Source organism: Myxine glutinosa, chromosome 6 (genome assembly GCF_964187855.1).
Source record: "Myxine glutinosa chromosome 6, kmMyxGlut1.1, whole genome shotgun sequence".
Classification (NCBI taxonomy): Eukaryota; Metazoa; Chordata; class Myxini; order Myxiniformes; family Myxinidae; genus Myxine; species Myxine glutinosa.
In genome coordinates this window covers 128,307,748-128,430,499 of record NC_136266.1, presented here as the reverse complement: position 1 = coordinate 128,430,499, position 122,752 = coordinate 128,307,748, and the positions used below count along the sequence as shown (strand labels likewise).

General features: G+C 46.6%; 2 protein-coding genes across 5 annotated transcripts in view; one reads left to right on the top strand and one right to left on the bottom strand.

Moving 5' to 3' along the window:
• The first annotated feature begins 16,736 nt into the window (after window positions 1–16,736).
• On the top strand, window positions 16,737–74,534 carry ANAPC5 (anaphase promoting complex subunit 5). Of its 2 annotated transcripts, none has more exons than XM_068121048.2 (17): window positions 16,737–16,987; window positions 19,121–19,200; window positions 19,878–19,987; window positions 29,160–29,418; window positions 29,570–29,672; window positions 29,757–29,858; window positions 30,039–30,229; window positions 30,657–30,738; window positions 30,909–30,998; window positions 31,145–31,323; window positions 34,127–34,265; window positions 35,245–35,319; window positions 59,645–59,766; window positions 59,892–60,008; window positions 73,388–73,535; window positions 73,658–73,808; window positions 74,188–74,534. In XM_068121048.2, the coding sequence occupies exons 1-17, from the start codon at window positions 16,808–16,810 to the stop codon at window positions 74,397–74,399; spliced, it is 2,340 nt and encodes a 779-aa protein (XP_067977149.1). In that variant the 5' UTR covers window positions 16,737–16,807; the 3' UTR covers window positions 74,400–74,534. The 2 variants fall into 2 exon arrangements, with proteins under 2 accessions (XP_067977149.1, XP_067977148.1); XM_068121047.2 differs by having other exon boundaries at window positions 16,752–16,987; window positions 31,142–31,323.
• A 14,514-nt stretch (window positions 74,535–89,048) lies between these two features.
• The window catches only part of NUP88 (nucleoporin 88), a 56,031-nt gene continuing 22,327 nt past the window's right edge, over window positions 89,049–122,752 (bottom strand). For 2 of the 3 annotated variants that reach the window (XM_068121045.2, XM_078780525.1), the window contains exons 4-17: window positions 112,848–112,937; window positions 112,559–112,750; window positions 110,039–110,216; window positions 109,809–109,950; window positions 109,551–109,649; window positions 97,060–97,144; window positions 96,767–96,871; window positions 96,461–96,604; window positions 96,177–96,314; window positions 95,843–95,908; window positions 90,174–90,254; window positions 89,935–90,061; window positions 89,704–89,825; window positions 89,049–89,557 (exon numbers count right to left, since the gene is read on the bottom strand). In XM_068121045.2, the coding sequence (XP_067977146.2) occupies window positions 89,494–89,557; window positions 89,704–89,825; window positions 89,935–90,061; window positions 90,174–90,254; window positions 95,843–95,908; window positions 96,177–96,314; window positions 96,461–96,604; window positions 96,767–96,871; window positions 97,060–97,144; window positions 109,551–109,649; window positions 109,809–109,950; window positions 110,039–110,216; window positions 112,559–112,750; window positions 112,848–112,937 (1,633 nt within the window). In that variant the 3' untranslated portion in view covers window positions 89,049–89,493. Of the gene's footprint in view, window positions 89,558–89,703; window positions 89,826–89,934; window positions 90,062–90,173; window positions 90,255–95,842; window positions 95,909–96,176; window positions 96,315–96,460; window positions 96,605–96,766; window positions 96,872–97,059; window positions 97,145–109,550; window positions 109,650–109,808; window positions 109,951–110,038; window positions 110,217–112,558; window positions 112,751–112,847; window positions 112,938–114,178; window positions 115,866–122,752 lie in introns of those variants that run through there. The other variant, XM_068121046.2, reaches the window with a different exon arrangement.

The following is a 122,752-nucleotide window of genomic DNA, read 5'->3' as shown; positions in this document are numbered from 1 at the left end:
ATAGAGGGACGAGGGTACTCAGTTCCCAAGCCACTGGAATGCGTCCTTCTTTCACCACCAGATTGCAGATCTCTGTCATTCTCTTCACACCCCAACTTCCTGCTGCCTTCAACATATCTCCCACAACTCCCGTCCCACATCCCACATCCCACACAACTCCCATCTCCCACAACTCCCGTTTTCCACTCTTCATTGCTTTTATCGCTTCCTCAACTTCCTTCTCAGTTATCTTCTCTGCCGGTCCTAAAACTGTGTTACTCTCTATGTTGCCATCCTATTCATTCTCTGTATTCAACAGCATTTCCATATATCTTTTCCATCTTCCTATAATTCCATCTGAGTCGACAACGATTTGTCCCACTTCATCCTTCAAGCAACTCACCCCCATCACATCACACCTCTCTTTCGCTATCTGCTTTGCAATCCTGAATACCGCTCTCTGACCCTCTTCCAAATCCAAGCGTTCTCCGAACATTTTCCTACATACCTCCTGCGCCTTTGCTACCTTTCTTTGCAGCCTTCCTGGCTGCCTTATAACTTTCATGCTCTGCTTTTTCTGCCCCCATACCCTTCGCCTTCTGCCACTCCTTGAACTTCTTCCACTTCTTGTCAATCTTCTTTTTATGAGAATATGGAGAGAATTATGAGAGAATTATGTGATTTATGAGAATATGGAGAAGGCAAATTAATAATTTGGTCAAAACGTCAAAGGTCAGCATCGCATAAACCATACATTTTTACCAGATTTACCTGAAATTTAAAGAATTTGCATATTAGGTCAATGAGTGGGGTGACCAATCAAAAGTTACAAGCCAAATGTGTTTTTAGATCAAAAGCTCAAAGGTCAAGGCTGCATAAAATCATCAATTTTCATTTTGTATTTTTTAAAAACTGTTTCCATTATTTTGAGCATACGGAAGGAGAAGAAGAAGAAGAAGAAGAACACGTGTGTCTACAAACGGATGCAGATGGACTTTGCATTTTCAAATTCTTTCTTGTTCTATATTATGATTTGAATAATCGAAAGGTCATGGCCACCTGTCGAACGGTGAAAATCAAAAACGATTTCCTTTGTCTTGTCGAGCTTGAAAACTAAGTAATGACAGTAACATCAGTCGACAAACTTCTAAACTTTGTTCCCATTGCCATATTCATACTTATTGTTCAATAGGAAGCCATTAATTACTGTACTGTCTGCATATTTGATAACATTAGAATTACGACATTGAAGGAGCCGGGGCTCCCACGTCGATCGGAAGAATGGACGCGACAAAAAGCTAGAATTCATCTGAGTTGCTTTAATGAAATCAAACACTCAGGCACTCTGAAAAACCGTTTATCAGTCAGCAATATATATCTATTCCGCCAGGGGGTTTGCACAGGCCCGGCGCCAGGGGGCGTGGCCCAGCGTCCTGGCTGCGGCCTGGCAAGTTGAGCGCGGGCCTGGGCGTCCTGGACGAGCCCGGCATGGTGATCGCTCCGCGTCCTTGATAGGTGCAAGGCGATTGTGAAAACTCAGCGGCAGCCGCTACACACGTCCCCCCAGAATCGACTTGCACCGGCAGGGTCAATTTGAGGGGGGTCCTGATGACCCGGCCGAAGCGACCCCTGGCGGGTCATGGGAGGGGGTCCGGTGAGGTGGTGGGCGGTCGAGTGGGGGGCACCGTGGACGGGGGACGGCCTCGCCGCGGCGGAAGGGCCACCCGTGGTGGGTGGTCGACGTCCACGTGCGCCGGCTTGAGGCGGTCCACAGCAATCCGGTCCGACCTGCCGCCGATGTCGATGACGAACGACTTGTCGTCCCGTCGCAGCACCCGGAAGGGCCCGTCGTACGGCGGCTGGAGTGGCCACCGATGTGCGTCGTGACGCACAAAAACATACTCCGCTGTGCGGAGTGCTGGGGGGACGTAGGACTGGGGGTCACCGTGGTGGGATGTTGGCACGGGGGCAAACCGTCGGGCGGCCTCCTGGAGGTCCGAGCGCTGGTGAGCTGCGGACCAGGGACTGGTAGCGTCGGGCACAAATTCGCCCGGGACGCGTAGCACCTGGCCATAGACAAGCTCGGCGGTGGATGCCTGGAGGTCCTCCTTGGGGGCCGTGCGAAGGCCCAAAAGGACCCACGGCAGCCGGTCGGCCCACCCGACGTCTTGAAGGCCGGCCATGAGCGCGGCCTTCATGGAGCGGTGGAATCGCTCGCACAACCCGTTTGCTTGGGGGTGGTAGGCCGTAGTACGGTGGAGCTTGATCCCCAGGTTGCGGGCGACCGCGCCCCACAGCTCGGAGGTGAACTGTGGACCGCGGTCTGACGAGATGTCCGCCGGTGCGCCGAAGCGGGCGACCCAGGTGGCGATGAAAGCCTGCGCCACGTCGGCGGTGGTGGTGGAGACGAGGGGAACGGCCTCCGGCCACCTGGTGGTCCTGTCCACCATGGTGAGCAGGTGTGTGAACCCCCGTGACGGGGGAGGGGGCCCACCAGATCCACGTTGACGTGGTCGAAACGTCGTTCGGGCACGGTGAAAGGTGCCAGCGGGGCCTGGGTGTGTCGGTGGACCTTGGCCCGTTGGCAGGCCGTGCAGGCGCTGGTCCAATCGCGGACGTCCCGACGAAGGCCGTGCCAGACGAAACGCGCCGACACCAGCTTCTGGGAAGCTTTCCGGCCCGGGTGGGAAAGGCCGTGGAGGGAGGCGAAGATGCGGCGTTGCCAGGCGACGGGCACGATGGGGCGAGGCTGGCCTTGGGAGACGTCGCAGAGCAGGACAGTGTCCGCGCAGGGGAGGTCGGCCAGGCGGAGGCCCGTGTCCGCCGCCCGGAGGGCTTGCACCGTGGTGTCGGTGGTTTGGTCCGCCGCCATAAGCGCAAAATCCACGCCCAGGTGGACCGCGTTCGCGCTGGCCCGGGAAAGACAGTCGGCCACGGCGTTGTTTTTGCCGGCGACGTGCCGGATGTCCGTGGTAAACTCCGACACGGCGGAGAGGTGGCGCTGTTGGCGGGCCGACCATGGCTCCGTGACCTTGGCCATGGCGTAAACCAACGGCTTGTGGTCGACGAACGCCGTGAAAGGTCGGCCCTCCAGGAGGTGGCGGAAATGGCGGACGGCCAGGTGTAGACCGAGGAGCTCCCGGTCAAACGTGCTGTATTTGAGCTCGTTCGGCCGGAGCTGCCGGCTGAAAAAAGCGAGTGGCTGCCAAACCCCGTTCACCCATTGCTCATGTACGGCGCCCACCGCGTAGTCGGAGGCATCCGTGGTGAGGGCGATGGGAGCGTTGAGCACCGGGTGAGCGAGCAGTGTTGCGTCGGCGAGGGCCCGCTTTGAGCCTTGGAAGGCCGCATCCATTGCTGCGGACCAGGCGATGTCGTGCTTGGCCGGCATGCCCCGGAGGGCTTCGTAGAGGGGCCGCATGAGCTGAGCAGCGCGGGGCACGAAGCGGTGATAAAAATTCACCATTCCCAGGAATTCCTGCAGGGCCTTTATGGTGCGGGGACGCGGGAACGTGGTGATGGCCTCGACCTTGGTTGGCAGCGGCACGGCCCCGTTCTTGGTGATGTGATGGCCCAAAAAATCAACGGCCGTCGTGCCGAAGTGGCATTTGGCCGGGTTGACGATGAGGCCGTGCTCGCTGAGGCGCTCGAACAGCGTCCGGAGGTGGAGGAGGTGCTCGGCCCGGGACGTGCTGGCGACGAGGATGTCGTCCAGGTAAACGAAAAGGAACGGCAGGTCACGCAGCACGCCGTCCATCAAGCGCTGGAACGCCTGAGCCGCGTTCTTGAGACCAAACGGCATCCGCAAGAATTCGAATAAGCCGAACGGCGTGATGACTGCCGTTTTAGGGACGTCGGCCGCCCTGACAGGTACCTGGTGATATCCCCGTATGAGGTCAATTTTCGAAAAAATGACCCGTCCCGCCAGACGGGCGGAGAAGTCTTGGATATGCGGGATCGGGTACCTGTCGGGGGTGGTAGCGTCATTGAGACGGCGGTAGTCGCCACACGGGCGCCATCCACCCCCCGGCTTTGGCACGATGTGCAGTGGCGAGGCCCACGCGCTATCGGAGCGCCGCACGATGCCGAGGTGCTCCAACGCGTCGAATTCGGCCTTCGCTATGGCGAGCTTGGCTGGGTCGAGGCGGCGGGCCCTGGCGTAGACCGGCGGGCCCGTGGTTGGTATGTGGTGCTCGATCCCATGCCGTACTGCGACGGCCGAAAACGTCGGCCGCGTGAGGGCCGGGAACTCCGTGAGCAGGCGAGCAAACTCGTTCGCCGCCGGGACGGCGCATGCCAGCTCGGTCGGCGCGGAGCTGCTCAATGTGCATACCAGGGAGCTGAAGGTTTCAGCGTTGATTAAACGACGCCGTTGGACGTCCACCAGCAGTCCGTGTGCGCAGAGGAAGTCGGCGCCTAGCAGAGCCACGGGCACGTTGGCGGTTACAAACGTCCAAGCAAAGCGTTGGCCGCCGAAGCAGAGGGTGACGTTGCGCGGGCCGAAGGTGCGGATAGTCGATCCGTTGGCCGCAACTAAGGAGGGGCCGCAAACCGCGGATTGCCTGTCCTGGTCAGAGGCGGGTATGACGCTCAGTTGGGCGCCGGTGTCGCACAGGAAGCGCCGTCCGGACGCTTTATCCGTGATGAACAGTAAGTTGCCCGTGTGGCCGGCGCTCATGGCTGGTAATGAACGCCGGCCCGGCCGTTTCCCGGCCTGCCGAAGGTGCACGGGGGTCGGCATGTCCGGGCCTTCTGTCCGAACCTGGCATGATAGTAACACCACGCTTGGTCAGGTGGAGGCCTCGGTCGTCGTGCCGGAGGTGGTCGGCTCGGTAGAGCGGCCGCCAATGGCGTCGGCAGTTCGGCCGTCGACCGTGCCGGGTGCTCGGGCGCCCTGGGTGTTGCGTCGGACGGCGGTGGGTCCCATGTCGCCGCTACGATGCGCTGTCCTGCGGCGGAGATCTTGTCGGCTTCTCTGGCAAGGGCCCGGGGATCTGTGATCGTCGTGCTTGCCAGGGCGAGGCGTACCGGGTTAGGCAGCTGACGGAAGAACAGCTCCCGGAACAGGAATGCCGGAGAGTGCTCGCCGAGCAGTGAAAGCATGTAGTCCATGCGCTCGGAAGGGCGCGTGTCGCCGAGCTCAGGCAGATCGAGCAGGCGCCGTGCGCGTTCCGCCGATGGGAGGGCGAAAGCATCGAGGAGCAGCTTCTTAATCGCGCCGTATTTGTCAGCGGCTGGCGGGCTTTCGAGGAGGCTCAGGGCGCGGGCCGCGGTAACCGACCCGAGCGCAGCTACCACATGGTGGAAGCGGGTGTCGTCGGCCATGATGCCTCGCAGGGCGAACAGGGACTCCGCCTGTGCGAACCAAACCGCCGCGTGAGCCTCCCAGAAGGTAGGCAGTTTAAGGGCGACTGCCGTGTCCATGTCGATAGGTCACCAATGAAGGAGCCGGGGCTCCCACGTCGATCGGAAGAATGGACGCGACAAAAAGCTAGAATTCATCTGAGTTGCTTTAATGAAATCAAACACTCAGGCACTCTGAAAAACCGTTTATCAGTCAGCAATATATATCTATTCCGCCAGGGGGTTTGCACAGGCCCGGCGCCAGGGGGCGTGGCCCAGCGTCCTGGCTGCGGCCTGGCAAGTTGAGCGCGGGCCTGGGCGTCCTGGACGAGCCCGGCATGGTGATCGCTCCGCGTCCTTGATAGGTGCAAGGCGATTGTGAAAACTCAGCGGCAGCCGCTACAACATTTCACTTTTGTACAAACAAAACAAAATGAGGGAGATAACAAATTACACGACCTTGTGGTGTGGGTCTAGACCCAAAACCCTGATTGTGCTCCATCTGTTAGAAAACTGTGAATTAATCTTGAAATCCGAGGTGTGACATCTAATTTCAACAAGTTGTCAATTCTTATGTGTGGACAATAATGGTATTGGAGGCACTGAATAAATCAATAAACACTGATCTTACAAATTACTTGGAGTATATAAATGAAGATACAATCTTTGGAGATAAACAAGCATGGAATCCTCAACCTTCCTATATTATTCTGATATATAAATTGGGATTGGTCAGAAAGGGCCTATTGAATACTAAAAAAATTCAACAATATCCTTTCAAAACGCTTCTTTACAATAGATGTTAAGGATACTGGACCATAATCATTCAACTCGTGCTTATTTTACTCTTTGTACTGAAATTATAAGTGAAGATTTCCAAATTTTGGTAATGACACCATTATCCAAGTTCGATTGAGAAATACATGGAAGCACCGGGGAAGATACAGTGCATTCAGAAAGTATTCAGACCCCTTCACTTTTTTCACATTTTGTTATACAACACACAACATGCATTTTAAGGCCATTTTCCCTGCTAGAGCGGGGGTTAGCCTTGCGGTCCCCATGACAATCTTCTCCATTTTGCCCTATTTTCTGCATCTCCCCTTGTTAACCCCCTTGCCCACATTTCTTCTTCCACCATCTTTAGCCAAGTCTTTCTCGGTCTTCCCCGTCCTTCACTTCCTTCTACATTCATTTCCATCACTCTTCTCAAACAGTCACTTTCATCCTTCCTCAACACATGACCAAACCATCTCAAACTGTTTCCCTTCACAGCATCAATCACAGGCTCTATTCCCATCATCTTTCGCAATTCATCATTTGTCTTCCTCTCTCTCAACGATACTCCGCACATCCACCGAACCATTCACATTTCCACCCTTTTCAGCCTTCGTTGCTGCTCTACGTTCATTACCCATGTCTCGCTCCCATAAATCATAACACTTCTCACACATGCAGCATACACCATTCCCTTCAGCTTCAACGACACTCCCCTCCTCATCAGCACGCCACTCAGTTCCCGAAACTTCTTCCATGCACATCTCACTCAAGCAACCGTTGCCGAGTCTGATCCACCTTCTCCATTCAGCATGTCTCCGAGGTAGCAAAATGTTTTCACACCTCCCAGCTTCACGCCGTCTCCAAGATCCAACTCAACATTTCCTCCATCTGCAGCTCCCTCTGTGCACACCATACATTTGAATGTAGTTGCCACACTGGTTAATGACCCACTCAGACCACTACATTTTTGATGAACCCACTCAGCGCACATTGTACATTGAATGGAATTCACTCCGACACCCTTCCTGCACACAGCACATGGCCACTTCCCAGTTATTTCCACCTCACCACATGCTTTACCACTTGCCATCACCTTCGTCTTTCCGATATTCACCTTCAGACCTTTTGTCTCCATACATTCCTTCCACTTGTTCATCTTTTCCTTCAGTCCATCCATACTTTCCGCAATCAACACCAGATCATCTGCATACAACAACTCCCACGGTAAACCCTCCTTTACGTTCCGAGCCAGCACCTCCATCACAGCTACAAATAGTAGCGGACTTAGTACCGACCCCTGATGCACTCCCACCTTCACCTCAAACTCACCACTGTTCCCATCCTTCGTCCTTACAGCTGTGCGCGCTCTTTTGTACATTGCCATCACTACTCTGATCAACCATTCCTCCACTCCTAACTTCCTCAATGCCCATGTCAATACTTCGCGTGGAACCCTATCGAATGCTTTCTCCAGATCAACAAACCCAAGAAACATATTCTTCCTCTTCTCCATGTACTTCTCCGGCAACTGCCTCACAATAAAGAGTGCGTCTGTCGTTCCTCTTCCTGGCATAAATCCAAACTGCATTTCGTCGATCTTCACCTTCTTCCTTATCCTCCTCTCCAACACCCTTTCCAATACCTTCATTCCATGCTCCAATAACTTTATCGCTTGGTACGAGCCAAACTCCAGAGGGTCACCTTTCCGCTTGTATAGAGGTCACATTTTGTTATGTTGCCACTTTATGCTGAAATCGTTTAAATTCATTTTTCCCCTCATCAATCTACACTCTACCCCATAATGACAAAGAGAAAACAGGATTTTAGAAAGTTTTGCAAATTTCCTAAAAAGAAAAAACTGAAATATGACATTGACATAAGTATTCATACCCTTTGCTATGACGCTTGAAATTTCGTTCAGGTGCCTCCCATTTCTCTTGATCATCTTTGAAATGTTTCTACACCTTGATTGGAGTCCACCTGTGATAAATTCAATTGATTGGACATGATTTGGAAAGGCACACACCTGTCTATATAAGGTCTCACAGCTGACGATGCATATCAGAGCAAAAACCAAGCCATGAGGTCGAAGGAACTGCCTGCAGAGCTCAGAGACAGGATTGTGTCGAGGCACAGATCTGGGGAAGCCTACAAAAACATTTCTGCTGCATTGCAGGTTCCCAAGAGCACAGTGGCCTCCCTAATTCTTAAATGGAAGAAGTTTGGAACAACCAGGACTCTTCCTAGAGCTGGCCGCCCGGCCAAACTGAGCAATTGGGGGAGAAGGGCCTTGGTAAGAGAGGTGACCAAGAACCCGATGGTCACTCTGGCTGAGCTCCCGAGATCCTGTGTGGAGATGGGAGAAACTTCCAGAAGGACAACCATCACTGCAACACTCCACCGATCTGGGCTTTATGGCAGAGTGGCCAGACGGAAGCCTCTCCTCAGTGAAAGACAAACGAAAGCCCACAGAATCTTGTTTCTCACAGTCTGAGAGTTCTTTAGGTGCTTTTTTTGCAAACCCCAAGCGGGCTTTTATTATAAAGGGTAATTCTAAAGGATGATTTTAAAGGGTAATTCTAAAGGGTAATTCTAAAGGGTAATTATAAAGGGTAATTCTAAAGGATAATTCAAAAGGGTAATTATAAAGGGTAATTATCTTCTATCTATAATTCCAGTAATCTCTGTGTGTATGTGTGTGTGTCTGTGTGTGTGTATGTGTGTGTGTATGTGTGTGTGTATGTGTGTGTGTATGTGTGTCTGTGACCGCTGTTTCTCGACAACCACGGGTCCGATATACTTGAAACTTGCCAGGTATATTGCTGGGGACCTGAGGATGTGCCTTTTCAAGGTTTCATATTAATCGGAGAAGTAGTTACCGAGCTATGTCCAAAAAACGATTCAACCAATCAGAGAGCAGCGAGCTATCACGTGTGCCGAACGTGGCAAACAGACTCTGCCTCGGACGGCACATTTGAGAGCGTATTCATTTATTTCACGTTGGCAAACTATGTTGGCGCTATGTTGGCGTTAAACTATGTTTTAAAACTAATTAAAACTAATTTGCGATTCATCGTAACTGCGATATGCGACCTTCCGGACAGTCAAATGAGGACGTCACTTCCGGACTTACGGATAGTCATAGTGACGACGTACTGATGCTGAACGTGGCGAGCAGACGCTGTAAGGTACGATCGATTGTAGTACACGTTTATAATAACTCTGCCGATACAGGCCCGATTAACTGCAGCGCCATCCGAGCTGTGGCGTCGGGACGATACATTAATTGTACGGTCACATCACGCACTTACGGGCACGCCCATGGGCCCATGGGCACGCCCATGCATGCATGGGCGAAGACATTTTTTTTTTTTTTTTGGCAAGGAACGGGCACCCACGTACGGGCACGTCCTAGTCTATCTATAATTCCAGTAATCTCTGTGTGTCTGTGTGTCTGTGTGTCTGTGTGTCTGTGTGTCTGTGTGTTTGTTTGTCTGTGACCACTGTTTCTCGACAACCACGGGTCCGATATACTTGAAACTTGCCAGGTATATTGCTGGGGACCCGAGGATGTGCCTTTTCAAGGTTTCATATTAATCGGAGAAGTAGTTACCGAGCTATGGCGATTTCTTTACCAAACTCCGCAAGCCGTTCGCTTTGGACCAAACCATTTCATGTAAATAGAGGGGGGGGATTGTCACCGTACTCGCAAGCCGTTCGCTTTGGCTTTGCGAATGGACCAAACCATTTCATGTAAATAGAGGGGGGGGATTGTCACCGTACTCGCAAGCCGTTCGCTTTGGCTTTGCGAATGGACCAAACCATTTCATGTAAATAGAGGGGGGGGATATAATTTTAGATATATATATAGTACGGGCATGCCCTAGTAAAGGATAATTCGAAAGGGTAATTATAAAGGGTAATTCTAAAGGATAATTCAAAAGGGTAATTCTAAAGTGTTATTCCAAAGGATCATTCGAAAGGTTAATTGTAAAGGGTAATTCTAAAGGGTAATATAAAATGATGAATGAATGAATGAATGATCGTTTTAAGGCCATTTTCCCGCTAAAGCAGGGGTTAGCCTTGCGGGCCCCATGACAGTCATGGTTCCCTGTTTGAGGCAATGTTTTTATGGCCGGATGCCCTTCCTGACGCCAACCCTTGGTCGCCTCTTACGATGCGCAGGTATACGGTGTACCTATTCGAAATCGGGGTACACACCGTGATTATTCATCCCAGCAAGCTGGTACTCAATTTGCCGACCTCGGAAGAATGACAGGCTCAATCAACCCCCCTGGCATTAATTCAGTGATCGATCGGGATTCGAACCCACGATCCTAGGACCCTAGAGGGTAATATTAAAGGGTAATTGTAAAGGATAATTCTAAAGGGTAATTGTAAAGGGTAATTCTACAGGGTAATTCTAAAGGGTAATTCTAAAGGGTAATTCTAAAGGGTAATTCTGAAGGCTAATTCTAAAGGATAATTCTAAAGGATAATTCTAAAGGATAATTCTAAAGGGTAATTCTAAAGGAGAATTCTAAAGGATAATTCTAAAGTGTAATTGTAAAGGGTAATTGTAAAGGGTAATTCTAAAGGGTAATTCTAAAGGATAATTCTAAAGGGTAATATTAAAGGGTAATTGTAAAGTGTAATTCTGAAGGATTATTTTTAAAGGATAAATCCAAAGGATAATTCTAAAGGGTAATATTAAAGGGTAATTGTAAAGTGTAATTCTAAAAGGTAATATTAAAGGGTAATTGTAAAGTGTAATTCTAAAGGATTATTTTTAAAGGATAAATCCAAAGGGTAATATTAAAGGGTAATTGTAAAGTGTAATTCTAAAAGGTAATATTAAAGGGTAATTGTAAAGTGTAATTCTAAAGGATTATTTTTAAAGGATAAATCCAAAGGATAATTCTAAAGGGTAATATTAAAGGGTAATTGTAAAGTGTAATTCTAAAAGGTAATATTAAAGGGTAATTGTAAAGGGTAATTCTAAAGGATCATTATAAAGGGTAATTCCAAATGATAATTCTAAAGGGTAATTCTAATGGGTAATTGTAAAAGGTAATTCTAAAGGGTAATATTAAAGGGTAATTGTGAAGGGTAATTCTAAAGGATAATTCTGAAGGATAATTCTAAAGGATAATTCTAAAGGATAATTCTAAAGGATAATTCTAAAGGATAATCCTAAAGTGTAATTCTAAAGGATAATTCTAAAGGATAATTCCAAAGGGTAATTCGAAAGAGTAATATTAAAGGGTAATTGTAAAGTGTAATTCTAAAGGGTAATATTAAAGGGTAATTGTAAAGTGTAATTCTAAAGGGTAATATTAAAGGGTAATTGTAAAGTGTAATTCTAAAGGATAATTATAAAGGGTAAATCCAAAGGATAATTCTAAAGGGTATTTCTAAAGGGTAATATTAAAGGGTAATTGCAAAGGGTAATTCTAAAGGGTAATATTAAAGGGTAATTGTAAAGGGTAATTCTAAAGGATAATTCTGAAGGATAATTCTAAAGGGTAATTCCAAAGGATAATTCTAAAGGGTAATTCTAAAGGGTAATATTAAAGGGTAATTGTAAAGTGTAATTCTAAAGGGTATATTAAAGGGTAATTGTAAAGTGTAATTCTAAAGGGTAATATTAAAGGGTAATTGTAAAGTGTAATTCTAAAGGATAATTATAAAGGGTAAATCCAAAGGATAATTCTAAAGGGTAATTCTAAAGGGTAATATTAAAGGGTAATTGTAAAGGGTAATTCTAAAGGGTAATATTAAAGGGTAATTTTAAAGGGTAATTCTAAAGGATAATTATAAAGGGTAATTCTGAAGGATAATTCTAAAGGGTAATTCTAAAGGATAATTCTAAAGTGTAATTCTAAAGGGTAATATTAAAGGGTAATTCTAATGGGTTATTCTAAACGATAATTTTAAAGGGTAATGCTAAAGTGTAGTGGTTACCGGAAGCATGACACAATCACCTTGCACCGGCCGATGACGTAACCGGCGGGCAGTTACTTGCCCGGACTCGCCCGGACGTGTCCGGACTTGCCTTGCCCGGGCGGACTCTCGATTTGCATACCACGCCCCGTTGAGAGGCGTGGCTGACTTATTTGCATACCACGCCCCGCCTGAGAGGCGTGGCTTTTGTGTGGTGAACTTTTTATATAAATTGCCGCAATAAATTTCCGTTAACGGGCTATTCAGTGCTTTTGAGTTCTTTCAAGTTGAGCTAGAATAAATAGCTCAGTGAAACTTCGTTCCTGGTGTCGTCCATTTTGTCCAGCTTTATCTTGCGAGCATAGCTCCACAATTGGTGACCCCTTTTCAAGAACATGGCGATGGAGTCATCTGTAGCTTTTAAGCTCCCTGGCTTTTGGGAATCGCACGCAGCCATCTGGTTCGCCCAAGCGGATTCTCAATTCGCCCTGCGGAACATTACGGAGGACACGACGCGCTACTACCATGTGGTCTCCGCGCTCAATGCCTCCACTGCTGCCCGGGTCCTGAGCTTCCTACAGAACCCACCGAACGCCGACAAATACGGCGCGCTCAAAGGCCTACTCGGTGCGTTTGGACTCACGGAGACCGAACGCGCGCGACAACTGCTCGACCTCCGGGAGCTGGGTGAGGCCCGTCCATCCGAACGCATGGACCACATGCTTGCTCTACTCGGTGACCACAGCCTGGATTTCCTCTTCCACGAGCTGTTCCTCCGGCAGCTACCCGGGCAGGTACGATTAGCTATGGCTAATTCGCCCATCACGGACCCTCGCGCCCTGGCCAAGGAGGCCGATAAATTTTTCTCGGCCAGGCGACACGTCGGAGCGGCCGCCTGGAACCCTGGGCAACCCGAGGCAAAGCCCGTGCCACCACCGGCCGAGTTAGCGCCACTGGCGGCAGCGGTCGAAGCGACGCCCTGTCGACCGCACCCGACGCGACCGCCGGAGCCTCCACCAGAGCGGACCATGTGCTACTACCACTCCAGGTTCGGGCAGAAGGCCAGAACGTGCCGTCCACCGTGCACTTTCGGCAGGTCAGGAAACGACCAGGCCGGCGCCGCTGCCTGCCATGAGCATCGGCCATTCAGGCAGCCTTCTGTTTATTATGGACACCACGTCCGGGCGGCGTTTTTTGTGCGACACCGGCGCTCAGCTGAGCGTGATACCCGCCTCGTGATACCCGCAGGACAAACAGGCCGCGCTTTGCGGCCCCGCCTTGATCGCCGCAAACGGCTCCTCCATCCGCACCTTCGGTTCGCGCAGCGTCGCATTCTGCTTCGGGGGCCAGCGCTTCAGGTGGGACTTCATCACGGCGAACATGCCCATGGCCTTGCTGGGTGCAGATTTTCTGTGCGCGCATGGGCTTTTGGTGGACGTCAAACGGCGTCAGCTAATCAACGCGGAGACCTTCAGCTCGCTCGCTTGCTCATTGAGCGGCTCCGCATCAACCAAGCTAGCCTGCGCGCTCCCGGCCGTGGACGATTTCACCCGCCTGCTCGACGAGTTTCCCGCCCTCACGCAGCTGACGTTTTGGGCCGTCGCCGTCAAACACGGCGTCGAACACCACATCCCGACCACAGGTCCACCGGTGTACGCCAGAGCTCGTCGCCTCGACCCGACCAAACTCGCCGTGGCGAAGGCGGAATTCGACGCGCTGGAGCGATTGGGCATTGTGCGGCGCTTGAATAGCACGTGGGCCTTGCCCCTGCACATCGTGCCCAAACCGGGTGGCGGATGGCAACCATGCGGCGATTACCGCCGCCTCATCGACGCAACCACCCCCGACCGGTACCTGATACCACACATACAGGACTTTTCCGCCCGGTTGGCGGGGCGGGTGATCTTTTCCAAGGTCGACCTCATTCGGGGCTACCATCAGGTACCCGTCCGGCCGGCCGATGTGCCAAGGACGGGGGTAATTACACCTTTTGGCCTCTGAGTTCCTTCGCATGCCGTTCGGCCTTAAGAACGCGGCCCAGGCCTTCCAGCGGCTGATGCACAGCGTGCTGCGCGACCTCACCTTCCTTTTCGTCTACTTGGACGACATTTTCGTCGCCAGCACTTCCCGGGCGGAGCACCTCATCCACCTGCGCACGCCTTTTGAGCGCCTCGGCCAGCAGGGCCTCATCATCAACCCGGCGAAATGCCAGTTTGGCGTAACGGCCATCAACTTCCTGGAGCACCGCATCACGAAGCCCGGGGCCGTCCCGCTGCCTACCAAGGTGGAGGCAGTCACAAGTTTCCCGCGCCCCCGCTCCATCAGGCCCTACAGGAATTTTTGGGGATGGTAAATTTCTACCACCGGTGCGTGCCTCGCGCCGCCCAACTCATGCGCCCCCTGTACGCAAGCCCTCCGGGGCAAGCCGGCCAAGCACGACGTCGCCTGGACCAAAGAGATGGACGAGGCGTTCAAGGGCGCTAAGCTGGCCATCGCCAACGCGACCATGCTGGCGCACCCGGCGCTCGACGCACCCATCGCCCTCACCACGGACGCTGCCGACTACGCGGTGGGCGCTGTGCATGAACAGTGGGTGAACGGGGCTTGGCAACTGCTGGCTTTCTTCAGCCGGCAGCTTCGCCCTAACGAGCGCAAGTATAGCGCTTTCGACCGCGAGCTCCTCGGCCTTTACCTGGCCGTTCGCCACTTCCGCCATCTTTTAGAGGGCCGCCCGTTCACGGTGTTTGTGGACCACAAACCCCTGGTCTTCGCCATGGCCAAGGTTGCAGAGCCGTGTTCGGCCCGCCAGCAGCGCCACCTCTCCGCTGTGTCCGAATTTACGCCGGAAATCCGGCACGTCGCGGGCAAGGAAAACGTGTGGCTGATTGCCTCTCCCGGTCTGGTGCGAACGCCGTCCACCTGCCAGCGCGCGAAGGTCCACCGGCACACACAGGCCCCGTTGGCACCATTCGACGTTCCCGCACGGCGCTTCGACCACGTCAATGTGGACCTGGTGGGACCCATTCACTCCTCGCGGGGCTTCACCCACCTCCTCACGATGGTGGACAGGACCACCAGGTGGCCGGAGGCCGTCCCGCTGGCATCAACAACATCCGCCGACGTGGCGTAGGCCTTCATTGGCACCTGGATTGCCTGTTTCGGCGCCCCCTCGGACATCTCCTCTGACAGAGGCCAGAAATTCACCTCCGAGCTTTGGGGCGCGGTCGCCCAGGCCTTGGGGGTCAAGATACACCGCACCACGGCCTACCACCCCCAAGCCAACGGCTTGTGCGAGCGGTTCCACCGCTCGATGAAGGCCGCTCTCAGGGCCAGCCTCCAGGACGACGGTTGGGCCGACAGGCTCCCGTGGGTCCTATTGGGCCTCCGAACGGCCCCTAAAGAGGACCTCCAGGCTTCCACCGCCGAGCTGTTCTACGGCCAGCCACTGCGCGTGCCGGGCGAGTTCATCCCTGACGCCACCGGCCCCTGGTCCGCGGCTCGCCAACGCTCGGTCCTCCAGGAGGCCGCCAGGAGATTTGCCCCCGTGCCCACGTCCCACCACGGCTGCCCCCAACCCCACGTCCCCCCAGCACTTCGCACTGCGGAGTACGTTTTTATCCGGAACGACGCACACCGGGGACCGCTCCGGCCGCCGTACGATGGACCTTTCCGGGTCCTCAAGAGGGACGACAAGTCGTTCATCATTGACATCGGCGGCAAACCGGACCGCATCTCCATGGACCGCCTCAAGCCGGCCCATTTGGACCTCGACCAACCTCCACGGTTGGCCCTTCCTTCACGACGGGGCCGTCCCCCGTCAACCAAGCCCCCCGCCCGACCATCCACCGCCACGCCACCTACCACCCCCACACGAATCGCCAGGGGTCGTTTGGGCCGGGTCATCAAGACCCCCCTCAAACTGACTCTCCCGGTGCAAGTTAATTCTGGGGGGGCGCATGTAGCGGTTACCGGAAGCATGACACAATCACCTTGCACCGGCCGATGACGTAACCGGTGGGCGGTTACTTGCCCGGACTCGCCCGGACATGTCCGGACTTGCCTTGCCCGGGCGGACTCTCGATTTGCATACCACGCCCCGTTGAGAGGCGTGGCTGACATATTTGCATACCACGCCCCGCCTGAGAGGCGTGGCTTTTGTGTAGTGAACTTTTGATATAAATTGCCGCCCGTGTTAACGGGCTATTCAGTGCTTTTGAGTTCTTTCGAGTTGAGCGAGAATAAATAGCTCAATGAAACTTCGTTCCTGGTGTCGTTCATTTTGTCCGGCTTTATCGTGCGAGCATAGCTCTACAAAAGGATAATTGTCAAGGGTTATTTTCAAGGGTAATTGTGATGGATTCTAAAGGGTTGTAAATGGTTATTCTAAAGGATAATTCTAAAGGGTTTCGTTCTTTTCTCGGCTTTTCCTATTTCATATTAAAAATGCCAAACTGAACCACTTCCTTCGAACACAGGTGCGATTTCCTCGAGTGGAGCAGAGACGTTGACCTGAACGAGCAGTGTGTGGCCTCAGAATCGTTTCATGACGCTGGTCTTCCGCTCTTCATCGCATTTTTAATTTGACTTTGAGGTAAAAATGAAGGTACGGTTCATGAAGCGTGACGGCCTTTCGTGGAAATTAAAAATTAAACCTAAAAGCGAGGTGATTGTAACATTCGTGTATTAAGACAAAATAATTGGTTGGTTGAAAGTTCGAACAGTTCACTCGCACTGTACACTCACTCACTGTACGTGCAGGAGCATGGCGACGGCAAATGACTCGATTGGGTCACTTCCCTCAGATTTTGACGTACCCGTCGAGGCACCCAGTCCGGCTGACATCGCCACGTTACTGCTCTTCGATGATCTCTTGGGGAAGAATGTGAAGTTGGAACCCAAAGTGGTTCACGAACTCTTGCTTCTGTTTCTTCGCCTTTTACAGGTGGAAAACATATTGCAGGAGGTCTTTTACTTTTAGTTTTACTCGTCTTCGGTTTAAAACGCATAACGTGCACCCACCACATATCAGCCCCCACTGTGTTGTGGTCCCTTGTATTGTGCCCACGAACTGTACCTTGTGTCCCCCCTTCCCTCTTTCATTATTTTAATTCATCATTATTCATTCATTATCTCATTTTAATCTTCCTCCTCTTTCATGACCTTGCTCCTTCCTCTCGTTGCGACGTCCCTCTTTTCCATCAACCGCGTCCCTCTTTTCCATCAACCGCGTCCCTCTTTTCCATCAACCGCGTCCCCCTTCTCCATCAACCGCGTCCCCCTTCTCCATCAACCGCGTCCCCCTTCTCCATCAACCGCGTCCCCCTTCTCCATCAACCGCGTCCCCCTTCTCCATCAACCGCGTCCCCCTTCTCCATCAACCGCGTCCCCCTTCTCCATCAACCGCGTCCCCCTTCTCCATCAACCGCGTCCCCCTTCTCCATCAACCGCGTCCCCCTTCTCCATCAACCGCGTCCCCCTTCTCCATCAACCGCGTCCCTCTTTTCCATCAACCACGTCCCTCTTTTCCATCAACCGCGTCCCTCTTTTCCATCAACTGCGTCCCTCTTTTCCATCAACTGCGTCCCTCTTTTCCATCAACCGCGTCCCCCTTCTCCATCAACCGCGTCCCTCTTTTCCATCTACCGTGTCCCCCTCCTCCCATCTACCGTGTCCTCCATCTAATTCTACCGTGTACCCCTTCTCCATCTACCACGTCCCCCTTCTCCATCGACCACGTCCCCCTTCTCCATCTACCACGTCCCCCTTCTCCATCTACCGTGTCCCCCTTCTCCATCTACCACGTCGCCCTTCTCCATCAACCGCGTCCCCCTTCTCCATCTACCGCGCCCCCCTTCTCCATTTACCGTGTCCCCCTTCTCCATCTACCGCGTCCCCCTCCTCCATCTACCGTGTTCCCCTTCTCCATCTACCGTGTCCCCCTTCTCCATCTGCCGCGTCCCCCTTCTCCATCTACCGTGTTCCCCTTCTCCATCTACCGTGTCCCCCTTCTCCATCTACCGCGCCCCCCTTCTCCATTTACCGTGTCCCCCTTCTCCATCTACTGCGTCCCCCTCCTCCATCTACCGTGTTCCCCTTCTCCATCTACCGTGTCCCCCTTCTCCATCTGCCGCGTCCCCCTCCTCCATCTACCGCGTCCCCCTTCTCCATCTACCGCGTCCCCCTTCTCCATCAACCGCGTCCCCCTTCTCCATCTACCGCGTCCCCCTTCTCCACCTACTGCGTCCCCCTTCTCGATCTACCGCGTCCCCCTTCTCGATCTACCGCGTCCCCCTTCTCGATCTACCGCGTCCCCCTTCTCGATCTACCGCGTCCCCCTTCTCGATCTACCGCGTCCCCCTTCTCGATCTACCGCGTCCCCCTTCTCGATCTACCGTGTCCCCCTTCTCGATCTAACGCGTCCCCCTTCTCGATCTATTGCTTCACTGTTTTCGATCTACCACGTTTCTATCGCAGCCCCATCTCCACCATGTGTTTCACTCTCCTCCCCCCTCCACCTCCACCATGTGTCTCGCACCCTCACCTCCAACATGTTCCTCACATTCCCACCTCCACCATGTTTCTCGCGCCCCCACCTCCAACATGTGCCTCGTGTCCTCACATCCAACATGTGCCTCGTGCCCCCACCTCCATCATGTATCTCACGCCCCCACCTCCAACATGTGCCTCACGTCCCCACCTCCGCGATGTCTCGCGCCCCACTTCCAACGTGTCGTGCCACCCACCTCCGCCTGTCCCATCCTCCCCCTCGCCGTCCCCCACCCCCTCCTCCCCTCCCCCACCTTCCCCCTCACCTCGCTCACCCTCCTCCTCCCCCACCCCTTCCACTGTTCCGCATTTTCCACTTGTAATTATCACATTTGCATTATACCGTGTTGTGTTCATCTCCATTGTTTCTGCTCTTCAGTGTTTCCCTTATCAGTCCTCCCCTTTATATTTATACCAACAATTTTCCTCAATTTGCTTTAATCTCTCTCATCCCCCGCCCCTCCTGCCCTCACATCCTTGCACTAATTATTTTTATTTCGGTATTTATTTGTCCACCTTCCCATTATAGGGGCCTGATGTTAAATTCCTGGACCTTTGCAATCATGTGGAGTCTTTCTCACATGAGCTGGCATACCAATTGTATATCAGGTGAGTTTTCAAGCACTAGCTCCGTGGTTCTTAACCTGGGTTCGACCGAACCTCAGGGGTTCAGTGAGCCAGACTCAGGGGTTCAGTGAGCCAGACTCAGGGGTTCGGTGGTGGTCCTCCGAAACGCATTGCAATTTTTTTTTTTTTTTTAAGTTTTGTATCAATTTTGAATCTATGTGTGTAATTACGCTTATTATTAATATTATTATTATTTTGCTATGTATGTTACGAACGAATGGAAATGTTATTTGTAATTGTATTCCCATCCCATTGAGGGTGGCCCTTGCCAAAACAAAACCACGCATTTCCCAGATCGTCTCCCGAAAAGAAGAACAGAAAACGCATTAAGATGCAATTCTTCTTAATTTTTTGGTCAAATTTGAGGGGTTCCGCGAGTGTTCGGTGGGTTTCGTTAGGGTTCGGCGCCTTTAAAAAGGTTAAGAATCACTGCACTAGCTGGTAGAAAAAGAAGGCTGGTGTGTGGAATGGAGGAGAAATGCAAAAAAAGGTTGAATTTGTTCACTTTAGTCCTGATATTTGTGCCACTTGTGAAGAATAGAGAAGCTGGGTTTTTTTTTGTTTTGTTTTTCCTTTTGACTAATAGCACACAAGTACCAGATACTTGATATGTTGCTCACATTAATGCAATCTCTGCACATTGTTTTGTTCATCTATAGAATGAAAGCCTTCATGGGTGATGGAGTGCAAGAGCTGTCAGATTTCATTGCCCGGCTCGATGTGGAACCGTCTAATCCAACCTTTGTCATGAGTAGTAACAGCATTCTGGGTATGTGTGTCATTTGAGGATCTCACTTTGAGTATTTTTCATATAGATTACGCTCTCATGACTGCTTCACTGCACACATTGGATTCTTCCTCTTTAGTCGTTTGTGCAGATGATGTTTACTTTAATGAAATGATCTTGCTCACTAAAATGAGTTTTTGTTACCCACCGCTCCGACAAGCTCGGAGACGGGGGACATTAAAATGAGCTCCGACTGACTGTCCGATAATCTGTGCATGTACTTTTGTGTACGCATTATTTCAAAAACCATTGAACATTTTGGTTTTTTATAAATATATACATATAAATATATATAACCACCTTTAGAGGCCATTTTTCCCCGCAAAGCGGGGGTTGGCCTTTTTCGGGAACCGTGGTTGTTGTTTTTCGGTCCCCTTTTTGAAGCAATGTTTTACGGCCGGATGCCCTTCCTGACGCCAACCCTTTTTGCCGCCTTTAACGACAAACAGGGAATTACCAGTGAACTGGTACTCAATTAGCCGACCTCGGAAGGATGACAGGCTGAGTCAACCCCCCTGGCGTTAATTCAGCAATCGACCGGGATTCGAACCCAGGATCCTAGGATCCTAAGCCGGCACCCTAGCCGCTAGCCCAACACCAGGGTCCTAAACCAGGGTACATATAAATATATGCAGTACATTATATGGATATATATATTCCTCATAACAATGCAGTGCCTTCAGGAAGTATTCACACCCCTTGATTTTTTTTTCTCACATTTTGTCATGTTACAGCCTGAATTTAAAATGGATTCAATTGAGATTTTTTTTTTGTCATGGATCTACACAGACATATTTTTTTACAAACTAATTAAAAATGAAAAGCTGAAATGTCTTGATTCAAATATTCAACCCCTTTGCTATGACACTCCAAATTGAGCTCAGCTGCATCTAATTTCCTTTGATCATCCTTGAGATGTCTCTACAACTTGATTTGAGTCCACCTGTGGCAAATTCAATTGATTGGACATGATTTAGAAAGAAAAACACCTTTCTATATAAGGTCCAACAGTTAACATTGCATATCAGAGCAGAAACTCTACCATGAAGTCCAAAGAATTGTCCATATAACTCAGAGATACAATTGTGAGGAGGCATAGATCTGGGGAAGGATATAAAACAATTTATATAGGGTTGAAAGTTCCCAACAGCACAGTGAGCTCCATCATTAGGCAATGTAAAGAATGTGGAACTACCCAGACTCTTCCTAGAGCTGGCCGTCTGACCAAACTGAGCAACCGGGCAAGAAGGACCTTGGTCAGGGAGGTGACCAAGAACCCAATGACCACTCTGAGAGAAATACATTGTTGCTGTGCTGAGATGGGAGAACCTGCCAAAAGGACAACAGTCTCTGCAGAACTTCACCAATCTAGGCTTTATGGGAGAGTGGCCAGACGTAAGCCATTCCTGAGAAAAAGTCACATGACAGCACACCTAGAGTCTGCAAAAAGGCACGTGAAAGACTCTGAGAGCATGAGGCAAAATATTCTGTGGTCTGATGAGATGAAAAGTGAACTCTGGCCTGAATTCAAAGCGCTACTTTTGGCAGAGACCAAGTACAGCTCATCACCCATCTATCACTATCCTTACCATGAATCATGGTGGTGGCAGCATCATGCTATGGGGATGCTTTTTAACAGCAGGGACTGGGAAATTTGCAAGGATAGAGGGTACAATGAATGGAGCCAAATACAGACGAATCCTTGAGTTGAACCTGCTTCAGAGTGCAAAATACCTTTAGACTGCAGTGGAGATTTATGTTCCAACAGGACAATGACCCCAAGCATACAGCCAAAGCAACACTGGAATGGATTCAGAACAAGAACGTGAACGTCCTTGAGTTGCCCAGCCAAAACCCAGACTTGAATCCCATTGAGAATCTGTGGAAAGACTTGAAGATTGCTGTTCACCGACGCTCCCCATCCAACTTGACAGAACTTGAGCAAATCTGCAAGGAAGAATGGGAGAAAATCCCCAAATCCAGATGTGCAATGCTGATTATACAGACAAACCCAAGAAGACTGAAAGTTATAATCGCTGTTAAAGTCGCTGATCGGCCATCTTGGATCTGATCTCAAAAAAAATAATGACGTGCATATATGTAAGGCATCATAAATTATTATCTGTGTGCCAAGTTCGAACATTAACAGTAAATGCATGTTTGAGAAATGGTTGAGGACGTGTTCAATACCGGGTTTTTTTTTTTCCAACTGAAAAGGCCGCCAGTCTACCAGTTGGCCATATTTGATCAGATTGCAAAATAAAGTGAGGTGCACGTGTGTGCCATCATGCACTGTGCTTGTGCCAAGTTTGAACAAAATCGGTCCATACATGCACGATATATGGCTGCGGACGGACGCAAGTACGGACGCGACCCAATCCATAAGCCCCAAATTTGGACTTTGTCCAACGGGGGCTAATAAGCAGGCGAGAATGGAGTCAGGTATGTAGCAAATAGTGTACAACAACAGTGAGCGACGAGTAGAAATAATGCAAAACAATAATGTGGTTTCTGCAACCATAACAGTGAAGGGGTTTGTTTGCAAATCTATATATACTAGGGCATTGCCCGTACTATATCTATATCTAAAATTATATCCCCCCCCTCTATTTACATGAAATGGTTTGGTCCAAAGCGAACGGCTTGCGAGTACGGTGACAATCCCCCCCCTCTATTTACATGCAATGGTTTGGTCCAAAGCGAACGGCTTCGGAGTTTGGTAAAGAAATCGCCATCGCGTGCACAAACGCGCAGGAAAGCGAATGAATCGCAAATTCGGTTTTATTAGTTTTAAAACATAGTTTAACGCCAACATAGTTTGCAAACGTGAAATAAATGAATACGCTCTCAAATGTGCCATCCGAGGCAGAGTGTGTCCTCCACGTTCGGCACACGCGATCGTTCGCTGCTCTCTGATTGGTTGAATCGTTTTTTGGACATAGCTCGGTAAGTAATTGTCCGATTAATATGAAACCTTGAAAAGGCACATCCTCGGGTCCCCAGCAATATACCTGGCAAGTTAAAAGTATATCGGACCCGTGGTTGTCGAGAAACAGCGGTCACAGACAAACAAACGTACAGACGTACAAACGTACAGAGATTACTGGAATTATAGATAAAACGGAGATGGCTGCCCGTATGTCCGTTTGCGGTTACGCTGATTGGCTGGCGTGAGGCTAGGTGCAATGTGATTGGCTCCTGGCAAGATTGAATAATGTATCGTATTGGCTTATTAAAAACCGATGTGCGAAATGTGATTCCATATTTCACGATTGGAACTCATGGCCTCATTAATTATGTCAAAATTTAGAGTGAAATCGGAACAAAATTAGGAAAAAGCTATTTTTAAAATTAACATCCCTCTCTGTACCCCTCTCTGTACCCACCATACCCAGTCGTACCCTGCTGCTCCTGGACTCCGTGTCCTTTCCTCCTGACAAGGTGGAAAAGTTTCTGTCAACCCTCGACTCTGATTCTGCAACTGGACCCGACGGCATCAGCCCACGGGTCCTAAAATCCTGCTCTGCTGCTCTATCTCACCCTCTCTCTGTTCTCTTCACCCTCTCTTTTGCTCAAGGTCAACTGCCATCTGCTTGGAAATCAGCCAACATCACCGCTTTGCACAAAAAAGGTGCAAAAACAGATCCTAGCAACTACAGACCAATCAGCCTTCTCCCAATTATCAGCAAAGTCATGGAATCCATCATTGCTTCGGATATGAAATCTTTCCTCTTCTCCAATGGCTTGATCTCTGATCATCAATTTGGTTTCAGACCAGGTCACTCTACTCTGGACATGCTGCTTCTGCTGTCTCAACAATGGATGGAGGTCCTCAATGCCAAACAGGAAATTAGAGCTGTCTCCCTCGACATATCACGTGCCTTCGACACGGTCTGGCACCCCGCTCTGCTCACCAAACTCTCCTCCTTTGGTATCCATGGAAATCTCCACGCATGGCTGGCGGACTTCCTCTCTAGTCGTCGTCAACGTGTGGCCCTGAATGGGTTTCTCTCATCTCCTCTTCCTGTTCAGGCTGGAGTTCCCCAAGGCAGTGTTCTGGGCCCCGTGCTTTTTCTGGTCTTCATCAATGATCTCTCTGACTCTCTCGAAAATCCTCTCTATCTCTTTGCTGATGACTCCACTCTCTGCCGCTCCATTCCTCTTCCCTCAGATCGGCAGTCTGCTGCCTCCTCACTCTCTGAAGACCTGGACAAAATCACAGACTGGTCAAACAAGTGGAACATGTCTTTCAATCCTGACAAATCTCACACTCTTACTATGTCTCTCCGAAAAGATCGACTGGACAACCCTCCCATCTACTTTCTCAACAATCCTCTCCAAGAAGTTCTGTCGCTCAAGATTTTGGGTCTCACTATCTGCCATGATCTTTCTTGGGAAAACCACATTTCCAAGCTGGCCTCCAAAGCCAGTCGCCGACTGGGCATCCTCCGTCGTGCGAAGTCCTTCCTCGGCACACCTGAGCTCCTCACCACATACAAGGCTTTCATCCGCAGCTCAATGGAATACTGTTCTCCCCTATGGGCCGGTGCTCCTGCCTCACACCTAGCTCTGCTTCACGCTGTTGAAACCAAAGCTTTCAGAATTATTGGAATCTCCCGCGATGAAGCTATCTCTGAGGGCCTTTCACTCACTCACCGCAGGCAGGTAGGTGGTCTTTCTGTCTTCTACCGACTCCTCTCCGGCCTTGCACCCCCAGCTCTCTCTGTGCTCTGTCCCCCAAATATTCCTACAGGTCGCACAAGATCTGCCAGCAACCCTCTGATGGTTAAACTGCCGAAATCTCGGCTCTCTGCTCACCTTCACTCTTTCATTCCTCTTTTCTCCCGCCTCTGGAACAAACTCCCTCACTCCCTTCAATCCCACTCCTCCCTCCAGGTCTTTAAAACAGCTGTTCACCACCATCTCTTATCTTCCCCCATCCAAAACCTTGATCTTTTCTACCCCCGCTAATTCACCCCAGATCCACCTTGTTTGAAATTCCAACTTCTTTCCTGGAAGTCCTGGCAGTGTCCATATGTTTTATACCTCTCCCACCGCCCCCTTCCCATGCCCCCCCCCCAAAGCCCTCGCCCTCTCTCAGATCTCTCGATGTCTCCATGTCTCTCGGTCCCTGCTCTCAAATGTTGTGTTTGTGTCCTTCCCCCTCTCTCCCCATCTTGTCTACCGCTCCCGATGTTATATGTTTTATGTGTCGGTTTGTCTTTGTGTGTGATTAATGTTCGCTCTTTCACGAGCCTCGATCTTGTATTAAAAAAAAAAAAAAAAAAAAAAAAAAAAAAAAAAAAAAAAAAAAAAAAAAAAAAAAAAAAAAAAAAAAAAAAAAAAAAAAAAAAAAAAAAAAAAAAAAAAAAAAAAAAAAACATAATGGGCTCCTGATTTTACATAATGGGCTCACGCGAGACGTGAGGTAAAATTGCTCCAAAATTATTTTTTTGCCCTTTCTATTTATTTTATTTTTTTCCAATTTCAGTACAACATGGAATCACAGTTTGATTATTAACAGTGCATTAAGGTATGACCTCGACAGACAGGATGACCTCCAAGGTACGCACACTCTCCTCTAAGCTGTCTAGCCTGGGTTTGAAACCGAACCCTGCTATGAACTATCCTCCCAGTGTTTCACAGACTGGGTGAATCATCAATATGCGTCGTCCCTCCGATGGACGTTAAACTGGGCGTACCGTCTTCCGACATTAATTGGTGGGCGTTAAAGATCCCCATGGCATCCTTCACGAAGAGTAGGCGAGCACCCTGGCCAAATTGCAAATGCCTGTGCGAACTACTACTGTGAAGGCGATGGCAAACCGCCCAGTATCACCATTGCTCAGGAAGCTGCTTTGGTGGCACTGACTCTCTCTGTAACAAGTATGGTATATCAAATATAAATAACAACTGAATGAAGACCACTCCTTTTTGAATCTTCAGATACATGGGGCTACCGAAGCAGTCTCTTGGCTATTGGGTACAATCCAGGACGGGCGCGATGCAGGACACTCGAATGGCTCATTCATCCCAGTAAAAAAAAAAAAAAAACCACCTTTAGAGGCCATTTTTCCCCGCAAGCGGGGGTTGGCCTTTTTCGGGAACTGTGGTTGTTGTTGTTTTTCGGTCCCCTTTTTGAAGCAATGTTTTACGGCCAGATGCCTTTCCTGACGCCAACCCTTTTTGCCGCCTTTAATGACAAGCAGGGAATTACCAGTGAACTGGTACTCGATTAGCCGACCTCAGAAGGATGACAGGCTGAGTCAACCCCCCTGGCGTTAATTCAGCGATTGACCGGGATTCGAACCCAGGATCCTAGGATCCTAAGCCGGCACCCTAGCCGCTAGCCCAACACCAGGGACATCCCAGTAAGCTGGTACTAATTTTGCCAACCTCGGAAGGATGGCAGGCTGCAAACCACCTGGTGTTAATTCAATGGCATGACAGGGACTCAGGACCTTGCGATCTTAAGCCAGCCACCTTGACTGTTAAGCCAATACCAGGCTAACTGAATGGTGAAAGCAAAAAAAAAAAAAAAAACTAAAAAGGAAATTAAAGCCATTTAAAAGGGATAGAGCACGGACAGGTAGAGAGGAGAGTGGAGGAGGAAGTGGGGTGTGAGGGGATGGAGAGACAGTTGAGTAGGGGAGTGGGGGAGAAGGGAGAGAAGGAGTGGGGAGAGGGAGAGAAGGAGTGGGGGAGTGGGGAGAGGAGTGGGGGAGACAGGGGAGGGGTGGACCTGGGGAGGGAGAGGGGGATGGTGAGTGGGAAGGGACAGGGGAGGGAGAGGGGAGTGGTGGAGAGGGGTGAGTGGGAAGAGACAGGGGAGGGAAAGACAGGAGGGGGATACTTTTGCTTGCTTTTCTCGTCACTTGGGACGGGTACTCTTTCTCGTATTATATAATGCACTTTTAATCTATGCCGGGTACTTCTGCTAGTCATAAATAAACTAAAGAGTTCCAAGTCTTGTGTTAAGAAAAAATAGGACATGGGTGGGGTCTGTGAGCAGCAAATTTGATTGGTTGAGATGACATAAAGTGTTATAATATTTTGGCGAAGTACAGTACTGCTAAACGGAAGAGTTTTGAAAGTGACAAGATGGCAATTTGTATTCTACAGTAATGAAGTATATAACTCGAGTGAAATAAAATAAAGCTTTTTAAGGTTGTAGAAAAAAAAACTTTTTCAGAAGTTTACCACATTTAATGCAGCGTCTTTGTGACAAGTTTGAACAAAATCGGTCCATACATGTCCAATATATAGCTGCGGACGGACGGATGCACGGAAGGACGAGACCCAATCCATAAGCCCCCGTTTCTGACAAGTCCAACAGGAGCTAATAACATAATCGTTTGTGGATGACAATATAAAATTACCCATGATGCAAGTGGGGAACGGAGGAGAGGGAGAGCTCGGACAGTGCATGTCCAAGCGTTATGGAGTGATACACGTTGTACATGTCAACTATCTTGCACAATATAACTACGTGACCCACATCATTAATATTAATGACCGAATAACCCAATCATACGCAATCATCCACGTCACGTGACCACTCGTCAGTTGTGCATACACATAAATCTTGTAAATATGGGCTAGCCCTTTAAAGCCATACAGAAAAATTACTAAACCCACGGGGTCTATGACATTTCATGTATTTTTCTCCTTGTTTAATATTCTTTCGATATTAGCATTAATTTTATTGCAAAAGATTGACTTTTCACATTATACCTGATAAAAAGCAAATCTGCACAGAACATTTCATTTTATGCAGTGGTCGTTGAAGATGCAACTCCACAAAACCTTGGTAGTTATTATCGCTACATGGCAGGAAGGTGCAAGAGTAGTGTCATTTTGGCCCTACACCCTGGGGCGGGACGCATGAAATATCATATGTAATGATTTTTGGGATTTGATTTATTCCTGCCCTGGAGGTGGCTAGACCCGAGGGGGTGGTTCTGGTCACATGGGTCAAAACGGGGAAAAAAATGTTTTGAAGAAACTTCCTGATGGAACTTTATGGCATCTTTCAACTTTGCTTTATGTGGGAAGCGTGGGGATTTGCTGTGGTGTAACATGGACTTCGCTCTAATTTTGTCTTTATCTGATTTGTAAGGTTTTTAAAAATGTTAATTTTACAGTAAGCACCACTTTGTTTTCACAATATAGAAAGGACTGAAATTATTTTCCACTTCCATCCTTACTGCCGTCGTCTTTCCTCTTTCTTCCTTCTATCATCTTTCTCTTCCTTGCTTCGTTCCTTTCCCTGTTTCCTCTTTCCATCCTTGCTTCCTTTTTTTTTTTTTTTTTTGTATACAACATTGAGGCTCGTGAAAGAGCTAACATGAATCACACAAAAAGTCAAACCGACAAATAAAACACAAAAAATAAGGGGAGCGGTAGACAAGATGGGGAGAGAGGGGGAAGGACACAAACACAACATTTGAGAGCAGGGACATCGGGAGAAATGTGGGAGGGGGAGGGCTTGGGGGGAGGTGGTAGAGGTATAAAACACATGGACACTGCAAGGACTTCCAGGAAAGAAGTTGGAATTTCAAAAAAAGGGGAACCTGGGGTGAATTAGCAGGGGTAGAAAAGATCAAGGTTTTGGATTGGGGAAGATAAGAGATGGTGGTGAACAGCTGTTTTAAAGACCTGGAGGGAGGAGTGGGATTGAAGGGAGTGGGGGAGTTTGTTCCAGAGGCAGGAGAAAAGGGGAATGAAAGAGTGAAGGTGAGCAGAGAGCCTTGATTTTGGCAGTTTAACCATAAGAGGGTTGCTGGCAGATCTTGTGCGACCTGAAGGAATATTGGGGGGACAGAGCACAGAGAGAGCTGGGGGAGCAAGGCCGGAGAGGAGTCGGTAGAAGACAGAAAGACCACCAACCTGCCTGCGGTGAGTGAGTGAGTGAAAGGCCCTCGGTTCCTTGTTTTGTTTCGTTCTTCTTCCTTACTCTATTTATTCTTTCACATTTATATATTATCTGGAAGATATCAGGTGTAGGTTTATAAATTCATGTAGTACATTGCTGTTGACCCCAGCCAGGAGCTCCATCAGACAAAATAACCAAGTCAAATATATATTAAAAATAATTTTAATATTCTAGTGCTGTTTTCCTTTTTTTTGTTCCCATTCACCCACCTATCCATAGTGATGTTTGTACGTCGCACAGTGCTTGCCTACAACAAGCTCTCATTCTCCCAAACTCAGCAGTTTCACATCCTCCTCCAGAAATACTTCCATGCAAAATCTGAGCCTGAAGACCAAAGTCACACCGTTAAAAGGCACAACACTTCACCAACGAATAATGAAACAGATTTGACCGGGTGCTCGTTCAACCGGGTCCCTGCAGATGGGGAGGAAACCCCGTGGATAACCTCCGATGATTTTCAAGAGGATGGACGGCATTCGTGAGTGGCATTCAGGGAAAGGGTGGGGACATTCAAGAAGTCTTTGCAAATACAGTGAATAAAAGTGTGAAACCGTTAAATGCTTTTTCTACAAGGAGTTCATCATTTGGTGTTTTAATTTTTTAAATTTTGATTCTTTTTTTTGTCATAGCAATGTGCCAAACACCAAGCCCATAACACTTCCTGACAAACCATGGAGAACGCCAACCATGCCCTTATCAAAGCGACAAGCTGAGATTTTCCTTTATGAGCAGGTATGGTGTTGTCCTGTTTATCCTTCATTCTCACAGAAACGTCTCCATGTTGGTTCCTGCACTGTTATTGAACTGTGTTTGCAGGCATCGCTCTTATCATGGAATGAGGAGGCGGCGGAAATTCCTGTTGTCATGCAAGCTCACGTGTCAGATATTCTTGAGAGCAATCCAGACTTCACACGTGCTGTAAGCTTGTCAGTTTGCCAAACCTGGTCCGTATCTGTCTCCTTCCTGCACTAGTTTTGGCCTAGTCTTCCTTCACCTTACTGCAATTTTAAGGGTTTCTTTTGCGGTTGTGTGTGTGTATTCTTTTTTTTTTCTTTCGTCACTCATACAATCATGCTTCTTGTATCACTACCCACTCAGCGCTATCTTACTTACCTAAACTCCATGCGTGTGAGGGATGTTTTTTCTGCAACGCACGCCCTACGCCACTACTTTGACCGGAGACCGCCCCTCATCGCAGAGGATGCTGCGGGAGAAGCGCTCGATGACGGCAGCAGCTTGCGCTACGCGGCACTTTCCCAAGCTGCCCTTCACTGTCAGTTGGGCCACCTGTAAGTTAGGGCAAGAACAGTTTATCGATACTTATTGGTCTTCTCTTTTGTGTACTATGTGGCTGGTTGGCCTTCATAAAATATAATTGGTGTGGAGGGTGAGGGTCACACCAAAACTGAGGGATGGTCAGAATATGGAAGCCACTTCATGGAGAAAGGGAAAGGGGCGAAAGTAGCTCTTCTTTAATTCATTTTAATGTTAATGAGGCTGCACCTATTTTCTGCGTTGAGTAATTCATCAACATGGGATTAAAACATGCAACGAAGTACAATAGCTTTTGCTTCCTGCCTGTTGTTTGACTTCTAATTTACGTTATTCCCCATTGTCATGTGATTGCAGTGTGCCCAGAAGTAGGAAAACATGCTCTTTAAGTTCAGAATGAATAAACTCGTGGAGTAATCTTTTTTGCACGTGTTGTGTGCGCAGCGAAGAGACCCAACTAGCCTTGCAGGAAGCAATACAAAAGGCCCAGGAGGCAGCAGATCACGTTTGTCTGCAGCATTGCCTGGTGGGTTCTGTGCATTGTACAGTTGAATTAAAGTCCAACTCGGATCTATCAATTGTTGCAAGTGCCTTTCATTCCTTTCATACCCTATGAAATGTAGTACAATTTGCTAGCTAAGAGTCATTCTGGTACACTTTGGAGTTTTTGTTACATCATATGTTGCCCTCAAACAGAGCTGGCTGGCACAGCTGGAACAACTGAAGGGGTCGCGTGGTCAAGCACTTCTACAGCACTCTGTCAGAAAGGCATCCAGCCAGAAACCGGTCAGAACTCCGACCTCGCTCGTCTTTCCTGGACTCTCGTTTGACTCCCCTGTATTCTGTCTTGATTCCGCTTGCGGTGTCTTCACACACTGATAGGAACCTCACAGAATATACGTCTTAGCCCCCTTCACCCTTTTGCATAGAAGACCACCTCATTGAGCCTTCAAGCCTTGCTAAGACACCTGGCCACCACCGGCTACTCTCCTTCGACCGTGTTTGAGGCCGTGACCATGCTGAATACTCTGCATGCCAAGCTACTGCTTTCTGACCTGTACGCCCTTGCGACTGTGCAGCGTGCAGCTCTGTGGCGCATGTACGGCAAAAGGTGTGATGGTATTTGGTCTTTGTATGAAATGCTGTCATTCTGTCTCGACAATAGCATATAATTGATTTTACCGAGTTTGGGTTCAAAAAACATTCCAATAAAAGTGATCGTGTGGACATAAGCACTTGTTACTTAAATTGATCATTAATAGCACTGAGATGGCTGGATACCTTAGATATCGTATATCTGCCCTCTATTTATCTAATCTGGGTTTGGTTCCTGAGGTACCTGCAGAGTTATCAGCAAGTCATTTTTTCTCAAGTAAAGTAAAGTCAAGTCAAGTCACAAGTAATATTTTCTTTCTGAACGCCATGAATTTTTAATGGGATGCCCCGAAATTTTTTATGGAATGCTATAATTTTGATATTGAAAATGAGTCAATACATATATGTATACATATTTGTGGTGGTCTTAATGGTCTTGGGGGACTTAAAGTGTGTTCAAACGTCTGAGGGATCTCAACAGTCTTAAAGGTCGAAAGGCATATTCCAACACCCAAAATATCCCAAAGATCCAGAAGACCCAAAAGATATGGTATGATATAATTTATGCACATAACGTCAGCATCATGTCATAGGGTCAGTCAGTATGTCCCTTTTTTTTTTTTTTGGTTAAATTATTTATATATATATATATATATATATATATATATACAGTGGAACCTTGATTTATGAGTGCACCAACTTACGAGTTTTCCGAGATACGAGCCGTCGCTCGGGCGGTTTATTGCTTTGAGATGCGAGCCGAGATTTGAGTTACGAGCTTTCGCCACCCGCCACCAGGTGGGTTCCGGTCACGTGGTTATCTTGCCGTGCAAGTATCTCTGCCGTATATCGCTGCTGCTTTGTTTTCGCATTTTGGTTATTTTGGAAAATTTCTTAGTTTTAACCATGGGTCCTAAGAAATTGAGTGCCAAGGGAAGAGAGGATGATGTGCTTGGATATAAAACACGCAATCGTCGAAAAACATGAGCGAGGTGTGCGTGTTGTCGACTTGGTGAGGCGGATGTGAAGGCAGCTGAAGATTTTATTATAACTGAGAAGAAGAAGAGGATGATGTGCTTGGATATAAAACACGCAATCGTCGAAAAACATGAGCGAGGTGTGCGTGTTGTCGACTTGGTGAGGCGGATGTGAAGGCAGCTGAAGATTTTATTATAACTTTTGCCGAACTGATAGAAGCCGAACGATACATCCCCCAGCAAATCTTCAACTGTGACGAGACAGGGCTCTTCTGGAAAAAGATGCCGAGGAGGACGTATATAACGGCAGAGGAGAAGAGCATGCCAGGCCACAACTTGTTCAGAGTGCCGGCGATAGCTCGCCTTCTCTTTGTGGAAAACACGGTGAGATCCTTAACATCCAACAACTAATGGGACGCAAACGGGGCGCCCAGTTTAGCGGTACACACATTGATGAATCGCCCTGCCTGTGATTCACCCATGACAGGTTATAGCTGGGTCGGGATTCAAACCCAGGCTGGACAGTTTAGAGTCAAGTGTGCGTACCTCCAGTCCAGGCCATCCTGCCAACTTGTATGCTGCATACAGGTGAAATATAAAGCGCGAGATATTTTTATATATACTGTATATTAAAAAAAAAATTGGTGTGGTTTTTGGCGGGCTGGAACGGATTAATAGCATTTCAATGCATTTTAATGGGGAAATTTGATTTGAGAAACGAGCAATTTGAGTTACGAGCTCGGTCACAGAACGAATTAAACTCGTAAGTCAAGGTTCCACTGTATATATATATATATATATATATATATATTGTGTGTGTGTATCAAGCATACATGGTGTCTCAATAAAATGTATACAGACTTTATATATGGAAAACGAAACCATTTCATTCTGCACTGCATTATGGGTAACAGCTGACTGTTGATATGCAATCATTCCAATACATACCAACGCCATCTGTTAGGTATTCGTAACAGCATCACCCTATCTGAGCTGTTTAATAAGATCCACTCCTTAACATTTGTCTTTCACTTAGAATCATAAACTCCACCTCTCAACATTGCTTAGAAACCCCTTGGAACTTAAGCAATAGTTTTACGTTATAAATGTTGAACTATTTTAAATAGAGCGTGGCACTGTGCCACAATCCACTTATCGTGCGTGCATATTCCCAACATGGAACACTTCATGGAGTAAGCTTGTCCTGAGCCACTTGAGGAAGTTGTTACCATATTGAGTCTTTTGTTGCACGATATAATAATGATCGTATCTTGCAGCCAGAGTACAGTTTCTTCTTCATCTTTCTGATGGAAGCTACTTGATTCACGGCAGCTTACAAAATGTTCACTTCCTGTTAAAGGCAGCTCTATTTCACCGATCCAGCAATTATAAGAATAAGAACAGTTACTCATAACGAACTTCCCTGCAGGAGGAGGCCATTTGGCCCATCAAAGCCTGTGCTGGTATTGCCAACCGGCGGTTACTTGTTCCTGTTTTTAAATGCCGAGTGACAAGCGACGAAGCAGCAAATACCATTTTTAGTCTTTGGTATGACTCTGCAGTTGTTTGAATTGCTTCCTCAAAGCAGATGCTTCTAACCATTACGCAACCAAGGCTCGTCAAAAGACCCTGAAATGGGGAATGTTTGCTTGAAGAAAGTAAATGGTCCCCATTTATTTGATTTTTTCTTTTGTCATCTGTTGTTTTGGTATTGATGTAAATTGTAAACATTGAATTGAATATAGCTTTTGTATTGTTGTTTTGTTTTACCCACTGAAGTTATCAGTCCGGCAACAAGAGCTGTCACATACACTGCCACAAATTGTATTTTGTCATTTTCAGTCGCCTGGCAGTGCAACAGAGCCAGCTGCTGCTTTTCTTTCCTCCACGGGATGAAGGTTTTGGTGAAAGCAGCGTGGAGCTTGGCACGGAGAGCGTGTGCGTGGCACTGTGCCATCTGGCTGAAATGCACGCAGCCCAGGTAAGCACTTTCGAGCAACCAAAGCATATCGACCAGTCGGTCACCCCAGCTATGTACAATTCTTCTATATCCAATGCGGCTAACCCCACAAGGTGTAAATAATCAGGGCTGGTGAAGAAGAAGAAGAAACCCCACAAGGTGTAAATAATCAGGGCTGGTGAAGAAGAAGAAGAAACCCCACAAGGTGTAAATAATCGGGGATGGTGAAGAAGAACAAGTCATAGTGAAGAGGATTTCATTGAATTCTCTTTCAGAGAGGGGCAGCGGTGTCCCAAGTTGAGAAGAAAGCCTGTAACCCATTTCCAGCCTGGCGTCTAACTGTCTGACTTTGGAGGATCTGTTATAATATTCTATGTTCGACCTTGCGTTAACATTCTTTCCTTATGAGCTCCCTGCCTGCCGAGTCTTTCTCCTTACTACAATCTGAGAAACCAGGGACACGTTTTGAGTTCCTTGTCCTTTGAAGAAAGTATATTAAGACGAATACAAGTTGTAATTCTGAGATGATGTTGGTGCTTGGCTGTGTGAGCCGAAGCGCAATGCCTCCCATGCATGTTTATCCTTATCTATTAATAAATCTCTCTTACACTGTCCGAGTTCGACCAGGTGCTTACAAAACCCACAACAATAGTAGGTATTCAATGTCATGTCCTCTTTGTACAGTACTCATTTGTAAATTTGTAAAATACTCATTTGTAAAAGTCGCATAAAAAGATCTTTGTGCATAGTGGCTTTTGCTGGTTTACTTTAAAGTAAAGAGGTTATAAAATGGAAAACAATTGTGATGAAACTTTCTATAATTTAACCGAGATTCATCGATTTAAATAATTTCACATGCTCTACCTCCATTGCCTCAAACTTTTAACCCTTACATTTATTCGATTGCCCTGTTATTTTAATATAAACTTCTTGGTTTTGCTTTCGTCAAATGTTTTTTTTTTTCTTTTGCCTTTTTTGTTTTATCCCTTGGCCTTCGAAGGGAAGATGCATGGCAGCTATGGAAATCCTGGAGTATGCACGGCAGCGCTTTCCCCCACACTCCCAATACTCCAAGGTATGTGGCTATCAACAGATGGGTCATGCTTATTGGATACCTTTTGATTACTTCTTAATCCTGCTGCTGTTGCCCATTCATACTTGGCTTTTTTGGGGAACCTCAGCACAATCATATATATATATATATATATATATATATATATATATATATATATATATATATATATATATATATATATATATATATATATATATACATATATATATATATATATATATATATATATATATATATATATTTTTTATTTATTTATTTATACATACATACACACACACACACACACACACACACACACACATACATACATACACTGTTGCGGATCTCCGACGTCGGCTCTCCCCTTATAAAGGGGGGGGGGGGGGGGGTTAATCCCCTTGTCCTTTTATCTGGCCGACGCGAGTCCTGGAAGTTATAACGTCCTTCCCGGCGCGGCGTTAGGTAGGGTTTGTTAGGCCTAGGGATTCACTACTACCTAATTACTAACGCCGACCGGAAACGAGGGAATAACTCCCGCTCGAATCACGGATATGGATGGAATATGCCGAGCGGATAGCAATCCGCGATCCGAGCTGTTAACAGGTGACTAGACCCGATTATAGCGGTTCTGAATCGTGCCACGCTCTCCCAATGAGAGAAAAGACTAGGACGAACGGATAAGAGGAAACCAGGAGAATCGGAAGAACAGATGGATTTATTAATTATGTACAAAGAAAGAAGAGGAAACGAAAGAAATGTACAAGATAGAAAGAGGAAGGAGAAGTACACAGGGCAGTCTTAATTACAGGCTTAACTTATTCCCTGGACAAACGGGCCCGTATCACACACAGTCACTCACACGGGGATTGTAGAGGAATAGGTTGATGGTCACCAGCACGTCCAGGCTCCAGTCCGGCTCCGGTCTAGGCGATGGAAAAAAACCCGGCAGGCAGCTCTTCACAGTGTAACGCGAACAGACAATTATATCATGGGGAGAAGGCTGGTATCCTGGCGGCGTACGTAATATTTGTACGACTCGCGCCAAATGCCCCCTCTCCAATGTCATATACGCAAGCGCCAATTGTGCAAGTCCTTTCAACCACGATCAAGCGCATTCGTCCTCGCAGTGCTGTTACTAGTGCACTCTCCCAACAAGTCCTGACAGCACACGCTTCCGCTGTAGGTTCTCCAAAATCACAGTAGTCCGTTTACCAAGCGCGCTTCCAACAAGTCCTCTCAAAAGCCAACCTTCCAACGAGTCCTCTTCATACGCCGCCAGGATTAGGGTTAGGGTTAGGGTTAGGGTTAGGGTTAGGGTTAGGGTTAGGGTTAGGGTTAGGGTTGTTGTTAGGGTTAGGGTTGTTAGGGTTAGGGTTAGGGTTAGGGTTGTTAGGGTTAGGGTTAGGGTTAGAGTTGTTAGGGTTGTTAGGGTTAGGGTTAGGGTTGTTATGCAATGGTCTGTCCTAGATGTAGTTTCTCCCAAATGTGCGCTCTCCCAATAAGTCCTGTCAAATGTGCGCTCTCCCAATAAGTCCTGTAAAAGGGCTTTGTGCGCTCGCTTTTATAATCCAGCCAGCGATCGCTCCGCCAGCCCAAAAGCCACGCATATCAGGCGATGTCCCTCCAGCCCTGGTTGGCTGATTAGGTCTTACCGGCCCCGTCCTGATGGCTGGGTGACGTGGCCACACCTTCTCCCTGGCGCTCCGCCCCCTTTTTCCGGGCCTCACCTCGTGGCTTATGGCGGCGTTGAGCGAGCTTACGGGCAGCTAAGGCTGCTGCTGCTGGCCAAGGAGTGCACCAAATTGGAAAGGGTCATGGGGCACAGACTGGGGAGCGCACTTAATGGCGTCGCTTGGAGGGAGGCTGCAAAATGGACGAAAGGGCCTACTTCTTATTTGATTGACACAACGCAGATTCAACTATTGGAAACATGGCCTTATCTATACACATACTAATGAAATAACTGATGTCCTATGGTGACCTACGTGTTGCTTGTGGCCTATCTATGGGGTGCTACCTTTAACCTTTAATGATGTCATATTTACAAGCAAGTGTGGGTTCTCAAAACCGCAACACTGCACCCCTCCTTTTGCCAGGCTCGGCCCGAGCCGAAACATCAGGACTATCTTTTACATCCACATGTGACACTTAGATGTAGTTTCCCTCTACATTTAACCTACTAGCCTGAGTGCAACAGTTTTAACACTAGCTATGTCCCCCCTGCTGCGTTGTGTCCTATCTAACTGACTCACGCCCACAATTAACCGAATTACGGAATTGTTTTCAAGCTAAACATTTAAGCCGGTGGGGAGCATTATTTACAAGACACTACTAGTTATTTACAAAACTATAACCCAGGACCTGTCTTTTGTGGGAAAAAGAAAATAACTTTTGAAAAGAGGAAATGCCAATCGCAATGCACTGCACCGATACACCATACACCCATATGCACCCAATAAATGCACCCTAATAAAAAAACATGCATGAAAAGCACCAGCACCAAAATGCACAAAAACATTTCAATAATTATTATAATGATGACGTCTTGTGCTTCTCTGCTGGGCCGATGGATGTTGTCTGTATCTTCTTGCTTGATGTTCTTTAATAAAAAAGGGCAAAAACCACGTCCGCTTTTTTATTTATGGCCAGTAGGGCCAACTCAGGTGGTCCACCTGCATGGCATCGATGCCACTTAAAACAGTGGTCCGCAAGCCAGATACTGCTGGCAGCAATGGTCTGTCCTAGAGTCCCTGTATAAAGAGAGTTGCGCCATGCGCTGACCCGAGATTTCTGGTCACGTGATTTCGTGGCGCCATTTTGTGTCTAACTTCACCGTGCGTGAACGTCGGTTGTTCTGCTTTTGGTTGTTCAAACCAATCTGGGAAATATAAGATGTATAGATTTCCAAGTGATAAAGTCAGAAGACAAATTTGGGAAGCGAAAGTCAGACGAAAGAGCTGGAAAGCGATCGACTCCTCGAGACTCTGCCAGGTAGGCCCACGCCGCTTGATGATCGATGTTCAAAAGCAATTCTATCTGCTCGGTTTTTTTTTGGTTGTCTGTCCGTTGAAAACCCTTTTAAAGGGAAGTGATTTGTGTTTGTTTATAATCTTCAAGGAGCTGACCAAAAATGCATTTCCATGGGAAGAACCCTGCTCAATTTTTTTCGGGTAGTCCTAGCGGACCGCATATTGTCATTGATTGATGAAATGTCCCGGTACAGTGACATTGCCTGGTCTGCGGTTGGGTAGTCTGCGGGCAATGTCACTGTACTTTTTCAGAGGGAATTAATTTTGATTTTATAGGGGTGGGAAACCCATGGTCCGTTTTGTTTTCAGTTGTCTGTCCGTCCATTCAAAACTTATTCCGAGGCAAGTTATTTTTTTGGTTTAAAATCTTCAGCCTAATCGGCAATCATAAAAGCAATTTTAGGGGGGGACCTGCTCAATTTTTTTGTGGGTTGTGCAGCCATCCATACATCCAAAATTTGACGAGTTATTGTTTGCTTTGTACAGTGCTCATGCGTCTTGTGGCATATTTGCTCAAATATTTCCCACCCCGGGATTTATGGCCAAATTGTAGTGATGGAAGATTTTGCACATTGTACAATCCCTATATATTTAACCTGGTGACAGCTATCGTTCCCAAAACATACAATATTTCTAGGTGATTAATGCAGTAAAACAGGTGTATTTGTGTACCCACATTTAAAACTGGCTCAACTTTCAAAAGCTGTTATCCCTGTTTGATATCAATATACATGTGGTCGATAGAGCTAGCGATTTGTCTGGCCATCTTCCGGAAGATTGTCCATGTGATTTTGTCTATGTCAGAGACAGAAGCTGACTTGCAGCTTGTTAAATCATTACAATGGAAATTGAATATAAATGTCGATAAAACTAAGGTTGTACACTATAGAAATATGGCAGTACCACGTACAGAATTTGTTTTAAGTGTGTTAGACTATATGTCGGCTGGAAGTCCTACACCGGAATTGCTCTCAGCACCCTTTAAAAAATATTGGATATGCCCACACTCCTTTCTAAAAGTTATTAAAATTCAGAGAACGACAGCATTGGTTTGTCTTACTTATAATGTTAGCTCTTATATGCAGTGTTGGCTTGTAATATGCATTGCCATACCACTTTTAATATCACCACACAGCTCTTTTTCACGGCAATAGCTGAGTTTTTGACAAAACAAATATCACCTGTATGTAATAATAAGACTAAATATGTGTAGTAATTTTTTTTTTAGCAGGTTTAGAATATATCACCCCATATCGCGAATGTACATGTATATCTAATCCGACACACTTAGACACAAAATGGCGTCCAAATTTGAGTTGACACAACTCTATATACAGGGACTCTAGTCTGTCCCAGCAAAGGTGCCAGGCTACAGAACGTGTGGTCCATAGGTGCCAGGCCACAGAACGTGTGGTCCATAGGTGCTAGGCCACAGAACGTGTGGTCCATAGGTGCCAGGCCACAGAACGTGTGGTCCAAAGGTGCCAGGCCACAGAACGTGTGGTCCAAAGGTGCCAGGCCACAGAACGTGTGGTCCATATGTGCCAGGCCACAGAACGTGTGGTCCATAGGGTGTACCGGTGCAGGCAGGCAGGCATGCAGGCAGCAAGGGTGCAGGCAGCAAAAGTGCGGCCGCACAATTCAGGGCACCTGCACACTCCCCTCGCACAAAAGACCATGGTCCATGACTGGGGAGGCAGACAAAGAAGAGGTTAGTGGGGGCAAGGGCGCAAGGGTACACATCAATACAAGGTAATGCGACATGAAGGGCGTGGGAGAGCGAGCTAAGAAAGCTCGTCCCTACTCGTACGCCACCCCCCATGTCAGCCTACACTACCCTTTCCCTTCCCCGTATTTACACAATTTACACATTTACCAATTCGTCTCTACCGTCTCGTCCCCCATATCTCCCCTAATGCCAAATTAGTTACCAATCCCTCCCAAGAAGGAAGGGATGGAATAAACACAATGTCTCACCCACGTCAAGATGCGTCTTTACCATTCAAATATTTGCAAAAACCTGGTGTGGAGTCCTGTCACCTCGGTGAGTGGATGCGGATGGTGCGAAGAGATTTTCTCCTAACTATACTCTAATTGACATAAACACAGTTAAACTACCTGGGGTCTCGCCCTGCCAATCCATTGGCCATCTTTACTCTATGTGGTTCTAAAAACCAACTCCCATTGCACATACTGTGGTGCTCTCCAATTTGGGGTCTCACTCCCCCGATTTTTCTCTACTGTGCCCTCGCACAATTTCGGGGCTGGGTCGTATGGCTCTCCTCGCAGGTCCTACTTACCTGCGCACCTCCGCCACTGAACGTCGCCACCCGAGCTTGCCTAGCTCCACACTACCCTAACCTACCTGGGGAAGGCCCTCCCTAGCGCTTACCCCCTCGATGTCCTCTCTGGCATTGGGCTACCCGGGTCCTCTCCTGGGATCCTCGGGCCCCGCTGAACTCTACACAACACTACCTGGCTCCCAGAGCCTACCTGCGGCCTCACCTGGCCGACAGACTACCAGTGGCGGAGTGCTCAATAACCACACGCACTAACAGGCTCACACGCCTAGCCATTCCACTTCACTTATGCACCCATCCAAGCAATACTTTGCTACTCCTCGCACCACAGATGTCAATATCCAACCAATTTACCTACTCCCTCTACCTAACTTTAGACTACCCTCCCCGGGTATTCGTGAAGGGGTCCATCCTTCCCCCATTCACTCCTTCACACCATACAATCCACGCCACGTATTCCACACTACACTCCACACCATTCATTCCACACAACCATTCTCCACCTGCACACTTGCAAGTCAATCACTCAACACAATTACACACATCCTCAATACTCCATGCATACACTTTCACACACACACACACACACACACATCACTCTCGAGCATTGCCTCTCAATTCCTCATTTCAAGCCCATGCACACGGTGGTTCCCACAATTACACACACTCATCCTTCTCGAGCATTGCCTCTCAATTCCTCATTTCCGCCTGAACCTCAAGCTCATACACACAGCATCATTTAGCTATCTACTCCCTTCTAATACTAGTGCTCCCCGTCATCCCTTATACTAAGCACTCCCTCGTCATTATCATCCATCTAATCTCTCTACGTCCCCACTACTTGTACAATGTCACTACTTAAACCTCAAGTCTCCTAAAGTCATCTCTAGATTCCTAACCATTATCCTAACCCTCCCTGGCTAGTTCTCGCCCGGTGTGTACCCCGGTTTAGAATAGGTACACCGTATCCCTGCGCATCGTAAGAGGCGACTAAGGGTTGGCGCCAGGAAGGGCATTCGGCCATAAAAAAAACATTGCCTCAAACAGGGAACCATGATTGTCATGGGACCCGCAAGGCTAACCCCTGCTCTAGCAGGGAAAATGGCCTTAAAACGATCATTCATTCATCATATTCCCTGGCTAGTTCTCACCGCCAAACCCCATAAACCTATAGCTCCTTTGCCCCAAATATGAATGGTACAACTACCATTCCTATCACTACCACTACTATTTGTCCATTAAACTTGAGCCTCTCATTGCGAATACATTTCCACCGCTCGGCTTCGACAAGCCGCACAATGCGTGCGGATGGTCAGTCTCCTGTAGGTTGGGTCCGTCCGGCATTTTCAATTCTGGGGAGGAGGCATACTCGGGCCGAGGTTCCAGGGTCCATCCCGGCGCAGAGCCCTTCGGTCTCCGGCCCGATAACCCAACCTCCCCCGGCCGGAACACCGCCCCCGCGAGGGGGCGAAGGTCTGACCTGGCCTTCCTCCCCCGGAATCGTGCCGATCGCCTCTATGACGCGGCACCGACCATACAGGGCGGGACCCGGCCCGAATCGTACACTGCGCTCCTTGCGAGAGCACCGCGGCAACGATCCCCGCCGGCCCCCACAGCACAAAAAGAACACCACGCCCCGAGAGCTCGCGTCGGCTATACGTCGGCCTAAGCGCTGCCCTGGTCAACGTCGATGCTCGAATCGCATGCTCACACCACGCGTTCCTTTCTTTACTCACATCCCGGCACTCCAGCGCCCCGCATACATTCCGTGCACTCTTTTACTGCACTCTCTCCGTGCACTCTCTTCTCTCGCACACCCAGGTGCACACCACTCTGTTACACACCTCTCCTCCACGCACTCCTCCCGTGCACTCTCCCCCGTTACGTACTCCGTAACCACCACGGGTGTGCACTCTTGCATCCACCCACTCACACGCTCCGGTGTGCATCCCCGCACACGCTCCTCCTCCATCTCCGGTGTGCATCCTCGCACACTCTCTCCATCCATCTCACTCTCTGTATCACACTCACCCTCACACATACACTCCATTGTGCATTCTCCCTCGCTCTTGGTTTCATACTCACGCTCCGACGCCGTTCGCACACGCGCGCCATTCTCTCTCACACAGCGCACCACGGACCTCCTACGAGCGCCCGGGTGATGCCGGGATCCCAAGCACGCGAAAAATTCCTTCGCGCCAAATCTTTTCGCGCCATATACAGCCCGGCTTACCTTCGGGATCCTCCTCTCCACACGCACCTGCAAATCTTTATTGGAATTAGGCAGCCCGACATCATGATGTGAATACAGACTTTGTACATACTCCATCTTTTCCTCCCGCGAGTGCTCTTCTAAGGCCGCCGTCTCTCCAATCCCAATTTGCATTATAATTAATTCATTTCCTCTTTCCTCGACGACCGCTGGCGCTAATAAAATTAAATTCTCTAATTCAGCGGTCGTCGGCTTCTCTATCCCCCGAGTCGCGATTTCTATCCCGGTCAACTTGACTGCGCTCTGGTCAAACTCGCTTAACCCACGCTCCTCAAGCTGCGCTACCCCGTCGCATACCGATGTGCCTTTCCCGATTGACCTGCGGTCAATGTCTTTCCTCAATTTTTTTATTTCACACCTGGCTTCCTCCCTCGCTAACCCCTCGTTTATTTCTCGGGCTTGGCCATTCACGTCCTCCAATTGGCCCCCTAATTTGCTTTCTAATCCCCCCAATTTACTTTCTAACCCCCCAATTTGACTTCCCAATTGCTCCCCCATTCTGTTTTCCAATCGCTCACTATTCTTTTCCATCATTTGTTTCATTTCCCTGGTGGATTTCTCAGCCATCTTTTCCATATACTCCATCATTTACGCCATAAATAATTGGAAGTCCCCTGGCCCCGTGGGCTCGGCACTTGCCGCCATGTGCGAGGCGCCGCCATTTTGTGCACCCTCTTCAATTTCCTCCTCCATTCCTCCCAATTGTCTCACTTCTTCCCGGGGGTCCTGGGTTAACTCTAATTCCTCCTCATCTACCCCCACCGGCATCCGATCGCCTTGGCTATCCATGGCACGATTTAATTTAGATGTTTTAATAAAATTTCGGCCGCTCGTAATTTTGACCAAATTTGTTCAGATATAAAAAATTTGGTTCGGGTCCCAAATCCCACTCCCCGACACCAATTGTTACGGCGAATAGCACAATTGGTGTCCAAAATTTGGTCTAAAAAATTTCGTCCAGGTTCCAAATCCCCACTCCTGACTACCAATTGTTACGGATCTCCGACGTCGGCTCTCCCCTTATCAAGGGGGGGGGTTAATCCCCTTGTCCTTTTATCATGCCGACGTGAGTCCTGGAAGTTATAACGTCCTTCCCGGCGCGGCGTTAGGTAAGGTTTGTTAGGCCTGGGGATTCACTACGACCTAATTACTAACGCCGACCGGAAACGAGGGAATAACTCCCGCTTGAATCACGGATATGGATGGAATATGCCGAGCGGGTAGCAATCCGCGATCTGAGCTGTTAACAGGTGACTAGACCCGATTATAGCGGTTCCGAATTGTGCCACGCTTACCCAATGAGAGAAAAGACTAGGATGATCGGATAAGAGGAAACCAGGAGAATCGGAAGAACAGATGGGTTTATTTATTATGTACAAAGAAAGAAGAGGAAACGAAAGAAATGTACAAGATAGAAAGAGGAAGGAGAAGTACACAGGGCAGTCTTAATTACAGGCTTAACTTATTCCCTGGACAAATGGGCCCGTCTCACACACAGTCACTCACACGGGGATTGTAAAGGAACAGGTTGATGGTCACCAGCGCGTCCAGGCTCCAGTCCGGCTCCGGTCCAGGGGATGGAAAACCCGGCAGGCAGCTCTTCACAGTGTAACGCGAACGGACAATTATATCACGGGGGGAAGGCTGGTATCCTGGCGGCGTATGTAATATTTGTACGACTCGCGCCAAACGCCCCCACTCCAATGTCCTATACGCAAGCGCCAATTGTGCAAGTCCTTTCAACCACGATCAAGCGCATTCGTCCTCGCAGTGCTGTTACCAGTGCGCTCTCCCAACAAGTCCTGACAGCACACGCTTCCGCTGTAGGTTCTCCAAAATCACAGTAGTCCTTTTACCAAGCGCGCTTTCAACAAGTCCTGACAGCACACGCTTCCGCTGTAGGTTCTCCAAAATCACAGTAGTCCATTTACCAAGCGCGCTTCCAACAAGTCCTCTCAAAAGCCAACCTTCCAACGAGTCCTCTTAAATGTGCGCTCTCCCAATAAGTCCTGTCAAATGCGCGCTCTCCCAATAAGTCCTGTAAAAGGGCTTTGTGCGCGCGCTTTTATAATCCAGCCAGCGATCGCTCCGCCAGCCCAAAAGCCACGCCTATCAGGCGATGTCCCTCCAGCCCTGGTTGGCTGGTTAGGTCTTACCGGCCCCGCCCTGACGGCTGGGTGACGTGGCCACACCTTCTCCCTGGCGCTCCGCCCCCTTTTTCCGGGCCTCACCTGGTGGCTTATGGCGGCGTTGAGCGAGCTTACGGGCAGCTAAGGCTGCTGCTGCTGGCCAAGGAGCACACCAAATTGGAAAGGGTCATGGGGCACAGACTGGGGAGCACACTTCATGGCGTCGCTTGGAGGGAGGCTGCAAAATGGACGAAAGGGCCTACTTCTTATTTGATTGACACAACGCAGATTCAACTATTGGAAACATGGCCTTATCTATACAGATACTAATGAAATAACTGATGTCCTATGGTGACCTACGTGTTGCTTGTGGCCTATCTATGGGGTGCTACCTTTAACCTTTAATGATGTCATATTTACAAGCAAGTGTGGGTTCTATATGGAATCGCCTTGATGCAGCCGGGAGCAACCAATCCAAATATATATTCAGTTCTCCAGCTTTCAATGAGCGCACGTAATGACGTCACTGCCATGTACATACGCTCTGCTTGTCAAGCTCTCAAGAGAACCCTCCGACAGAGCAGAATTTTTGATCTTAGTTCAGATACTGTCATAAGTGCATGTAAAACTCACAGTTACTGACCTGGTTTCGCCCTTTTGGGGCTCATCAGGGCAACGCAGTGAGTCCTGCATACACTTATGACTGAAAACCTTTCGGTTATATACCAGTTACTATGCGATTTCATACCATCAGTGGTGAACCGCCATTAAGGTATCCCATCCAGCTATGCTGTACCTTAATGGGAGCGATAAGTACCATCTGTCACATGGCACATTATCTCTGGTGTCCACTCATTATATGGAATCGCCTGGATGCAGCCGGGAGCAACCAATCCAAATATATCTTCAGTTCTCCAGCTTTCAATGAGCGCACGTAATTACGTCACTGCCAAGTGTATGATGTATGTTCAGAGTCATAAGTGTATGCAGGACTCACTGCGTTGCCCTGATGAGCCCCAAAAGGGCGAAACCAGGATGGTAACTGTGAGTTTTGCATGCACTTATTGCAGTATCTGAACTAAGATCAAAAATTCTGCTCTGTCGAAGGGTTCTCTAGAGAGCTTGACAGGCAGAGCGTATGTACATGGCAGTGACGTCATTACGTGCGCTCATTGAAAGCTGGAGAACTGAAGATATATTTGGATTGGTTGCTCCCGGCTGCATCCAGGCGATTCTATATAATGAGTGGATACCAGAGATAATGTGCCATGTGGCAGATGGTACTTATTGCTCCCATTAAGGTACAGCATAGCTGGATGGGATACCTTAATGGCCGTAGAAGATTGACTACTATAATTCAGCTTTTACTCGCGGCCGTATAAGATTGACTACTATAATTCAGCTTTTACTCGCAGCCGTAGAAGATTGACTACTATAATTCAGCTTTTACCCGCAGCCGTAGAAGATTGACGACTATAATTCAGCTTTTACTCATGGCCGTAGAGGATTGACTACTATAATTCAGCTTTTACTCGCGGACGTAGAGGATTGACTACTATAATTCAGCTTTTACTCGTGGCCGTGGAGGATTGACGACTATAATTCAGCTCGGCTTTTAATTGCGAAATTGGCCCAGCCCGGCCGAAGCGGCCTCGACCGGCCTCGCCACCTAGCCTATAACCTTCCCGGGGCCCGTCCCGACATTTTTTTGTTTTAGAGGTTTCCTCCTATCTTTCACCGTTCAGGAGATTAGCGCGTGCAAACAAACAAACAAACAAATGAAAAATCGTTCAGAGACCGAGGACTTGCTGGAATGTACTTTTTTATCGGCCATTTAGAACAAATATGGCGGCCGAACCACGTGACCGATGACGTCATCATTAACATATTTTATTCCCCATGGAGAGTTCTTTACAATGAGCCATGTCTCAATTTTTTCTATTCTGCACTTTTGGAGATATAGTGGTGCAAAGTTTTCCCGTTTTTCCAAGATGGCGGCCGAACCACGTGACCGATGACATCATCATTAACATATTTTATTCCCCATGGAGAGTTCTTTGCAATGAGCAATGTCTCAATTTTTTCTGTTCAGCACTGTCGGAGATATAGTGGTGCAAAGTTTTGCCGTTTTTCCAAGATGGCGGCCGAACCACGTGACCTATGGCATCATCATTAACATATTTTATTCCCCATGGAGAGTTCTTTACAATGAGCCATGTCTCAATTTTTTCTGTTCAGCACTTTTGGAGATATAGAGGTGCAAAGTTTTTCCAAGATGGCGGCCGAACCACGTGACCGATGACGGCATCAATTTGGCACAGTCTATTCCAGGGCAAGACAAATACGTGTGCGAAGTTTGGCGATTCTACGTGCTACCAATGGTGTAGACGTAGTGCTGCAAACAGACAGACAGACAGACAGACAGACAGACAAACCAACCGATCAACATACTTGCCGGAATCTTTTATTTGCCGGAATCTTTTCTTTGCCGGAATCTTTTCTTTGCCGGAATCTTTTCCGGCAAGTAACAAACAAAAACTTTCTTTTATATATATATAGATATATATATATATATGTACACATATACACTAGCTTGGCTCGGCTTGCTACGTTCGCCTCACCACGTTCGCCTCACCACACGTCGTTACAGAGGAACTGGCTTATTTTACCTGAGGATAATGAATGTACCTGAGTTGCTATGTTGTCATGATTTACACCAATCATAATACAAACAATAATTTTGCACAAATGTATTTGTTGTGTTTGTGATATTACATTTTTATAAGCAATTTAGGTTGAAGATTTACGTTGAAAAAATATATATAATTCAAAAAAGATCTCTCGGCACATACAGAAGGGAGGGCAAGGTGCAGACTGGAAGTTTGGGACGATTACACGTCACCACCACATAATTTAAAACACCTCACCACCACGTAATTCAAAACACCTTACCACCACGTAATTCAAAACACCTCACCACCAAGTAATTCAAAACACCTCACCACCAAGTAATTCAAAACACCTCACCACCACGTAATTTAAAACACCTCACCAACCACGTAATTAAAAACACCTTACCACCACGAAATTCAAAACACCTCACCACCACATAATTCAAAACACCTCACCACCACAAAACAAATAAAAAACATCACCAAATAATTCAAAACACCTCACCACCACGTAAGTCAAAACCTCACCACCACAAAAAAAAAAAAAAAAACATCACCACCAAGTAATTCAAAACACTGAACCACCACAAAATTCAAAACACCTCACCACCACTTAATTCAAAACACCTCACCACCAACACCTCACCACCACAAAATAAATAAAAAACATCACCACCAAGTAATTCAAAACACCTCACCACCACATAATTCAAAAACACCTCACCAGCACATAATTGAAAACACCTCACCACCACAATTCAAAAACACCTCACCACCAAGTAATTCAAAACACCTCACCCCCACATAATTCAAAAACACCTCACCAGCACGTAATTCAAAAACACCTCACCAGCACGTAATTGAAAACACCTCACCAGCACGTAATTGAAAACACCTCACCAGCACATAATTGAAAACACCTCACCACCAAGTAATTCAAAACACCTCACCACCACGTAATTCAAAACACCCCATCACCAAGTAATTCAAAACACCTCACCACCACGTAATTCAAAACACCTCACCACCAAGTAATTCAAACATTTCACCACCACGTAATTCAAAACCCCTCACCACCACGCACTGTAATTCAAAACCCCTCACCACCACGCACTGTAATTCAAAACACCTCACCACCACATCATTTAAAACACCTCACCACCATGTAATTCAAAACACCTCACCACCAAGTAATTCAAACATTTCACCACCACGTAATTCAAAACCCCTCACCACCACGTACTGTAATTCAAAACACCTCACCACCACATCATTTAAAACACCTCACTACCACATAATTCAAAATACCTTACCACCACGTAATTCAAAACACCTCACCACCAAGTAATTCAAAACACCTCACCACCAAGTAATTCAAAACACCTCACCACCAAGTAATTCAAAACACCTCACCACCACGTAATTTAAAACACCTCACCAACCACGTAATCAAAAACCTCACCACCACGTAATTCAAAACACCTCACCACCACGTAATTCAAAACACCTCACCACCACGTAATTCAAAACACCTCACCACCACGTAATTCAAAACACCTCACCACCACATAATTCAAAACACCTCACCACCACAAAACAAATAAAAAACATCACCACCATGTAATTCAAAACACTGGTGTTGCCTGGTGTTGGCTTAGCGGTTAGGGTGCTGGCTTGGGATCCGAGGATCCTGAGTTTGAATACCGGTCGATCGCTGAATTAACACCAGGGGGGTTGACTCAGCCTGCCATCCTTCCGAGGTCGGCAAATTGAGTACCAGCTTGCTGGGATGAATGATCCCGGTGTGTCCCCCGATTTAGAATAGGTACACCGTATCCCTGCACATCGTAAGAGGCAAAGAAGGGTTGGCGTCAGGAAGGGCATCCGGCCATAAAAACATGCCTCAAACAGGGAACCATCATTGTCATGGGGCCTGCAAGGCTAACCCCCGCTCAAGCGGGGAATAAATGGCCTTAAAACGATCATTCATATTCATTCATTCATTCACCACCACAAAATTCAAAACACCTCACCACCACATAATTCAAAACACCTCACCACCACAAAATAAATAAAAAACATCACCACCAAGTAATTCAAAACACCTCACCACCACAAAATAAATAAAAAACATCACCACCAAGTAATTCAAAACACCTCACCACCACGAAATTCAAAACACCTCACCACCACTTAATTCAAAACACCTCACCACCACATAATTCAAAACACCTCACCACCACAAAATAAATAAAAAACATCACCACCGAGTAATTCAAAACACCTCACCACCACGAAATTCAAAACACCTCACCACAACTTAATTCAAAACACCTCACCACCACTTAATTCAAAACACCTCACCAACACATAATTCAAAACACCTCACTACCACAAAATAAATAAAAAACTTCACCACCAAGTAATGAGAAACACCTCACCACCACGAAATTCAAAACACCTCACCACCACATAATTAAAAAACACCTCACCACCAAGTAATTCAAAACACCTCACCACCACATAATTCAAAAACACCTCACCACCAAGTCATTCAAAACACCTCACCACCACATAATTCAAAACACAACACCACCGCATAATTCAAAAACACCTCACCAGCACATAATTGAAAACACCTCACTACCACATAATTCAAAAACACCTCACCACCAAGTAATTGAAAACACCTCACCACCACATAATTCAAAACACCTCACCACCACATAATTCAAAACACCTCACCACCACAAAATAAATAAAAACATCACCACCAAGTAATTCAAAACACCTCACCACCATGAAATTCAAAACACTTCACCACCACTTAATTCAAAACACCTCACCACCACATAATTCAAAACACCTCACTACCACAAAATAAATAAAAAACTTCACCACCAAGTAATTAGAAACACATCACCACCACGAAATTCAAAACACCTCACCACCACATAATTCAAAAACACCTCACCACCAAGTAATTCAAAACACCTCACCACTGCATAATTCAAAAACACCTCACCACCATGTAATTCAAAACACCTCACCACCGCATAATTCAAAAACACCTCACCAGCACATAATTGAAAACACCTCACTACCACATAATTCAAAAACACATCACCACCAAGTAATTGAAAATACCTCACCACCACATAATTCAAAACACCTCACCACCACATAATTCAAAAACACCTCACCAGCACATAATTGAAAACACCTCACCACCACGTAATTCAAAACACCTTACCACAACGTAATTCAAAACAACTCACCACCACGTAATTCAAAACACCTTACCACCACGAAATTCAAAACACCTCACCACCACGTAATTTAAAACACACCACCACAAAACAAATAAAAAACATCACCACCAAGTAATTCAAAACACCTCACCACCACGAAATTCAAAACACCTCACCCCCACAAAAAAAACAAAAAACATCACCACCAAGTAATTCAAAACACCTCACCACCACGAAATTCAAAACACCTCACCCCCACAAAATAAAAAAAAACATCACCACCAAGTAATTCAAAACACCTCACCACCACAAAATTCAAAACACCTCACCACCACATAATTCAAAACACCTCACCACCACAAAATAAATTAAAAACATCACCACCAAGTAATTCAAAACCCTTCACCACCACTTAATTCAAACCACCTCACCACCACTTAATTCAAACCACCTCACCACCACTTAATTCAAACCACCTCACCACCACATAATTCGAAACACCTCACCACGAAATTCAAAACGCCTCACCACCATGAAATTCAAAACACCTGACCACCACAAAATTCAAAACAGTTTCTTCTTTCTCTTAGTTTCTCTTAAGAAAAATTCCAAAAAGAACCCCTCAGCACATACATACAGAGAGAGAGAGAGAGAGAGAGAGAGAGAGAGAGAGAGAAAGAGAGAAAGAGAGAGAGAAAGAAAAAGAAAGACAGAAAGAGAAAGAAAGAAAGACAGAAAGAGAGGAGAATGAGAGCGATGGGGGAGAGGTGTTGTTTGTCAAAGAGGGCCAAGTGTTAAGAGGTGGAAAGAGGAGGAGGTGGAAAGCATGAGGGCTGTCAGATGCTTGTGATTGGCAGGTAGTGGCAGACCTAAAGCCACAATTGGTATTCCCAGAGGAGATCTGTGTGACAAGGTTGTGGCCTGACATTGTCATCTGGTCAGGTGCAACAAGACCGGTCATCTTAGGAGAATTTCTGTACCTTGGGAAGAGAACATGGAGGAGGTGCACGAGAGGAAGAGAGGAAAGTACAGTGAGCTGGAGGCAGAGTGTCGGGAGAAGAGTTGGCGAGTTTCTTGTCAGCCATTTGAGGTGGGGTGTAGAGGATATATTGGCAATTCCTTTTCTGCATTTCTTGTTCGGCTTGGAGTGTGTGGGACAGAAAGAAGGAGGATGTGTGACAAGGTGGCCCAGGTTGCCTTGAAAGGCTCACTTTGGATATGGAGGTACGTCGAAAGGTGTAGGTTGAGGGTGGTGGTTCATTTCAGCCTAAAGGGCCAGTGACTGACCGTGGAAGAGAAATGGAGGTGTGTGTGTGTGTGTGTGTGTGTGTGTGTGTGTGTTGTGTGTTGTGTGTTGTGTGTTGTGTGTTGCGTGTTGCGTGTTGCGTGTTGCATGGGTAGGTGGTCGGTTTTTTTTTTTTGATGTATGTGTGAGGGGCTGTGGATTCTGGGAGTGTAGGTGCTTTTGTTGTTGTAGTCTGTGTTCTCACTGGCTGGGGGTGGGGTATGTTCGCATCCAGGTTGTAGCTGCTGCATGTGGAGGTGTATGTGCCCCTGCTGGCTTAGGTGACCGTATTGAGGTTTAAGGGCCAAAAACGGGATGATGCTGAGGACCTCGACTGAGGACCCGGTCAGTGAGGCACACTTGTGACCAGGTGTGTTTTGAAATTATATATATGCAGTCGTGGCCCAAAATATTGGCACCCTTGCACTTTTTTCAAATGCACCATTTCTTCCAGAAAATTTTTAAATGAAAAAATATTTTGGTATCCACAAATGTATTGTTATGTCGATGTGGTAGAGCAATATGTAGAGCAGCTAGATCTGAATAGGTAACGTGATTCGAGATGTCGTGATAGCTAGAACCCACTATGTACCTTTAACTTAGTATGTGTAGGCGTTTGTCGGGTTAAGATGGATACTTCCCAGGAGGGGAAGGAGGTTCGTGGAGGAGGTTCGTGTGATAAGTAGAGTTAGGGATTAAAGAGTAGCGCCCCTGTGTGTCCTCACCTGGTTAACCAAACCTTTGTCCCTTTTGGCATTGCAGACCAACATAGACATTCCGACAGGTCCTTAGTGCAACACTAAATAATGCCCTCCACTGACATGACTTAGGAAGGAAACCAGGCCAGGACACTGCCGCATGGCCGCCGCCATTTGCACCTCCGACGGGCCTAACCAGATCGAGTGCCACGTCCTATCGCCACACCACAGGCCTGTAATTCGGTGGAGGCCACTGATTGGGTGGCGTGCCAAGGCTGACGTCAACGCCGCGGAGTGATACGAGGGGCGGCAGGACTTTCAGGGAGTGAGTGAGTTGGCAAGCAGAGATCAGCGAGGGCCGAACACCATTTTCGGCAGTTGGGTTTTCTAGAGAGAGAGTGGAGTTGGTTCGAGAGGGAGAGCAAGTGGAGTTGGTTCGGGAGAGAGTGAGAGGCAGTTGGTTTTGGAGAAGCGAGTTGGAAGGACGGAGAGAGTTGCTTCTGGCAGTGAGTCTTGAGACGCAGTGGAGTGAGAGAGTTGGCCAAGAGTCGAGTTCACACAGGCAGAGAATTGTGAGAGCTGCTTCTTTGGCTTGAACTTGGCTCGAAGCGGCACTTGGCGTGCAGTGGACTCGCGCTCTCTTCCCCTTTTTGCCGTTCTTCGCCGTTCTTCGTCGTTCTGTGTTCGTGCTCGAGTTGAGGGTCGACCTTGTGTGGAGCTCGCTGGCCTGCGTTGGACACGTGGTGCCTGGTGCACGGCCCTCGTGGGCGGCGAGAGGATCGGAGCTTGGAACGGGGCCTACCTCCTCCTGTGCAAACGATCGGAGCGTGGAGCGGGGCCTGGTGGCGCGCGAGCGGGGCCGTGTTACACGCAAGACTACAGACAGATAAGACTGCACACTACATTACCTTTCCCAATTACACGACGAACGTGTTCTTTTTATTCATTCATATTCCCTCGTCTCGTTTCTAAAATCTGTCGTGTGGGGACATCCCGATTAGGATATTTGTTACCGGCGCGTGTTTTTTCCTGTCCTTGCCTTTTTCCTTTAATAAACCCTTGTATTATTTTGCATCCCCTGTTAAACCTGTGCCCGGTTGAGTTGATTTCCCCGACAGGATCGCCATTTCGCAGTTAAGCGCTTCCACAGCCTCCATTTTCCTTCTCCCTCCTGTGCGACATAAAGTACAATCCGTGTTTGGGTTGTTGCCTCCGAATAAGACCGTTTACGCTATCCGCGGCTCTGATGTTAACCGGAGTTGTGTGATAGTATTTCTTTGCAGTGGAACAAAACAAAAAAGCTGCCAAAATTACTAAATCTTAGCTTATTCAACACAGAAATCCTAAAATGGCCCGGACAATATTATTGACACCTTTTATAAGTTGTTAGAAATAATTAGGTTTCAAGCAGGTGATTCTCCTTTACTTTGTAACTAAACTCACCTGTGAGGAGTCATTCTGCTGTTTTGTGTCACTGTGTTTACCGCAATGAGCATGGAGAAAAGAAAGAAAACCAGAGAATTGTCGGAAGAGGTCAAACAAAAGATTGTAGCCAAGCATGGACTCTCAAGACTACAAGTCCATCTCCAGAGACCTTGATGTTCCTGTGTCCACCATACGCAATGTTATCAGGAAGTTTAAGGCCCATATCACTGTAGCCAACCTCCCTGGATGTGGCCGCAAGAGAAAACTTGATCAAAGATTGCAGCAAAGGATTGTTTGAATGGTGGATAAAGCACCTCGATCAACTGTCAAAAAGATTCAAGCTGACCTTCAGACACAAGGTACGACAGTTTTAACTCGCACCATCCGTCGCCAACTAAATGAAAGGGTCACGTATGGCTATGGTATGAGACCCAGTAGGACCCCACTGCTGAGAGAGACACATAAGAAAGCCAGACTGGAGTTTGCTAAAACACACCTGAACAAGCCAAAATCCTTCTGTGGACAGATGAAACCAAATTAGAGCTTTTTGGTAAAGCACATCATCTCTATGTTTACAGAAAACAAAATGGACCCTTCAAAGAAAAGAACACCTTCTCCATAGTCAAACATGGTGGAGGTTCAGTGATGGGGTTGCTGTGCTGCCTCTGGCACTGGGTGCCTTGAATGTGTGCATGGCATCATGAAATCAGGAGATTACCTTGGCATTTTGGAGCGCAATGTTCAACCCAGTGTGATGTTCGAAGGTCGGATGGTGAAGGTCCTGTCCTTGCAGCAGGACAATGACCCCAAACACACTTCAAAAAAGCACCCAGGAATGGTTCAAGACAAAATGCTGGACTGTTCTGAAGTGGCCAGCAATGAGTCTAGATCTAAATCCCATTGAACACCTGTGGTTAGATCTGAAAACAGCAGTTGGGAGAACTGGAGCAGTTTGCACAAGAAGAGTGGGACAAACTGCCAGTTGAGAGGTGTAGGAAGCTCATTCATGGCTATAGGAAGCGCTTGACTGCAGTTATTTTGTCCAACGGCTGTGCTACCAAATATTAAGTCCAGGGTGTCAATAATTTTATCAATGCCATTTCTTTTGATTTTTCTGATTTAAAAGGATATATTAGGTTCTGAATCAAAAACAAATGTACTGTAATATTAATAGTGAAATAAAGAATTGTGGAGACCAAATACAACTTATTTTTAGGGAAAACTGTGTTATTTGAAAAAAGTGCAAGGGTGCCAATATTTTTGGCCACAACTGTATATGTACATATATATATGACATGGCCAAAAGTATGAGGACATGCCTTCTAATTAGTGGATTTGGCTGTTTCAGCCACACCCATTGCTGACAGGTGTATATATAATGAAGCACACAGCCATGCAATTTCCAAAGACAAACATTGGCAGTAGAATGGGCCATACTGAAGAGCTCAGTGACTTTCAACGTTGCACCGTCATAAGATGCCACCTTTCGAACAAGTCAGTTCGTCAAATTTCTGCCCTGCTCGAGCTGCCCCGGTCAACTGTAAGTGCTGTTTTTGTGAAGTGGAAACGTCTAGGAGCAACAACATCTCAGCCGTGAAGTGGTAGACCACACAAGCTCACAGAATGGGACCGCCGAGTGCTGAAGTACGTAGCATGTAAAAATCGTCTGCCCTCAGTTGCAACTCTCACTACCGAGTTCCAAACTGCCTCTGGAAGCAATGTCAGCACAATAACTGTTTGTCGGGGGCTTCATGAAATGGGTTTCCATGGCCGTGCAGCCGCACACAAGCCTAAGATCACCATGCACAATGCCAAGCGTCAGCTGGAGTGGTGTAAAGCTCGCCGCCATTGGACTCTGGAGCAGTGGAAACACGTTCTCTGGAGTGATGAATCACGCTTCACCATCCGGCAGTCCGACGAACGAATCTGGCTTTGGCGGATGCCAGGAGAACGCTACTTGCCCAAATGCATTGTGCCAACTGTAAAGTTTGGTGGAGGGGGAATAATGGTCTGCGGCTGTTTTTCATGGTTCAGGCTAGGCCCCTTAGTTCCAGTGAAGGGAAATCCTAACGCTACAGCATACAATGACATTCTAGATGATTGTGTGCTTCCAACTTTGTGGCAACAGTTTGGGGAAGGCCCTTTCCTGTTTCAGCATGACAATTCCCCCATGGACATGTTTTGCATGCACTTGTGACAGTATCTGAATTAACATCTATAAAATGACACTGCGAGATGGCTCCTCCGGAGCTTGGCAGGCAAGGCGGACACACGTAGCGGTGATGTCACAGCATTCGATCATTAGGTTGGAGCACTAAATTATAAACTAATTTCGTTACTCCCAACCGCATCCAGGTCGACTCCATATAGTTAGTGGATACCAGAGATAATTTTACCGTGTGGCAGGCGGTGCTTATCGCTCCCAGTAAGGTGCAGCAGTAGCTGTATGGGACACCTTAATGGCGGTTCCCACAGATGGTATGGAGTCGCATAATGACTGGTATATAACCGAAAGGTTTTCAGAGTCACAAGAGTATGGCAGACTCACTGCATTGCCCTGATGAAGCCCCAATAAGGGCGAAACCAGGTCGGTAACTGTGAGTTTTGCATACACTTGTGACATCTGAATTAACATCTATAAAATGACGCACTGCGAGATCTCCGGAGCTTGGCAGGCAAGGCGGACACACGTGGCGGTGACGTCACGGCGTTCGCTCATCAGGTTTGAGCACTAAATTATATATACTAATATATATATTATACAGGATTTTATATATATATATTTTCCCCTTTTGTTGTAACCAATTAATTGAATCGGTGTTTGACCCCCATGTTTTGCTTTGCATTTTTTCCTGTCGTAACACTCGTCATCAATGTTCAAGTCAGGACTTTGAGTGGGCCACTCAATAACGTTTATTTTCTTCTTATTCAGCCACTTCAGTGTGGCTTTAGCTTTGTGCTTCAGATCATTATCCTGCTGAAATGTGAATTTCCTATCAAGTTTGATTTATGGTTGACTCCAGCAGTGTTCCATCAAGGATTCTCCTGTACTTTGCACCATCCATTGTCCCTTCTATCCTGACAAACTTGCCAGTCACTGCTGATGAAAAGCAGCCCCATAACATGATGCTGCCACCATCATATGGATGGTGTTGACTGGGTGATGTGCAGTGTTAGGCTTGCACCAGACAGAACGCTTTGATTTTAGACCAAAAAGGTTAATTTTTGTCCTGCCTCAACGCAAAACTTTTCTCCACATAGCTGCATTATCATTAAGATGCTTTTTCGCAAACTCCATATGAGCTTTTCAATGCACCTTTTTCAGTTATGGCTTCTTTCTTGCCACCTGTCCGTAGAGGCCAGCTTTGTGAAGGGAATGGGATATTGTTGATTGATGAACACTGACCCCCATCTCAGACATAGAGCCTTACAGATCTTTCAAAATCATTGTTGGACTTGGTGACATCATGAACCAGTTCCCTGCTTGGCCGGCTGCTGAGTTTGGATGGATGATCTGATCTGTGTAATGTCTGAGTGGTATGATACATCTTCTACTTCTTAATGATGGATTTTACCATACTCAAAGGGATAATGAGTGATTTTGAAATCTTCTTATAACCCTCTCTTGAATGGTGCTGGTGTAGTTATATGAAACCCTCAGAAAAAGAGGCAGGTGCTGCAGAATCTGTATGCAGTTGTCTCATGAAGACTAATTACTGTTTCACACACTTTTCCTCTTAATGACTCTATTCTTCTCTGCTGCAAATGAGATCGTTAGCCAAGGGATAATGAGTGATTTTGAAATCTCATAACCCTCACCTGAATAGTGGTTCTCCACCACTTTATGTCTGACTTACTTGGAAAGCTCCTTGGTCTTCATGTTTGCCTTGTTGGTTTACCAAGTGAGTTTTACCTTAAAACACCTTTGATAAGCAGGGGAGATAAATTTTAAATTCAACCACTGATTACATACAGGTTAAACCTATTACACTTATTTTGTAACCTTTCAAACAAATAATTTGTTCCTGAAGTGATTTAAGGTTAATTAGGCAAAGGGTTTGAATACTTTTGCAACTCAGAATCATCTGATTTTCTCTGTTAACTCTTCGATGCAGGCGTCAAAAATCCTACATAAACTCAGCCATTGGGCCTCGGAGGCCCAATGGATGTATTCGTGTAATGTTTTAAAAAAAATTTATAGATTTTTTTTCTTCTTTCATATCCTTTTTCAATCCAAGTCAATGCTCATGGATGTGTATTTGCTCCGAAAATGGGAATCATTGATCCTATTAGTTGGAAGAATCCCATACAAGTAATGAATGTTTTTCTTTTTTTGCTCTAGGTTTTTCAATCTTTTTTTCTCTAAAAGGTTGAGGCTCATGGAGGAGTATTTGCTCAAAAAATATGATTCACTAATCCTTTTATTTAGAATGTATATGTCCACAACTGTCAAAAATCCTACACCTATGCAGCCATTGGGCCTCGGAGGCCCCATGAATGTATTCGTGTAAAGTTTTTAAAATTTTCATATTTTTGTCACCAAATTATTTGTAACCAAGTTATAGGAGCATATAATGAGGCTCATATCAAGAAAATAATGATATAACATAGTAGTACAACAACATTTATGCGGGGCCTGGAAGGCCCCAGGCCTGCATTCGTGTCGGATTTTTGGGTTATAAGTGAAGAATGAAGATTTTCCCACGAGCCTGAATGAATTTTTTTTTTATGTCACTGAATTTTGTGTAACAACATGAAAATCAGTGAAAATGAGGCTCATTCCAAAAGAAAATTGTACAGCATAGTTTTTGCAACAATAAAAACCTTGTGGGCCTCCGAGGCCCAATCACTGCATCCAAGGGTTAATCTAAGTTATTCACGTTTTATCTGCATTTTTAGTTTTATCACTTTGGAGTAGTTTGGGAAGACTATATATTAAGTTTGATTTGAAAGCATCATGAAATAAGCTCAGGTGGAATCAAAATGTGAAAACTTTGGAGGGGAGTGGAGGAGGAGGAGAGTGAATACTTCTGCAGACCACTGTACCTTAGAATTCCCTCAAGTTGACGGTTGCATGCTTCAGTTGGTTCACCTGAGTAAGTGCTCATGTTGCAGTGATGCATCACAGGGTTAATTGCTGTGTACCTTGTTGTTGTTTTTTTTTTTTTTTTTTACTTGATGCTTATTTTCCAATCAATGTGTGGAAATGAATTTTAAAATTGAGCTTGTCACCATGTCCTAGCACATACTCCCTTCTTTCTTACTGTATGCATCTATCTCGGAAGCTGTGGATGAGAAGCAGATTGAAAATTCTTATGACGAAGGCGCTGGCAGAAGGCAAACCACACGAGGCAGAGCCATTGGTCACTCGAATGTGCGCTTTGGACACTGCCGAGGGGATGTACAGGTACTACTATGAAAGGTTGCTTTGCTGGTGTTTTTATCCTGTGATACGGTACGGTTTCCTGTGCATGGTGAAGGTTGTTGCTTATAATAACTTGCTCTTTAACTTTGTCAATTGCTTCACTGTAGGAAAGGCCTTGTGCTGAAAGCTCTGGGGCAAAGACAGGCGGCCGCTGCCATTTTCCACCGAAACGTTGCGGCTTGTGAGCGAGCTCAGCCTGGATTTGGGCCTGAAATCCACATCAAGTAAGGAATGTCGAGGAAATGTTTACACACATTTTACTTTGCAATGATGGCTGAACTGTATCATTTTGTGTATACAATGGATGTTCCACCTTCAAAGGTTGTGGACAGCAATGCTGCATTTTTTTTTTGATGTTTGGTAATAATTTAAGCGTGTGTGTGTGTGTGTGTGTGTGTGTGTGTGTGTGTGTGTGTGTGTGTGTGTGTGTGTGTGTGTGTGTGTGTGTGTGTGTACACGTGTGTACACGTGTGTACACGTGTGTATGCACGCGCCCACGATATACAAAACCATTAGAAAATAGTCTATAATTATGCAGTTGTCTCATGAATCCTAATATTGCTATTTCAGACGTTATGTACGTGGTAATCCCTGGTGTTGGGCTAGCGGCTAGGGTGCCGGCTTAGGATCCTAGGATCCTGGGTTCGAATCCCGGTCAATCGCTGAATTAACGCCAGGGGGGTTGACTCAGCCTGTCATCCTTCCGAGGTCGGCAAATTGAGTACCAGTTCACTGGTAATTCCCTGCTTGTCGTTAAAGGCGGCAAAAAGGGTTGGCGTCAGGAAGGGCATCCGGCCGTAAAACATTGCTTCAAAAAGGGGACCGAAAAACAACAACAACCACAGTTCCCGAAAAAGGCCAACCCCCGCTTGCGGGGAAAAATGGCCTCTAAAGGTGGTTTTTTTTTTGGTTTTTTTTTGGTTTTTTTTTTGGTTTTTTTTAGACGTTATGTACATGGTAGAGAGGAATCTATCTATAATTCCAGTAATCTCTGTACGTCTGTACGTTTGTACGTCTGTACGTTTGTCTGTGACCGCTGTTTCTCGACAACCACGGGTCCGATATACTTTTAACTTGCCAGGTATATTGCTGGGGACCCGAGGATGTGCCTTTTCAAGGTTTCATATTAATCGGACAATTACTTACCGAGCTATGTCCAAAAAACGATTCAACCAATCAGAGAGCAGCGAACGATCGCGTGTGCCGAACGTGGAGGACACACTCTGCCTCGGATGGCACATTTGAGAGCGTATTCATTTATTTCACGTTTGCAAACTATGTTGGCGTTAAACTATGTTTTAAAACTAATAAAACCGAATTTGCGATTCATTCGCTTTCCTGCGCGTTTGTGCACGCGATGGCGATTTCTTTACCAAACTCCGGAAGCCGTTCGCTTTGGACCAAACCATTGCATGTAAATAGAGGGGGGGGATTGTCACCGTACTCGCAAGCCGTTCGCTTTGGACCAAACCATTTCATGTAAATAGAGGGGGGGGATATAATTTTAGATATAGATATAGTACGGGCAATGCCCTAGTAGTCTTAATGATGGGAATATGGGAAGTCTTTTTTTGTTTTTTTTTATTTTTTAAGAACTCATCTATCTATAATTCCAGTAATCTCTGTCTGTACGTCTGTACGTCTGTACGTTTGTTTGTCTGTGACCGCTGTTTCTCGACAACCACGGGTCCGATATACTTTTAACTTGCCAGGTATATTGCTGGGGACCCGAGGATGTGCCTTTTCAAGGTTTCATATTAATCGGACAATTACTTACCGAGCTATGTCCAAAAAACGATTCAACCAATCAGAGAGCAGCGAACGATCGCGTGTGCCGAACGTGGCGGGCACACTCTGCCTCGGATGGCACATTTGACAGCGTATTCATTTATTTCACGTTTGCAAACTATGTTGGCGTTAAACTATGTTTTACAACTAATAAAAACGAATTTGCGATTCATTCGCTTTCCTGCGCGTTTGTGCACGCGATGGCGATTTCTTTACCAAACTCCGGAAGCCGTTCGCTTTGGACCAAACCATTGCATGTAAATAGAGGGGGGGGGTTCTGTGGTCGTTGCGAATGGACCAAACCATTCATGTAAATAGAGGGGGGGGATTGTCACTGTACTCGCAAGCCGTTCGCCGTTCGCTTTGGCGTTGCGAATGGACCAAACCATTTCATGTAAATAGAGGGGGGGGATATAATTTTAGATAGATATATAGTACGGGCATATATATAGTACGGGCATGCCCTAGTATTGACAATTAAGGCTAACCCCCGCTCTTGCAGGGAAAATGGCCTTAAAATGCCTGTTGTTTGTTGTTGTATATTGACAATTAAATAACTTGACAATCAATTTGTATAATAACCTGCTAACATAAAACCCCCACGCTTATTACTTGCAAAAATCCAAGATTTTTCAAGTACATTGCTTGGTCTTGTGTGTTAGTAGTTGGCCCACAAAAATATTTTCTTTGCAAGTATGTTGATCACTCCGGTTTTTGTTTGTTACTTGGTCAAAAATTTTTTTGGGAAAGTTTGTTGATCAGTCCGGTTTGTGTGTGTGTTTCTCTGTCCGCTCAGTTATACTTGCCTACAGGTCACAGTTTTTAACCGATCTTCACGCAACTTCACCAAATGATAGAATTCGTGGTCCGACAAAATCCTATATATCTTTGAGGTCAAAAGGTCAATAGGCCAAAGGTCAACCACTTTTTTTCGATACTTCTAAAATCCTCAATTTTCATCCGATTGACTTGAAATTTGAATGGTATTTTCATATCGGCGAACTGAATTCAACCACCAACTATTTTTGAGATCAGCATAGGCCAAAAGGTCAACATAGGCCAAAGGTCAATGACTTTTTTTTAGAATTTCCAAAATCCTCAATTTTCATTCGATTGACTTGAAATTTGAATAGGATTTTCATAGCAGCTAACTAAATTAAACCACCAACTATTTTTGAGATCAGCATAGGTCATAAGGTCAACATAGGCCAAAGGTCAACCACTTTTTTCGAATTTCTAAAATTCTAAATTTTCATCTGATTAACTTAAACTTTGAAGACAATTTGCATATCAGGTCACTGAATTCAACAACTAATTATTTTTTAGGTCAAAAGGATGCTCTACTGAGTGCCATCTACTTTGTTCTGTTTTGCCAAATGTTACTCGATGAGCGATTTTTCATTTGTGTGTTGGTTTGTGTGTTTATCTGTCTGCTCACTTATACTTGCCCACAGGTCAGAATTTTAAACCGATCTTAACGAAACTTCACCAAATGGTAGAGTTTGTGGTCCGATAAAATCCTATATATTTTTGAGGTCAAAAGGTCGACATAGGCCAAAGTTCAACCACTTTATTCCAAATTTTTAAAATGCTCAATTTTCATCTGATTGACTTGAAATCTGAATATGGTTTACATATCGGCTAACTGAATTCAACCACCAACTATTTTTGAGACCAGCATAAGCCAAAAGGTCAACATAGGCCAAAGGTCAACCACTTTTTTTTCGAATTTCTACAATCCTCAATTTTCATCCGATTGACTTGCAATTTGAAACGGATTTACATATCGGCTATCTGAATTCAACCACCAACTATTTTTGAGGTCAACATAGGCCAAAAGATTAACATAGGCCAAATTTCTAAAATTGTCAATTTTCTTCCGATTAACTTCTTTGAAGATTTGCATATCAGGTCACTTAATTCAACCACTAATTGTACACCACTCCTTTCCTATGCCATCTCCAGGCGATGCATAACGTCATTGCCGGGCACCGAAGGGGGCTCGGCAGTGACGCACGCTGAAAGGGAGTACTCCGTTTTCACGCTGGTTGTTTTCTTTCTTGCTTTCTTGTTTTCTTGGTTGTTTTCTTGGTTGTCCGGGCGATATCTCAGCCATCCTTTGAGCTAGGAAGCTGAAATTTCGGCACAATAGTGAGCAAGTCCTTGGTCAAAAACGGTATTTTTTGTTTTTTGATTAATTAATTAATTGATGAGTTATTTGATTATTAGCGATTAATTAAGTACTTATACATTTCCTTTCTCTTCAGGTCATTACCTCAGGCACCTTTTGAGCTAGGTAGCTGATATTTGGACATGACAATGACCAAGTGATTTGGCTGTCAATGCTATTTTGGATTAATTGATCAATTAATTATTTAATTATTTGATTAATGACTAAAAAATTTTATTTTTTTTAAGTTACACATTCAGATGAAATGGTGGTGGTTTATGTGTTCTATTAGGCAATTGATTAATTAGATTTACTCTCCATGAAATGAAGAGTAACCTATTATTATTCCCAAAGTTTTTCTTATTATTATTCTTCCACCCTATTTTGCACCTCCGAAAACTTTAAAATTAATGTTCTCAGCAACCGTTGGTCGGACTGACAGGAAATTTTCATCAAATGATCGGCTAGGCTCATATAATTTTATAATGCTAATTATGACGTCATAGGTCACATGGTATGGGCGCCATCTTGTAAAACACCTTCAACTTTGCCCCTCTATATCTCCGGAACGGCTGAATGGAAACATTTGAGTAATGGCTCTGTAAGTAATGTAATGTAATGTAATGTAATGTAATGTAATGTCGTAATGAATCGAAAGAACTCTGCAATGGGAACAAAAAACATGCTTATTGAGTATATTAAAAATGCTAACGTTGAGGTTAGAATTCGTCAAACACAATTTTTTCTCCCCCGAAAATGATATTTTTTCCCAGATGTTTAGTTTAAAAAAAACTCAGAATGATTTTTTTTTCGAAGTCATATATCACATGGTTCGGCCGCCATATTGTTTTGAGTGAAAAGTCTGAAAAAAACACTAAAATCCCATTTTCTCCAAAACGCCTGAACAGATCGAGCCCAAACTTGGCATGCATAATCGCATACCCATGACGAACAAAAAAGCCCCGAGCACGACGTCATCCATCACATGGTTTCAGAGTTATGACGTTTTTAAGCATAAACTAGAAATGGTATCTCCTCCATAATTTGTGAAGATATCGAGTGGAAACTTTACACAAATGTTCCTCATGGGGGGATGTTTCAATGTTACTTAAGACGTTTTGATAAGTCACATGGTTTGGCCGCAATAAATAATGGAAGGAAAATCCTAAAAAGCTTCTAACTATTGAACCACTGCATTGATCGACTTGAATTTTTAATGCAATGTAGCTCTCATCAAGCGGAACAAGTGTGTAAAATTTCAATATGATTGGTTGTATGGTCTCGAAGCGATGTCTTTATTGTTGAAAGAAGAAGAAACGCACCATTTTGTCCTACCAGGCCATGTCACTCAGTGCTATTGCCATTTTGAGTTTTAATTTCCTTTGAAAACCATTTTCTCTGCAATAATTGGACCGATTGAGATCAAATTTTCACCATAGGAGGGACTCTGTCTGTAGAATATTTTAATGGTAATTATGACGTCACAGGTCATATGGTTCGGCCACCATATTAAAACCCCATTTTCTCTGCAACGGCTGAACAGATCGAGGCCAAACTTTGCAGGCACAATCGCATACCCATGACGAACAAAAAAGTCAGAGAGCATGACGTCATGCGTCACATGGTTTCAGAGTTATGACGTTTTTCAGCATAAACCTTTGGAACCTTAGTCCTCCCTCAGTTTTGATTTAATCGAGGGGAAACTTCACCGATGTGTTCAGCATATCAGTCTACTATAATATCCTTTTGGAATTTGCGATAGGTCACGTGGTTTGGCAGATATCGTTAATTAAACGAAAATATTAAAAACATTTATATCTCTTGAATCGCTTCATTGATCGAAGTGAAACTTCATACTATAGTAGAAGTCATGAGGAGTAACGAGTGTGCCTCAAGATTGCCTCGAGTGTGCCTCAACGAGTGTGTGTGTGTCTCAAGATGATTGGACGTACGGCCTTGAAGCTAGAAGTTGTTATTGCGCGAAGAAGAAGAAGCGGAACACTTTTTCTTACCAGGCTATGTGACATAACCACCTCACGAGCTAAGGGTAGCTCGGAATTAAATTCTGTCTTCGGATTTGGCAGTCGTGAGAGGGTGTTAAAATTCCACTGCAACAAATCTGGGCAAGTGCTGATGAATTTTCGTAAAACTACACTATATTGTCATTTACATTGGAAAATAACATTGTAAAACTCTCCGCTGCCGAGGCTTAATTCTATCTCTGAAGTTCATCCTGTCTTCACTTTTAGAGAGAAAGAGAGGTATCTGCAAGCAATGGTAACCTTTATTTGGTGGAAATCCGATGAAAAATGACAGTTATTCGAGGTCTAACATTTTTAATTGATCGCATTTTCAAAGTGAATTCTTCCTCGGGTAAAATATCCATGCGTGCAGGCAGACCATACGGCGTCAATTTGGCTCCGATTTCAAATCGGATTTCGATTGTAGTCTTGCCTCGGATGAGCTAACAAAATACCACCACAAATTTGGTGACAATGGGGAAAAATTTGACCAAGTTCGATCGACGCTAACCTTCGTTCTCACGCTGACATACCGCACGCTCCACGGATGACGTCATGCCCAAGGTACAACGTTCTTCCACGGGTGGCAAATATCGTTAATTAAATGGCAATATTAAAAAAAATGTATATCTCTTGACAGGGGTGGGCGTGTGTGTGTGTGTGTGTGTGTGTGTGTGTGTGTGTGTGTGTGTGTGTGTGTGTGTGTGTGTGTGTGTGTGTGTGTGTGTGTGTGTGTGTGTGTGTGTGTGTGTGTGTGTGGTTTTGTGTGGGGATGTGTGTGGGGATGTGTGTGTGTGTGTGTGTGTGTGTGTGTGTGTGTGTGTGTGTGTGTGTGTGTGTGTGTGTGTGTGTGTGTGTGTGTGTGTGTGTGTGTGGGGATGTGTGTATGTGTGTGAGTGTGTGTGTATCGGGGGAGTGGGGGATGTGCGTTTGTGTGGATATATATGTGTGTGTATGGGGGGGGGGGGGGCGGTGTGTGTGTGTGTGTGTGTGTGTGTGTGTGTGTGTGTGTGTGTGTGTGTGTGTGTGTGTGTGTGTATCTATCTTTCGGGGTTGTATCCAAGGGGGTTGTGTCAAAGCATGTCCAATGAAAGTGGGGTTGTATCAAAAGTGGGGTTGTATGAAAGCGGGAAGGCGGAGTAAACCAGTTATCACTGCCAGCAGTTATAAAGTGGCAGTTCTAGTTTGTTTGTTTTTTACGATTATTATTTATTTATTTTCATTTTCAATTATTTATTTATTTTCTTTCTCATCTGGCCAATATCTCAGGCACCTTTTGAGCTAAGAAACTAATATTTGGACATGACAATGACCAAGTGATTTGTCTGTAAAGGGTATTTTTGATTTATTGATGAATCGATTAATAATTATTTGTTGATTAATAAATAAATTACTTAATTTTTTTTGAATGACTTATTTAATTAAATTTCTAAAAGTTACATCTTCGGATGAAGCACTGGTGGTTTAGTTATGCTATTAGCCAATTGATTATTTTTTGACCAGGACCAGGATTTTTAAACTCCACCCACATCCCTCCCCTCCAAGACTCCCACTCGCCCTCCCCTCCGAGACTCCCCCCTCACCCCTCCCCTCCAAATCTCCCCCATATCCCATCCCTTTCAAATCCCTCCCCTTGTCCCTTCCCTCCTAAACTCCCCACTTAATTTTCTTAATTAGATTAAGAAAATATTTTATGACAATCTTTTATTGATTTTAATTATGCAATTAATCAATCAGTGTCACAAGAAACTCATTTTGCAATAAATGTTCGTTTCCCATTAATCGTACACTTTCTAAAATCCAATCTCACCCCTCCCCTCCAAATCTTCCCCATAACCCCTCCCCTCCAAATCTTCCCCATCACCCCGCCCCTCCAAATCTCCCCATCACCCATCCCTTTCAAATCTCCCCCCTTGCCCCTTCCCTCCTAAACTCCACCCACATCCCTCCCCTCCAAGACTCCCACTCGCCCTCCCCTCCGAGACTCCCCCCTCACCCCTCCCCTCCAAATCTCCCCCATATCCCATCCCTTTCAAATCCCTCCCCTTGTCCCTTCCCTCCTAAACTCCCCCCTCGCTCCTCTCCTTCAAATCTCCCCACCCTCATTTCTTCTCAATTTCCCTCCTCTCACTCCCCCTCCTCAAAGCATCCTCCCCGCTTCTTCCCCCTTCCAACTCTCACCTCCATCTCTCCCAATCTTCTGCCTCGCTCTTCCCCCTCCTCAAATAACACCTCATTGTGCCTCACCCAATCACCATCAATCCTTTTGTCCGCCCCATCCTTCCCTTTCTCCGAGCTATTCTGAAATCTCCGACACACCTTCAACAGCTCTTCCTACTTCCACCTCTTCCACCTCTTCCACATCCTACCCTACCCCTCCTCCCCCCTGTTCTGTATCCGATGCCCCCCCTTCCTCTTCATTAACGGTATGGACCTCAAACATCCGGGGCCTTCGTTCAAACTTAACTGATCTCTCCATACAGGTTGCTTCTGTCAAACCAGACGTGATCTGCTTAACAGAAACTTTCCTCCTTCATGATGTCTCTGATTCCTTAGTATCTCTCCCGGGTTACTCCCTCCTCCGGTATGATAGACCTGAGTCTCGTCCTGGAGGGGGGGGGGGGGGGGGGGGTTGCTATCTTTATCAAAAACTCTCTTCCTCATTCGCCCTGCACTGCACTCTCTCCACCTCACCCCCAGGAATACCTCTGGCTACGGCTTCCCCTTCGCTCCCACCTTTTGTTCATATGTGTGTTGTACCGTCCACCAAACAGTGATGACTCCATCTACATCTCGCTGTCTGATAATATGGACCAACTTCTATCTACTCATCCCAACTCTCTCTTCCTCATATGTGGTGATTTCAATTGTCACCATGCCAGTTGGCTGGGTGTGGGTACCTCTCTCACCAGCCATGGCTCCTCAGCAAAGGATTTCTGCGACTCACTGGGACTGACACAATCTGTCAATTTCCCGACCCGGATCTCAGTCAACGGAGCATCTTCTCTTCTGGACTTGGTTTTGACTAACTTCCCTGAAAATGTCTGCTGCTCTTCTTCTGCTCCAATCGGCTCATCTGATCATGTGCTTGTTAAAGTGGACATCTCTCTGACCATTCTCAGAGAGCCTCCTCAGCGTCGACAAGTCTGGCATTTCACTCAGGCCAACTGGCACGGTCTTCAAGCAGCCATCAATCATCTGGACTGGTCTCCCATCTCTACCACCTCTGACATCAACTCATCCTGGGAATTCTTCCAAAGTAAATTGCTCTCTCTCATGCACAGATTTATCCCATCTCGTCTTCAGTTGTCATACCCTTCCTCTCGTCCATGGTACACGGAATCTTGCGGTGAGGCTGTTGCCCAGAAACAACATGCCTTCGTCTCCTGGAAAGCAAATCCAACGGAAGGAAATCTCATTTCCTTTCACAAAGCCCGAAACAAGTGTGTGTCCACCCTCAGGAGAGCCAGGAAAAAATATCTCTCCGTTCTCAAGACCGAACTCTCTTATCTGTCTCCCTCTTCCAAATCCTGGTGGCGTCTGGTCAAATCTGTTTCTGGTGTTAGTTCCCCCTCCATCCCCTCCCTTACCTCAAACGGCTACACAGCTGACTCCGCACGTGAAAAAGCTGAATGCCTCAACTCTGTGTTTGCCTCTAAATCTTGTGTCCCAAATCCATCCCTCTCTGTACCCACCATACCCAGTCGTACCCAGCTGCTCCTGGACTCCGTGTCCTTTCCTCCTGACAAGGTAGAAAAGTTTCTGTCAACCCTCGACTCTGATTCTGCAACTGGACCTGACGGCATCAGCCCACGGGTCCTAAAATCCTCTTCTTCCGCTCTTTCACTCCCTCTCTCTGTTCTCTTCACCCTCTCTTTTACTCAAGGTCAACTGCCATCTGCTTGGAAATCAGCCAACATCACCGCTTTGCACAAAAAAGGTGCAAAAACAGATCCTAGCAACTACAGACCAATCAGCCTTCTTCCAATTATCAGCAAAGTCATGGAATCCATCATTGCTTCGGATATCAAATCTTTCCTCTTCTCCAATGGCTTGATCTCTGATCATCAATTTGGTTTCAGACCAGGCCACTCCACTCTGGACATGCTGCTTCTGCTGTCTCAACAATGGATGGAGGTCCTCAATGCCAAACAGGAAATTAGAGCTGTCTCCCTCGACATATATATCACATGCCTTCGATACAGTCTGGCACCCCGCTCTGCTCTCCAAACTCTCCTCCTTTGGTATCCATGGAAATCTCCACGCATGGCTGGCGGACTTCCTCTATAGTCGTAGTCAACGTGTGGCCCTGAATGGGTTTCTCTCATCTCCTCTTCCTGTTCAGGCTGGAGTTCCCCAAGGCAGTGTTCTGGGCCCTGTGCTTTTTCTGGTCTTCATCAATGATCTCTCTGACTCTCTTTAAAATCCTCTCTATCTCTTTGCTGATGACTCCACTCTCTGCCGCTCCATTCCTCATCCCTCAGATCGGCAGTCTGCAGCCTCCTCACTCTCTGCAGACCTGGACAAAATCACAGACTGGGCAAACAAGTGGAACATGTCTTTCAATCCTGACAAATCTCACACTCTTACGATGTCTCTCCGAAAAGACCGACTGGACAACCTCCCATCTACTTTCTGAATAATCCTCTCCAAGAAGTTCTGTCACTCAAGCTTTTGGGTCTCACTATCTGCCATGATCTTTCCTGGGAAAACCACATTTCCAAGCTGGCCTCCAAAGCCAGTCGCCGACTGGGCATCCTCCGTCGTGCGAAGTCCTTCCTTGGCACACCTGAGCTCCTCACCACATACAAGGCTTTCATCCGCAGCTCAATGGAGTACTGCTCTTCCCTCTGGGCTGGTGCTCCTGCCTCACACCTAGCTCGTCTTCACGCTGTTGAAACCAAAGCGTTCAGAATCATTGGAATCTCCTGCGATGACGCTATCTCCGAGGGCCTTTCACTTACTCACCGCAGGCAGGTTGGTGGTCTTTCCGTCTTCTACCGACTCCTCTCCGGCCTTGCTCCCCCAGCTCTCTCTGGGCTCTGTCCCCCAAATATTCCTACAGGTCGCACAAGATCTGCCTGCAACCCTCTTTTGGTTAAACTGCCAAAATCAAGACTCTCTGCTCACCTTCACTCCTTCATTCCTCTTTTCTCCCGCCTCTGGAACAAACTCCCTCACTCTCTTCAATCCCACTCCTCCCTCCAGGTCTTTAAAACGGCTGTTCACCACCATCTCTTATCTTCCCCAATCCAAAACCTTGATCTTTTCTACCCCTGCTAATTTCACCCCAAATCCACTTTTTTGAGGTGACTTTTGACTTCTTTCCTGGAAGTCCTTGGTGTCCTTGCGTTTTATACCTATCCTGCCTCCCCCCAGGCCCTCTCCCTCCCACACATCTCCCGATGTCCCTGCTCTCAAATGTTGTGTTTGTGTGCTTCCTCCCCTTCTCTCCCCATCTTGTCGACCGCTCCCCTTTTTATATACTTTGTTTGCTTGTTTGTTTGATTTGTTTGTTTAATAAATGTTAGCTCTTTCACGAGCCTCGACTCTGTATACAAAAAAAAACAAAAAAACACCTCTCCCTCCAAATACAGTCTCTATGAGCTGCACGGCGGTATTGCCGGGCGCCGCGGGCGCCCCGGCAATGCCGCGCTGGAGGATATTTAATTACTTGGTCAACTTGTTATTTTTGAGGTCAAAAGGATGCTCTGAGTGCCATTCTACTTTGTTGTTTTGCCAAGTGTCTCTATGAGTGATTTTTTTTCATTGTCTGTTTGTATGTCAATCGCCTACAGGTCTCAATTTTAAATCAATCTTCACGAAACTTCACCAGATGTCCGAAGGAAGAAGCCTATTGATTTTGAGGTCAAAGGTCATCTTGGTCAAATTTCTAAAATTGCCATTTTCCATCCGATTGAATTGAAAATTGAACAGCATTTGTATATCGTCAATAAATTCGGAAACCAACTATTTTTTTAGGTCAAAAGGTCAAACCAAGGTCAAACTTCCAAAATCATCCATTTTCATCTGAAAAATCAATTTTCATCTGATTGACTGGAAAATGAAACAGCTATTGCATTGTGCCTCACTGAATTGGGAAACAAAGTATTTCAGGTCAAAGGTCAACTTGAGGTCAAATTTCCAAAATCATCAATTTTCATCCGATTGACTTGAAAGTGAAACAGCAATTGCAGTGCCTCATTGAATTGGGAAACCAACTATTTTTAAGGTCAAAGGTAAACTCAAGGTCAAACTCCTAAAATGTATTTTCATCTTAAAAACCATCACTTTTCATCCCATCAACCTGAAAATTCAACAGCAATTACATAACACATCAATGAATTGGGAAAACCAACTATTTTTGAGGTCAAAGGTCAACTCAAAGTCAAACATCAATTTTCATCTGAAAAATCATCAATTTTAATCCAATTGACCCGAGCTTTGATTAAGATTGTCAATTAATTATAATCTTAATGAAATGGACAATTTGATGTATCCATGGCAACTTTATTTTGGGGAGGGGTGGATTTTTGCAAGTATCGTGGTCTGCATGACGTCTTCTTTGTTTGTTGATGTAATATGTAGATGGCCCCTAGGGGTTGTACATTTAAGCACAGATGGTTTATTAGTCCCCTACCGGTATACACCGGAGGGGACTATAGGTTTGCACTCCGTCCCGCCGTCCGTCACGCAAAGAACAGTTTTCCGGACTTTTTTTCTAAACTCTTAATGCTAATGATTTCAAACTTGGCACATGGTTTCCTCATGATAAGGTACAGATCAAGTTCGAGCTTCACGACGTTTCGATCATTTTTGACAAAGTTATGGCACTTTGTTTATTCTAGAGTTCTCCTCAAGCCGCACCATGCGCACGTCAAAAGCGCGACACAGCGCGCGCTTTCGGGAGGGGCGGAGCCAAGCCGAGCAACATATATATATATATACCCATCGATCATTGATCGTGAACCGGAAAATATAATAAATTACTGATATTTAGCGACTCGAAAGGTTCTTTATCAACAACTTATTTTCTCGTGCTTCTGCTGACCTGTCTGCAAGGTGTATAAATCGAAGTCCCGAGTGCGAATCACAGGTGAGCCCATTCTGAGGTAATTAGCGATTTGGAACGATTCAGAACCTGTGGGTAAATAAAACCACCGTTTAGAGGCCATTTTTCCCCGCAAAGCAGGGGTTGGCCTTTTCGGGGACCGTGGTTGTTGTTGTTTTTTGGTCCCCTTTTTGAAGCAATGTTTTACGGCCGGATGCCCTTCCTGATGCCAACCCTTTTTGTCGCCTTTTTACGACAAGCAGGGAATTACCAGTGAACTGGTACTCAAATAGCCGACCTCGGAAGGATGACAGGCTGAGTCAACCCCCCTGGCGTTAATTCAGCGATCGACCGGGATTCGAACCCAGGATCCTTGGATCCTAAGCTGGCACCCTAGCCGCTAGCCCAACACCAGGGCTTGTGGGTACGCCTGTGGGTAAATAACCCTTGGTAATTTCCCCAACAGTTTTCCGGACGACAGACTGCCGGTAGGGGACATGGATTGCAGCGCAATACTCAGAATGCTTGTTGGTTTTCATTTTTCAACGCCTGCCATTACCCTCCCGCCCACAGGTCCCAATTGGCCCTTGCAGAGCTGCAGGTACAAGCAGGTTCGGCATGCCAAGCCATCCCATTGTTCATGGCTGGCCTGTCACGTGCTCGAGCGGGATACTTTCAGAACCTCGCACTGCGCGCATTGGTCGGCCTCGCACACGCACAGGTATAAAGGAACTCGTGCAAAAATCGGAGCCAAAAGGGTAAAATCTGACCCATTGTGGATGGAGTTTCAGCTGTTTTCTTGTACCCCCTTTTACTTCTACTTCTACTACTACTACTACTCAGCTGTTGTTGGGGTTGCCGGAGGAGAGCGGGCGGTTGCTTGCGGCCATTGCAGACCCCATACTCGCGCACGGCTCTGCCTGGCAATGTGGCCGCTTGCTGCTGCTCCTGGCACAGGGACAGCTCGCTGCGCATGCCCAGGACAGGATACAAGGTATGACAGAAAAGCTAAACATGTTACGTCTCCACCTGATGTTTTGCACTTTGGTTAACAAGTAAAGTCTGGGTTGCTGCATTGCTTTTGGTAATACAGGTGAAAAGACCTGTATGTCTTTTGGCATTTTACTTGAATAAAAGGATGGTGTCTGTCTTGTTTCCGATCTCATCTTTCACCACTTCACATATCGTCACCAAACTGTCGGCAGAATAGTCTTACAACACCTTTTATTCCGCTTTATCAAAGTAAACTTTTCTCATCTCACGTTAAAGCTTGATCGCTCGAGTCACTTTGGGTTTTAAGTAGAAATGAACATAATAAACCAGTTTTGAAAACGCATGGTTCCTGTCAATGCCATATTGTTTCCTTTTCACAGCACTGCAACATGCTCTGTCAAACTTGAACCAGGCGCAGCGCTGGTTACTTGCTGCCAATTGTGGCCCAGCCACAAGGGACGCAGCTTACCTCCAAGCACGAATCTGCCATCAGTTGGGATTGGTCTCTCAACGAAACCAGCATGCACTTGTATTCAAACGGCTACAGACTGAATTCCCCACTCACAGCACACCACCACTCACCATGCACTAAGTTTTGACCGCTCCTTGACTTGAGTATATTTGCAATATACAAATTCATCCGTGAGCTTCCATTTCGGTGTAAATGTAAATTGTACATGTTTAACATTTTTGTTCAACAACTAAAATAATTTCAGTTTGAAGGCCATCATTTTGTGGGTGTGAAGGTGGAGTGGGGCTCTTTGGAGAAGGGAGTGAGAATGGGATCAATAGTAGGGAGGAGAGGATAAAGGTTGATGGGAAGCATCTATGGATGGATATCTTGGAGGACGGGATGGGATAATGAAGGAAAACTACAACAGGCATCAAGTTGAGGGGGAAATGGTTAACATACGTGCATTACAACACCAGAAGGTAAGTGAGAGGTAAATATGGTTGGAGTCAGCGGTTGAGTGATCGGAAACGGGTCTAGGAGAAACTTAATGAGATAAAACTGCACTCGAAGACCAGAGGGAAGATGGAGACAACAGACAGACAGGTAGTCTGTTCTCCAGATGAAAAAAGTGCAACGAAGGTGTGCACAATCCATGACGAGGAGGATAACCAGGTCTCAAGTGGATTGTTGGAAGAATGCCGATTGGGCTGGGGGTGGATGGAGGGAAGACAGGGTAGGTGGAGCAGGGCGATAGAAAATATAGTCTACCAACATGACTGTGGCAGAGGAATAGACGGTGGTACGCAGCGTCGTGCCAAAAGTTGCCAATTATTCAAAGCCTTAAACTGAAACACCAAGTAAGCAAAGTTGGAAGCAGCTGCACCAGTTCAAAGGAGCCATTCTCCAGAGTACTTCGGATAAAAGACTTGCACACTGCGTCAACAAAGAATAATGGACTGTTCGGCAGAAAATACCATGATGACAATCCGCTTCAAGAAGCCATTCTAGAGATGGTCAGCTAAAGACTGATCGGAGCTGATAGTGAGGCCCAGGAGATCAAAATAATGCACCTCTTCTAAGGGGTAGCCACAAGTAAACTTGGAAGGGATAACATGAACAGAGGTTTAAGACCATCTTGCATTGAAATGTTACAGGGAGGTGACCAGAATATTTTTTTCCCTCTAAATCTGCAGACAGTGATGCCATGGCAACCTGCCTCTCAGGTGTGGCGTACTGTTACATCCAGTGCAACCCATTATTACCCTGCGCTCGCGAAGCAAAAGGCAGGGTTAAGCATTCGGGTCCGTCCGTACGTCGTACGTGCGTGTCTGCATTTTAAAAATTCATTTTCTCGGCAACCGTTGTTTCGATCGAGATGAAATTTTCACCATAGGAGGGCCTCCTCCTGTATAATATTTTAGTGAATATTATGACGTCAGGTCACGTGGTACGGGCGCCATCTTGGAAAAACCAAAAAACTGCACCTCTATCTCAAAAACCGATGCACAGAAATAATTGACAGGTCTCATTGCAAAGAACTCCATGCGGAATAACATGTGAATGATGACGTCATAGGTTTCGCAGTTATGACGTCATAAATCGACAAGTAAAAAACTTTATCCGATCAAGATGAAATTTCTTGAGCATCTTCTCGGTATAAATTGATGCAGAAATAAAATTATAATGATGTCGTAAGTCACGTGGTTCGGACGCCATATTGTTTTGAGTGAAAAAACACAAATCCAATTTTCTCCTAAACGACTGAACAGATCGAGGCCAAACTTTGCAGGCAGAATCGCATACCCATGACGAACAAAAAAAGTCAGCGAGAATGACGTCATGCATCATGGTTTCGGAGTTATGACGTTTTTTAGCATAAACTTTTAAAACCGAGCTCCTCCCTCATTTGTGATCCTATCGAGGGGAAACTTCACAGATGTGTTCAGCATTTCAGTCTACTAAAATCACCTTTTGGAATTTGTGATTGGTCACGTGGTTTGGCAGATATAAATAATTAAACGAAAATATTAAAGAAAATTATAACTTGAACCGCTTCATTGATCGAAGTGAAACTTTATATTATAGTAGAGGTAATGAAGTGTAACATGTGTGCAAAATTTCAAGATGATTGGATGTACGGTCTGGAAGCTCGAAGTTGTTATTGCGTGAAGAAGAAGAACCGCACTTTTTTTGTGGCGTCATAGCATTGTGGTGGCGTAGTGCTCACTCGGTCAGATGACATAATAGCATTGTGGTGGCGTGGTGCTCACTCGGCCAGATGACATAATAGCATTGTGGTGGCGTAGTGCTCACTCGGCCAGATGACATAATAGCATTGTGGTGGCGTGGTGCTCACTCGGCCAGATGACATCATAGCATTGTGGTGGCGTGGTGCTCACTCGGCCAGATGACATAATAGCATTGTGGTGGCGTGGTGCTCACTCGGCCAGATGACATAATAGCATTGTGGTGGCGTGGTGCTCACTCGACCAGATGGCATCATAGCATTGTGGTGGCGTGGTGCTCACTCGGCCAGATGGCATCATAGCATTGTGGTGGCGTGGTGCTCACTCAGCCAGATGGCATCATAGCATTGTGGTGGCGTAGTGCTCACTCGGTCAGATGGCATCATAGCATTGTGGTGGCGTGGTGCTCACTCAGCCAGATGGCATCATAGCATTGTGGTGGCATGGTGCTCACTCAGCCAGATGACATCATAGCATTGTGGTGGCGTGATGCTCACTCGGCCAGATGGCATCATAGCATTGTGGTGGCGTGGTGCTCACTCGGCCAGATGGCATCATAGCATTGTGGTGGCGTGGTGCTCACTCAGCCAGATGGCATCATAGCATTGTGGTGGCATGGTGCTCACTCAGCCAGATGACATCATAGCATTGTGGTGGCGTGATGCTCACTCGGCCAGATGGCATCATAGCATTGTGGTGGCGTGGTGCTCACTCAGCCAGATGGCATCATAGCATTGTGGTGGCATGGTGCTCACTCAGCCAGATGGCATCATAGCATTGTGGTGGCATGGTGCTCACTCGGCCAGATGACATCATAGCATTGTGGTGGCGTGGTGCTTAAAGGCCAACTGCCATGAGATTGTTGTTAAGATGTCCATTTCCTCTATCATGGGATTATTGCTGCTGCTGCTGCTGCTGTTGTTGTTGTTGTTGATGTATGTGCTATCCTATTATTATCAGTCTTTGTTCGGTATATCCTCCAGTTTTTAAATATCAAGCCAATGTTGACTTGGCAAACTTACAATTGGCGACATTGTGATTATCTGGCTTTAGCCTCTTGCGGCTTTCGCCATGAACTTTGAACTTGACACCACCAAAATGGAAACATGATACCACTCATTCTGCAATTGATAAAATAATTTTGGAAGAGGAACAAGAAACGAAGATAGCACAATTTATTTAATTGATGTGCAGTCATATACATGGACACATTCTATAATCTAAGTTTTCAACAATAAAAGTTCCCAATCTTTTAGTTTTACACGGAAAAGTTTACTGATTTTGCACCACTTCTCACCCAGGCCGCCATTGAGAACAAACACAAGATCATTTACATCAATTTCACGATAATTCCAGTAATCTCTGTGTGTGTGTGTGTGTGTGTGTGTGTGTGTGTGTGTGTGTGTGTGTGTGTGTGTGTGTGTGTGCGACCGCTGTTTCTCGACAACTACCGGTCCGATATACTTGAAACTTGCCAGGTATATTGCTGGGGACCCGAGGATGTGCCTTTTCAAGGTTTTAAATTAATCGGACAAGTAGTTACCGAGCTATGGCGATTTCTTTACCAAACTCCGCAAGCCGTTCGCTTTGGACCAAACCATTGCATGTAAATAGAGTGGGGGGATTGTCACCGTACTCGCAAGCCGTTCGCTTTGGACCAAACCATTCCATGTAAATAGAGGGGTGGGGATTGTCACCGTACTCGCAAGCCGTTCGCTTTGGACCAAACCATTCCATGTAAATAGAGGGGTGGGGATTGTCACCGTACTCGCAAGCCGTTCGCTTTGGACCAAACCATTCCATGTAAATAGAGTGGGGGGATTGTCACCGTACTCGCAAGCCGTTCGCTTTGGACCAAACCATTCCATGTAAATAGAGGGGGGGGGGGGGGGGGATTGTCACCGTACTCGCAAGCCGTTCGCTTTGGACCAAACCATTTCATGTAAATAGAGGGGGGGGATTGTCACCGTACTCGCAAGCCGTTCGCTTTGGACCAAACCATTTCATGTAAATAGAGTGGGGGGATTGTCACCGTACTCGCAAGCCGTTCGCTTTGGACCAAACCATTCCATGTAAATAGAGGGGTGGGGATTGTCACCGTACTCGCAAGCCGTTCGCTTTGGACCAAACCATTTCATGTAAATAGAGGGGGGGGATTGTCACCGTACTCGCAAGCCGTTCGCTTTGGACCAAACCATTTCATGTAAATAGAGGGGGGGGGGGGGGGATATAATTTTAGATATATATATAGTACGGGCATGCCCTAGTTTACATCAATTTCACGATTCACACACGTACGGTCGTGGTAATGCTTCTGCTGGAATTTCTTCAATTCTACATAGGCCACCGTATCTGACATCGGACACAGTTCCGCCTGCACCTTCGGACAGGAATTTGGCATTTGGTCAGGGTGCCGGCGATACCTCACCTACTCTTCACCAAGGACACCGTGGGATGTCCAACATCTAATGCTAGCAGAAGAGACGCCCAGTTTAACGTCCATCCGAGAAACGGCACACACGTTGATGAGAGCCGGGGTCGAGATTCGAGCCAACCCTTGACAGCTCGGAGGTGAGTGTGCACACCTCTGGGCCATGCTGACAGCCTCGTTGATAAATGATGCAAATTTCAGTTACAAGATGGCGTTTTGTTGAAATATGAGAAAAGCCCACTTCCTTTCACGTACCTTATCTTCATCATCAACTACTGCATGGTGGTTCAAAAGCAGCTTCACTGCAGCCTCTTGGCCCTTGCCTGCTGCCAGGTGCAATGCAGTACGGTTTGTCTGGCAGCAACACAATTTACCTGTTGTTGTGTCTGTCACTTCTCCTCTCAGGGCCATATATTTACTATAAACGAAATGGTGCGAGGGTGGAGAGGGAAGGGAAGGGTGTGGGAAAATTTTTAAAAATTCAAAACGAAAAGAATAATGGAAGGGAGGATTACAGCAGACATTGAGGAGGTTTGGGATCAGGGTAGGTTTGGGATCAGGGTAGGGATAAGGAGAGAGTGGAAATCTTGGGAAGAAATATGAGTAAGCGGAGAGAGAAGGGGCTTATAGGTGACAATTGGGGGAGGGGAAGGTAAAACAGTCTGCCATATGTTTGGACATCATAAATAGATAGACCTTTAACAGGCAAGAATAAAGAAGTGCAAGTAATAGGAATCCCCTCTTACGTAGCTCTTGACATTCACGTCAACTCCCTTTCTGTGATTCTGTTCAAGTCGTTTCTTCTTGCAGAGTCATGGAGATCTTTTTCAGACTTTAGCACCAGCAGTGAGATAACAAGACCAAAAAGGCATAAAATTTCATAGCCCCCGTGCTTTTAGTAATTTTACTGCACGGAGTAAAGGCCGCCAGTCGGCCATCTTTGGTCAGATTACAAAACAAAATCTTCTGCATATGTATATATACTCCCATGTATTGTCTTTGTGCCAAGTTTGAACAAAATCGGACCATGCGTGTTCAATAAATGTTTGGGGACACCTTTAAGTAACAAAATGGCCACCAGTCGGCCATCTTGGATCTGATCTCGAAAAAAATGACGTGTATAAGTAAGCCATCGTTCTTTTTCTGTGTGCAATGTTTGAACAAGATCGGTAAATGCATGGTCCATAAATGGTTGAGGACGTGTTCACCATCGGGTTTTTTTACAAATAAAATGGCCGCCAGTCGGCTAGATTTGATCACATTGCGAAACAAAATGATGTGACATGTGTCCCGTCGTGTGTTGCCTTTGTGCCAAGTATGAACAAAATCAGTCAATACATCTCTGAGATATGGTTGTGGATGGACGGACGGACGGACGGACGAGACCCAATCCATAAGATAAAGAGCTGGCTGATGACGTGGATTATTTTGTACTCACTCAATGAATGAGAAATCGACAAGACACAAACAGACACGACACAGAAAGAAAGATTCGACAACAAGAAGAAGAAGTTTCGACAGAAAGAATCACGTTCTTGAAGGCAATTTCCTTAACACTTGCTCAAACAGAACACAGCACATAGACTTCATGAACACACACACACACAGTGGACGTCCACCCAAATCCTGTCGCTTGCTTTGCACGATGTTCGTTATATATAAGCCCCGTCTCCGTTGATCTTGTAAGCCAGAGATCTCGGGTCACCACGGAATTGCCCAAGACGCCGTCTTCCCAGCCTCCCCGGCGCCATCCTGACATCTGGGCTTCATTATGCAGCTTTAACCTAGATGTCGATCACATAGGGCCGGAGAGGCGGCCATTGTTCCAACCGATAAAGGTCAATCCTCTCTGACCTATTCCATCTGAAATAATTAACTCTTATCCACATCGGACCTGCATCAACATTTAACCCCTTTTTTTTTTTTTGTATACAAGATCGAGGCTCGTGAAAGAGCGAACATTTATCACACAGAAAGACAAACCGACACATAACCGACAAACCGACACATAAAACAAATAACATCGGGAGCGGTAGACAAGATGGGGAGAGAGGGGGAAGGACACAAACACAACATTTGAGAGCAGGAACCGAGAGACATGGAGACATCGACAGATCTGTGGGAGGGAGAGGGCTTTGGGGGGGATGCATGGAAAAGGGGGTGGGAGAGGCATAAAACATATGGACACTGCCAGGACTACCAGGAAAGAAGTTGGAATTACAAACAAGGTGGATCTGGGGTGAATTAGTGGGGGTAGAAAACATCAAGGTTTTGGATGGGGGAAGATAAGAGATGGTGGTGAACAGCTGTTTTAAAGACCTGGAGGGAGGGGTGGGATTGAAGGGAGTGTAGGAGTTTGTTCTAGAGGCGGGAGAAAAGAGGAATGAAGGAGTGAAGGTGAGCACAGAGCCGAGATTTCGGCAGTTTAACCATCAGAGGCTTGCTGGCAGATCTTGTGCGACCTGTAGGAATATTTGGGGGACAGAGCACAGAGAGAGCTGGGGGAGCAAGGCCGGAGAGGAGTCGGTAGAAGACAGAAAGACCACCTACCTGCCTGCGGTGAGTGAGTGAAAGGCCCTCAGAGATAGCTTCATCGCGGGAGATTCCAATGATTCTGAAAGCTTTGGTTTCAACAGCGTGAAGCCGAGCTAGGTGTGAGGCAGGAGCACCAGCCCATAGGGGAGAACAGTATTCCATTGAGCTGCGGATGAAAGCCTTGTATGTGGTGAGGAGCTCAGGTGTGCCTAGGAAGGACTTCGCACGACAGAGGATGCCCAGTCGGCGACTGGCTTTGCAGGCCAGCTTGGAAATGTGGTTTTCCCAAGAAAGATCATGGCAGATAGTGAGACCCAAAAGCTTGAGCGACAGAACTTCTTGGAGAGGATTGTTGAGAAAGTAGATGGGAGGGTTGTCCAGTCGATCTTTTCGGAGAGACATAGTAAGAGTGTGAGATTTGTCAGGATTGAAAGACATGTTCCACTTGTTTGACCAGTCTGTGATTTTGTCCAGGTCTTCAGAGAGTGAGGAGGCTGCAGACTGCCGATCTGAGGGAAGAGGAATGGAGCGGCAGAGAGTGGAGTCATCAGCAAAGAGATAGAGAGGCTTTTCCAGAGAGTCGGAGAGATCATTGATAAAGACCAGAAAAAGCACAGGGCCCAGCACACTGCCTTGGGGAACTCCAGCCTGAACAGGAAGGGGAGATGAGAGAAATCCATTCAGGGCCACACGTTGACTACGACCAGAGAGGAAGTCCGCAAGCCATGCATGGAGATATCCATGGATACCATAGGAGTAGAGTTTGGTGAGCAGAGCTGGGTGCCAGACCGTATCGAAGGCACGTGATATGTCAAGGGAGACAGCTCTGATTTCCTGTTTGGCATTGAGGACCTCCATCCATTGTTGAGACAGGAGAAGCAGCATGTCCAGAGTAGAGTGACTGGGTCTGAATCCAAATTGATGATCAGAGATCAAGCCATTGGAGAAGAGGAAAGATTTCATATCCGAAGCAATGATGGATTCCATGACTTTGCTGATAATTGGGAGCAGGCTGATTGGTCTGTAGTTAAAAGGATCTGTTTTTGCACCTTTTTTGTGTAAAGCGGTAATGTTTGCTGATTTCCAGGATGCTGGCAGATGACCTTGAGCAAAAGATAGGGTGAAAAGAACAGAGAGAGGGTGAGATAGAGCGGCAGAGCAGGATTTTAGGACCCGGGGGCTGATGCCGTCTGGTCCAGTTGCAGAATCAGAGTCGAGGTTAGACAAAAACTCCTCCACCTTGTCAGGAGAGGACACAGAGTCCAGGAGCAGTTGGGTTCGACTGGGAAAGGTGGGAACAGAGAGAGATGGGTTTGGGACTAAAGATTTTGAGGCAAACACAGAGTTGAGGCATTCGGCTTTGTCACGTGCGATGTCAACTGTGTGGCCATTTGAGGTAAGGGAGGGGATGGAGGGGGAACAAACACCAGAAACGGATTTGACCAGACGCCACCAGGATTTGGAGGAAGGAGACAGGTTTGAGAGTTCGTTCTTGAGTGAGGAGAGATAGTGCTTCCTGGCACTCCTGAGGGTAGACACACACTTGTTCCGAGCTTGGTGGAAGGAACTGAGATTGCCTTCAGTTGGATTAGCCTTCCAAGAGGCAAAGGCAAGTTGTTTCAGGGCAACTGCCTCACCACAAGATTCGGTGTACCATGGACGGGAGGAAGGGTAAGACAACTGAAGACGAGATGGGATAAATCTGTGCATGAGAGAGATCAGTTTGCTTTGGAAGAATTCCCAGGAAGAATTGATGTCAGAGGCAGTGGAGATGGGAGACCAATCCAGACGATTGATGGCTGCTTGAAGCCCGTCCCAGTCGGCCTGAGTGAAATGCCAGACTCTTCGACGCTGAGGAGGCTCTCTGAGAATGGCCAGAGAGATGTCCACTTTGACAAGCACATGATCAGAAGAACCGATTGGAGCAGAAGAAGAGCAGCAGACATTAGCAGGGAAGTTTGTCATAACCAAGTCTAGAAGAGAAGAAACTCCATTGGCTGAGATCCGGGTCAGGAAATTGACAGATTGTGTCAATCCCAGTGAGTCACAGAAGTCCTTTGCTGAGGTGCCATGACTGGTGAGAGAGGAACCCACACCCAACCAGGTGGCATGATGACAGTTGAAGTCACCACATATGAGGAAGAGAGTTGGGATGAGTGGATAGAAGTTGGTCCATGTTGTCAGAGAGTGAAATGTAAATTGAGTCATCACTGTTTGGGGGACGGTACAGAACACATATGAACAAAAGGTGGGAGCGGAGAGGAAGCCATAGCCAGAGGTACTCCTGGGGGTGAGGAGGAGAGTTTTTGATAAAGATAGCCAACCCACCACCAGGACGAGGCTCAGGTCTATCATACCGGAAGAGGGAGTAACCAGGAAGAGATATTGAGGAATCAGAGACATCTTGAAGGAGGAAAGTCTCTGTTAAGCAGATCAAGTCTGGATTGTCAGAAGCAACCTGTATGGAGAGATCAGTCAGGTTTGAGCGAAGGCCCCGGATGTTTGAGGTCCATACCGTTAAAGAAGAGAGAGGGGGAGCATCGGGTACAGGACAGGGGAGGGGAGGAGTCGGGTAAGATGAAGGATGAGAGGGGGAGGTAGGGAGAGCAGTTGATAGTGTGTCAGAGATTACAGAAGAGTTCCAAGAAAGGGAAGGATGAGGAGGATGAAAGGTTTGGTGGTGAAGGGATGAGGCAGAGTGAGGGGTTGTTTGAGGGGGGGCATGGGACAGTAGAAGGTTGGGGGGGGGGTGGAGGCATGAGATAGAAGGGAGACGAGGTGGGGAGGAGGCAACTTTGAGGAGGGGGGAGGAGGGAGAATTCGAGAGGAATGGTATGGGGGGAGATTTGAATGGGAGGAGTTGGGGGGGAGTTTTGAAGGGGAGGAGTGAGGTGGGAGTTTAGGAGGGGAGGGGCAAGGGGGGAGTTTAGGAGGGGAGGGGCAAGGGGGGAGTCTAGTAGTGGAGGAGCAAGGGGGGAGTTTAGGAGTGTAGGGGCAAGGGGGGGGGGGATTTGGAGGGGAGGGGCAAGGGAGGAGTTTATGAGGGGAAGGGCAAGGGGGGAGTTCAGGAGTGGAGGGGCAAGGGGGGGGATTTGGAGGGGAGGGGCAAGGGGGGACTTTAGGAGGGGAAGGGCAGGGGGGGAGTTCAGGAGTGGAGGGGCAAGGGGGGAGCTTAAGAGTGGAGGGGAAAGGGGGGAGTTTAGGAGTGTAGGTGCAAGGGGGGGGATTTGGAGGGGAGGGGCAAGAGGGGAGTTTCGAAAGTGGATGATTAATGAAAGACGAACATTGATAACAAATTGGGTTTGTTGTGATTTTCAAGTTAGCAATCCGATTCAGAACGATGGAGGAGGGATGGAATGAATGTGAATTTAGACCATGTAGTGAGGGAGACGTATAAGATATTGAATTTCTTTTTTTTGAAGTGGAATGAGTTGGCGAGGAAATTGACAAAAGCCTTTTAAATAGGAAGAAAAACAGCGTGTTGTAATATACCACTGAATAAAACACAGAAGGGGAAAGGTTAAACATATTTAAATAATATTTAAACAGAACCGTGAACAATCTTATATGCACAAAATACCAACGGGGGGAGGGCCGAGAGGGACCACCACGAGTCACGTGAACAGGGCAAAAGGTGGATGGCAAGGAGATAATGGGGGCGAGGCGAAAAGCACCGCGATACACCTGGACAGAAAGTACAGGATGAGACAACGGCACATGTGGAGAAAGGAAAAATAAATGTTATTATTATTATTATTATTATTTTTTGTTGTTTTTTGGGGGGGGGTGGGGTGGGGTGGGGATTTAAAACGTTAGACAGAGAGTATTACGTTCGGTGTAGAAGGGAAAAACTGAGAGCCAAGCAAAACACGATGTAGGGGACTTAAGTTAACAAACACCGACAGGGGTACAAGGCCGCTGTGTCATTTTTCAGAGGTTAAGTGTCCATTTCAGAGGTTAAGATCATTCCACAAATGGGAGTCTTCACGTTTTGTTTCATTTTCACTCCCTTGCTTAGACTACACACATAAAGTCTTAAATCGAAATACAATTTAACTGTTTGGCAATAAATCGCCGAATACATGTGCTTTATAATTCCACACTGATTTGTATATCGTCACAATTTGTTCTGGGGGTTGGGAGTCCGGTGGGTGAAAACCCACCTTCCCCATTTTCAGGAAGGGGAAAATGCATCAAACCCTAAAATGACCAACTGGACCTGTTAACAAAACATTTTTGCTTCACTCTTCCAGCATTGGCCCTGCATTGTTTTGGGCAATTTCAAGGATAAGAACCCTTCACCCCTCCCAACTCTCCTTTTTCACAATGCTGCACCCCCTCCTTACTTTGTTACATTAACCTTACTTTGTTTTCATGAACCGCGAGTGTCCCTCCTCATGCAACAACGATATAGATTTACACCCTTCAGGGTCTTTGTGGGACATGGATTTGATGGCAACTGTAAACACCTCGACCACGTTTTAATGCCTCGTTACGGTGCACCTGTGCAGCGTTAAGCACGTGATAACTTGCATCCCCGCTATAAATCATCAAATGAACGGTAAAGGCCCAAAGGACAATGTTAAACCGGTACAGTACGATGGTGGCAGCACCACAAAATAACACCGACCGAGGAACGCCATTTACAGTTGACGTGTTTCCTGTTCCCACATAAACAGCTGGCTCGTGATGTCAGGAACCCGGCTTTAAATCCCATATACCACATGTATTGTTCCATTGTCTACTAATGTCCTTGTAATTCATGTAAAATCAATCCCACTCCTCCCTCCAGGTCTTTAAAACAGCTGTTCACCACCATCTCTTATCTTCCCCCATCCAAAACCTTGATCTTTTCTACCCCCGTTAATTCACCCCAGATCCACTTTTCTGAACTACCGACTTCTTTCCTTGAAGTCCTTGCAGTGTCCATGTGTTTTATACCTCTCCCCATCCCCCTTCCCCGTGCCTCCTCCCCCCAAGCCCTCTCCTTCCCACAGATCTCCTGATGTCCCTGCTCTCTGCTGTTGTAGTTGTGCGTTTCCCTCCATCTCCCGATCTTGTCTCCTGCTCCCTTCATTATATGTTTTATGTCAGTTTTTTTTTTTGTGATTGTTAGCTCTTACACGAGCCTCGATCTTGTACACAAAAAAAAACACACACATCTTTCAATCCTGAGAAATCCCTCACACTCATTCCCTTTCTCTCTCTCCCAAAAGACCACATGGTAAACCCACACATGGACTTTCTTAATAATCCTCTTTAAGATAAGTCACTCAAACTCTTGGGTCTCTCTCAGCGATGAATTTTCTTGGGCAAACCACATTTCAAAGTTGGCCTCCAAAGCGCGTCACCAATTAGGCATCCTCTGTTGTGCAAAGTCCTTCCTTGGCACACCTGAACTCTTATCCACCCACAAAGTGGAAATCAAAAGCTTGATGGAATACTACTCTCCCCTGTGGGTTGGCACCATCATACTACCTCACACATTCCTCAGCTTGACGCTGTTGGAAACCAAGGCCTTCAATATCATCGAAGTGTCCCACGAAGAAGCTGAGTCTACGGACTTTCCTATTGCAGACAGGTCAGTGGTCTCTCTTCTTTCGCCTTCTGTCTGGTCTTGTACAACAACACAACATGCATTTTAAGGCCATTTTCCCTGCTAGAGCAGGGTTAGCCTTGCGGTCCCCATGACAATCTTCTCCATTTTGCCCTATTTTCTGCATCTCTCCTTGTTAACCCCCTTACCCGCATTTCTTATTCCACCATCTTTAGCGAAGTCTTTCTCGGTCTTCCCCGTCCTTCACTTCCTTCTACATTCATTTCCACCATTATTCTCAACCAGTCACTTTCATCCTTCCTCACCACATGACCAAACCATCTCAACCTGTTCCTCTTCACAACATCAATCACAGGCTCTATTCCCATCATCTTTCGCAATTCATCATTTGTCTTCCTCTCTCTCAACGATACTCCGCACATCCACCGAACCATTCGCATTTCCAGCCTTCGTTGCTGCTCTACGTTCATTAACCATGTCTCGCTCCCATAAATCATAACACTTCTCACACATGCAGCATACACCTTTCCCTCAGCTTCAACGACACTCCCCTCCTCGTCAGCACGCCACTCAGTTCCCGATTTTTGGTCTTGTACTTGTACTCTCTGATTTTTCTGTGCTTTGTTAGCACCACCCCCATCCCCAGGTTTCTGCAGGGGTGCATGTGGTCCACGAGCAATCCTCTTCTTGTGGAACTCCAAAAATCCAGAATTACTGCTCACCTCCACTCAAGGTGGATGGAGGTTTCATTTTTCACCCCTGTCTCTGTCAGTTTGTTTGTGAGCAGGATATCTCAAGTTGTGGATAGATTCAGCCAAAATTTGTTGGACAGGTTGGGTGTGTGACACGGACGAATTGATTCAATTTTGGTGAAGATCCAGATTAGGATTTGAGAATTCAAGCGATTCTTCACCATTGAGTGATCGGTTGAAAAACGATATTCAGTATAACACGATATCTCAATGTTATGGATCGATTAGTATGAAACCTGTTGGACAGTTTGGGTGTTTAACAAGGACGAATCGATTCGATTTTGGTGAAGATCCGGATGTGTATACGAGAAATTTTTTTGAAGTGATTTTTCACCATTGAGAGAAGCGGTCAAAAACATATAGCACGATATTTCAAAAAGGTGTGGACAAGTTGTGACAAAATTTGGTGGACGAGTTGGTTAGGTGACAAGAACAAGCCGATTAGATTTTTGTTCAGGTCCGGATACAGATCCGGACCTGTGGGATACAATACAAAATCACCAGTGGGATACAAAACATAAACTGTTCAGCCTGGCGGACGTATGCGCTCTACCGAGTGACGTTCTAGTTCTTTTTTTACCGGCCTATAGAACCAATATCCACATTCCCTTCAATCTCATTCTTCTCTAAATGTCTTTAAGACAGCTGTTCACCACCATCTCAGATCACACCCATCCATTACCATGATATTCTCTATCCCCGTTACACCCCTCTTCCAATCCTCCAAATTCCCAGTTTTTCCTTTGCTTCTGAATCATCCCTCGTTGCTGCTCTATCTATTTTGTCCCTGGGCCCTGCTGTTGGAATTTGCCCCTTCTCTTTCTGCTGTTTCTTTTATTCCGTTGCATGTTGATCCATTCTGTGTTCTAGCTCTTCCACGAGCCACGACACGATACAAAAAAACCCCCCCAAAAAGTGTGGTAGTCGTACATCTATTGTCAGAGTAAAGTATTTTGGCCTGACCTTGAGTCACTTGAGCCCTTTGAGTACCAGTTCACTGGTAATTCCCTGTGTGTCTCAAGAGGTAACTAACAGGGTTGGCGGCAGGAAGGGCATCCGGCCATAAAACATTGCTTCAAAAAGGGGACCAAGGTGCCCGAAAAAGGCCAACCCCTGCTCTTCAGGGAAAAATAGCCTGTAAAGGTGGTTCTTCTTCTTCTTCTTGAGTCAGCCTTAAACACCAACTACAAAATACTGTTCATATCACCCATGTATTTTTTTTCTCCATAATGGGCTAAAATTTCACAAACTCTATTTTACAAAAAATGGAGTTATATCGCCCCCTTTGAGCTGTGCTTTGGTTTTATTAGTTGAATTTGTGGCATTTTCCACCAAGAAAATTCCCTCGCAAGTGGAAACAAAGGGTCATTAGATGTATCACGTTTTTCAGTAGACAAGTATTTAATCCAGAATTTTGTATGGAATGTAAAGAGACCTGCTGGGAACTGCTTCCAATGGGTACTATTTTATTATCTTTGGTTTGGAGAGAAGATGATCTCCTTGCAAGGGGGTTCTTACTCAAAATAAACCAGATTAAAATCCTGGACTAAAGTTTCCAACACAAATTTAACACCCCAGTGGAGATATTAAAGTCCATTCTTGCTTAACCATTAAACTCTACAATTCTGTATGTTTTTTATAAACATGTAAAAAGTCTTGGTCTTAAATTGGAGTCGAAGATGAGATCTCAGCGGATGATCACAAATGTTCCTCAAAAGTCCACCTGCATTCTGATCTCATTCACTTGTTTGACGAGCTGGGTGATGTTTTGCGTCCTGTTTTGGGAACACAATCATTATGGACAAACTTCCGCAGAATACCAGACGTTGCCATAACAGGGAATAAACCTGTATTCAATCGGAATATGGTGGTATTACTTTGAAATTGTGTAAATAGCAGTTGCAAAATCTGTCGAACTCACTCGTGCTGCAGCAGAGTCTGAAGACAGCTGGCCATTTGTGGTGTGAGCGTTCTGGACAAAGAGGACAATCTATCATTTCCTCTTACGACCATATCCTGTTGGTACCGCTGCTTTTGCTGGACCTTGAATGGCAATGGAGTCGATGTGGGATGACAGAAGTTAATGATTTTCTTTTATAACATAATTAAAAGGTGTAACAGTTTATTGAAAGCAATCCCGACTGATCCATACCTCAGAAACAGTCTTCTTGAGCTGCGGAAGGAAGCTGGCGATTCTCTGCATCTCGCCCTGCATATCACGCTCGCTCTTCGAGAGAGAGGGCAGGCATGTATATACTCTACGCGCAACATTCCGGATCCTGCAAATGTAGGAAGGCAAGTAATAAAATGTGAGCAAACAAAAGCAAGATAAGCTTAGATTTGTCCTCCCCTGTCACCCCCAACTGCAAAAATATCATTTTCACCATGTACCTGGCCATGTGGTCATTTCTCTTCTCTCGCGCAGCTTCGCATTTCTCGACCAAACGTTCGGCAGCTTCTCGCAAACTGAGCCTGCAATGTCAAAGAATCAAGAATTCCTTTTCTTTCTCCAAATATAGTTCACAGAACTTGTGCAGATATGCTCAAGGGCAATTCAAATTTAATCCGCATTTGTTGATAAAAGGTAGCTCGAAAATTACACAATTGAGGGAATTTGGGCAATCACAATGCAACCTTTCACTTGCCTTTTAGTGTAAAATTATTTGGAAGTGCAAGATATTCTTACTAGCTTCGTTCAAAAACCTCTTGCCTCTAAAGTGCTCGTCGATACGTCTTTTCAAAGCAATCACCAACAGATAATGGTCTGAATTTTAACAAAATTAATGTTTTAAGTTGATCAGAAATTTCAGAATTACTAGCTGTTCCACCCTGTTGGAATGATTTTGAGGACTTGGAATGACTTGCTGCAATCATGATTTTGAGCACATGCAATGAAATAGGAATCAAGTGACAAATTGGCTCAAATGATTAATGCACATTGCTTTGCCTTTTCTAAACAGACTTCAAGGTTGAATTTTAAACACATTTGACCTTAACGATTCCACCCTTACAGTTCCGGTTTTTGCCGGTGAGGTCGTGTGTTTTTGCAAGCTCTCCTCGCCACCAAGGTTAAGAATTTATACATTTGTATTTTTGTCAAAACTGTATTTTTATTTTACGGTGCGAGTGCCTACTGTGTGTTCCGAGTTAGATCTCGGTGTAAATTGTGCATACCTGTGTTTAAGCGTCTGTTGGTTCCTGCCGTGTTTTCAGGCCTGGTTTTCCAGGCCTCGAGGCTTTGTTGTTTCCTCTCGGCGGTTGTTTGTGGTCCATTTACTTTCATTTGTGGTCCATTTTTGCAGTTTTTTTTCACCCCATACTTCACCTTCGTCTTAATACAAAAAAAAAATTCCTTCTCTTTCCCATCTTCGTTCGTTCTTCAACCACGTGTCGCCTCGCCCATTTTTTCTGTTTTTTTCTCTTTTTCCTTCATAACTCAATCCTCTCCAGCCAAAAGACACCTTTCCAATTCCAGTTCTCACCATACTTCTTCAACTTTATCCTTCTTCCTCTGATCCACTTTCACCTAACCTTCAAAAAAAAAAATATTAACAAAGAATTAAAAAAGTAGGCCTCTCCTCCCATACTAACATATTGCTTATACACCTCCCTGTTCCTTTGTTCTCTGCTCTCCTTTCTGTCAATCTCCTATGCTTCTGTTCCTACTTCTGAACCTGTGCTGGAATCCTTAATCCCCCTTAGGAATCCTTCATGCCCTCATTTAGGGAATTTCCCCAGATAGTTTTCATGGCTTAGTTTTAAAATGTTTAAACTTTCTCCTGAAGTGTTTTATTCTGTTCCATATTATAACACACTTTTCTTCTTCTTCTTTAAAAGGTTGTTTTCGAGTTGCTCACCAAATCTCTTCATTTCAAATAAAAATTCCATCTCTTACAGTTATTTCTTCCGACATTCCCTAAACTCACCTGCATTCCACCCCTCCTCCAACGTTTTCAAACGAATCTCTGACTTGAAAATCACAAGAAACTCATTTTGCAATAAATGTTTGTTTTCCATTAATCGTCCAACATTTTCTAAAATCCAAACTCATCCTTCTTCTCCCATATTCCCCCCTCACCCATCCCTTTCAAATCTCCTCCCTTGCCTCTCCCCTCATAAACTCCCCCCTCCCCTCCCTAACTCCCCACCCCCCACTCCTCACCTCCTAAATTCCCCCCTCACCCCTCCATTTCAAAACTCCCCCCTCACCTTCAAATCTCCCCACCCTCCTCTTTTCTCCTATTCACCCCTCTCACCCCTCCTCAAAGCGTCCTCCCCGCTTCCTCTACCTTCCATCACTTACCTCTATCTCCTCCAACCTTCGTCCTGGCTCTGCCCCCCCCCCCCTCAAACAACACCTTCCTGTGCCTCATCCAATCACCATCAAACCTTTTGTCCTCATCCTTCCCTTTCTCCGAGCTCTTCTGAAATCTCTGACATGATCAACAGCTCTCCCGATCTCGTCTTACCCTACCCCTCCCCCCCCCCCCCCCGCTGTTCTGTATCTGATGCTCCCCCTTACTCTTCCTTAACGGAATGGACCTCTAACATCCGGGGCCTTCGCTCAAACCTGATTGATCTCTCCATACAGGTTGCTTCTGACAAACCAGACTTGATCTGCTTAACAGAAACTTTCCTCCTTCAAGATGTCTTCGATTCCTTAATATCTCTTCCTAGTTACTCCCTCCTCCGGTATGATAGACCTGATCCTCGTCCTGGTGGTGGGGTTGCTATCTTTCTCAAAAACTCTCTTCCTCACTCTCCTTGCACTGCCCTCTCTCCACCGCACCCCCAGGAGTACCTCTGGCTACGGCTTCCCCTTCGCTCCCACCTTTTGTTCATATGTGTTCTGTACCGTCCTCCAAACAGTGATGACTCCATCTACATCTCACTGTCTGATAACATGGACCAACTTCTATCGACTCATCCAAACTTTCACATCCTCATATGTGGTGATTTCAACTGTCATCATGCCAGCTGGCTGGGTGTGGGTACCTCTCTCACCAGCCATGGCTCCTCAGCAAAGGACTTCTATGACTCACTGGGACTGACACAATCTGTCAATTTCCCGACCTGGATCTCAGTCAACGGAGCATCTTCTCTTCGAGACTTAGTTACGACTAACTTCCCTGCAAATGTCTGCTGCTCTTCTTCTGCTCCAATCGGTTCATCTGACCATGTGCTTGTTAAAGTAGACGTCTCTCTGGCCATTCTCAGAGAGCCTCCTCAACATCGACGAGTCTGGCATTTCACTCAGGCTGACTGGCACGGTCTGCAAGCAGCCATCAATCATCTGGACTGGTCTCCCATCTCTACTGCTTCTGACATCAATTCTTCCTGGGAATTCTTCCAAAGCAAACTGCTCTCTCTCTCTCATGCACAGATTTATCCCATCTCGTCTTCAGTTGTCTTAACCCTTCCTCCCATCCATGGTACACTGAATCTTGTGGTGAGGCAGTTGCCCTGAAACAACTTGCCTTCGCCTCCTGGAAGGCAAATCCAACGGAAGGCAAATCCAACGGAAGGCAATCTCATTTCCTTTCACAAAGCCCGGAACAAGTGCGTCTACCCTCAGGAGAGCCAGGAAACAATATCTCTCTACTCTCAAGAGTGAACACTCAAACCTGTCTCCCTCTTCCAAATCCTGGTGGCATCTTGTCAAATTTGTTTCTAGTGTTTGTTCCCCCCCCTTCCCCCCCCCCCATCCCCATCCCCTCCCTTACCTCAAACGGCTACACAGCTTACTCCGCACGTGAAAAAGCTGAATGCCTCAACTCTGTGTTTGCCTCTAAATATTGTGTCCCAAACCTGTCTCTCTCTGTACCCAGCTGCTCCTGGACTCTGTGTCCTTCTCTCCTGACAAGGTGGAGAAGTTTCTGTTAAACTTCGACTCTGATTCTGCAACTGGACCATACGGCATCAGCCCACGGGTCCTAAAATCCTGCTCTACCGCTTTTTCACACCCTCTCTCTGTTCTCTTAACCCTCTCTTTTGCTCAAGGTCATCTGCCTCCAGCTTGGAAATCAGCAAACATTACTGCTGTACACAAAAAAGGTGCAAAAACAGATCATTGCAACGACAGACCAATCAGCCTGCTCCCAATAATCAGCAACGTCATGGAATCCATCATTGCTTCGGATATCAAATCCTTCCTCTCCTCAAATGGCTTGATCTCTGATCATCAATTTGGATTCAGACCAGGTCACTCTACTCTGGACATGCAGCTTCTGCTGTCTCAACAATGGATGGAGGTCCTCAATACCATAACAGGAAATGAGAGCTGTCTCCCTCGACATATCTCGTGCCTTCGATACGGACTGGCACCCTGCTCTGCTCACCAAACTCTCCTCCTATGGTATCCATGGAAATCTCCACGCATGGCTGGCGGACTTCCTCTCTGGTCGTAGTCAACGTGTGGCCCTGAATGGATTTCTCTCATCTCCCCTTCCTGTTCTGGCTAGAGTTCCCCAAGGTAGTGTTCTAGGCCCTGTGTTTTTTCTGGTCTTCATCAATGATCTCTCCGACTCTCTGCAAAATCCTCTCCGTCTCTTTGCTGATGACTCCACTCTCTGCCACTCCATTCCTCATCCCTCAGATCGGCAGTCTGCAGCCTCCTCACTCTCTGCAGACCTGGACAAAATCACAGACTGGTCAAACAAGTGGAACATGTCTTTCAATCCTGACAAATCTCACACTCTCACTATGTCTCTTCGAAAAGACCGACTGGACAACCCTCCCATCTATTTTCTCAACAATCCTCTCCAAGAAGTTTTGTCCCTCAATCTCTTGGGTCTCACAATCTGCCATGATCGTTCCTGGGAAAAACACATTTCCAAGCTGGCCTCCAAAGCCAGTCGCCGACTGTGCATCCTTTGTCGTGTGAAGTCCTTCCTTGGCACACCTGAGCTCCTCACCGCATACAAGGCTTTCATCCGCAGCTCAATGGAATACTGCTCTCCCCTCTGGGCTGGTGCTCCTGCCTCACACCTCGCTCAGCTTCACGCTGTTGAAACCAAAGCTTTCAGGATCATTGGAATCTCCCGCGCTGAAGCTGATTGTGAGGGCCACTCACTCACTCCCCACAGGCAGGTTGGTGGTCTTTCTGTCTTCTACCGACTCCTCTCTGGCCTAGCCCTCTCCCCCCCCTGCCCCCCAATATTCCTACAGGTCGCACAAGATCTGCCTGCAACCCTCTTCTGGTGAAACTGCCAAAATCAAGACTCTCTGCTCACCTTCACTCTTTCATTACTCTTTTCTCCCGCCTCTGGGACAAACTCCCTCACTCTCTTCAATCCCACTCATCCCTCCAGGTCTTTAAAACAGCTGTTCACCACCATCCAAAACCTTGATCTTTTCTACCCCTGTTAATTCACTCCAGATCCACTTTTCTGAAATACCGACTTCTTTCCTGGAAGTCCTAGCAGTGTCCATGTGTTTTTTTTTACCTCTCCCTCCCCCCCAAAGCCCTCTACCTCCCACAGATCTCCCGATGTCCCTGCTCTCAAATGCTGTACTTGTGTGCTTCCCCCTCTCTCCCAATCTTGTCTTCCACTCCCTTTATTTCGTCTTGTGTGTCCGTTTGTTTTTGGGTTTTTTTGTCATTAATGTTTGCTCTTACACGAGCCTCGATCTTGTATCCAAAAAAAAAGAAAAGAAAAAAAACGAACTTTATTTCGATGCAATGACGAGTGTGTGTGTGTACCTTTGATAGGTCGCTACTTCACGCAGGTTGCTGCTGAAGCAGCGCTAAATCAAGGCAGGAATTTGGCTAAGGTTCCAACACACTGACTCACTCCTTTTGAAGGGTACAAGGACTTTAAGGCCCACCAGCAAATGCTGGCAGATGCAACCATGAGAGCCAGCTTTAGTATCCCTACTGGCGGATAGAGCACTCGGTGATACTACATCCTGCCTGGGAATCACCAGGGTAATGGTTTAATCGGGTTGTCGATAAAGCCCAGGTGAGATAGTTCAAAAGTGAATATGCTATCTCTGAGATATCCTGCAAGCCACCAAAAACAAAAGACATGCACAAGTACTATATTGAAATCGATACTCACTTGTCATGCTGAAGCCGATCCAAGTCTTCTTGCTGCTTCTCCTTCTGCTGGCGTAATAGCCGAACACTGGCAGAGATAAACGAGCGGCCGACATATATATATATATTTTTTGTATACTGAATCGAGGCTCATGAAAGAGCTAAAGTTACAGAGCTAAAGACTAAAGACATTAAGTTACAAAGGCATTCTACCATGTTCAAACTAAAAAAAATTATTCGTGTATCAGAAGAGATACCTCAAATGCTATGAAGGTGAATTTGCCTCACATGCTCGAATCTAAAAATGGTTGTACGAACAGCCTTGGCTCACTATGTTTCCCAGTTGGGATAGTTACCTGCGCTGAATCTCCTCTCGAGCCAAGTCTAGCTTTAACACGTTCTGTTCACGGAACACCTGCACAGCACGGCTGACAAGCTGCAGCATCTCCGCGTTCCGACTGGAAGTGCTGCTCTCGCTCTCCACAAACGACGAGCTTCAAAAGGAATAAATACAGACAAATACATAAAACCATGCCGGTAAATCAACGTGAACCTTTATCCAAAGAGACCTGTGAACCTTTATCTGTGCAATTGCTGTGCACATTAGAGATTTGCTGTGCACATTAGAGATTTGCTGTACCGTAATAAGGGATTGGTCGCGTCTCGTTGCAAGATGTTCCGTACTCTCTGCTCGAGCGTTTTGGATGGCGTGATGAGAGGTGGGTACGCGGAGCTGTCCGGACTCAAGCTCAGGAGGGGTAGCGAGGGGACGCAAGTCATACTCCTGGGTGGGGTTTGTCGATGAGAGGGACAGACGATAAATAGAGCAGGAAGTCAGAGTGTGTTACACACTGGTGTTAAGGAACAGAGATATTGCAACTTGAAAGTTTCATTGTTTATGTCAATTAAAAAGACAACATGCATAACCGATAGACATGGAACTCACAGAATGGGCCGTGCGATGAGTTCATATTGTGTGGTGAGACAAAGCAACGTGGGACCCAAAACCAGGTCCTTTATGACAGAAAATCCAGCCACGGGAGAACTCGCACTTGGGATAGAGGGCAATGGATAATACAGTATACACATCATCAACGTACAGGCTGAAATTTAAAGAAAACAAAGGAATTTTAAAAAATCATTACAAAGTGAATGCTAAACTCTGCCCCAGAAACAACAACAACCCTTCATTCACCCATCCTCAGTACCATCTTTTGAACATTTTGCAGTTTAACATACCTGCTGGCGAGTGGCTTTGTGCACAACACGTGCTCCACCACGCAATGCGGCTCTCCGTTTAAGTTCTGAAGAATATCCATGTCGCCTACAGGGTGGCACTCACACATTAACCAGGAAGCAGGTGCCACACCTTCCATGCAAACCTTTTACACTTTGGAAGATGAAAACATTTTAGGAATCCCACACCACCCTACAATGGTTGAACCACTTGTTTTGAGGTAATGAGCCCGTCCCGTGCACAGCAGGAGACGGGTTTTGTAATCGTGCGTGTGTGCGTGTGTGTCCATGCAGTAACGTTTTTACCACTTGAGTTTTGTAATCAATTTTCCCCAAAGCTTAATTATGATAATATGGAGAAGGCAAATTAATAATTTTGGCAAAAGGTCAAAAGTCAGCATCATCAAAAATCATCAATTTTCATCCAATTGACCTGAAATTTAAATTTACCATTTGAGTTTTGTCATAAATTTTTCAAAAAAGCTTTATTATGAGAATATGGAGATGGAAAAGTAATAATTTGGTCAAAAAGTTCTCCCTCCTTCAAATCACCTGTCTCCCTACTCGAAATACTGGTGGCATCTGGTCAAATCTGTTTCTGGTGTGTGTTCCCCCTCCATCCCCTCCCTTACCTCAAACGGCTACACAGCTGACTCTGCACGTGAAAAAGCTGAATGCCTCAACTCTGTGTTTGCCTCAAAATCTTGTGTCCCAAACCCATCTCTCTCTAAACCCATCTTACCCAGTCGTACGCAGCTGCTCCTGCACTCTGTGTCCTTCTCTCCTGACAAGGTGGAGAACTTTTTGTCAAACCTCGACTCTGATTCTGCAACTGGACCAGACGGCATCAGCCCACGGTTCCTAAAATCCTGCTCTACTGCTCTATCTCAGCCTCTCTCTGTTCTCTTCACCCTCTCTTTTGCTCAAGGTCATCTGCCATCTGCGTGGAAATCAGCAAACATTACCACCTTTCACAAAAAGGGGCAAAAACAGATCCTTGCAACTACAGACCAATCAGCCTGCTCCCAATTATCAGGAAGGTCATGGAATCCATCATTGCTTCTGATATTAAATCCTTCCTCTTCTCCAATGGCTTGATCTCTGATCATCAATTTGGATTCAGACCAGGCCACTCCACTCTGGACATGCTCCTTCTGCTGTGTCAACAACAGATGGAGGTCCACAACACCAAACAGGAAATCAGAGCAGTCTCCCTTGACATAGCTCGTGCCTTCGATACGGTCTGGCACCCAGCTCTGCTCAACAAACTCTCCTCTTATGGTATCCATGGAAATTGCCATGCATGGCTTCCTCTCCGATTGCAGTCAACGTGTGGCCCTCAATGGAATTCTCTCATCTCCCCTTCCTGTTCAAGCTGGAGTTCCCCAAGGCAGTGTTCTGGGCCCTGTGCTTTTTCTGGTCTTCATTAATGATCTCTCCGACTCTCTTGAAAATCCTCTCTATCTCTTTGCTGATGACTCTACTCTCTGCCGCTCCATATCTCAACCCTCAGATCGGCAATCTGCAGCCTCCTCACTCTCTGCAGATCTGGACAAAATCACAGACTGGTCAAACAAGTGGAACATGTCTTTAATTCCTGACAAAATCTCACACTCACTATGTATCTCTAAAAAACCGTCTGGACAGCCCTACCATCTACTTTCTCAACAATCCTCTTGAAGAAGTTCTGTCACTCAAGCTTTTGGGTTTCACTATCAGGCATGATCTTTCCTGAGAAAACCACATTTCCAAGCTGGCCTCCAAAGCCAGTTGCCGACTAGGCATCCTCTGTCGTGCGAAGTCCTTCCTCGGAACCTCTGAGCTCCTAACCACATACAAGGCTTTCATCCGCAGCTCAATGGAATACTGCTCTCCCCTCTGGGCTGGGGCTCCTGCCTCACACCTAGCTCAGCTTCATGCTGTAGAAACCAAAGCTTTCTGGATCATTGGAATCTCCCACGATGAAGCCGATTCTGAGGGCCTTTCACTTTCACCACAGAGGCAGGTTGGTGGTCTTTCTGTCCTCTACAGACTCATCTCTGGCGTAGTTCCCCCAGCTCTGTCCGTGCTGTGTCCCCCAAATATTCCTTCAGGTCGTACAAGAACTGCCAGCAACCCTCTTCTGGTAAAACTGCCAAAATCAAGACTCTCTGCTGACCTTCACTCTTTCATTCCTCTTTTCTCCCACCTCTGGAACAAACTCCCACACTCTCTTCAATCCCACTCCTCCCTACAGGTCTTCAAAACAGCTGTTCACCACCATCTTTTATCCCAAACCCCCATCAAAAACCCTGATCTTTTCTACCCCCGTTAATACACCTCAAATCCACCTCTTTCAATCTCCGACTTCATTCCTGAAATTCCTCGCAGTGTCAATTTGTTTTATACCATGTACACCTACCTCCCCCCCCCCCCCCCCCCCAGCCCTCTCCCTATGTCCCTGTTCTCCACTGTTGTGCTTGTGTGCTGCCCTCTCTCTCTCCCCATCTTGTCTCCCCCTCCCTTTATTGTTTTATGTGTCCGTTTGTTTTTTGTGTTTTATGTGCTATCCCTGCGCATCGTAAGAGGCGATCAAGTGTTGGCGTCAGGAAGGGCATCCGGCCATAAAAACATTGCCTCAAACAGGGAACCATGATTGTCATGGGGCCTGCAAGGCCAACCCCCGCTTTAGCGGGGAAAAATGGCCTCAAAACGATCATTCATTCATTCATGTGCTAATGTGTGTTTAATGTGATAGCTCTTACACGAACCTCAATCTTGTATACACAAATAAATAAACAAAAAGGTTAAAGGTCAGTGTCATGTCATTTTTCATCCGATTGACCTGAAATTATAAGAATTTGCATATTGGGTCATACCGCCGTGCAGCAGCGGATTATTTTTTATTTCTAAAGCTCAAAGTTAAGGCTGCATAAAATCTTCTTTTTTTTTTTTTTTTTACTGTTTTGTTATTTTAAGCATATGGAAGAAGAAGACGACGTCTGAATACAAACGGACGTGGACGGGCTTTGCATTTTCAGATGTTTTCTAGTTTGTAAATTTAAATCCCAGCTGCACAGTGTAGCACCTGGAAAAAAAATCCAAAACATTATACAAGGAACTTTGACGCAGGGTGAGGCCATTTAGCCCAATGGGTTTGTGCTACTTGAAGACCACAAAGATTCCATCTAACAGTTTATAAACTTAAATTCACTTGGGGAAGGTGTGGGTGTATGCCATGATTTTGTCTGCAAGTGTTATTAGGTGGAAGTGGGTCGTGCTTTAGACTTGGCTACGTTGACCATTAGAACAATTCTCCACAATGCAGACGAGATCGACACCTCTGCCTGGTCCACCTCTTTGTTAACTAAAACAAAGTCGGCCTGTTCAAGGAGCAGTTTGTTGGAGAAGAGGAAGAGCCAGTTAAGCTTGGTTCTACAGGTTTAAGCCCCACAGTAACTTGCACATCATCCGTATCAGTGACTACGCTGCGACCGTTGAACCAGATAGCCCTTGAATTCCCTGAGCTGTTGTTTACCAACTATCTTATGATTAGCGCTATTAGCAATACCCCAATGAAGCCCTCGTATACTGCTCATGCACAAGAAATAAAACTGTCAGGAACGCATCTCCATATAACCCATGGTGGAATGACCCCTTTTAGCACATTTTCAACACACTCATCTCCAGGAACACATCCTGAGCGCACAGCGGGGTATTGCTGTAATTAGAAACCATTTTAAACCAGTTTTACTTGATCCATTTAGCAGAAAAACGACCTTTATGATCATGAGGTTACATTTAAATTGTTGAAACAAACATTTTTAAAGATGCATAAGTACATGTCAAAGGAATTCTTAAAAGACAATTTGTAATATTATAAATACAGGCAGTCCCCGGTTTAGGAGCACCCTGCTTCTGAACATCCATTCGTATGAACATTATACAGTACTTTACACATTCATATGAACATTTCCATCGATTAACTCTGTTTCATCTATTTGTCCAACCAGACAGTAGTGTAGGTGTGGTAAGACGCTTTATCTGGAGTGTGGAGACGTGCTCCAGTTAGCCGCCAGCTACTTCATGACTGCTTCATGAATTACTCACGTACTAACGTTCACTGGAGTTAAACTGCACCCCCTGCCTTTCCTTTTGCGGTGTTCAGCTATCTTAACCAGCGGTCTTCGTACCACGTGTCGCGCGAGCAATCCTATCTTCAGCAGAGGTTCCCTCTCTTCACCTGGGGGCCTACGATCATCGAACTCCTTACAGTGAGTGGATTATTTTCAAGAACACTGATCATTTACGATGCCCAAGTGGATCATATTACTTTGTGGACACGTCGTTTTGGCCTACTGGTGATATGCCATTTTTTACTTCTTATTGAACCTATGACAGTACACCCTCAGACGTAAGGACTTGATGAAGCCATCAATCTTTAGCGGTGAGAAGAAGTCAATAACGCGATCTTCTATAATACCACGCTGAGCGCAAAACACAGCAAATCGGACCTCAAGAGTTAATTCCCCATTCACACCACAATTCACACCGGCTTTGTTCCAACAATCGCCCGCCATTTCATACGCCATTCTCTCCACAGGGTTCCTTACCGACAGGAGAGACAGCATTCTCTCCATGGGGTTCCTTACCGGTACAAGAGACAGCATTCTCTCCATGGGGTTCCTTACCGGTACAAGAGACAGCATTCTCTCCATGGGGTTCCTTATGCTTCAGTCACATTTGGCTCGGCGGCCGTAGGGTCTAAAAAATCTACGGCCACTAGCAATTATCGGGCGGCCGCAGTATTTCCACGGTCACACAATGTAGCAGTCACATATGTTTTTATTTTTCGGGTAGCCGCACGGGGTATTTAGAAATTGTGGAGACCGAAAACGTGGGGGTGCCGTACGGTCTTTGATTTGATGTCGCACGGTGACCTTAGGGCGTCCCTGCGGCGGCCATAGAATTTTCAAGGCAGATGCAAGGTAGCCTCAAGGTGCCCGCAAGGCGACCGCAGGGGGGCCCTAAGGCGAACGTGCGGCCAGACGGACGGTAACGAGTGGGTATATATACCAGTTCTTTTTCATATGTATAACAGCACTTACAGTCGTCATGGCTACGGCTTGTCGAATTGCTACGGCCGACCTAGAAATGAAAAAAGTTATAACTCCGCGCTATAATTCCACGGCGACCCCTACGGCCTGTAAAAGATAGCCATACGCCCTAGGGCCACCCTGAGGCCACCTCAGAAACTCTGCGGCCACCGCACATTTCTGTCAATTTAGGGGGGGTACGGCCGCCGTATCCTAGCCGTAGAGCAAATGTGACTGAGGAGTTACCAGTACGAGAGACAGCATTCTCTCCATGGGGTTCCTTACCAGTACAAGAGACAGCATTCTCTCCATGGGGTTCCTTACCGGTACAAGAGACAGCATTCTCTCCATGGGGTTCCTTACCAGTACAAGAGACAGCATTCTCTCCATGGGGTTCCTTACCGGTACAAGAGACAGCATTCTCTCCATGGGGTTCCTTACCGGTACAAGAGACAGCATTCTCTCCATGGGGTTCCTTACTGGTACAAGAGACAGCATTCTCTCCATGTGGTTCCTTACTGGTACAAGAGACAGCATTCTCTCCATGGGGTTCCTTACCGGTACAAGAGACAGCATTCTCTCCATGGGGTTCCTTACCGGTACAAGAGACAGCATTCTCTCCATGGGGTTCCTTACTGGTACAAGAGACAGCATTCTCTCCATGGGGTTCCTTACCGGTACAAGAGACAGCATTCTCTCCATGGGGTTCTTTACTGGTACAAGAGACAGCATTCTCTCCATGGGGTTCCTTACCGGTACAAGAGACAGCATTCTCTCCATGTGGTTCCTTACTGGTACAAGAGACAGCATTCTCTCCATGGGGTTCCTTACCAGTACAAGAGACAGCATTCTCTCCATGGGGTTCCTTACTGGTACAAGAGACAGCATTCTCTCCATGGGGTTCCTTACCGGTACAAGAGACAGCATTCTCTCCATGGGGTTCTTTACTGGTACAAGAGACAGCATTCTCTCCATGGGTTCCTTACCGGTACAAGAGACAGCATTCTCTCCATGGGGTTCCTTACTGGTACAAGAGACAGCATTCTCTCCATGGGGTTCCTTACTGGTACAAGAGACAGCATTCTCTCCATGGGGTTCCTTACTGGTACAAGAGACAGCATTCTCTCCATGGGGTTCCTTACCAGTACAAGAGACAGCATTCTCTCCATGGGGTTCCTTACCGGCACAAGAGACAGCATTCTCTCCATGGGGTTCCTTACCGGTACAAGAGACAGCATTCTCTCCATGGGGTTCCTTACAGGTACAAGAGACAGCATTCTCTCCACGGGGTTCCTTACCGGTACAAGAGACAGCATTCTCTCCATGGGGTTCCTCACCGGTACAAGAGGCAGCATTTTCTCCACGGGGTTCCTTACCAGTACAAGAGACAGCATTCTCTCCATGGGGTTCCTTACCGGTACTGGAGACAGCATTCTCTCCATGGAGTTCCTTACCGGTACAAGAGACAGCATTCTCTCCATGGGGTTCCTTACCGGTACAAGAGACAGCATTCTCTCCATGGGGTTCCTTACCGGTACAAGAGACAGCATTCTCTCCATGGGGTTCCTTACCGGTACAAGAGACAGCATTCTCTCCATGGCGTTCCTTACCGGTACAAGAGACAGCATTCTCTCCATGGGGTTCTTTACCGGTACAAGAGACAGCATTCTCTCCATGGGGTTCTTTACTGGTACAAGAGACAGCATTCTCTCCATGGGGTTCCTTACCGGTGCAAGAGACAGCATTCTCTCCATGGGGTTCCTTCCCGGTACAAGAGACAGCATTCTCTCCATGGGGTTCCTTACCGGTACAAGAGACAGCATTCTCTCCATGGGGTTCCTTACCGGTACAAGAGACAGCATTCTCTCCATGAAATTGCTTACTGGCACAAGAAGACAACTTTGCTTGCCCAACTTCACCATAAACCCCTCCAGCTCATTAAGCCTCGTTATCCCTAAAACTACACACGACTGATTTACTCTGATTTATATATTCTTTCTTATTTAAAAAGTACATTTTATAATATTTTATGTTAAGAAAAATAGTGTTTTCAAACATATCGCGCTGAGAGTGCAACATATCGGACGCTCAAATGCGGGAAAACGAACAATGTGTGGGTGGTGAGCTGAATAGCGGATTTCATTCATGTTACCATGATGCACCTGGCTTTTTGGTCGCACCATACTGTTCTGTATTTGTAATCGTTCACCTCACACAACTGCAGTTGGTGTCTGTCGATTGCCCAAAAACGATTTGCCTCGATTCTGTGCTCATGAAAGAGCTAACATTTATCACACAAACAAAGTATATAAAAAGGGGAGCGGTAAACAAGATGGGGAGAGAAGGGGAAGCACACAAACACAACATTTTAGAGCAGGGACATCGGGAGATGTGTGGGAGGAAGAAGGCTTGGGGGGGAAGAGGCGTGGAAATGGGGGGGTGGTGGGAGAAGTATAAACCACAAGGACACAAAGGACTTCCAGGAAAGAAGTTGGTATTTCAAAAAAGTGGATTTGGGGTGAAATTAGCGGGGGCAGAAAAGATCAAGGTTTTGGATGGAGGAAGATAAGAGATGGTGGTGAACAGCTGTTTTAAAGACCTGGAGGGAGGAGTGGGATTGAAGAGAGTGAGGGAGTTTGTTCCAGAGGCAGGAGAAAAGAGGCATGAAGGAGTGAAGGTGAGCAGAGAGTTGATTTTGGCAATTCAACCATAAGAGGGTTGCAGGCGACCTGTAGGAATATTTGGGGGACAGAGCCCAGAGAGAGCTGGGGGAGCAAGGCCGGAGAGGAGTCGGTAGAAGACAGAAAGACCACCAACCTGCCTGCGGTGAGTAAGTGAAAGGCCCTCGGAGGTAGCTTCATCGCGGGAGATTCCAATGATTCTGAACGTTTTGGTTTCAACAGCGTGAAGATGAGCTAGGTGTGAGGCAGGAGCACCAGCCCAGAGGGGAGAACAGTATTCTATTGAGCTGCGGATGAAAGCCTTGTATGTGGTGAGGAGCTCAGGTGTGCCAAGGAAGGACTTCGCACGACGGAGGATGCCCAGTCGGCGACTGGCTTTGGAGGCCAGATTTGAAATGTGGTTTTCCCAGGAAAGATCATGGCAGATAGTGAGACCCAAAAGCTTGAGTGGCAGAACTTCTTGGAGAGGATTATTAAGAAAGTGGATGGGAGGGTTGTCCAGTCGGTCTTTTCGGAGAGACATAGTAAGAGTGTGAGATTTGTCAGGATTGAAAGACATGTTCCACTTGTTTGCCCAGTCTGTGATTTTGTCCACGCCTGCAGACAGTGAGGAGGCTGCAGACTGCTGATCTGAGGGAAGAGGAATGGAGCGACAGAGAGTAGAGTCATCAGCAAAGAGATAGAGAGGATTTTCAAGAGAGTCAGAGAGATCATTGATGAATACCAGAAAAAGCACAGGGCCCAGAACACTGCCTTGGGGAACTCCAGCCTGAACAGGAAGGGGGGGATGAGAGAAACCGATTCAGGGCCACACGTTGACTACGACGAGAGAGAGGAAGTCCACCAGCCATGCATGGAGATTTCCATGGATACCAAAGGAGGAGAGTTTGGTGAGCAGAGTGGGGTGCCAGACCATATCGAAGGCACGAGATATGTCAAGGGAGACAGCTCTAATTTGCTGTTTGGCATTGAGAACCTCCATCCATTGTTGAGCCAGCAGAAGCAGCATGTCCAGAGTAGAGTGACCAGGTCTGAAACCAAATTGATGATCAGAGATGAAGCCATTGGAGAAGAGGAAAGATTTCATATCCGAAGCAATGATGGATTCCATGACTTTGCTGATAATTGGGAGAAGGCTGATTGGTCTGTAGTTGCAAGGATCTGTTTTTGCACATTTTTTGTGTAAAGCGGTGATGTTGGCTGATTTCCAAGCAGATGGCAGATGACCTTGAGCAAAAGAGAGGGTGAAGAGAACAAAGAGAGAGGGAGTGAAAGAACGGAAGAACAGGATTTTAGGACCCGTGGGCTGATGCCGTCAGGTCCAGTTGCAGAATCAGTCGAGGGTTGACATAAACTTTTCCACCTTGTCAGGAGGAAAGGACACAGAGTCCAGGAGCAGCTGGGTATGACTGGGTACGGTGGGTACAGAGAGGGATAGGTTTGGGACACAAGATTTAGAGGCAAACACAGAGTTGAGGCATTCAGCTTTTTCACGTGCGGAGTCAGCTATGTAGCCGTTTGAGGTAAGGGAGGGGATGGAGGGGGAACAAACACCAGAAACAGATTTGACCAGACGCCAACAGGATTTGGAAGAGGGAGACAGATAAGAGAGTTCGGTCTTGAGAACGGAGAGATATTGTTTCCTGTCTCTCCTGAGGGTGGACACACACTTGTTTCGGGCTTTGTGAAAGGAAATGAGATTTCCTTCCGTTGGATTTGCTTTCCAGGAGACGAAGGCAAGTTGTTTCTGGGCAACAGCCTCACCACAAGATTCCGTGTACCATGGACGGGAGGAAGGGTATGACAACTGAAGACGAGATGGGATAAATCTGTGCATGAGAGAGAGCAATTTACTTTGGAAGAATTCCCAGGATGAGTTGATGTCAGAGGCTGTAGAGATGGGAGATCAGTCCAGATGATTGATGGCTGCTTGAAGACCGTGCCAGTTGGCCTGAGTGAAATGCCAGACTCGTCAACGCTAAGGAGGCTCTCTGAGAATGGTCAGAGAGATGTCCACTTTAACAAGCACATGATCAGATGAGCCGATTGGAGCAGAAGAAGAGCAGCAGACATTTGCAGGGAAGTTAGTCATAACCAAGTCCAGAAGAGAAGATGCTCCGTTGACTGAGATCCGGGTCAGGAAATTGACAGATTGCGTCAGCCCAGTGAGTCGCAGCAGTCCTTTGCTGAGGCGCCATGGCTGGTGAGAGAGGTACCCACACCCAGCCAACTGGCATGGTGACAATTGAAATCATCACATATGAGGAAGAGAGAGTTGGGATGAGTAGATAGAAGTTGGTCCATATTATCAGACAGCGAGATGTAGATGGAGTCATCACTGTTTGGTGGATGGTACAACACACATATGAACAAAAGGTGGGAGCGAAGGGTAAGCCGTAGCCAGAGGTATTCCTGGGGGTGAGGTGGAGAGAGGGCAGTGGAGGGCGAGTGAGGTGGAGAGTTTTTTATAAAGATAGCAACCCCCCCCAGGACGAGGCTCAGGTCTATCACACCGGAGGAGGGAGTAACCCGGGAGAGATACTAAGGAATCAGAGACATCATGAAGGAGGAAAGTTTCTGTTAAGCAGATCAAGTCTGGTATGTCAGAAGCAACCTGTATGGAGGGATCAGTCAAGTTTGAGCGAAGGCCCCGGATGTTTGAGGTCCATACCGTTAATGAAGAGGAAGGGGGAGCATAGGATACAGAACAGGGGGGGGGGGGGGAGGGGTAGGGTAAGATGTGGAAGAGGAGGACGAGGTAGGGAGAGCTGTTGACAGTGCGTCAGAGATTGCAGAATAGCTCGGAGAAAGGGAAGGATGGGGCGGACAAAAGGTTTGATGGTGATTGGGTGAGGCACAGTGAGGTGTTATTTGAGGAGGGGGAAGAGCGAGGCAGAAGGTTGGGGGAGATTGAGGTGAGAGTTGGAAGGGGGAAGAAGCGGGGAGGACGCTTTGAGGGGGAGGGGTGAGAGGGGGGCAATGGAGAAGAAATGAGGGTGGGGAGATTTGAAGGGGAGGGGCGAGGGGGGAGTTTATGAGAGGAGGGGTAAGGGGGGAGTTTAGGAGGGAAGGGACAAGGGGGGGGATTTGAAAGGGATAAGAGATGGGGGAGATTTGGAGGGGAGGGGTGAGGGGGAGTCTTGGAGGGGAGGGGTGAGGGGGGAGTTTAGGAGGGAAGGGGCAAGGGGGGAGATTTGAAAGGGATGGGTGATGGGGAAGATTTGGAGGGGAGGGGCAATGGGGAAGATTTGAAAGGGATGGGTGATGGGGAAGATTTGGAGGGGAGGGGCAAGGGGGAGGATTTGAAAGGGATGGGTGATGGGGAAGCTTTGCAGGGAAGCGGCAAGGGGGAAGATGTGAAAGATGGGTGATGGGGAAGATTTGGAGGGGAGGGGCAAGGGGGGAGATTTGGAGGGGAGGGGTGATGGGGAAGTTTTGGAGGGGAGGGGTGATGGGGACGTTTTGGAGGGGAGGGGTGATGGGGACGTTTTGGAGGGGAGGGGTGATGGGGACGTTTTGGAGGGGAGGGGTGATGGGGACGTTTTGGAGGGGAGGGGTGATGGGGAAGATTTGGAGGGGAGGGGTGAGATTGGATTTTTGAAAGTGTACGATTAATGGGAAATGAACATTTATTGCAAAATGAGTTTATTGTGACCTTCGAGTCAAAAATACGTTTAAGGACGCTGGAGGGGGGGTGGAGTGCAGGTGAGTTTAGGGAATGTAGAAAAGATGAACAGTAAGAGATGGAATTTTTTTTTGGAATGAATAGATTTGGTGAGAAAGTCGAAAGCACCCTTTTAAAGAAGAAGAAAAATGTGTTATAATATACGACAGAATACAGTACTTCAGGGGAAAGTTTAAACATTTTAAAGTTTAACAGTGAAAACTATCTGGGGAAATGGGGGTGAAACACGTGGTCGAAGAACGAGCGAACGAATAAGAACAACGAATAAACAAATAAGAACAATGAATAAGAACAGAGAAGGAAATGTTTTTTTGGTTTGTTTTTTTTTGAGTTGAGATTTTAAACAAGGGAGTATGGAGTGAAAAGACTGGGAAAAACTGAGAGAACGAAAGTAATTGGAGCACAATCCACGGACCGCTGAGAGAAAAACAAAGCCTCAAGGTGGGACGAATGTCTCAAATGTACAAAGTCTCAAAAGACGTGGCACAAATTAACCGACGATTTTTTATACAGGTATGAAAGATCCACACCGAGAATCTTCCTAGGGACACACTATAGGTACACACACCGAAAGATAAATACAGTTTCGACAAAAACACAATTGTGAACAATTACTTAACTTCGAAAGCGTGAGAGCGTGGACAGCTTCGAAAAACCGTGCCCTCGCCGACAAAGATCTCGCGAGATCTTGACCACATAATCTAATCCGTTTATCTTTAAATCAATATACATACTTGTACAAAGTTCAATTCAGTTCCCTTCAGCTGTTCATAAGTTATCGTGGTAACGAAAACCTATCACGGACACATGGAAGGACAGCCGGACGGACATCACGAAAACACCATGCCTCGGGCAACTGTCAGCTGAGGCATAAAAATAGGGTTACATTGGTGTTTGGGAACCAATTAATCACTTATTACATGTATTTAAAGTGGATTTATTGTTACGGTTTATGAACATCCAGCCTAGGAACACATTTTAAAGACCACTGCGTTCGGAAACTGTGGACTTCCTGTATATAATAAAGCACTCTGATCAACAATCTCAACTCACCATCAGCGAGGAACTGAGTGAGGTTGGGTAACCATACGAGTGCAGCACTATGCACACCTGCCTCGTGTGTACAGTGGTAACGCTCGTGGGACAAGGGATCTGCAACAAGGAAAATGTTAGTAATATGGACAACAAAATGACTTGTTAGCAAAAAAAAAAAGCACCAAGTACACGAATATAGCAAGCTATAACAGTATTCATACATGATGGCACGGCTTAGTCGACGCGTCTGGCAAATTGAATGCTTGGACAGCTAACCGTGATGTAGCGTGATCGGAGACACGAAGTCCCCTCCTCCGGGCGAGTCATCCATCGGAGCAAGGCGGAGGGAAAGCTCAAGCTCGGCGGAGTCAAACACGTACAGGGATATTGGGGGTGCCGGACGGGACCTCCAGCGCTCCTGCGAGGGTCATCATGGAGTGAAATTTGGGAAATTAAACCATTGTGGGTAGTGAGGGGAAACCTGTGAAATTGTCTATTTCCCTCACCCCTTCCATCTCATCCTCTCGATCAAGCACCACACAGTGGTAGATTGTTCCTGTGTCGGTGGCGATAACCAGCACATTGGGTACGCTGGGCAGACACAATACCGAACAAGCTCCGTATCCGTAATTATCTTCTGCTGCAGGGTGCATGGGCAGAGGACCCATCACTTGTTGCTCTGCTCTGCAGAAATAACAAAAAAAAGCAACATTAGGTTTGTCAATTAAAGATCCACAAACTCATGAGGTAATCTTCAAATCCTGCCGTTAACTCGAGGGTTTGTTTGAGGTCTCCACTGGCAGAATATACAACGAGCCGTTCTGTGTTCAGAGTGAAACAACAGTTTTAACGGATTCAGGGATCTGTCACTGTCTGGCTTGAGCCTCGTCTTGAACGTCATCACAGCAATTCCCAGCTTGTATGTAGTGCGCATTTTAGGATGCATTGCAATTCTGATTCTAATGTACCGTTCTCTGTTACAGAGCATCGGTGCTGCCAGAGCAGTTTCTTAGCAAGGGATATACTGTTATCTTAGCGAGGCTTTTCCATTTCCTTCCCAGCAGTAGTTAGGGCAGGAATTTGGAATTCCGGCAATAGCTCGCATTCTCTTCGTGCAGGACACAGTGGGATCTTCAATGGACAGGACACATAATTTAACGACTATCCGATGGATGGCACACACACATTGATGAATCACCATGCCTGTGAAACACCAGGATGACAGTTTATAGCTGGTTCGAAATTCAAACCCAGGCTAGATAGCTTAGAGATGAGTGTGCATACCTGGAGGCCATCCTGCCAGCCCATAGGAAGCATACGGATCGAGTAAACTTTTTTAATAGCAAGGGGTATGGCTGTGCAGATGTGAATGAATAGTTCCATTTATGCATATGGATATTTTAAGAAGCATTCCATCACAGTACGACCTGCTGGTGGATACGAGATTCATCCAGCATGGTTTCCTTACAGAAAATAAAAGTTCTGAAACTTGCAGGATTTTCATAGTTTCGCAGGTTGATGGAGTGCTGCTCTCCCCTCTGGGGCTGGTGCTCCTGCCTCACACCTAGCTCGACTTCACGCCGTAGAAACCAAAGCATTCAGAATCATTGGTATCTGATTGAGGTATGAAGCTGATTCTGAGGGTCTTTCACTCTCTCACCGCAGGCAGGTTTGGTGGTCTTTCTGTCTTCCACCGACTCCTCTCCGGCCTAGCTCCCCCTGCTTTGTCTGTGCTCTGTCCCCCAAATATTCCTCCAAGACGCACAAGAGCTGCCTGCAACCCTCTTCTGGTGAAAATGCCAAAATCAAGACTCTCTGCTCACCTTCACTCTTTCATTCCTCTTTGCTCCCACCTCTGGAACAAACTCCCGCACTGTTTTCAATCCCACTCCTCCCTCCAGGTCTTTAAAACAGCTGTTCACCAACATCGCTTATCTTTCCCCATCCAAAACCTTGATCTTTTCTACCCCCGTTAATACACCACAAATCCAACTCTTTCAATCTCCGACTTCATACCTGAAATTCCTAGTAGTGTCCATTTGTTTTAGACAGTGTACCTTTCCCTCCCATGTTCTCCCAGCCCTCTCGCTTCCACAGATCTACCGATGTCCCTATTCTCTACTGTTGTTGTGCTTGTGTGCTTCCCTTCCTCTCCCCCTCTTGTCTCCCACTCCCTTTATTATATGTTTTATGTGTCTGTTTATGTTTTTGTGTTTAATGTGAGCTCATACATGAGCCTCGACTTTGTATACAAAAAAACAAAACAGTCTCGAGTAAACCGGGCTCAACCTTATGACAGAATGACACGATACACTGGCAGTGCTCGCTTCTCGGATCTGTCAGCCCCCACCTCCCCCACCCAAACCCCACAAAATTTTGACGAATGGGCTACCCAACTAAAATAGTCAGAAGTTCACTAATGCAGAGACAGCTGCCTTTACATCTATATCTGGAAGAATACAAGTTTTAAGATGCAACACAACCTGGTCACAATACACCAGAAGGGCAGTTTTTAACCAACCCCAGCAATAAATCAATCATACGACAAGACGGCTCCCTAAAGAAAAGCAAACGACCAATTAATTAAGGTATCTCGCTGCTGTAATTACTAAAGACATTAGCAGTCAATATTGAAATCAAGACAGTACACGGGATTAGAGTCTGGGGTCACTGCATTACGAGGCAAGCGCTCAGTTGGGAACATAAAACAGGAACAATTCACCCTTTTTTTTTTTTCTTCTTTTTTTCGTACACAATATCGAGGCTCGTGAAAGAGCTAACATCAATCACAAAAAAAAAAAAACCGACACAAAACATACAATAAAGGGAGCAGGAGACAAGATGGGGAGAGAAAGGGAAGCACACAAGTACAACAGCAGAGAACAGGTACAACGGAAGATCTGTGGTAGGGAGAGGGCTTGGGGGGAGGAGGCATGGGAAGGCGGGCTGGGGGAAGGTATAAAACACATGGACACTTTTTAATGACAAGTGCTCAATCTTGTTTTCAAACAAATGTATGGCTGTACTTGGATAGACGCAGGCTGGAGTGCAGCAGGTAAGTCTCTCCATTTCCATATAGGATGTACATCGGGAACACAGACGTTCCCGCCTGCGAGTCATTGCCCGAGAACAGATGAGCAACACTCCTTCGAAGACGCGTGGCTGGGCCGAAGCAGAATGACACCGCCCGCTCACCCAATGCTCCTGCAAACGAACATCTGTGAAATTGCAGTAAATCACCATCACCATCACTTTTTCACCAAACTCATTTACATTATATGACCCAAATTTTGCATAGATAAAAAAGGTTGAGACCTGCTCGCAGGGAAGGGTGCACTCTCCTCTACATCAAGTGACAAGGTGTGTACCATGAAAGGTTTGCGAGGCTCCGAAATGCTGTAAATCCTGCATGCACATGCACAAACACACATCAGCACAACTCGGAAATCGAATTTGTTAGATGTCGGTTCACCGTTACATTTTTTAAACCGTGAGTGGTTCAGCCTTTCCTCTTACACATCAATAACTTTCTTGTCCAAGTTTCGTTTGCGTACAATTTGTTCTCTGAAGACCTGTCATAAGCTTGCGCACTACATACAAGCTACATACAAGCATAATGTGCACTACATACAAGCTACATACAAGCATAATGCGCACTACATACAAGCTGGGGATGGTTCATTACCTCTGCCACCGAAGGTGGTTGGAGGTTAGATTCCCCCCCCCCCCCCCTCCCCCCGTCTGTCTGTCTGTTTGTCGGTAAGCTGGATGTCTCAAACAGTTGTGGACGAATTCAGGCAAAATTGGTTGGAGATGTTAGGTGTGCGACAAGGACGAAATTATTCGATTTTTGTGAAGATCCGGATGTGATAGTGATAGGGCTAAAACCGTGTGTGTGTGTGTATGTATGTATGTATGTATGTATGTGTGTATGTGTGCATGCGTGCATGCATGCATGTATGTATATGTATGTATGTGTATGTATGTGTATGTATGTGTATGTATGTGTATGTATGTGTGTGTGTGTGTGTGTGTGTGTGTGTGTGTGTGTGTGTGTATGTGTGTGTGTGTGTGTGTGTGTGTGTGTGTATGTGTGTATGTGTGTATGTATGTATGTATGTATGTATGTGTGTGTGTATGTGTATGTATGTATGTATGTGTGTATGTGTGTGTGTGTGTGTGTATGTGTGTATGTGTGTATGTGTGTATGTATGTATGTATGTATGTATGTGTGTATGTATGTATGTATGTGTGTATGTATGTATGTATGCATGTATGTATGTATGTATGTATATATGTGTGTATATATATATATATATATATATATATATATATATATATATATATATATAGTTGTGGTTTTGAGAGCCCCTCACTTTGTAAATAGCCCCTCATATATACACACACACACGTTTTTAGCCCTATCACTATCACATCCGGATCTTCACAAAAATCGAATAATTTCGTCCTTGTCGCACACCTAACATCTCCAACCAATTTTGCCTGAATTCGTCCACAACTGTAGTTAGGCATATATATATATATATATATATATATATATATATATATATATATATAAGGTGTGTTCAAAAAGTATCCGACCTTTGTTCATAAAAAATACTCGTATCCAGATACAACAAACTTACACTAATCTCCTTCAAAGTAGTCCCCTTGGGCTGCCACACACTTCTCCCAACGGTTCTGCCACTGTCGGAAGCAGCGCTGGAACGCCTCTTTTGGGATGGCGCGCAGCTGGTCCGTCGCATTCCGCATGATGTCTTCTCTGGACTGAAATCTGGTCCCTTTCAGGGGCATTTCCAGCTTGGAGAAAAGCCAGAAGCCACACGGAGCCATGTCGGGAGAGTAGGGAGCCTGACGAAGCACAGGTGTGTTGTGTTTGGCCAAGAAACTCTGTATCAAATGTGAAGAATGGGCGGGTGCGTTATCGTGATGGAGCTGCCAATTGCCCGCTGCCCACAGGTCCGGCCGTTTGCGTCGCACAGCGTCATGAAGGCGACGCAGAACCTCTTGGTAATACTCCTTGGTGATGGTTGTGCCGTGTGGTGCGTACTCGTGATGAACCACGCCACTGGAGTCGAAGAAGACGGTCAGCATGACTTTGACATTGCTGCGGACCTGCCTTGCTTTTTTTGGCCTCGGGGATGTTGGATGCTTCCATTGTGATGACTGCAACTTGGTTTCTGGGTCGTACCCATAAACCCAGGACTCATCGCCAGTGATCACTGTGTTGAGGAAGCTGGGATCGCTGTTCACAGTCTCCAGCATGTCCTGTGCGATCTCCAAACGGAGTTGCTTCTGTTCAATCGTTAGCAGTTTTGGTACGAACTTCGCTGAGATTCTCCTGAAGCCCAAATCCTCCTTCATAATGGAATGAACGGATCCAATGCTGACGCCCACCTCGTCTGCAAGTTCTCCGATCGTGATTCGACGATCCTGCATCACCAGGGTCCTCAATTGGTCAATGACGATCTCATTTCTGGATGTTGAGGGCCTACCCGAACGTGCTTCACTCTCCACTGATGTGCGGCCATCTTTGAAGCGGTTGTACCACTCCTTTATCTGTGTGGTGCTCATTGCTTCGTCCCCGAAGGCCTGTTGAATCTTGCGGATCGTTTCCACTTGGGAATCGCCAAGCTTTACACAAAATTTGATGCAGTAGCGTTGTTCAAGTTTTTCCGTCATTTTGTCAAAAACGAAAGTCCGACGGCGCTCACTTACACTTCCTCACTCATCGGCGGTCTGCCGTCGAATGACAGCTTCTGCAGGTGGGAAAAAATTCATGCGTGCGCATTAGGATCGCCTACATACGTGCACCAATCAACGCCTCCCTAGCTTCATTTGTTTACGCACGACAAATTAAGGTCGCATACTTTTTGAACACACCTCGTGTATATATACACAAAGAATTAAGTTAAGCACCCCCCCCGTTTTTTTACAACCTCGCACATTACAAGTTTGTTGTCGTCAAAACAGTGTAATATACCCATGATATTGCTATATTTTCTGGAGAAGTGATATTATGGTCACATAAAAACATAACAATCATGCCGTTTTCAATATTTTATTCTGAAGAATTTAAGGTGAAATTTTTTGGGAATTTTAGGCATATTTTCACCTCAATTTAAGTATGGAGCTATAGGTCCATCACGGACAGTGTGGATGACGTTTATGTTTTCTAACGTACAGTCATTGTTCTGAGAAGACCTCTAGCGATCTTTGCGTCAATAACGTGTGTAGGACCCACGTGATCGGATCACTGACTCAACCAATCACTTTTTTTTCACTTTGATCACTCAATTTTCATCAATGGATAATTGCTAATGTCATACCAATCATTATTTGATCTCACATACCTTAGAATATATGGCCAATGTATACATATACACAAAGAATATATATTAGGGGGTGCTTACCTTAATTCGTTGTGTAGGGGTGCTTAACTTAATTCTGTTGTGGTATATATATATATATATATAATATATATATATATATATATATAATATATATAATATATATATATATATATATATACAGTATATATATATATATATATATATATATATATATATATATGTATATATATTATATAGATAGATAGATATATTGTGTTGTGGTTTTGAGAGCCCCTCACTTTGTAAATAATAACTCTTGTAAATATCCCAGCATTTAATAAGGTCGCACCCATAGTTAGGCCATATGCAACACGTAGGGACACCATAGGACTGTCAGTTATTTCCTTAGTATGTGTTTTCAGATAAGGCTGTGTTCCCAATAGTTGAATCTGCGGTTGCATTAATTAAATAAGATAGGGCCCCATTCCGTCCATTTTGCCAGTCTCTCTCTCCAAATTGGGGTTACGCGCCTCTGCTCACCCAGCAGCGTTCGCTGCCTCGCTCCAAACGCCATTACGCACGCGGTCAAGCTTGGAGAAGAAGGGGGCGGAGCGCCAAGAACGAGGCGTGGCCCTGTCAACGAGCCGTCAAGGGCGGAGCCGGTGAGCCCTCGCTGTCCAACCAGGGCTGAGGTGAGCTGACTGGCGGGCGTGTCTCTATGAAGCGCACATCGATTTCAAAGCGCGTTATATAAGCGCAAGCGCGAGGACTGCTTTAAAAGACTGCGCGAGGGAGCTCCATTGTTAAAGAACTGCGCAGGGGACCGTTGCTATTGAAAGGACTGGGTCCGTGGGGGAGAGCTCGATTAACAGAACAGCGCGGAGACGGCGGATGATAAGAACACTGCGCAGAGGATCGCTTGGAACCACCGTTTGATACGGACCTTGATTGATTGGGAGAGAGAGAGCGTTCGGCACGCTATATGTACGCGGCATTGCAGCCCTCGCATATGTAAGGTCCGGTCACGCGCCAACAACATGCAAAGCTGCCTGCAGTTCTTCGCCCGCGGACCCGGAGACTGGACGGAACCCATCTGCCTGGAACTTCCTCCCCTACCACTACCATCCCGTGTAAGTCTGTCTGTTTGTCCTGGGGTCATGATAAGTAAGACTGTATAGGTCAGCCTGCCCTGTGTCCTTTTACTCTTGTATATTCCCTTTGTTTCCTCTTTGGGTTTTTGTATATAATTAATAAACCCACTCTTTGTTCTTCTTATTTTCTGGGTTTCCACTTATTCGATCGTTTGCATCCTTTCTTTCAATTGAGTACCTGTGGCACGATAGGAACCGCTCAGGATCAGGTTTAGTTTTATTGTTAACGGCTCGAACCGCGGATTGCTAACCACTCGGCATTTACCATCATATCCGTGGTTCGAGCGGGAGTTATTTCCCTGCTCGCGGTCGGGGTTTGTAAGTAGGTATTTGGGACTTCATTGACCAATCACCCGAGCTGATTCCAACCGGGAGGAGCGTCATAATTTCCAGGATTGGGGGATGGCCAGCTTAAAAGACAAGGGGATTAACCCCCCCTTGATAAGGGGAGCGCCGACCCCCGAATCCACAACAATATATATATATATATACACATGTAGCGGTTGCCTTATTGGGACATAATCCACGGGCACGGGTCCGTGGGGCTTTTGATGGTGTGGGCGTGGCGTGCACGCGGTTGTTGGAGCCACGCCCTCCGAAGAGGGTTTTGGCGTTATAAAAGCTGTATGAGATCCGTTCGCGAGAGGAGTTCTGTTGGAATAAAGGAGCTTTGAACAACCAGAAATTGCCTCGTCCTCTCGTCATCCGCAACTCCTACATTGGTGACCCCCGGCTGCTCCCGAACGTTTTCGGGGGCTCCAAACGAACATGGCAAACGCAGTTTCGATCAAACTGCCGGAGTTTTGGGAACGACGGGCGGCCGTTTGGTTCGCGCAGGCTGAGGCCCAGTTCGCCCTTCGGAATATTTCCGCGGGCGACACGGCATATTGTTGGGTCGCGTCTGCGCTCGGCTCCTCCACTGCGACCAGGATCCTCCGAAGGGACGCAAGTACAAGACGTTGGCGGCACTGCTGCTCGTCTCCTTCGCGCGCACTGCGGCCGAGCACTGCTGCTCGTAACCTTCGCGCGCACTGCGGCCGAGCACTGCTGCTCGTAACCTTCGCGCGCACAGCGGCCGAGCACTGCTGCTCGTAACCTTCGCACGCACTGCGGCCGAGCACTGCTGCTCGTAACCTTCGCGCGCACTGCGGCCGAGCACCTTCTCTGCGACCAGAGTGGTGAGCCTTCTCCAGGATCCTCCGAAGGGACGCAGGTACGAGACGTTGGCGGCACTGCTGCTCGTAACCTTCGCGCGCACTGCAGCTGAGCACCTCCTCTGCGACCAGAGTGGTGAGCCTGCTCCAGGATCCTCCGAAGGGACGCAGGTACGAGACATTGGCGGCACTGCTGCTTGTCTCCTTCGCGCACTGACGCGGGCAGCACTGCTGCTCGTCACCTTCGCGCAACTCCTACATACAACTACAACTCGCGAAAACTCTACAACTACAACTCGCGTGTAGAAAACTACAACTCGCGCAACTACTACTCCTACTCTGCAGCCTCGGGAGGCCTGTGAGGTACCTCAGCAGCCTCCCCCGAGGCCCGTGAGGAACCTCAGCAGCCTCCCCCGAAGCCTTGACCAGCCCCCTCGGTTGGCTCAACCCCACGGCGTGGCCGTCCCCCGTCGGGTAAGTCCCCGGTTGGCCCGACCACCGCCAAGCCGCTCACAGTCCCTGCTCGGGTCATCAGTCGTTTCGGCCGGGTGGTTAAGGCCCCCCGAAAACTGACATTGCCCGTGCGAGTGCATTCTGGGGGGGGCGCATGTAGCGGTTGCCTTATTGGGACATAATCCACAGGCACGGGCCAGTGGGGCTTTTGATGGTGTGGGCGTGGCGTGCGCGCGGTTGTTGGAGCCACGCCCTCCGAAGAGGGTTTTGGCGTTATAAAAGCTGTATGAGTTCCGTTCACGAGAGGAGTTCTGTTGGAATAAAGGAGCTTTGAACAACCAGAAATTGCCTCGTCCTCTCGTCATCCACAACTCCTACATACTTGCCAGATTTGGCATCAGTCCAACTTGCCAGAATCGCGGCCGGTCCAACTTGCCAGATTCGGAGGGTGTGTGTGTGTGTGTGTGTGCGTGTGCGTGTATGTATGTATATATATATATATATATATTGTTGTGTGGACGCTCTGAGTTAATACCGGGAGTGTCATAGATAGCAGTTAGAGCGTTAACTTTGAGACGACGATCAAATACGGACTCGCTATCCAGGTGCGGAAGGAAGAAAGAAGAAGAAGGAGAGGCTGGCAGCTTTTACCTGGACGCGAACCGGCGAGCAGTCTTCAATCCTGCTAAAATTAACTCAAATGAAAACTGCGTTCAGAAATGTACAAACATAATAAAAGGATTTATTATTGAAAGAAGACCCGATAACAAGAACACGACGGCAACTAACCCCTTAAATTGGAGTACTCCGACAGACAGAACACAGATACAAGACGAAGGATAAAGGGACGGGATGAAAGGGATTCTTTTTATGGGTACTCAGCTCGGTCGGCTTAATTGTCTGGCCGACGATCCCTCGCCTCTCGCCCTGCGCCGAGAAGTGGGTCTTGGCAAGAACTTGCACACTAGTGGTGCGGCCTTGCACGCGCGCGCTCCGCCACTCGACGCACCGGCCTCTGTTGAGCCCAACGCACAGCAGTCCGGCAGCCTTCCTTCTGTGGTGTGATGGTGGAACGCTTGTTGGAATGTCCCAGGCATGACGATCGCGATCCACCCAGCACTGAGAGACCGATGAGCAAGATCACCAATCTCAGTAGTAGAACACAGAGTGCAGGGAGCAATCCTCACCAGAACCCAGGAGCAGAGAGAGAGAAAATGTCGGACACACTCCCTTTTTATCATCTCCCCTTGGCCAATCAGTTGGCTCCTTCTTGCCTCTTAGTCCGTGGGCTGAGTAGGGTTTACATGCACACCCCTCCCCCCCCCCCCCCCACAACTTAACTTCCCGGGTATGTCCTTGTACCCCCCACCCTAGGGGTTAGGAAAAACCATGTTAACAGAAAAAAAAACTCATTCCCAAGGTACCTCCCACGCATATTTTGATGTTACCCCCCCTGTGTCAGTGATTTCCGAAAATTAGGGGTAGGCGAAATTCAAATGGCCATAACTTTTTACCTCGTCATCCTATGGTTGCATATGACCCCTCAAAATGTTTGTCCTGGGACACTCTTTACAATGATATGTGTTATATGCAAAGGAGGTCACTAATGAAGTCACCAGAGGTCAAACTATGAGGGAATGAGTTTTCTTTTCTGTTAACATGGTTTTTCCTAACGCCTAGGGTGGGGGGTACATGGACATACCCGGGAAGTTACGTTGTGGGGGGGGTGCATGTAAACCCTACTCAGCCCACGGACTATCTGGGCTTCAGCTGCATGCCGATTGGCCCTCCCTACTGTGGAAGTGTAACTCAGCGTAACTTATTAATTGGCACTGGTAACTTATTAATTAACCTGGTAACAAAGCAGATATATTTTACATGCAAACTCTGTGAAAGACGAGTTTGTAAATGAGTCAGGAATGCGCCCGAACATGATAATCTTTTGTCCACCTGGTCACAGCCCCTGGCTGAAGCACCCCCCTATCGTTTGGTAAACGGAACTCACAACAGGAGGGGAGCGAGCTGATACCAGGACTTGGTACATGCATGACCTCGGGGGCATTAGCGGAGAGGGGATTAAAATCCAGTTTGTCCATATAAACGGGAGCAAACGTGGAGTCGGGAGAAGCTGCTGCGAGGAGCTCTGACCAACGGGAGTGTCGGAGGAACATCAGCCGAACGAGAAGGACATTGGAAAAGAGTTAACCTGATCCATTATATTATGCGGTATTATTTGGTAAATGGAATGAAGTGAATAACCAGTTAATAAACCAGACCTTTTGTAAACCTGTGTCCGGTCATTGGAGTCCTGTGAGTCTCTCAGCTACGAATTCTCCAACAATCTGGAGGCACCGCTGGAATTTCGAGTGGACGTCGTCAAGGGTCAAGGTGAGCATGACCTCTTGGGGATCTGTCCATTATGAAATATGAATTCTGAAGATGGAGGATTTGGTGTGTGGGACTGGCGATTGTCCATAGGAAATACAAGGATGAAACGTGTTAAACGACTGTAGCAATTTATTCGTGTTTTTTTTCTCTAAATGATTTCTGTAAATACGTAATTTTTGCGCTGGTCATTAAGGGTCTTACTGTGACCTGAGAGCAAACGGAGCAAGCGTGCACCTTGCGACCGTTTGCTTCCAGGACGTGTAAGGCCGGTACACTCGTTTACCCACCCGTACACGTATAAAGTACTTCTTTTTTTTTGCACTTGTTCAAAGCACTCGACTTGCTCGGCGCTCGGCGAGCGACAGGGAACCGGGAAAGAGAATTATATTTATATATATATATTTTTTTACCTCATTCCAATTTATGGTATTGCGACAAAAAGGCTTATATCTTTGGAAACGACTGGTCGGATTTAGACAAATTAAAACTCGTTCGATCAACAAATAAATTCATGACAGACAATCCCACCTAATGCCGGTCCAGAATTACTGTGAAAGATGGCGATTGGATAAAAATTGCATACCAACACTCCCTCACTGTCCCTCATGTCCATTCCGGCACCCTGTCTCTTGCTCCCGTTTTTTTTCCCTCCCTTTACTTCCCATTGGCGGACGTTTTGCGAGAAGCAAAGCGTTTTGCAGGACGCTTCCAGGAAACAAAACCAGTGCTGTTGTTTTTTTTGACGAAATTTGCCAGATAAATAGCATGGGTGAAACAAAACCAGTGCTGTTGTTTTTTTTGACGAAATTTGCCAGATAAATAGCATGGGTGAAACAAAACCAGTGCTGTTGTTTTTTTTGACGAAATTTGCCAGATAAATAGCATGGGTGAAACAAAACCAGTGCTGTTGTTTTTTTTGACGAAATTTGCCAGATAAATAGCATGGGTGACACGGAACCAGTGCTGTTGTTTTTTTAACGAAAAATAATTCTGTATTATTTAGTTAACCAGTTTGTGTGAAACCCCAACCTAAATAAAAATTGATCTGCTTGGTGTTAGTTTAAGGGCTGTTCCAAATTTATCCTGATTATGAGAGATAATTACAGGAAATGGTGTTTGTGAGTAACAACCACCCTCTGGTCGAGGCTCATAGAAGGGGTGATGCTTACTGATTCGGCACGCTTACAATAGGTGTTCATGGTGGGATGTCAGAGGTTTTGGTGTGGGTTAATGTTCACACTGTTTTGGAAAATAATGCTCGATGCAACATGATCCTAAAAAAAAAAAAAAAAAAAGAACCCAGCCCTACATCGAAAGATCAGGAAGGGAAGGAATGGAAAATTTGTCAAGGTTTGAAATTAATCGGACAAGTGGGTCCCAAGGTATGGTCACCGTACTCGCAAGCCGTTCGCTTTGGCTTTGCGAATGGACCAAACCATTGCATGTAAATAGGAGGGGGGGTTCTGTGGTCGTTCGTTTTGGCTTTGCGAATGGACCAAACCATTGCATGTAAATAGGAGGGGGGTTCTGTGGTCGTTACTGCCACGTGGTTTCAAAGTTTTTGTTGTTGCTTGCACGCATGTTTTTTGCAAGCACGTACGGGCAAGCACGTACGTGCGGGCACGCCCTAGTATATATAAATAGAGGTAATATTGAGATATGGAATTAATTGCTTTCAACAATGCAAAGGGTGACAAGATATGGGATTTTAATGGGATTTT

What these genes read in the sequence shown, in the direction of transcription:
- ANAPC5 (XM_068121047.2), top strand. Translation starts at nt 16,808, where the DNA reads ATGGCGACGGCAAATGACTCGATTGGGTCACTTCCCTCAGATTTTGAC. An exon ending in GCATACCAATTGTATATCAG is followed by an intron (nt 19,201 to 19,877) that starts GTGAGTTTTCAA and finishes GTTCATCTATAG; the next exon opens with AATGAAAGCCTTCATGGGTG. An exon ending in GGGCCTGAAATCCACATCAA is followed by an intron (nt 60,009 to 73,387) that starts GTAAGGAATGTC and finishes TCCCGCCCACAG; the next exon opens with GTCCCAATTGGCCCTTGCAG.